Genomic DNA, 133,461 nt, shown 5'->3' with positions numbered 1-133,461 from the left:
TGGCATAACACATGGGTCTTTCGTTCTCATGCATTTCTCTCTTCCTTATTTTGGGGTTTGGTATCTTGGAAATTTTTCACAAGTTATCGTCTGGCCCCCCCACCTCCCATTTTAAAGATGTATTTATTATGTATACAGTGTCCTGCCTGCATGTACACTTGCTGCCAGAAGAAGGAACCAGATCTCATTATAGATGGTTATGAGACACCATGAGGGTGTTGGGAATTGAACTCAGGACCTTTGGAAGAGCATCCAGTGCTTTTATCCTCTGAGCCATCTCTCCAGCCCGTTTAATTTTGCAATCTTTTAAAATTTTTTACTTACCTGTATTTTACGTGAATTGAGATTTTGCCTGCATGTTTTTCTATGTGAGTGTCAGATCTTGAAGTTACAGACAGTTGTCAGCTGCCATGTGGGTGTTGGGATTTGAACCTGGGTCATCTGGAAGAGTGTTAATGCCCTTAACTGCTGAGCCATCTCTCCAGCGATCCCCCCCCCATTTAATTTTAATTTATAGATGTTTTGGGTTTTTGTTTGTTTTTGAGACAGGATCTCACTGTGTGGCTGTCCTGGAACTGTAAACCAGGCTGCTTTTGAACTCCCAGAGATCTACCTGCCTCTGCTTCCTGAGCGCTAGGCTTAAAGGCGTGTACCACCACTCCCAGCTTTCTATCTTACTTATTACAGATTTGTTTATATCAAGTTTTTCTATATAGAGCAGGCTGGTCTGAACTTGTAGCACTCCTGTCTAGGCCTTTCAAGTGCTAGAATGCATGTACCACCACACTGGCAAAGTGTATTTCTGTTTTGTTTTGCAGTGCAGGGGCTCAAACAGGCAAGCACTCTACCACTGAGCTATATCCCAACCTGGTAGTTGTAGTTAGTTGGTTTTTTGTTTTTGTTAGTTTTGTTCTGTTTTTTTTTTTTTTTCGGGGGGGGGATTGGTGTTTTTTAAAGCAGAGTTTCTCTGTGTTGCCCTAGCTGTCCTGGACTCAATTTATAGACTAAACTGTCCTCAAACTCACAGAGATCTGCCTGCCTTGCCTCCCAAGGGCTGAAATTAAAGGTGCGTGCCACTACCCCCAGCCTTTGTAGTTAGTTGTCTCTAAATTATCCTTTGTGATATGTGGATGTCTGTGACCTTGATGTTAATTTTTGAGGGACAAAAGGGTCTAATACTTGTTTCCAATATTGGTGTAACTTCAGGTCTTTGATATTTATAATTATTTTGTGCCTATTTGTGTGACTAAGGGGTTTTGCCTTTGTGACCATCATGAGCCTTTGAGTATATCACTGTTTTTCAGTCATGGACTTCCCAACCTTGATGACCTCTGCGGCGAGTCATGCATCTTGTTGTGCAGAATGTACCAGGGTCTCAAGGCTGCCTCTTCTCAGTGGGCTGGCCCATCTGTAACTCAAGTGCTATGGACCACACAGACCTCACTTTGGCAAGGGTGTATTCTGTCCTCAGAATAAATTCTAGCAAGTCTATCTCCACTTGTGTATGTCTTCTTTGAGGGTCCATGCATGATCTTTGAAGCCATTGTCACTGCTTTGTATATAGCCTTTGAGGGTAAAAAAAAAATTCTGACCATTTGGATTCCTCCTTCCTTTTGGGACTTGACTTTATCCCAGGAAGCAATTGCACTAGGTCTCTTGCCAGTTAGTTTTGTTATCTTTGTTTGATTTTCTAGACAGGGTTTCTCTGTGTGGCGATGGCTGTCCTGAACTGCTTTGTAGAACAGACTGGCCTTGAAATCAGAGATCCACCTGCCTCTGCCTCCCTGCCTGCCTCGGCTGGGATCACAGGCATGCGCCACTTGCCCAGTCAAAGGTATTTCTCAATGTAAGAAGGCAGCAGAGCCTTTAAGGTAAGCACTCAGGAGGCAGAGGCAGGTGATTCTCTATGAGTTCCAAACAAGCCTGGTCGAGATAGTGAGTTACAGGCCAGCCAAGAGACTCTGTCTCAAACAAAATACACTTTTTTTTAATGTATATTAAGTAGGTTCATATGAAAAGTCAGTCTTCTAGATTCTGCCTAGAACAAAAATGTAGACTCCTCATTCCATGCTCATCAGATGCCATAAATCTGCAATATCATGAAACTTTTGTTTAAGACACGTCTCTTTAGTAGCCCAGGCTGGCTTCAAACTCATGGTCGTTTTGCCTCTTCCAAGTGCTAGGATTATAGGCATGCACCACTGCTGCAGCCTGCCATGACTTTCTCTTGTTTGTGCATTCATTGGTGGGTAACAGAACTTCCTGAGGTGCAGACAGGATATTTTTAATGGCTCTACTCTGACTATGCTCCACTGTGAAGTCCCATGACTTATTTATGGTTTATACATAGTCCAATGTTTAGCCAAAGCAGCACTAGCATGTTTCCAAATAATTCCACCAGCCTCTGCACTGTAGATACAGGTGTCAGCACTGCCACAAATGCCTTGACTCTGTTACTTTCCATTTGGTCATGACTCCTAAAGTGTAAAGTCTTTCTTCCTAATTATCCACCCGTCTCTTAAGTTCTAAAGTTTTCTTTTCTGTTGGGATTTTTAAAATGTGCCCTCACACCTGGCTTGCTAGATTGCTTTTCTGATGGTTGGAATTGTTCTGATCTCAACATCAATCAAGTCAGGCTAAGCCAGTAATGTAGACCAGCATGTTGTGTCTTTCCACAAACTCACAGGCTACCTTGATTTCACTGGCACTCTTGATTTTCTGGGTAATCATGACCACTGGTAATCACGGGTTCCTGGGTTCCTTTATTACATTCCAATCTTAATTCCTACTACCACAATTCTCAGATAACATACTTTGTGTCGTACAATCATATAGATTATAGAATGCCTAAGAAAGTTAAAGAGGCTTCAGGGTTCAGAGCTGAAAGCAAGAGCAAGGAGCAGATGCAGAGAGCAGGTCCACACAGCTCTGATGATTTTCTGGGATGGGTTTCTGACAAGTGATGAGTTTGATAGGTACTTGAGATGGACAAAGAGTAAGCTCTTATTGTATGAAATGGGGTTACTCCATGTAAGGCTCAGTATGAGTCTTCTACACAGGGAAAACCAGAACAGGCCCAGCCTGCTTCCTCATAAAAGGAATATGGCTAGACTAGAGCCCTGTGCACCTAAGGCCACTGCTAGGCCCTTCCTGCTAGCTCTGGGGGTAAAAGATGTTAACAGGGAGGTTTTACTCAAGGCCCCAGGGATTTGGGATCGAAGCTTAAGTCAAACTACATAGTTCACTTTATACACGGTTCCAGGTAAATGCTCAAAACTGCAAAGCAGAGCCTATGGCATAGGGGTACTCTACCTACTGTTTGCTCCAGGCCTAACTACATAGTGTTTATTTTTGAGACAGGACCTCACTATGTAGCTCTGGCTGGCTTGGAACTCCCTAGTTGACCAGGTCAGCCTCCACCTCCCTTATGCTAGGACTAAAGGCATGTGCCACCATGGACCACACCTAGTTCCAGCTGCACATTTAAGATGTACAACCTGGCTGTGCATTTCTGGGTACCTGAAGAACTCCCCATATGGCAAGCCTGGTTGGCCTTTGGTTTCCCGGAATTTGAAAACCCTACTGGTCTCAGGTCTCCTCGAGGTTGTACTCAGGGTCCTGCTGGTTTTCTTGGTTATTTATATTCCTGTGTATAATCCTAGCAATGCCCTCAGGAGATGCTTTCTGCAATCATTGAAAGAATAAGGGTGTTTATCAGAAAAGAAAGCACATGTGAGTGAGCCACCATCTGTCCCTGGTGTGTCCTATGTCTTAGGAGCTGAGAAGCAGGAAGGGTGTTTTGGGCAGCCTCCTGTTCCTAAAGTCCTGTCCCTTGGATCTACCCATTCCCACCTCTATGTCATGAAAATGAGTAAACTGTGCCCGAAGGTGGAGCTGGTGGTAGAGGGCTTAACTACCATGGAAATGAAGCCCTAGATTCCATTCCCCTACCCCACAAACTGAGCACCTTGTCATGAGGTTCAGATGTCCAGGGTCACTCTAATCTGTGTAGCTAATTCAATGCCAGCCAAGGATGCACAAGACCCTGCCTACAAACCCCTGCAACCTGGATTTACTGCAAAAGTCCAATCTGTGAAACTAAAGATGTCCACTCCTTCAAAACTCAGTAGCCTTCTCAGGACAATACGGGGCTATGCTATGGAGAAGGGGCCTGAAAAAGAGCTCTGTGGTAAGGGGACAATTATTCATCTTGAGTGAATAAGGGGAACACTACTATATCCACGTGAAGTCTTGAAATACCATACCTTGACAGTCTTATAATCACATAAGCTGCAGTCACCAAGGAAATAGGACATGGAGACCTCCTTGATTTTTTTTTTTATCCTTTCAAGAATCCACCCAACTGACTGCTTACTCAGAAGGACCCTAGGGCCTTGATCTCCCTCCCTTTGATCTTTCCTTCCTAGGGGACCCTGGCTTGCCTGTGGATCAATAAGAGAAGGTGCCAAGATATACCATTTACTTCTGAGGTGTACAGCAAGGTGTCCACAGAGCCCAGCCAAAGCCCAGCTTCTACATGTTGGTCCCAACAATGGCAGGTGTGGGCCTGATCCTGCCATCTTTCCCAGATCTGTACCCACATGATGAATACACACTTCCCAGTGACCTCCTCTGGGAAAGCTAATATCTGGAGCAGGCTGCCTCTCCTAACTACTATTACATTATAAGGGAAGGGCTGGTGTCTCCATTTTCCTGCATGGGAAAACAGCTGTGAATCAATAGAGCTGCACCACTTACATATGCCACAACTCCATGCGAGTGCCTGGGCTTTAAGCTCTAGGAAAAGCTGTAGGTTTCTGGTTCTTGGGGGGGGGATACTTAGAACCCAGCAACCAGGTCCACTTGTGGGTGTGACTGGGAGATTCATGGAGTGGGGGAATCTATAGAAGGCAGGAAGAACTGCTTTCATCTCAGGTGCTTGGATCAGGGTTTTCAATGACAATCTTAACCATGGGCATCAGGCTTCTTTGGTTGGTCCCATCTAGGTACATGGGGTAGGTAACATGCTCAGCCTTATTCCAGTTATGGTTCTGCTACCTGGGAGTAGATGGGGGGGGTCTTCTAACTACACCCCCATCAGGTGTATATCACTGTCTGCCGAGCAAGCATATGGCTGGTCTGTGTGCAGGCAGGGCAGATGCTGGAAGGGTTATCTCCTATGAGGCCTTCACAGACAACACCTCCCTCATTCTACCCTGCACTCCTCTAGCTCCATTTCCCAAGATCTCCAACTCTCTGCCTTTCAGCTGAGTTCCAGAGCCAGCAATGAAGCAAAAACAAACAAACAAAAACCATACACACACAGACAACCGGAATCCATGGGGAACCCAGGAAGTCCCAACCTTGTGAAGTAAACTAGCACACTCCCTGTGGTGTCCTGCAGGCCAGCATTTCTCAGAGCCAGGACTGGTGAGGCTGTGAGCAAGCAGGTTAGCACTCCTGTAGCTGCAGCATCCTGGCTTGGTCCTCATCCAGAATGAACGGAGACTGGAGTTTTCGGCCTTGCAGGTACATTTCCAGCCCCTATAAGCAAAGGGTTACAGTGGCTAAGTGTCCACTTTGTCTGTCCATCCATCCAGCTACCCTGAAACAGCATTCCAGGGAGGATTATTGCCCTCTCAGGGAGGGTCAGCAGAGGGCTAGTGTCTCTCCCTCAGAAGACTCCCCAAAGTCTTGGTCTCAGCCTTGATTCTTTCCTGTACCCCAACCCACCCAAGACTTGCAAAGGCCTCCAGACCCCTCAGTTCACCGCAATCCTAAAAGTCTTCACACTTCACTGCCCAACTGAATTAGGGATGTGACCTGTCTACCCTGGTGTCCACTTCTCACACACAGCAGACTCCATGAACTCCTGGACAGGAACCACAGGCTTACCTCTCCAGAGTAAGACACCAAGGGCGATATTTCACAGATGGCTGGAGGGTCTCCATTTGGGAGCAATCTGGGGAAGAACAGCTGTCAGCACTGGCCTCACAAGTGAATGCGGGGACCCTCCCAGAACCCTTACGACATAAAGTGGTAAGAGCATGCTCAGCATGAATGTCACACACCAATCATACCTCCACAGCATACTCCTCCCTCTGCACAGCCCAAACCCATACAGGCCATCTGACCAGTGACAGACTCCGGCCTAACTAAATAAATCACACACAGGGTCCCCGCATAGAGTTCAGACAGTTGCGCCCAGCTGCAGCTCCAGTACAGCAACAGGGGAGACAGACACCAAAGGTCCTTTTCTTCTCTGTCCCTATGTCTCTTGAGGGTTAGGCCTGGATCTCATCTTCAAAGCCTGTGAGAGTATATTTGTGGACATCTGAGACCCTGCCTCCCTGGTTCCCTGACCATAACCTGAGACTAAGAAAGATGCTGAGCCAACAGTCACAAAGCATGTTGTCACTGTCTGGGAACACAGCCATCTGCATCTGGGTGGTGCTGGGTCAAAGGCCAAGTGGGACAATGGCAGCATCAACAGGGACCTGGGATGAGAATTCTGCTCTCCAGGCTAACCTCAGAGCCCCTCACCCAGACTGCTCAGGAAGCTGGACCCCGTGTACATCCAGGAAGTGGGCTCCAGCCTGCAGAGCCCAGCGGTAGTGCTGAGCCAACAAGGCTCTCCTGGAGGTGGAGGGGTTGTCGCTGCTGGCTGTGTCAGCATTCTTCAGTGGGGAGAATTCCTCCTCCCGACATACTTCAAGGGCAACGAAGTTCCTGGTGGAGAGACGGGTTCATTACCCTGCATCCCAGCCAGCTGTCCTGCTCTGGACAGGCAAGGGTAGGCCAGATTTCCCTGAATGGGAGTCAGTTCCCATGAGTATGGTAGTCTAGGAGATCCCCAAAGGCACAAAAAGTACCTTTACTTTCCTGAGATCCTAGGAAACATCAAGTCCTCCAACTCCCACTTGCCACATGTCTAGAGGTGGGGACACTAGGTCAGGACTGTGGGATTGCTTGGGGAGGGGAGCTCTTTATCCTCTGAGAACCACCAATGTTCCCTTTGTCTTAGGGACAAGAACACCCTCTGGACTTCCCCTGAGACAAACCAACCTACAGTCTTTCGGGTTTCCCAACCTGGGCCTTCACCAAGCTTCCCTACTCTATAAACCCAAACCAGAACAAAGAGAGGGAAGAAAAGAAAACAAGTGACTGCTACACTAACTTAGCAAACTGGAACACATCAAACACAAACTTCTCCATCTTTATCCCATTCGGTCTTAACGGCTTTACCAGATTTCCCTCCTCATCCACATATGGGACCTTCTTCACAGCCACATGCAGCTTCAGCAAGGGCTCAAACTCCCTAGCAGCAAGAGGACAAAGAGGGTATGGTTCAGACAGGGCACCCCTAGAACACCAGTCTTCACTTCTGTATACCTGGCCAGGAGAAGTAGCACAAGGCTCCATCTCTGGGAAGGTCACAGGCTTTCTCCATGTACCCTCAGGGCCACCAGCCACAATGCTGCCCAGGCTAATGACAGGGCAGAGGTGGCATCTGTGGGCAGTGGAGCCAATCCACAGAAGATAGCTCTGACCCAGGCCTCAGACAGGCTTCCCAGATTGTGACTCTGGTCAGAACTGTCTTGTTTATAACACAGGAATTCTCTTTACCCAACCCCTTGCCACTCCCAACAGTGGCCTGGTTCAGGCTAGCTCCAGCTGCTGTGGCATTTTTTGATTCAGCCTAGGCTGGGTGTCACAGCCATCTGTTGCCACATACCTGGTGATCATATCCAGGAAGCCTCGGGTGAAGAAATGGTTGCAGATGTTGCCTGTGTTGTAGAGCAAGCCCCCATCAGCCCCACGCAGCCCAGCAATCTCAGGGCTGATCTCGTTGTATTCCACCACCTGGGGGACACCGTCCACCTGGCACACCACACCCACCGGCTCCTCAGGGTATGCTTTCTCCACCACCTGAAGCACCAGATATAGACTAAGAGTGCCGGGAGTAACAGGGATGAGGACAGGGTTTGGGAAGAAGCCAAGTGCCAGGGAAAATTACAGCTTGGTGCCCACCTTGGCACCGCAGTCTGCTCCCTGAAGCACACAGAAGCCAATGAAGACTGGGTCAGCCAGCCGCACCAGGATGTTGTCTACGCAGTACACATGCACAAACTCTACACCCCGATGCTTCATGTCCTCTAGGATCTGGTGATCAACCAATGCACAGTACAGGCCCCCGTTGCCATCTGTAGAGGAGAAAGGAATGGGCTTCTGGATCATGGACTCCAGCTTGCTCTTCTGCTCAGTCTAGTAAATGCTGCAGAAGCACAAACCACCAAGAGCCTTGTGATTGTTATCATGTGACAATGAGACTCCAGTATGAGCCAGGGACACACAGCCTGCCTGAGCACATCTATGAGTGCCACCTGACCCACAGCTGTATTCTGTGGTCCAGCTGGACAACCCCTCCTTGCCCATGGTGTGGGCGGTACCTGGGGCCATGGCAACTTTGTCTTTCCGTTCCAGTATGGCCTTGCCCTCAAAGGTCACAGCAGGTAGCATGCGTTGCTCGAACAGCACCACGTTAGTGGGGTCTAGGTGGAAGAAGTCACGTTCCTTGAAGAACTTGATTGTGGGTCCCAGTGTAAACTCACTGGTCATGATGTACCTGTAAATGTCCTAAAAGTGAGCTGCTTCCAGGGGAATCTTGCCTAACCTGGCAGGTGTGGCTGCAAGAAGCCTACAGGGAGCTAGCTATAAGGGCAAGAACTGGGCGCTGTCTAGGGCCCGTGCTAAAACTGGGTCTCAGGTCTTGGTGTAGGGGCAGGCCTGGGTCATTAAGGGCAGTCATTCTGGGAAGTTGGCAAGAAGGACACACCAAGGCACGGTGCAGTGGGTCCCCAGTCGCTGACCAGCCAACTGCTGAACACGACGGATCCGCTCTGCTTGCAGTTGGTACAGGGTCTTCTGGCTGGGCAGTCCTACTTGATACATGCCTTTGGGGTAGGTGACACCCAGGCGAGTGCCCTGCCCACCGGCCAGCAGCAGGACAGCCACCTTGTTCAGAGCAATCTGTCGGAATCCTGGAGGGGAGGGGCGCGTCGTGAGGAAAGGCCTCTTCACTTTTGAGAGCCACATATGGGACTGCTAAGGCACGACTTCGGGGTCTACTAAGCGTAGGAGGAAGGAGTTGCAAGGCAAATAACTCCACGCAGCACTTCCTGAGTCTGTCCCCTCCTGTCTCCACTCGGCCCCTGGCCCCTTTCTCCTGTAGGCATGGGCAGCGCCGACCCAAACCCCGCCTAATCGGGTGCTGCCCTACCTTCCTCTTCCCACCGCAGGAGTGTCTCTCGGTCGCAGCGGACCGCGCTGCCCACGCGTTCTGGGGGCAGGGGCTGCAGGCGCGCCTCCAGGTCCAACAGAGGACCCGGGGCTAGTGCGCAGGCGGCCGAGGCGCGCTGGCAGTGCTCACGCAGCGCGTCGGGCTCCAGGGAGGCGAGCTCCGCCAGCAGCGCGGCCTGAGGCTCCGGAGCCAGGTCGGCCCAGAAGCGCAGGAGGTGATCCTGGCCTGCGCTCTGCAGCTTTGCGCGTACATCCGTCTCTGAGGCCATGCTGGAACTGCAGCTGCAGGATCAGCCCGTACTCGTGACCTTATGACCAAAGTCACGAGATCACAGGCGGCGCAGATTCCAGAGGGGCAGACCCAGGGCGCGGCACCTCCACCCGGGACCCCGCCCCCTTCCCCACTTGAGCTTCAGTTCTGTACTCTTTGGCTCCGCCCCAGCCAGTTTTCCTGACCTGAATCCCGGCCTCCCAGTCTAGCTCCGCTCCAGGCTTCTCACAAGACGGGCTCTCTCCACCTCTGCCCTCAAGCTCAAGGTGTACAGTCCAGACCAGACCCTCCTAGTCCTCCTAGTTCCCAAGGCCTAGACGTTTCTCTCCTAAATAACTTATCTCACGCCACCCCCTCCAAACCCTCCATGTGGCCAGAGCTATTCTGTCCTTGCCCTGGTGAGGCACTCCGTTGGGCTGACCAGATCTAACCCACCCTTCTGCCTGTCCACAGCCCGGAGGGGACCAGTAAGAAAATTAGAGCAGAGCCATTTGGCATGAATTCCGGAGTGATGGTACCTGGGCTTTGAAGCAGCTTTTTGTAAATAGCGATTGTTATCTGAGTTTTTGTTTTGTTTTTGGATTCTCAGAGCCTTTGCATCACTTACTTAGTCCTGAGACATACCTGGAAAATCAGGAAGTCTTATGTGACTGAGAATTGCTTAGGTGATGGTTCCTTCAGACAACCCCTAGAGGAGACGAGAGGTTTTGGTAGGTTTTGATACTCGAAAATTGACAAAAGTGCATTTTTTGTAAGTGGGAAAAGTTACTTCTGGAAAAAGTGCATTCAGTCTTTGAGAGACTGATGCCCCTGCTGCTGAGAAGCCCAACATTCATCCTGCAGTTCCTCTCTTTCTTCTATCCGATTAACCGTCCTGAGTAACGCAGAATACCCACAGTGGCCTGGCAGCTTCTTTAAGTGTCTGAGCCTAAGAGAAGCCTGCTAGATCTTGTAGGTGTTCACCAGGACACGCCCCTGGTGGTGCTGGAGGTGGCCAGACCCAAGCTGGCTTTAGCCTTTACCCCTATCTCCTCAACTGCCTACCTTCAAGAACTTGGCTTTTCCAGACTTGCATTAATAAGCCCCTTCCTGCTTTAATTTGCTTTTTCATAAAGCCTCTCGGTTGTGTGTGTATGTGCTGTTTTGTTTTGTTTTTTTTGACAAGATTTCTCTATGTAGCCATGGCTGTCCGGGAACTCACCTTGTAGAACAGGCTGGCCTCAAACTCAGATTGGCCTGCTTCTACTTCCCAAGTGTTGGGTTTAAAGGAACGTGCCACCATTTCCTGGCTTATAAAAAGCCTCTTGGAAAAAAAAAAAAAAAAGCATAGCTTCAGCCGTTTTGGAACACAGCTTTTTATTTTTATTTTTTTAGAAACTATTTTTTTTTTTAAAGTTCAAAAGTATCTGGGTATGGTGGCGCACACCTGTAATCAAAGCACCCAGGAAAGTAGAGGCAGGTGTGAGTTGGAGGCCACTCTGGTCTATAGAGTAAGTCTAAGACAGCCAAGGCTACACAGAGAAAACCTGTTTCAAAACAAAACAAAACAAAAAAGTTTAAAAGTAAAGCCTGTGGTGGCAAAGGCCTTTAATCCCAGCACTAGGGAGGCAGAGGCAGGTGGATCTTTGAGTTTCAGAACAGTCTGGTCTACACAGAGAAACTGTGTCTCAAAAATAAAGAGAAAAAAGTTGGAAGGTAAGACTGGAGAGTTAAAGTAAGATCATCAGGTAAGATGTCCTGTTGCTCTTAAAGAGGACTGGGTTCCAGCACTCACATGATAGCACATAACCATCTGTAACTCCAGATCCAGGAGATTGTGATACCCTCTTGTAAGTCTCTGCAGGCACACAGGTGATGGAAGGCAAAATACTCACTACATAAAAGAAGATAAAGAAATCTGAAAGGAAAAAAAAAGTCCAAATGGATCCTAAATTAAAAGGATCTTTCAGCTGGGTGCAGTGGTGCATGCCTGTAATCCCAGTACTGGGGAAGGCAGAGGCAGACAAATCTCTGTGAATTCAACTCCAGGATAGCCAAGGCTACACAGAGAAACACTGTCTTGAAACAAAGAGTAGCATCTTTCTCAGGTCTACACAGCTAACTAACCTGTTTTAAGGAACAGTGTGTCCAGGCAGGCAGCTTCTGCACACAGCCTTACACACACACACACACACACACACACACACATACACATACACACACACAACTCAGATGGAAATTCTGGGTTGGGAGGGTGGAAGGCCACAAATTCTCTTGAAAGGAGAAAGGATTTTTGTCTACAACTACAGCTTAGCCTCAAGAGCCTTTGCAATGAATGCCTTTTCCCCAATCTGAACACCATTCTCCAGTCATAGCACTTTCTTTTTCAAAGATTTTGTTTATGTATGAGTGCTCTATCTGCACATACATCTGCATGTCAGAAGAGGGCAGTAGAGGGTATAGATGGTTGTGAGCCACTATGTGATTGCTGGGAATTGAACTCAAGACCAGTGGAAGAACAGACAGTGCTCTTAACCACTGAACCATCTCTTCAGCCCTCACAGCGCTTCCTTACATTCTCTTCTGCCTGACTTCTCCACGAGAAGGAAACTCAGGAGAAAGGAATTGTTTGGTTCATTGTTCTGCCTCTGTCACCTTCCATGAAGAACAGACAAACAGGACATATTTGTCCACTAAACAAATGAATGTTAGATCCCAAGCCAAGCACCACCATGACTAGGTCACAGCAAAATGTTCAACGAGTGCTGGCTGAATGAATAAATGAACAAATAGTCCACCCTGATATGACTTTCATGCAGTGAAAAGACAACTTCAGGAAATATGTGGAAGGTGAGAACAGTAGACAGACAGAGTCTGGTGAACATTATGGGCTCCACACCCCAGGCCAGAGTGCATGGCAGCCATCATCGCCTTTGGGGCTGGGCAGGTAAGGAAGGGCATGAGCCTCTTGGGAGGCAGGTAAGGCATGCTCTGTGGACCTTCTAGGTCAGGATGGGCCCCTAAATTCTCAAGGTGTGGGTGGATATCAAGGTCAGAGGTTGGAAACACAGGTTTGTATAGCTCAAAGTATTTCCAGGACCAGTGGACTATACCTGGACCCAGCCCTGTACACCCTGCAGAGGGGCTGTAGCTGGTCTTTTGATACTTTATGGGTTCTTCTTTCTTCCACCCTTCTCCACCCTTCTTCTACCACCCTTTCAACCCCCTAACACTAGATAAGAGAGGAAAAAGGATACAGAGGATAGAAAAGAGATCCCTGAAGGTCAAAGGTCTGAAAGGGGACAACATTACTGTTAGACTACTTCCTGCTGGTTGGGGGCATTGAGTTCCTTGGGGCAAGTTTGAACTTCACAGTCAAAATATCTAATTTCTTCATATTGTTTCTTCTTTGGGCAGGACTACTTAACAAACTGTGAACAAACCTCTCTCAGGGTCCTAGCATTTATATACTGTCTGAAAAGTCTGAAAAGTCCCCAGAGTTCCAAATATCACACTCTCACAGAAACTATCTACAACTGGCAAAATCACCCCTCTGCTAGAGCATGGGGCCAATCACAGTCAGCTGCTGTGGACAATCTGAAGTAACCCAATATCCCACACCTGGGATTAAAACAAAAACACTTTCTTAAATTATTTCTATGAGTTTTTTTTTTTTTTTTTTTTGTTTTTTTTTTTGTTTTTTTCCGAGACAGGGTTTCTCTGTGGAGCCTTGGCTGTCCTGGACCAGCTTTTGCTTTTGTAGACCAGGCTGGCCTTGAACTCACAGAGATCCACCTGCCTCTGCCTCCCTAGGATTATAGGCATGTGCCCGGCTATATCTATGCTTTTTAAAGAAACCAAAATTGTCACTATAGGGAGCCTTCCCCTTTGTCTTGTGTGTGTGTGTATGTTGGGGGGGGGGGTGTCAAGGGCCTAGGACTAAAGCTATAGTGGACACCAGAAAAGCCTAGGGAAGGCTGGAACTAGGCATCACAGCTGTCCCCTTTCCACACCAGTGGGAGCTACATCAAGAGGCATTGGAGTCTCACCAATCTCACACCTGTCTGTATCCCTGCACATTTCTCTCCAAGGATTGGGATTGGTACAGTGAGGATAGGATAATCACACCTGGTTTGAATTCAGAAAGTTCCCTGGGCTGGCAGCAAAAGTGAAAGCCATAGGACCAGGCTGGAGAGGAGGAGGAGGAAGTGCTCAGAACTCGGGCCAGAAAAGATACAAGGTTGTCTACCTTCCTCCTACACCCAGAGCCAAGCACTTTCTCCAGTAGTCAGTCCTAGGGAAGCCTATGCAAGGCTAGTGTCGGCTACCTTCTGCTGGGCTCTAAGCAATAGGATCTCTTTTGTCCTTTTTCTTTCTTTCTTCTTCTTTTTTGAACTTAATGATTTCCCTTCATACATATATAATGTACTTTGATCATATTCCCCTTATTATATTATCTTATTCTCTTTTCCTTCTACAAAATCCTTTTGTCCTCCCAATAAGGCTCCCTCATACTTTCTTGTCAGTGTGTGTGTCCCACTGCAGCTAATCAGAATTGTCAGCATGAATATCAGTTGGAGGTTCTTTACATAAACAAAGACAATTTGCTAGCAGCTTCACTCCTGAGGAATAACTCCCTCCCCCAGAAACTATTAGCTGCATGTGGCTGCCTAGGGAGAGGTTGGGCCTCCTGAGCTTCAACACCCACAGATTCTTCTCTGTGAGTAAACTCAGGTTCACCAGGGCCCTGGCTTGACTCTTGTCAGTTTTGCTGTACTGAGCAGCACTGGTTTCACTTTATGTTGGTGGCTACTCCTGTACTGATGCATTTGTCCCCAAAACTCCCAAGGCCTCATTTGAGCTTGGTATCCACTGAAGAATGGCATCTACACTATAAAGATTCCTGTTTGCTCACTATCATTGAGTGCCTATAGTAGGTCAGACCAATGCTAGGCCTTGGGGTGGCTCTGTCTTATTCTCAAACATTACAATAATTCAGGGAAACAATCACTATAGCCAGGCATGTAAGGTAAATAAAAAAAACAAAAAACAACTAAGTAGATTTTGGGGGCAGAGGAAACAGGTGATGGGGCAAAGTCTGAGAGTTCATAACAATCAACCAATACAGAGGGTAGTTCTCTTCATGTAGCTAAGGACTAGGCAAGACATGAGATGAGAAATGTGAAACATCAGAAGGTCTTTGGCCAGGTCTGTCCCTAAAGGGGTAGCTAAGATGCATGGAGTAACTCTGGGCTCATAGTTCTTTAGAGGCCTCCACCAAAATACCTTACCATGAATGAACCAAAATTAGGAGTGCAATGGGTGTGGTAGTACACAGCATTAATCCCAACATTCAGAGATCTGAGTTCCAGGCCAGCCAAGGTTGCATAGTAAGACCTTGTCTCAAGGCAGACAAACAAATAAAAACAATTTAAAATGAGCAACCAGTAGAAATGTGGAGCCAGAGGAGGTGGGCCGGGAAGTTGCTTCCACAGCTTGATTTACATGTCCTCCTGCCATAGGCCTGCTCAGATGGGGTCATGAGTGAGTTAAGGTCCCATGTGTTTAGTAAGCAGAAGCAGCAGTTAACACGTAAGCTGTTCTCAGTGGCTACATTTCTGTTTCAGTGACATTCAGAAGTTTGGGAAGGTGACCACCTGGAGAATAGGGGACAGGCAAATGAGTTGGCGGTGTGTGTGTGTGTGTGTGTGTGTGTGTGTGTATGGGGGAGTGAGGCACCCCAAGGATCTCCCTGGCCTCTAGGGGTTGCTCCTGGGCCAGCCCTGAGGTGGGCTTCTAGGTCAAGAATGCAGACTAACGCCTAGAATCCAAGACAGAGGGGGCTAGTGGTCCAGCTAGGCCAGAGCTGTGAGGGCCAGGATAGTGGCTAAAGATGTACATAAAAGGGCCAGAGCAGGGGACCAGAACCAGAGCAGCAAGGGAGGTGGTCACCGGATGGGCATCTGGGGACACACAGACAACTTGGCTTTGTCCTGTAGTTGGCAGGACAAGGCAGACTGTCCCAAAGGACCAAAGTGGAGCTGACAAGTTGTAGGGACAGAGGCCTCAGTGGAGGGGAGCGCCCAACTGTCTGGAGCCTATAATCCTCTTGGGGCGTTTCTAATGTAAGAGAAGGGAGCCCCGGAATCAATCGGCGCCTGGGGCCAGGGACCCTCAGTGAAAAGGACTGAAGAGAGCAAGAGGAGTTGGACCTTCCATCCTTATTTTTGAGGCTACTTGGGTACAAGATCCGTGAAGGGCCCAACGCTCCGCCCCTCAGAGAAGTGGCTGGCAAGGCGGAGCGCAAAAGGACCAGGAAAAAAACAAAACAAAACAAAACAAAACAAACTACCTTGGCAGAAGGGATGGTGGATGTGGAGGCAGGAGTATTGTCGGGAGCAAAGATAAAAACTCTGTCAAGTGTCCCGGGACCCACTTCCAGGCCGGGAGGTGTGGGCGCCACAGCCCCTACCGCAGGAAAAATCAAACTGGGACTGCTGGCTGCTGAGCCAATCCCGGAGCAGATGGTCCAGTTTCAACCAATAGCCGTTGTGAATATTAATGAAAGCTGACGTGGTAGCAAGCGGAGCTTCATTCAAAAACAGCAGCTTTTGTCGCCACTGGGCGCGCGCGCCACCTTGCAGGTCCCGCCTTCTGGTCTTGTAGGGACCGGCGCGAGTGGAAGCTGGACGCCCATGGCTGTTGCAGCGATGGCCGAACGTGGCCGCCTACCTCACGCTACGCCGAGCACCGAGGGGTTACCGCGAGCCTTTCTCCAGAGCCTACGCACCCTCTTCGACATCCTGGACGACCGGCAGCGCGGCTACGTGCACCTGCGCGAGATCGAGTGCCGCTGGCAAGGTGCAGACGCACGCGAGCTGCCCTGCGGCGTGCTGGAGGGCCTGCGCCAGGTGGCCCCGGCCAATGGCTATCTGACTTTTGAGCGCTTCGTGGCGGGTTTGCGCACCTCGCTGTTGAACGCCGACGGTGGCCCACGGGATCAGGCACACGTCGCGGCCCGACCTGGAGACCAGTCCTTGTTGCAGCAGCGCCTAATGTTCGCACCGGCGGATGAGCCGCGGACTGTCCTGGAGAGGAAGCCTCTGCTCCCGAGTGCACGCCCTGCTCCTGCTGGCCCCAGTGGCACCTCCCGGAACCCTGAGCTATTGTGTGTCCCGGAGGAGGCGGCGCCCTGCCCCGCAGAGCCCAAGCGGGCCCTGAGTAAGGCGCTGGAGCCGAGTCCTAACGCGGATACCGGTGAGTTTGGGCGGCCCCCAGTTCCACCTAGTAATTCCTGGGATCTGTGCTGGAAACTGGAGACTGGCAGAGTCTCTTCAAAGGGATGGACATGGGGACGACTATGAGCTTAAAGTAAGGTTGGGGCCAGCTGGATGGAAAGAGGCTCTGCCTGTGCCGTGTAAGCTATGGTCAGAGACCCATTCCAGGGCCCAGGTTAGGACTCTGATCATCCAGGAGACAGACGCCCACTCTGCCTCAAGTCTGAGCTAGGCATTGGGGCATCTGTGGCGGTGAGAGAAGGCATGCTGCCTGCGCTACCTGCCCTAGACCTGGGGACATCTGGGCACTCATCCTCATTTCTGTGGCAACTTTGGCACACGTTTCTTCCTAAAAGCACACATCCTCTAACCTGTCCTGAAGGTCCTTCTCAGTGTGACGCCCTGAAGAGACAATCCGGCTTACTTCTCCACCCAGGCAGAGGAGGTGGCACAGGAGCACCTACCACAAGTGCTGAAGAAGGTCGGGTGTGTGTATGTTGAGGTAGAGGTGTGTCCTACAGCACCTGCTGTATTGTGCTACAGACCATGGTCCCTGGGGAATCCAGGAGGCTCCTCTCCCTCCTTCCGGTCTAGTTGGCAGAGAGGAGAATGTTGAATAGCCCCCTGTGTGCCTTGAGAACAGGACCTGCATTATGCCTAAGCACGGAGGCAGCTCAGAGGAGCCCAAGCCCCTCTTCCAGCCCTGCAGCCCATTTATCCTGTGTACTGCCCTCCAGGGCTGCCCACTGGTGGCAGCTGCCAGTCCATTTTGATACTTGCCACGTTCTGCCAGTCTCAGCAGACCTCTTCTACCTCAACCATGTTCTACCACCTCAAAACAGGCATTTGGCAACACAGCGGCCCTTATCTCCCTTGTGAATTGATACACAGACACACACATACACACACACACACACACACAGAGCGAGAGAGTGAGAGAGAGACCTCTACTTGCAGTTCAAGCCTTGACTCCCTGTTCCTGTGGTAGGGGAGGTTTCTGGACATAGCTGGTCATCTCAGTGGCTGTGAGTTTGAAGTGCCCTGTGATGGGACAGTGTGTAATGGACAGACTCAGGGTTTGCCTGTGGCCTGGGTCAGTTACTCCTCAGAAGGCCATTTGCTCAGGGACTGTGACTGGGCAATATTTAGCCCACTGCTCGCTCTGTAAGCCTAACACCAGACTCTAGCTCTAACTCCCTTTTAGGTCAGGCAAGGTCCAGATATGGATATGGTATACTTGACAAAGCTTGTTTTGGAAGAGCCGCAGAATCAATTTAACTTCCTAGGAAAGTCCTCCCAACACAAATATGACATCAAATTCCCAACCAGGTTTATGCCTCCTTTCTGTGTTAAGTCAGGTCCAAGTGTCCCGGATTCTTTCCTAGAACTCATTGCCAATACCTGCTCTGGTCCCACCTTCCAGTGGTTACCCATCTCCTGGCAGCAACGTGTTTCTGGCATACCTCCCATTGCATCACCCTGAAATTGCAGGCCACTCAGCACATTAGGCTGGGACATGAACTCTGGGGACTGCTGGGAACTAGAGTCTCTGTCATGCACTTTCAAGCACAAGTATTATATCTGCTACTCAGTTCTATAGGGATAGGGTTGGAGGGCCTGAGGGAAGGTGCCCTTCTCCCTACCTGAGCCCCACTTTTGGTAGGTGGGAGGTGATGCTTCCTGATGCTCACAGGAGTCTTTGGCAAATGTATGCACTGCCTCTGCACTTACATGCACAACTTGCTTATTCTGTGTTTCTGTGCAAGAATTAGGTCTCCATCACTAATGGAGAATTAGTTTCCCCACTACAGATGCTGTTCCACAAGGCCCCATGCATTTGAGAAAGGCATGGAGAGAACCAGAGGGTTCTACCTGTCCATCTTTTTGTTTTGTCTTGTTTTTCAAGACAGGGTTTCTCTGTGTAGCCCTGGATGTCCTGGACTTGCTCTGTAGACTGGGCCGGCCTCTAACTCACAGCAATCTGCCTGCTGAGTGCTGGGATTAAAGGTGTGCACCACCATGCCCAAGCCTGTCCATCTCATCTCTTACCCTTCACCATTTGATACTCCTTGAGAGGTATCCTATGATTTTTCAGCCACTGGGGGGAGGAGTGCAGAAAAGAGTGTATTTGTGTTCTCTGACCCCTCAGAGAGTTCATCGCCCTCCTTAAGGCAGGTGAGGGAAGCAGGGCAGGCAAGAGGAGACCAAGTTCTAGCTAGGCACAAAGTAACAGATAAAGCATACTCAGGGCTCAGCACCGACCGGTTCCCAGTACAGGCCTGGTCCCTGGGATTTGCCTTATCAGAGTTGGGAGGTCCTGGAAGGGCTGAGGAGCTGGGGTGAGATTATGAACCTGCTAGGCAGGCCCAGAGTTAAGCCATGACCCTGACTGTCTGCTACAGGTACAGCAGCCTGCAAGACCCTGGACATAGGCACAGGTGAAGCCCGGCAGGCTCCACGAGCCCGAGGCGAACGTCGAAGGCATACCATCACCAACGGTGTGGACTGTGTCCTGGTGAGAGGGGCCAGGACTCTGAGGGACTCTCTGTTGTGGTCCAGAAGGTTGGAAACCAGGCAGAAACCAAGAGCCTGCTTACTTGGGGGATCCCTGTAGGAGAATCGGTCAGCTCTCAATCTTTCTCCCTTTCTGGGCTTGAATCTACTAGAGGAAAGACAGACAAAGTCAGGCAGTGGGAGAAGAGGTTCTTTAGAGACCTCTCTTAGAGACCTCTTGCTCCCCCCGGCCCCCAAGGTTATGGTTCCATCTTTTCCTCTGTTCACAAACTACCTCTAGACAGTTGTGTTGTTTTTTCATTCGATGTTCATTCGTAGAGACCCACCATTGCTGCTGCTACCAGCACGAACATTTATCCTCCCGTTCCGTTCTTTTGCCTATACTTCCCTCCCCAAGACACAGGCCAGTCACCAACTACCCTACACCAGGGAAGGTGGGGCCCTGTCCCATGGATGCTGCAGCAGAGTGAGGAGGGGCCCACTTTGATGGGAAGGGTTGTAGGCCACCTACTCCCCTTGTTCTGTGGGGGAGGGGTGGCCAGTGTTTGTCCCAGCCTGGGGCCTCCCTCTGGTTTCCTATTTGCAGATACTTGAATTAAAAAATAGCCTTTTCTGGAGGAAAAGCGCAAAAGAAAAAAGGAGAAAAATAAAAGGAGGAAAGGATGGAACCAGAACCTTGGAAGCTAGGGAGGAGCAAAAGGTCTCTAAGAGAGGTTCTTTAGAGACCTAGTGATGGAGGCTGGGACCCTGTCCTGCCTACCACATCTTTGAAGGCCAGCTTAGTGTACACACAGCATGATCACTTTAAGCAGGAGTACTAAGTCTGGTTTGTCACTCCCCCTCAGTAGAGGGGCTAAAAGGGACCCCCATCATCAAAAGAGGAGGAGCTGGGCTATGTTCTCCAAAGTTAAGTTTGAACCTTCCCTGCATAAGTTGACACTTCCATGTGTGTATCTGTAGACTGCACATGTGCTGGCATGATGATCTGTGCCTGTGTGATGGCCTGCCTGTGCACAGGTCTCAGTCTCCACACCTGTGGCTCCTGGAACATATCAGTATCTACAGGTCTGTATAATGTCAATCTGCTTGCTGGCACGAATACATTCCTATGTGCACATGTGTGTTATAGTTGAAGCAGATGAAGGAGTTAGACCAAGAACAGGAGGTGCTGCTGCAAGGCCTGGAGATGATGGCTAGGGGCCGAGAATGGTACCAGCAGCAGCTGCAGCGTGTGCAGGAACGCCAGCGCCGTTTGAGCCAAAGTAGAGCTGCTGCTGTGAGTGTTGGGCCACCCTTATCAACAGGACCCAAGTTGCCCTGGGTGGGCTCCCACTAGGCTCTCAGCTGAAACTTTAGGGGAACAGGAGTGCCAGGTGCAGGAAAGTCCTCATGGCTGGTGCTCCCTGCTTCTCTTCCAGGACTTTGGGGCTGAAGAGAGCCTCCGCCCTCTGGGGAGATTGTTGCCCAAAGTACAGGAGGTGGCACGGTGCCTGGGAGAGCTGTTGACTGCAGCCTGTTCTGGCCGAGTGAGTGCTCTGAAGCCTGCCTGGCACCCCTTGCCCTTGTTCTGGATGCTATGCCAGGAGAGGCCGGCCTGATTGTACACTCCCACAGGCTCTGCCTTCGTGTTCTTTGGGGCCACTGGGCCCTACCTCACCCTCAACACCACCAGCCTGGCAGCAGCAGACTATCCTCATGCTGAAAGAACAGAACCGTCTTCTCACTCAGGTGAGGTATGGGGAGATGGGGCTGGGGCTGGAGGCCCAGCAGGCCCTGACCACCTGCCAACCTGCCCAGGAGGTGACTGATAAGAGCGAGCGCATCACTCAGCTGGAGCGGGAGAAGTCTGCACTCATCAAGCAGCTGTTTGAGGCCCGAGCTCTCAGCCAGCAGGATGCTGGGCCTCTGGACTCCACTTTCATCTAGCTGGTCATACCTCTCTAGGACGTGCATACAGACTTAGCCTCAGCTCCGTGGCACCACAGAGAGCCAGTCTTCTAACTGAAGACCACCAGCTGTCTTAAACTACAGAACCCTTAGGGCACCTGCCTCCTCTCTTGTAATCTGGACTGTCCTAAGGCTTGCCCAAAGCTGGCCTGACACTACACAGTTCCAGACTTGGGGTGCTGATCCGTCATACCTGAAGCTGCTATTTCCACTGTCAGTGGATGGTGGAGGACAATTCCTCATGTTTACCTGATTTCAGGCAGCCCTGGACAGAGAAGGGGGCGTGTTTACAGCTGTCCTGTCCTCTCTCCCTGGGATCCCTGCCTGGTGTTTAGTAAAAAGTACTGGTCACACTGGGCTGTATTTCTCATAATGCCCAGAAGAGGGTGCTTGCTGAACTGGGTTCCTCTCCCCTATTGTTTTATGTGGTTCTGCGTGATTGAACAAGTAGTACTAGGAGGCCTGGAGACCAAGAGGTTAGGGTCCTTCTCTTCACCAAGGGCACTATGGCAAGGTGATTGTGGTGCAGATGGGAGCAGAAGTGAGGTGTGGAATGGAAGGAAGACAGGGCCCTCTAATAGAGGGCTCTGTTTGTGCTTGTTGGAGGAGCCACAAAGTCAAGGTTTGAATGTAGCTGAGAATGAATCTGGCTATAGCTGGACCAGGCCAGTCTGGTTCTTAGAAATAAGCCAATAGCTTGGATTCCCTGCTTTACCTTAACTAACTGTCCAGGGAAAGATGGCATCAAGGTAGCTCAGATGTGGCTGGCCATCCCTTAAAGAGAGGTTCTGTCCCCTAAAATGAGTGAGTCTTGGCCTCCCAGCTGAGTCATGATGTGCCCTGTGGACAGAACACACCCATTGCACAGGGTGCAGGATTCCCTGGGTCTGGGCTCTGGTCACATCTCCATCTTTCAATTCCCTACTTGGTCTGACAGTGTGATCATAGAGAAGCAAACTGGGAGCACAGGAAGACACTGAGGCTTCTTGGATATGACTCTTCGTTCTCATACCTCCCATTGGTAGCTGGGGTGGGCACAGATTGGATGAGGAGGATCTGTTCAGCCCAGTCTGGTGGAGCCATGTGCTTACTATGAAAGGCCCAGAAACATCACAGGTGAATTCTGTGGCCTGAAGCCTCAGTATGGAGTGTGAGCATTTGTGGGTACGGTAACCATGGAGTCTAATTTTCCCACTGTGCTTGACCTGCAAAGCATACCCAATCAGGTACAAATGATTCTGGCACCCACACCATCTACTTCAGGAATTGGAGTGACTAGAGTGGTTTCTGGGCTGGAAGGAAAGCTAGTACTAAAAAGCAGTTGTGTTCTATAAGCTCAGAGTATCCAGATGAACTTGACTTAGACTAGTGCCATCTAGAGACAGGTCTCCATGACAACGGGTTGGGTCTGCCCCCCCCCCAACCTTCCTCAAGAAGGAAGGTTGTGTTCCTTGCCCCTGTACACTTGCATTCCATGGCTTAGCACTCCTATTCCTCGGGTCCTGGGAACACCTGACTAGTCTAGGCTCTGTAGACACAGCCTGTGACACAATACTTGAGCCAGACTGCCCCTCCAATGGAGACCCACCTCTCAGCAAGCTCTGGCCACCTCAGTCACAGCCTCACTTTCCTCTTGGCTTTGCCCAAGCTAACTACTCCCTCTACAAAGCAGAATCCCTGTTTTGCCCACTACATCCTTTCTAAACTTGCTCAGGTTAACATGGCACAGCAACAAAACATAGATGGTGGCGCATGCCTGTAATCCTAGCACTGGGGAGGCAAAGGCAGGAAGATCTCTGAGTTTGAGGCCAGCCTGGTGCATTCCAAGGCTACACTGAGAAACCCTGTCTCGAACCCCCTTGCATACACAAAGATGACACAGGTGCAAGCTAGGTTGCAGCTGCTCTGAAACATCCGCCACGCCTTGAAGTGCTGCATTGGCTCCTAACATGGGATCACAGGCGAGAGGTGGAGCAACGCAGGCTCTGCTCCTGGGTCACATCCTTTAGGAGACTTCTCACATTTCCAGGGGTTAAGTTGAAACAAGATGACACAGATTCCCATATTTGTTCAGCAAATATGGCCTCATGGCCCTGATAAGAAGCAGGATAAGAAAACGTGTTTGTGGTTCCTGTAATATTCTATAGTTTCTTAGAAGTCTATGGCCTAGAGCCAGACTGCCTGTGTGGCCCTAAAGACTTCAAGAGAGATTTTTTTTTTCTTTCCTGAGATAGGGTTTCTTTATGTAGCCCTAGCTGTCCTGGAACTGACTCTATAGGCCAGGCTGTCCTCAAACTCAGAGCTCTGCCTGCCTCTGCCTCCTGAGTGCTGGGATTAAAGGTGTGTGTCACCACTATCAAAGGTGGAATTTTAAGTGTTCCTGATAGGCTGGGGGAACTAGCAGAGGCCAGTACAGATCCTCAGTGGAAACCCTGCCCCTGTGGTGTACACTAGGAAAGTGTCTCCTGCATGCTGACCTCTCTTGTCTGAGGTGAAATGTAGCATTGACTGCCCTCCCTCTGGTGCTGTAGTGCACACAGACTCCCAGCTGTGACAGCCCAAACTGTCTAGAGATTGTTCTCAGGGAAAACCTTTTCCAGGTTGACAGAAACACAGCTACAACAAACTGGCTTCGAGCATTTTGTGTGGAGTAAATTTCAAGGAGATGAGCTTCTCCAGGTTGAAAAAAGAAAAGAAAAATCACAGGCCCCAGAGGCCAGCAAAAAACAGGACCTGACAGGACTGCGGTACTATAGTGATCACAGAGAAAACAGTAATGACAATGTTTTATCTAAAGAAATGGAGGGGATTCTTGAACCTATGAGCAAGGAATAATAGTCTGTACTCTTAAATAAAATAAGATGATACCAAGGAATATGAATAAAGTAGAACTTCTAGATAAGAAAAAAAATAATGAAATTAAAAGGTCTCCACAAGCCGGGTGTGGTGGCACATGCCTTTAATACCAGCACTCAGGAAGGTGGAGAGGCAGGCAGATCTCTGTGTGGTCAAGGCCAGCCTGATCTACAAGAGTCCAGGACAGCCAAGGCTACACAGAGTAGCCCTATCTCAAAAAAAAAAAAAAGGAAGGAATCACCTACCAAAAACCCACCACAGTGGTAAGAAAGAAGAAACTATCTGAGGGATGAAATGGAACAGGGGTCACTAGGAGGGCAGTGGAGGAAGGGAACAATTGAGAAAAGAAAGTATAACCTGAAAAAAAAAAAAAAAAGGTGGGTGGTGTTGGCACACATCTTTAGTCCCAGCACTCGGGAGGCAGAGGCAGACAGACCCCTCTGAGTTCGAGGCCAGACTGGTCTACACAGCAAGTTCCAAGACAGTCAGGCTACACAGAGGAACCTTGTCTGGAAAAACCTAAAATAAAATAAAGTGTAAGACACATAAGTATGAGAATGCCATTAAGAAATCCATTATTTGGGCAGGAGAGATGTTTCAGTTGTTGAGAAGCTGGTTGCTCTACCAGAGGCAATGGGTTCAGTTCCCAGCACCATATATTGACTCAGGCATGCATGCAGATATAGCGCTAATACATGTAAGAAATAAATTAGGTGGCTGGATATGGTGGCACACAACTTTCATCCCTGCACTGAGGAGGCAAAGGTGAGTGGATCACTGGGTTTGAGGCCAGCCAGAGCTACATAGTGAGATTCTGTCTCAAAAACAAATAAAACCCATTATTTTAGATAGCAATGTAAAATTAATTTAAAAATCAAAGGCCAAAACAATATTGTTATTAACCTCAAAGTCTATACCAGGAGATGCTAACTATACAGAGCACAGGCAGAGCAAAACACTTTCAGACACAACAAAGTTTACCACCAGAAGACAATCATTAATGGGGGCCATGGGTGTATCAGTAGGAAGATAAAATTCAGGAAAGATTCATTGATAAACACAAGGGTTATATAGCAAGTAAACCCCAGACATTGGTTTTAAGAAAATATTTTTATTTAAATAAAAAAATAAATAAGGTGGTTTTTTTTTTGTTTGTTTGTTTTTGTTTTTTTTTTTTGAGACAAGATTCCCTGGCTGACTTGGAACTCACTCTGTAGGCCAGGCCACCCTCGAACTCAGGGATCTGCCTTCCTCTGCTGGGATTAAAGTCATGCACTACCACATCCAGCAATGAAAAAAACTTTGTGTGTTGTTTGTGGGTTGGGGGCCAAGTGGTTCTTTCTTAGGACTGCTTAATAATTTAGCCAAGGTAACTACAATAACTACAGGGCACTATAGCAGACACCAATGAGGACTGATTTCCAAATCCTAACCCTTTTCATCAAGGAGGTAGAGGGGTTGGGCTCCACCCTTCCCAGCATCTAATAATCTGTGGACATTTTTGAAAACCAGCACAAAGGGCCTGGGTAGATGGCTCAGTTGGCTAAGTGGATGCTGCAAGTACGAGGACCTGAGTTCAATCCCCAGCACACACATCAGAAGCTGGGAGTGGTAGTGCATGTATGAAATCCCAGTGCTGGGGAGACAGAGACAAGAGCATCCTTGGGGCACCCTGGCAGCCAGCATAGCCTAATTAATAAGTTCTAAGCCACTAAGAGATACCTAACATTAATCTCTGACCTCCATAGGTACATGCACACATGAATGTATATCAATCAACATATGCATAACATTAAAACTTGCACACAAAAGTAGTTAAAATAGGAAAATCTTACAGAACACCGCCTAGTAACAGCAGCACTATTTTGTGGGGGAAATGCAAGATGAAAGGGAAGTAATATCAACAGTGGCAAGCATGGAGGGGCCAGGAGGAGTGACTAGTGACACAGGCACTTGTTCATCAGCAGGACCATGTGCCAGCTAATGTTACATCAAGTAGGTATGTTAAAATAAGCAGGCACGCTAGTTTCCATTCAAATAATTAAATGGAGGATGCAGATGGGAGGAAGAAGAAAATCATTTAACCTAAAACAACAACAACAAAACAAAACAGAGTGGGCATAGTGGTACACACTGTAATTCCCACCATTGGAAGGCAGAGGCAGAAGGACCACTGCAAGTACATGAGGTCAACCTAAGCTAAATGGTGAACTCCAGGCCTCTGTAGTGCTGGGATTGCAGGCATGTACCATCATGCTCAGACAACAAAATAGGGCTTAAGGCAAGAGCTATTACTAATCATAAAGAGACAGCTGTCTAATAATAAGAACTGATTCTCTAGGGAAATAACAATTCTGGACTTGGAATCTCTCTTGGAGCACATAGAGGACATAGCTGTCCCTTCAAGGAGAGTGTGCAGACAGCCCGTGAGCCACACAAAAGTGCCGACGGAGAGCGCAGCAAACTCCATCACTGCACTCCATTCAGAATGCCTGAAATAAAATACTCTGGCCACATCATAGGCTGGTGAGGAAGCAGAAGGACTGTCACTTACACACTGCTGGGCATATGACATAACTTTTCAGAAAGACTCATTGTGCTGCCATGTAAAATAGTTTAGTAATTTCTTTAAGGACTAAAATTTGGATCAGTGGTTAAGGTATTTGCTGTGCAAGCCTGATGACCTGAATTCTGCTTATTTCTCATGTCTAACTACTTGGGTTTCATCCTCAGAATATATGTAAAGGTGCAAGAGAGAACCAACTTCACAAAGTTGTCTTCTGACCTCCACATATGCACTGTGGCACATACTTAATTAATATTAATAATTAAGTAATTAAAATGCTTTTAAAAAGAAACTCTTACTAAAATTTTATATGTGAAGGTGCTAATTGTATATGTCAACTTGATTATATTAAGGTATCCAGTTATTTGGTCAAATACTACTTTAATATTATCAAACTAATAATTAAATGGATGGGCTCAGCTGGACAGTGGTGGCACACACATTTATTTGTTTGTTTGTTTATCCAGTATCCTGCCTGCATCTTCTTCTGCAGGGCAGAAGAGGACACCAGATCTCACTATAGATGGCTATGAGCCACCATGTGGTTGTTGGGACTTGAACTCAGGACCTTTGGAAGAACAGCCAGTGCTCTTAACCTCTGAGCCATCTCTCCAGCCCTTTGAAGCACAACTTTAATCCCAGCATTCAGGAGGCAGAGGCAAGCGAATTTCTGTGAGTTTTAGGCCAGTGTAGTCTACACAGTGAGTTCCAGCACAGTCAAGGCTACACAGAGAAACCATGTCTCAAAAAAAAAAAAAAAAATTAACGGGCTCTAAGTAAAACACATGAGTGTCACCAGTTAAGATAAAGGTCTTAAAAGATAAGACTTCCAGGCAAGAGCAGATCTTGCTCCTAAATGGTCATTGAGTTCAAGGTTGCCAAATGCAACATTATGCATCCGACTGTAGACCTGCTTGCACAGGTCAGAGTTGCAGCCTCTACAAACATTTTCCTCCACACAGGATTCCCCTGTGTAGCCCTGGCTGTTCTGGAACTAGATCTGTAGACCAGTCTGGGCTTGAATTTAGATCTGCCTGCCTCTGCCTTCCAGGTGTTGGGATTAAAGGTGTGCACCACCACTGCCTGGCTGAAATTTTTGACTAATCATTATGTGATTACTTTCATTCTATGGAATTCATCTCCCAAATATGAGTTTATTATTTAAGAACATATAACATGTACATGAATATTCATAACAGATGTATTTTGGGTTTTGGTTTTTGAGACAGGGTTTCTCTTATATTTTTGGTTGTGAGTCTAGCCTTTAACAACAGTTGAGCCATCTCTCCAGTCCAGGGTTTTTCTATGTAGCCCTGGCTGTTCTAAAACTCACTCTGTAGACCAGGCTGGCCTTGAACTCAGAGATCTGCCTGCCCCTGCCTCCCCATTGCAGGGACTAAAGGTGTGTGTCACCATGCCCAGTGTTATGGAGGCATTTTCTCAACCAAGGTTTCCTCCTCTCAGATGACTATAGTTTGTGTCAAGTTGACATAAATTTAGCCAGCACAGTATTGATTAATAATACATGCCTTTTTCCATTTATGTAACAGTCATGAAATACCATAAGTGGAGACAAAGGGAACTGTCGGTGGGATCAGGAGTGGAAGATGAAAGGGGAGAGAGAGGCCTTTTAGCCATCAGGCAGTTGAGTTTCATAGGAGGTGACGGTTGCACAAGGCTGTCATGTGATAAGAATTGTGCACACACAAACTGTCATGACTGGTGACAAACAAGCTCCTCAGTTTCTTGGTTTCACTCTGTCCTCTAGTTGTAGACGATGCCAACACCAATGAGGCTAGGGAGGGACAACAGTACTAGGCATAGTCTCTGTAACATGTGAATACAGAATCATTTAAAAATGAAAGAAGGGAGCTGAAGAAGTGGCTCAGTGGTTAAGAGCACTGGCAACTTCCAAAGGACCCAGATTTTATTTCCAGAGCCACATGGTGGCACATAACACCAATTTCAGGAGATCCAAATGCTCTCTTCTGGCCTCCTTGGGCACCAGGCAAATAATAATCCATTTCAAGCGGATAATTTCTAAGGAAATACAAAATCAACATTCAAGAAGAAATAGAACACCTATTTAGCCATATAACCACCAAAGATACTGACATGATAGTAAATAATAGTTTAAGATATTATGCCAAGAGAATGCCAGGCGTGCATGTGTTTATACTGGTAAGAAATGGTAACCTGAGTACTAAGCACTCTCTTTCCAGAAGGTAATTAATTGTAAGAAGTTAGCCTAATCTTGATGAAAGTCAAACAGGGACACTGGAAAACACACGTCCCCATCCTGGAAATGCATGAACTACATTCAACTTTGATGAGTCATGAGGAACACAGGCTGCTATAACATTTTTTCAACATGTTGTAATGAATTAATGACTGAAGAAGAAAATCCATTGCTGCCTCAAAATGTGTATGAAAAGCATAAAGTAAAATCAGAGCCTGGTACCCACATGATAGTGGGAGGAGAGAACCAACTCCAAAAAGTTGTCTTCTATAAAATAAATGTGCTATTAGACAATTCAAAAGATTTGGAGGAAATTAAAATACACAAGTCAAGATGTAAAGAAACAATCTCAACAGGCTGTGTATTGAATGGTTCCTTCCATCATTGTTCTGAAAAAGGCAAAACTACAGAAACAGGAAGAAGGTCAAGGTGCTGGGGCCTCAGATGGTGTCAGTAGTTGGAACCCAGGGGATCCTCCGGCATGACACAGTAACAATGGATCCATGTCACTCTACATTTGTTAAGCACACACAAGAGGTAGCCAAGTATGGTTGTGACTGCATGATGGTATATTGATGTTCATTTGTGGTAACCATTCAGTAACCATGTGCCTTTGATGACAAAGGATGTTATGTGAAAGAGCAGGATGTGGGGATGTGGTCCATTTCTGTGTAGTCTTCTTTTGGGAGGTGGGGAATTTTGAAACAGGCTTGCTCTGTGTAGCCCTGCCTGGCTATTGCTCTGTGTAGCCCTGCCTGGCTATCCTGGAACACTGTAGACCAGTCTGGGCTCTAACTTGGAGACCCACTTGCCTGTGCCTCCTGAATGCTGGGATTAAAGGTGTGCGCCACCACTGCCCAGCATCCTGAGCCTTCTTAATATTGCTATTTATTAAAAAAACAAATGTCAAAAAGAAAAAGAAGAAAAAAGAAAGGATGAAAACCACTTCCATGTCAAATCAATTAATGTTCTTTATTTACTTGTAAAAGAGACCTCATGTATCCCCCAGCCTGTCCCTAAGTCCACGTTTAGGTGAGTCTGGTTTTGAGTTCCTAAACTTCCCTCCCAGTGCTGGAATTACAGGACTGTGCCAACTTGTTTGCTTATTTTTTTTTTAAATTTTATTTTAACGATGGTTTCTGTGCAGCCCTGGCTGTCCTGTAACTTGCTCTGTAGACCAGCCTGGCTTCCAACTCACAGAGATCCACCTGCCTCTGCTTTCCAAGCAGAGATTAAAGGCTGTGTCACCACTTGTTTACTCATTTTAAATAAAAAACTTTAAATCAGGAATTTGCTGTCTTCAGCAGGGTTACTGCTATTGCTGTGATGAAACACAGTAGACTAGCAACTTGGGGAGGAAAAGGCTTATTTGGCTTGCATACCCCAAGTCACGGGGTTTCCCTTCTCCGTGGGACTCCTCTGGGCATGGGTGTTCCCCTGAAGTTCCTTAAGAAATGTTGTCCTCTGGCTTCGGTTTCAGAATTACCATGGCCTTCATTCAATGAGTCTTACTCAATCCCAAAGCAAAGTCCCAATATTTGCTGCTGGCCTCCACAGGCTCTTCATGAAGTCCCAGCAACTTATCTGCTCAGGGGTGTCAAACAAGAGTCTACCCCTTCCAGCTTCTGCTCTGCACTGTGGCCTCACAAGGATTCCCTGGGCCCGCACAGCAAGTCCAGTTAATTTTATTTGAAGGGCAGTTTTTGTGCTCTCTGTTTTTCAGTGCAAGGTAAGAGAACAGTCCCCAGTGAGAGCTATGTCCACCCTATAATACAATCAGGGGAGAGGGATGCAGCCACTAATAGGGACGGGTCCAAGTATCCCAACTCACCTGCAGATTCCACCTTAATTCCTTCATCCTTACTTTTCTAAGTAGTCTCACCAGGACTCTACCACCACATGGTGGCTCACAATCATCTGTAACTCTAGTTCCAGGGGTCCCAATATCATTTTCTCAACTCCAAGTCACTGTACTCATTCAGTGCACATAATGCAGGCAAAACAATCAAACACATAAAATAGACTCATTAAGGCTCTAACAAGGTGGCAATTACAGTCATGATTAATAAGTCCAGCCTTTCAGCTCTGCTACATATGAGCCCAGCTGAGGCCAAAAGGCCAGTTGAGGATAGGAATTTGAGAGTAGCCTGGGCATCATAGCAAGGACCTCCAAAAGTTAATTAATTGATAGACTAATTAATTAGATAAAAAATCCACAGAGTACTGGCTCTGTGATAATCTAATTGGTAGATTATCAATAACACTAAGAGCTGTCTCAGAGACTTCCTCAAAATGAAAAAAAAAAAAAAAAAAAAAAGCCAGGTAGTGGTAGCACATGCCTTTAGTTCCAGCACTTGGGAGGCCGAGGCAGGTGGATCTAGGTGAGCCCAGGATATCCAGAGTTACATAGAGAAACCCTGTCTCAACAAAACAAATAAATAAATATTTAAAAGGGAAAAGAAAGGAAGGAAGGAAGGATGGGAGGAAGAAAAAGAAAGAAAGAAAGAAAGAAAGAAAGAAAGAAAGAAAGAAAGAAAGAAAGGAAGGAAGGAAGGAAGGAAGGAAGGAAGAAGGGCCAAGCAGAGGTGGCACACACCTTTAGTCCCAGCACTTGGGAGGCAGAGGCAGGCAGATCTCTATGAGTTTGAGGCCAGCCCGGTCTACAGAACAAGTTCCATAGCAGCTAGAGCAATATAGAGAAACCATGTCTCAAAAAACAAAACACAAAATAAATAAGCAAAAAAAAAAAAAGTGTTTCACACAATGATTAAAATCTATGAGGTCAAATGGGAAAATGGAGACTGTAACACAAGATCATTTAAATCCAATTAACCAAGATGTAAAGAAATGAAAACTCCTCACATTGCAAGCCTGTCCCTTAGAAGAAATATACATGGAACTTCAGTGCCATCCCTCAAACAGGGATGACTCAGGACACAGGGAAAATATCGGATGTTAGGGTGGACAATGACTCAGCTGATGTTTGTGAAACTTGGAAGCAGGGCATGTGTAACAGGTGCAGTAATCACGGTGAGCATTCCAGGAATACTGCAGTGACTGACAAGCAGAAACTGGGGGTGGGTGGGGGAGGGGGCATTATTGCTGCTAATTTGGACATTTCTGACACACCAATTATAACCATACAAATGACAATAAATAGCTGAGATTGGCCACCTAGAAGCTACTGTTGACCAACTAGAAGGTAGGTTCCTGATGGAAAGCCTAAAAATGAGTTTGTTTTCAATGTTTTGAGTCAGAGTCTTGCTATGTAGCCCTGACTAGTCTAGAATTCATTGCATAGATCAGGCTGACTTGGAACCTGCAGTGATCTGCCTTTGCCTTCTGAGTGCTAGGATTAAAGGTGTGTGTGTCACCATGCCTGGCTGTAAAGAGCGTTGCTAACAGCACTTATGAGTATTGGAAAGCATTAGTGACTAAGAAATTGGGGGAAAAGGATTAGAGTGTGTGACTACTACAGAGCTAACCCCCTTTTAAGTGTGGCCTGAGGTTCTCAAAGTCACTGTGGATCAGAAGCATGTAAATGGCTCTACATGAACATTCTCTAGAATAAAAGCTTATATTAATACTTGTTTACTTTTCAAAGCTTCAAACTTACAGAACTCATCTAAGCCAGGTAGTGGCTCACGCTTTTAATCCCAACACTCTGGAGGCAGGGGCAGGTGAATCTCTGTTGAGTTCAAGGCCAGCCTGATCTACAGAACCAGTTCTAGGACAGCCAGGGCTACACAGAGAAACACTATCTCAAAACAAACAAAAACAAACAGACAAAAAGGAATGTTAGCTACTTAAAATCTTTCATATCTCAACCAAGAACACTTTTAGTATGTGCTTAAATATCAAAGTGGTTGTGATTTAAAACAGTTCAATAATGTGCAAGGTGAACAGTTTTTGGATGTACCACATGCTAGGAAATAAAATTATTTTGTTGAAAAAATAAATATGAGTTTGGCTAATAAGATGACTTAGTGGGTAGAATAATAGCTTCCTGTCCAAGCCTGAGTTCTATTCCTGTATGCTTAGTGCAAGGAGAGACTAAAAAAGTTGATCTCTGACTTAAACACACACACAATTATACACAGAGACATGCAAATAATAATAAAATTTATAAAGTCACCTGAATTTCTATAAACAGTAGAAAAAATATTTAAAAATTTAAGTTAAAAATGTAAAAATACCAATGTACCAGTTGTAAATCTAAGAAAACTGCCTGGAGCTTTAATTATTTGTTTTTGTTTTTATTTTTGTTTTGTATGTGTGTGTGCCTGGGTGCACCTATGTGAACTATGTGTACAGGGGTCTGCAAAGGTCAGAGGGAGTGGTAGATCCCCTGTAACTGCAATTACAGGAGGTTATGAGCCTGAGTGTGGACGGTGGGGACTGAACCTGGATCCCCTGCAAGAGCAGTAGATGTTCTTTTTGTTTGTTCGTTTTTTGAGACAGAGTTTCTTTATTTAACAGAGTCCTGGCTGTCCTGAACTCACTGTACAAACCAGGCTGGCTTGGAACTCACAGAGATATGCCTGCCTCTGTACTGAGTACTGGGATTAAAGGCATGCACCATGCTCAGCCAGTATGTGTTCTTAATTACCATTTCTCTAGCCCCTACATAAGGCCTTTAGAGGAGGTTATTTTTAAATTTATAATTTAATTTTTCAATTTTTAATTATGTGTGTCTATGTGTCTGTATGTGGGTTTCTGCATGTGAGTGCAATACCTTTGGAGGCCATAAGAGGATGTCAGATTCCCCAGGGTTGGAGTTATAGGTGGTGTGAGCCCTCCGAAATGGATGTTGGGAACTCTGATTCTCTGGGAGAGCAGCACACATTCTTAACCAGTGAACCATCTCTCCAGCACCCCAACCACCCAATTTTTAAAAAACAGAACATAGTAGGGACTCACTTATAATTCTAATTACTCAAGAGGATGAAGTAGTATTGTGAGTTCAATGTTAGTCTGGACTACACAATCTCAAACCAAACTTAGCAACCTTATAAAACATAAAAAAAAAAAAAAAAGAAGAAGAAGTAGGGAGAGGAACTTCTTCCCTCAAGTCAAGATGTGCCCTGAAGCACTGGGAATGAATCCCATGGGGTGAGCAGTAGAGTCCTGGAGACCCCAAAACAGAGGTAGGGGTTGGGGACAGAGCACTCTACACACACTGGCCAGGTTGACCAGTGATGCTGGAACACCCAGTTCTTCACACAGGAAAACATGAGCTGGAATTATTTTCTCACATCCCAACACAAACATTATCCAGATGGATGGAAGGCCTGCTATCAGCCAACAACAGGCCTTTAGGGAATATCCCATGACCTCACAGTAACTTATGTAGACATGAGCCCAACCAAGTAATGCTGGAATAGAGTGCAGATTCTTTGGGAGCTTCACTAACTTGCCAGCTTAAACATCTGGTACCCAGGCCACACAGCAAGAGCTTGAAAGTCAGGAAGGCCAGGATGAACCATTACTAAAAAAAAAAAAAAAAAAAAAAAATGAAAGGTTGTAGTCAGAGAGGATAGGCTATGTTCTCTTTTCAGAAGATGCCTCAGTGGTTCTCTCAAATATAGTAACTGCTCAAGCCAAGAATGGACCAGGAAGGCTGGAGAGATGGCTCAGAGGTTAAGAGCACTTCTTCCAAAGTGTTTCTTCCAAAGGTCCTGAGTTCAATTCCCAGCAACCACATGGTGGCTCACAACCATCTATAATGAGATCTGGTGTCCACTGGCCTGCTGGCTCACATGCAGGCAGAATACTGTATAAACAATTAAAAAAAAAAAAAAGAATGGACTAGGAGTCAGAGTGAGCAAAGCGTCAGGGAGACTCAGAACTGCCAGCAGGCTGTTAATGTCTTGGAGCAAAACTTAGCATTTAGTTAGGTCCAACAGAGACCTGTGTTGTGGCTCACAATTTTGCTGTCTACATACAGGCCAGGCACCAACTCCATATGTACTGTCCATTTTGAATACTCATACAGCAGGAAGACCAAACACTGAGAAGTGTGATTGTGTGATCAGCATCTTCAGTGTCAACAGAGCTTACTCTCAAGAACACAATGTGAGTGAGAGAAACAATCTTCAGAAGTATGTTGTGGTGGCCAGCTGGAGTCACCTGAGAGGAGGAAACCCCACTGAGAAGGTGCCTCCTTAGGATTCAGCTGTAGGCAGACAAGCCTGCACGGTATTTTCTTAATTAGTAACTGATGAAAAGAGGGCCCATCTCCTTGTGGTTCAGGATACATGCAAGGGCCACTACCTCCCTGCTACTCTTGGGGCCTTTCCTTTAATTCCAGCACTCAGGAGGCAAAAGCAGGCATGTTCTGTGAGTTCAAGGCCAGCCTGGCTTACAGAGCAGGTTCCAGAACAGCCAAACTACACAGAAAAACTGTCCCTATACAACCATCACCATTCAAAAAAAAAAAAAAAAAAAAAAAGGAAAATACATTATTTAGAGATACATATGGTATATGGTAAAGAAGAGGGACAGACCGACATCTGATTGAAGAGAGTGTTCCTGTAGTGAGGAGGGTCCTCTGCATATGGTCACAGCGGCTGGGTTGCCCAACATGTGAGTACTTATGTACAGCTTCCACTAATGCTATTCTTAACGACTTGACTCTGGGCCCCACCTACCAAGTTACAAAACGTGTCCACATTTCACAAGGCAGCCTTACTCCCCTGAACCTTTGTGAAACCTACTCTCTTCAGAACAAGTAGGAGTTGGACTACCACCCCCATACCCACACACCCACATGGAGTTCAAGATGGAGACTTGCTTACTGTGTATGCCTAGAACCTATCTGTAACTTGCACTAGCACCCAGTAAATATTTGTTGAATGATTGAATGAATTCAAAGAAAAAAAGTCCTTGGGCTAGTGGGGTAGCTCAGTCTGTACAGTGCTTACCAGAGGATGAGGTCCTGTGTTTGATCTCCAGCTCCTACAAAACAAAACAAACAACAAAACTAGGCATGGTGGCCTATGTTTGTAATCCCAGCATTGAGAAGTCAAAGACAGGTGGCTTCCTGGAACTTGCTGGCCAAGCAGCCTAGACTTCTCACTGCCCATACTTCCCCACATACACATACCTCACTTACACATATACTTCCACACCAAAAAATTTTTTTCATGGGGGAGAGGTTATAGGAAAGAGGGCTCAATGGTTAAGAGCACTTGCAGAGGACTCAGATTGATCTCCTGGCAGCTCATAGTAGTCTCTAACTTCAGTTTTAAGAGATCTTGGTGCCCATACATTACATACCCACACATACTTACAAAATTTTTAAAATAGTTATTATAAAAAGAGATTTATTAAGTAAGGTATTGGCGGCACACATCTTTAATACCAGAACTTGGGAGGCAGAGGCAGGCAGATCACTGTGAGTTCGAGCCCAGTATGGCCTACAGAGTGAGTTCCAGGACATCTAAGACTACACAGAGAAACCCTAGCTTGAAAAAGACAAACAAAACCCAAACCAACCAACCAAACAACCAACCAAACAAAATAAACAACAACAAAAAGGATTTATGTTAGGGGGCTAAAGAGATGGTTCAATGGTTAAAAGTCCTGGTTGCTCTAACATAGGGCCCAGGTTTCATTCCCAGCACCAACATAGCTCAAAACTGTCTATAACTCCAGTTCCAAGGGACCTGATGCTCCTTCTGACTCCGTGGGCATCAGGGATGCACAAGGTGCACAAACAGAATACAAACGGGCAGAATACCAATACACAAAATAATAAAATAAAAGACAGTAGGATAAATTATTTTTCTATTTAATTTTTACATTTTTTAAAGATTTATTTATTATTTAGACAACATTCTGCCTGCACACCAGATCTTACTATAGATGGTTATGAGCCACCATATGGTTGCTGGGAATTGAACTCAGGACCTTTGGAAGAACAGCAAGTGTTCTTAACCTCTGAGCCATCGCTCCAGCCCTAATTTTTACATTTTTAATTGTGTATAGTGTGTGTGTGAGGTGTGCACAAGGAGGCCAGAGACATCAGATCCCCTGAACTGGAGTTACAGAAGGTTTTGAACTACCTAATAGGGGTGTTGGGAACTAAACTTGGATTCCCTGCAAAAGCAGCATGTGCCATTAACCCCTGATTCATACCTCTAGCTCTCCAAAAGTAATTTTTAGAAGCAGGAGCAGGAGGAATAAAGGAAGGAAGCCTTGCTGAAGACCTTCTTAGTTGAAGGTATTTCAGCTTCTGAACACACTGAGAAAATTGAGGCAGGGGCAGCTGAGGTCTCACTAGGTCCAGCAGGAAGCCCCAAGCAGGGGTCAAGGAGGGAGGGTGGGAGGCTCTGACTCTAGGTCTCCACATTCCTCTGTTTGAACCAGAGCCAAGCCACACACACAGCACATCTGGAGCCCACCCCACCCGGGGACTGAAGCCACTGCCCCTCCTTTAGCTCTGGCCATCTTTGGCCTTTGTCCTGGCTGCTCCCAACTCTGAGCCTCCCACCCTTCTTGGCAGGCTAATCTGGGGCGTTGGCCCCAGGCTGGGGTCAGAGGCCTTGTCCTGTCTCTAGCTCATCTTTTCAGGTCCTCACTTGCTCATAAGGAAACCCTCTTGGGCTTGGAAGAGGGGTGCTGGCAGGCTGGTGGAGCCCCATGACCATAGCCCTTTTGTACCCTGTCTCCTCCTTTCCTGGCCTCTGGTGCCTCTGCTTCCTCTGGCTTTTCAGAGGTGAAAAAAGAACTTGGGGGGCATGAAATGGGAGAAATAACAGGAAACTGGAGCCTGGTGCCCAGTGCTGACCACACCCAGAGATTCCCTTCTGGAGCCCCACAAGCCCGTCTTTGAAGAGATTGAGTCACCTCCAGGGTTCCTCCCCTCTGGGGTCCTGAGCTGGAAGAAAGAATCCTTTGCTGGGCCTGAAACACCAGACCCTCAGCCAGGGCAGCAATCCCAGAGCTATTGTCCTTGCCAGTTCCTCAGGGATTACCCTGATGCCGCCTGCAGCAAAGGCCATTCTGCAGATCCAGCAGCACTGCTCTGTGGTGGTCTCACCACATGGCTCCCTGCTGCCCCAAGGATAGGAATCTTTGTGCTGCTGGAATTCCCATCTTGCAAGGGCATGAAGTGGCATGGCTCCTGGCCAGGAAGCCCTGCGTGCCTAGTCAGTCTAGCTTGCTGGGTCAGGAGGAGGAGGGGTAGGGTTAGGTCAGAGCCAGTGTCCAGGAACTTCTTGCTGACTAGCCTGCAACACTTTGCCTTTGGAACACTCCTTTTCCTGTAGGATGAGACCTGTGTGTAACTGTAGCCTCCTCAGTTTAGGTCTCTGTGCCTGTCTCCTGAGCAAAGAAGGTAGCAGTGATGGTCAAAGCCCTGAGATAAATTCAGAGATGGAAGCCTCTGCCCCCACTTTCCCTTTTGGTCTTGTATGGTAGCAGGTCATCCCTGCCTTTTCATTTTGGAGACACTCGGTGCGCCTTAGACCAGGGAATCGTCCCTGCAGTTAGTGCCTGCTCCACAAGCAGATTCTGAGCCCCTATGCTATGTGCCCTTCTGAGACTCGACCCAAGACCCAGTAGTTGAAACAGTTCTCTTGGCAAAGAGGTCTGACTTGCGTTTTCCAGGCCAGAAACAAATTTGGTTTTTGAGGGCACAGCACTCCCCAAGCAAGGCTGGTAACCAGCCCATCCAATCCCCAATACCAGGTATCTTTCTCTCAGGACTCCCCAGTTCAGAGCTGGGCACTCCCTATGCTGGGTTGCCTGGAAGGAGAACCGTGACTGATAGCCAAGAGCCTGAGGGAGGGGTGTGTGTGTGTGTGTGTGTCTGAGTCACCTTACACCACTTCAGTCACCTGCGCCTTCGGAAGAGGCAGAGTGGACTTGGGCAAGGTCCCACAGTGGGTGGATATTAATGTGGGCGGGGCCTGTTCTAGGCCCGCCCCACCGCCTAACTCTAGGGCCAAGGCCACCCAGGCCTCCCCGCTGCCGGTTGTCCGGGATCCCCGCTGTGTTCTCCTGCGCGCTTCCATGGCCGAAAAGTTGGTGTCACTATTGCCACCCCTGCTGCTGGCTGCGGTGGGCCTCGCCGGCCTCCTGTTGCTGTGCGTCCAAACCCAAGACGTCCGGGAGCCGCCCGCCCTCAAGGTGCACGCGCCCACAGCAGCGCTAGTCTAGGGAGAGGCTGGCCCGGGGCTAGGGGGTCCTGTCTGGGAATGTGGGCGCGCGCCGGAACGCCCTGCGCTCTCGCAGCAGCGCGGGACCACACGCGCAGTGCCTCCGGCCCGGTCCTAGGTTCAGCACTGCGTTTAACTGCGTTCCCGGGCTGACAGCGACGCTTCCGGAGCGCCACGGCACTGGAGGCAAAGTGGGAATTCCCCTGCTGCGGCTTCGCGATGGAGCTGCCAGCGCGGCGAAGGAGCTGTCGTCCCGCTCCCTTCAAGCGGTTCCCATTTCCCCTGGCTGTGGCAAGAACCTCCACCCCAAGTCCAGCGCCATTTCCGGGCAGCACTTTGGACGCGCCGTTAGAGAAGGGCACTGGTTCTAGGTTCAGTTCCAGATATGGGACAACATACATAGGGGACCTCCAACCCCTCTCAGACCGGTATCTGGAAGGTGACACTTGAAAGAAGGCAAGGAAACTTGCTGGTTGTAAAGGGGTCTCCACCACCAGCCCTCAGGAGCCTTAGCCTAGAGGCTGGCACCTTTAATCTTTTGTGCTGAGTTTCTATGGGGAGTGGACATCTCAGGCTCAGGGACCCAGAATGGAAGTGGGGAGAGCTCTGTAGCCACGCGGATCAGCTGTGGGATGTGGGAGTTGGATCACTGTATCTGCCTGGCTCTGGAGGAGTTCCCTGGTGTGCAGGAGGACTGGAGCAGCCCTTTCCCAGGCTAGAACTGGCACATGCCCCAGGCTGGTGTTCAGCCAGGCTCCCTCAACTGGAGCCCAGCCCCTTAGAGCTGCAAAGAAGGCCCATCTAGCGCTCCCCCTCAGTGCTACAAAACCAACCTCTCCTTGTCCCTGGCTTTTAGGCCCAGGCCAGGACGTGGATTGGAGCTCTACTACAATCAGCCTCAGCCATATCTTACTCCCCCATTCCCGGGTTCAGCTAAGGTCTCAGCACATACAGGCAGAGTGGGGAAAGAAGAGTACTGGTTGGGTTTGCTTCCCTTGAACTGAGCGAAGTTTCAGGTGTGGTCTTGGGACCCTTTGGTCCTGGCACAGCCCTTCAGTTGCTGTGAAGTCTAAGGGTTTCCTCATGTCCCTCAGGCTGATTTACCACTCCCACCCACAGTATGGCATTGTTCTGGATGCTGGCTCTTCACACACATCCATGTTTGTCTACAAGTGGCCAGCAGACAAGGAAAATGACACAGGTATCGTGGGCCAGCACAGCTCTTGTAATGTTGAAGGTGAGTATGGTCTTGGGTTCCTGTTCAGTCTTAGCTTTGCAGGCCCAAACAGTTATTCTCCTCTGCTTGCTGCTAGGTGGAGTTCACTCGAGGAGGCAGGAGTTCAAAAAGAGAGGCTGGGTTCTCTGGACCTGGGAGGGGCTGTGGTTCTGGATAGAAGCCCTGGAGAGCAGGTGGAAGCCTCAGGGTTTAATGGCCCAAGACAAATCTTCCTGGCACCTGTGCCCACAGTCACTAGGCAGGTGGCAGCTTCAGAGACTCTGGGTGGCCTGGGCCTTTGTCTTCAAATTGGGTATCTCTGAAATTAAGCTGGAAACAGCCTCATTGACCTATGTTCCTCCTGGAAACTGTCCACCAAGCCTGGACCCAACTCCTTCTTCCCTCTAGGTGGGGGCATCTCCAGCTATGCAAATGACCCTTCTAGGGCAGGCCAGAGTCTGGTTGAATGTCTTGAGCAGGCACTTCAGGATGTGCCCAAAGACAGACATGCCAGCACACCACTCTATCTGGGAGCTACAGCAGGCATGCGCCTCCTCAAGTGAGTACCTATTCCCTGACTTCAGCAGAGTAGAACTCCCCTCCCTGGGCAAGCTTTCAGGAGTGCCTGGCAGAGGGCATCTGGGTATGAGCTCCATCAGCATCCTCCCCATTCCACAGCCTGACCAGCCCAGAGGCCACAGCCAGGGTGCTTGAGGCAGTGACACAGACGCTCACACGGTACCCCTTTGACTTCCGTGGTGCTCGCATCCTTTCAGGACAGGATGAAGGGGTGTTTGGCTGGGTGACTGCCAACTACCTGCAGGAGAACTTCATCAAGGTGGGCCCTGCAGCTGGCCCAAAGAACTTGGGGTCCTGCAGGCCTTGCTTGCCCACTGTCTAAATGCCTCTACTCTCCTTAGTATGCCTGGGTGGGCCGGTGGATCCGGCCAAGGAAGGAAACACTGGGGGCCATGGACCTTGGAGGTGCCTCAACACAGATCACCTTTGAGATGATCAGCTCATCTGAAGACCCAGACAGTGAGGTCCATCTGCGGCTCTATGGTCAGCACTACCATGTCTACACCCATAGCTTCCTCTGCTATGGTCGAGACCAGGTTCTCCAGAGGCTGCTGGCCAGTGCCCTCCAGGTGCCTCTCCAACCTCAACCACCACACCATACTGCTGCCTTCTGGAGGCAAGGAGGGAGAAGGGACCAAAGGCAAGAGAGCAGAGCCAGGAAAACAGCGCATACTGACTTCAGGGACCTTAAGAAAGGCCTGCTTTTTTCTACAGATGCACACATGGCTGTGAGGCCCACAGTGGGTCAGGTCTCCGTAATAATGTGCCCCTTCAGCCTCAACCAACAGCTAGCTTCTTCAGCTAGGGAAATGGGAGGCAGAGATGACTTAGTGGTATAGAGGGTCAGAAATGGGGGCCTAGAGTAAGGAGGTTCAGGGATCATCCCATAGAATCTTGAATATATGGCCAAAGTCTTTGCTGTTTGCTCAGCAGGTAATGGTTAGCCATGATTGTTTAAGAACACAAAAATGACATTGCCCAAGTGGGATTTATGGACAGTTTGTTGTGCTGCCTCTCTCAAGTGGGGAATTCTATCTGTACTCTGGTTAACTTCCTAGATCCATCACTTCCACCCCTGCTGGCCAAAGGGCTACTCCACCCAACTGCTGCTCCAGGAAGTCTACCAGTCACCATGCACTAGAGACCAACGCCCCCAGACCTTCAACAGCAGTGCCACTGTCAGCTTGTCTGGGACCAGCAATGCTGCCCTTTGTCGTAACCTAGTCTCTGGTCTCTTCAACTTTTCCTCCTGCCCCTTTTCCCAATGCTCCTTCAATGGGGTTTTCCAGCCCCCTGTGACTGGGAACTTCATAGTAAGTCTGGGTCGATGGCTGTCAGGGCAGGAGGCCCTAAGCATCTGGGGTCTGGTGATAGTATGACTGCACACTGTTTTCTCCCACAGGCATTTTCTGCTTTCTACTATATTGTGGACTTCCTGAAGACAGTGATGGGGCTGCCTGTGGGAACCCTACAGCAGCTGGAGGCAGCCACAGAAATAATCTGCAACCAGACTTGGGCTGAGGTGAGGCCTGTCCCTCAAATTCTCCATGGCTGTGCAGAAGGCTTTCCCATTCAATTGCTCTCTATATAGAGAGACTCAGTCATTTTGGAATGCTGACTGTAATAGATAGACTCAAGGAATGGCCAGGCTGATGTGGGGATAAGCTAGAATTTCAGCAGACTCCTCAGGGCCCAATTCTACAATTAAGGTCTGGAGAACAAGTGGGACAGGCTCTGTGGCCAAAGGGAGCTCGAAGCAGACACGGACAGAAAGGCAGGTTCCTAGGACAGAGTGTGGAAAAGAATGTCTCACCAGTGGGAAAGGGATACTCAAGAAAGACTTAGAAGGGTTTGGGTTATGCCTGGAGGAACTGAAGATGGCACCAGATTTCTGGCTGAACATTAGGTCCAGGTAAGAAAGAATAGAGAGATCTGGATAGCTGGAGTGTGAGCTGGCTACCATGTTTCCTGGAGAAATAAGTCCCCTTAATCTTTAGCATCCACAAAGGTCTCAGAAAAGTGGGGCCAGTAGGTCATAAGGCAACACTTAACCCTGGATCTCCATTTCTTTGATTATGAAGCAAGGATGCGACTACCCTCTATTTCCTAGTGACCATCCTCGCTCTCCTCTCCATCTGGCTGTTCGGAGGGGAGGGCATAGGTCTTCCAGCAGTCATGTGGTCTGCCTGGAAAGGGCGTCTTGGATGGACTAGGGTTTTCTGTGTATTTCCAGCCCTTATGCCTTTCTTGGCCTGAACTGTAAGGAAGGTGCTATACCTCGAGGGTCATAGCTCCTTGTGGCCGTGAACCTAAGCTTGTCACTTTCTTTTTTTAGCTTCAGGCCCGAGTGCCAAGGCAGGACACCCGCCTGGCTGACTACTGCGCGGGAGCCATGTTCATACATCAGCTACTGAGCCGTGGCTACGGCTTCGACGAGCGCTCTTTCAAGAGAGTGGTCTTCCAAAAGAAAGTGGGTAACTGGCAAGGTCAGAGGATTCGGGGTGCGGCCTTTTGGAGGCTGATGTCACGCTCCCTTTTAGGCCGCAGACACAGCTATCGGTTGGGCGCTGGGCTACATGCTGAATTTAACCAACCTGATTCCCGCTGACCTCCCGGGACGACGTAAGGGAACTCACTTCAGCTCCTGGGTCGCTCTCCTTCTGCTCTTTGCGGTCCTGATCTTGGCGGCGCTGATCCTGCTCTTGCGCCAGGTGCGCTCTGCCAAGTCCCCAGGCGCCCTCTAGGGGCGCACTGGGAGCTGCTCCCAACTCTGTATTATTCCTCTCCCAGTGCATCTTGGACCCCGAAATAACCTGGGACTAGACATTCCGATATCTACCTTTACAGAAAGCCCAGGTGCCTCCCTCCCCCCTGCAGTTCCCTCCAGCCCTGAGCTCGCAATTAATTCTCCCCTTTCTCTCTTCCTGAGGTGTCAGATTTTTTAGCCTGCGATTCATGGTGAGGTTCATTCAGATTGTCAGTGCCCTGGTAACTTCCTGTCTGTAGTCTGGAGGCAAGCATCAGAACCTGCAGGCTAGGAGTCAGTTCAATACCTGCTTGTAAAAAATTTTGTAATAAAAGATTTTTCCTAGAGCAGTGAAGTGTTTATAGGATGGCACATCTTTCCATTGCCGGTTCCTCCTTCCAGCTGTGTTGGTTATTCAGATAAAACCTGCTTCCAAGATACTGACTTCTCTTGCTTCCTTCCTTTCCGTACCAGACCTGAGGCAATGAAAGCACTCCCCTACACTGGTTTGGGGTTTTCCCAGAGTCTGAGTCTTCTCTGACTGACAGAAACCTTACAAACCTCAGGCCCCCCTTGATGACATTGGTAGGAACTGAGGCTGTATCCCAAGTTTTTTTTTTCAACTGCAGCAGAGTGTCTTGAAGTGTCAGCAGCCCTGCAAAGTCAGAACCTGCATCCACAGCCTAAGATTCTGTGTTCTCTAGGTGGAAAAGCATGGCCTTGGTAGGCCTTTTTTATGAGAAATGAGCTCAGACACTAATTACTGTTCAGTAAGTCAGTGCCTTAAGGGCTGGGTTGGGGGAGGTCCTTGTTTTACACACACACACACACACACACACACACACAGTCATTCTTTAACATGTTTTGCAAACCTGCAACTACCAACCTCCACTTTGACTCTGTGAGCCTGAGGGACAGAAAGAAGTATAGGGCTGGGGAACTCAATCTTGTTTTTTTTCTATTTTTCATTTTAAGACAGGTTTTCACTATGTAGCCCTGGCTGGCCTGGAGTTTAATATACAGACCAGGCTGGTGTCGAACTCAACAAGATCTGCCTACTTCTGCCTGTCGAGTGGTGGGATTAAAGGCAGGCCCCACCGTGCTTAGCTTCAACATTGCCTTCTTGATTCAACCAGGGGGAGGTCCCTGGATGAGGTAGGATGTGCTCTTAAGGGACTGTAAGTGAAGGGTAAGCATGAGGCACTGTGGATGCTCCATGTGTCACTCAAGGGAGTGGTAAGCCATTACCTGAGACCGTGACCACCTTGGACAGCTCCCAGACAACTGATGCCCCCTGGTGGCCATATTCCGGAAGGAGCCTGACAGGCGTCGGGAACGATCCAGTTGTGAGCTTGCTGTGTTTGCTCAGTGTGTGTGTGTGTGTGTGTGTGTGTGTGTGTGTGTTTTAGAAAGCTCGGGAGCTCTCTGAGTACACCTATGTGTCTCTGGAACCTGTTTAAGCTTTGTTTTTGCAAACCTGCAACAGTTAGCCTGGTCTGTACAGCAAATTCCAGGACAACCAGGATTAGACCCTGGTGTTCCCCTAGTCTAAGGTCCTCCTTTCTAAAAGGAAGGACGTCCTGGGACGTCCACTCCTAGTCAATCACAAGCCCTATTTCTGGGTAATGAGGCTGCAGAGGCTTGAGGGCCGGAGACACTCAGCTGCCTGGAGAAAGGGGCCCCTAACAGAGGGACGGGGCTCAGTCTAGATGAGCTGTACCGCCCCAGCAGGAGGAGCGCGCAGGCGCACTCCGGACACTTTTCTCGAGCCGCTGCGCCTCCATCCCATCCCGGATCCTTTGCCGCAACGTCAACGCCCCCGCCTCCTCTTTTCCTCTTCCTCCTCCGCCCCTCTCGCGTCCCGGCTTCTCCAGTTCCGGTTCCCGGAGCCGGTACCCAGGCCGGGACCGCGGGGTGCCATGCTGCCCGGGTGGTGGCGCTGAAGCATGGCGACGCCCGTCCCTCCGCCTTCCCCGCGGCACCTGCGGCTGCTGCGGCTGCTGCTCTCTGGCCTCATCCTCGGAACGGCCCTGAACGGTGCCACCGCCCACCGCCCGGGTGAGCGAGCGCACTAGGCTCTGCGGGGCGCTCCGGGCCGGGATTGCTAGGCTGGGAATCTTGCTCGCCGGCGCCGCCCTGGTTTTCCCTGCCACCGCCCAAGCCCGCAGGCCAAGGAGGCTCAGTCCGCTTCGCATGGTTTGGGTAAACAGGTCAGGCCCGTTGAAGGCCTTGCTGGATGAATCTTCTCTCAGGTCCCTGGAGGCGAACGTAGATTTCACGCGCTTCTGGTCTTTGTCTTTGGGTCCCTGAGCCAGTTTGGCGAGTCTCCGGACGACTTTCTGGATTTGCAGCCATCTGGTTCCTGGTGGCCTTTTAAGGGAATCCTATGTCTTTGTTTCTGTGTCTCTGGGGCTTCCAGTTGTCATGTCAGGGTTGTTCTTGGTGTCTGTGGGCCTTGCCTGTCAGCCGTGTGTGTGGTGTAGTGTGTGTGTGGGGGTTCCCATTGCAGAGTCTAAGGGTTCCAGGCCTACTAGAGTCTTGTTCCAACTTAGTGGGGTCAAGCTTCCCCCATCCCCTGCCCTGGAGGGCATGTGCCACCCAGACTGGAAGAACAGTCTTGACAGATGGGTTCTGAAGCTACAGGAATCCAAATCGTATCTCCCTGAGGGGAGTGAAGTGGAAGAGGGTACCCATATGTTTACTGAGTTCTTCTGGAGTTCTCTAGGGTAGGTGCTTTGAGCCTAGCTTACAGGTGAGGAAACTGAAGCACAGAGAGGTGATTGGTATGTGGCACAACTGGAATTGTTATGGATTTGGGGGCCTTAAGAGCTGGGCAGACCTCCTCTTGGGCAAGCAACCCTGGACTGAAGGTTGGCATGGCTGGAAGAGATTCTTGAGAAGGGTGGAGGGCCAGACCAGGACAAGCCAGAGGGAGAGGAGGCCACACACTAAAAAAAAGTCTTCCTCCCAGGTGGAGCCTCCTCAAGAATGGGACTGAGGTGCAGTGCTGAACCCCTTGGGAAGGCGCTGGCCTCTGTAGCTGAATGCAGACACCTGGCATGGCCCCTCCCTAGTCATCCCCTAACACACCTGGTGCCGAGGAGGGGCCAGTAGCCCAGCACAGGTAGAATATCAGGTACTCTCCAGCTGCCATTGTTCCTGGACCTTTCTGCCCAGGATTAAACAATATGCTGGTGGGCTAAGAGGGCCCTACAGCCCAGAGCCAGTACTGTGCTACACCTCTACTATAGGTCTGACCAGGTTATCAACTTTGGGGGCAGGGACTGTCTGGAGCCCACCTGGTGGGTGGAGTCCATGTGCGTCCTGACACAGGCTTAATGTTTAACTATCCTAAGCCCAGGCCAGTCAGTGTCCTCATTGTATCTAGCAAGCTCAGTGGCTTCTCCGTGCACTGAAGATGAAAGACTTCTGGACTGAGCATTTGTTCTGTGGCTGCTAGACTGCATGCTAGGCTTGTAGGAGTCTAGGGAGAAGCCCCAATGTTTAGGAGAAATGGCTACCCAACATCTTTGCTGCTCCTGAGCCAAAGAGAACAGAGCTCTGCCCTTAGTAGTAATCTGGAAGAAAGGGCCTGTCTTACTCTGAGCCACACAAAGGTCAAAAGCCAGGCTTGGAGGACTATACAGTTCTTCCTTGGAGAGCTGACTGGACAGTTAAGGTCAGTTTTCCTTTAAGTGTAAGGCTTAGGCCTGGAAGCAGGACTGTGGGGAATAGGTGGGGCAGGACAGCTCCCATAAGACTTGGGACTGTCTTATGGGAGGAGGGCCTGCCCAAAGCAATGGCTGAAGCCAGGCCTGGCCAGCTTTGTGGAGGGAGGGGTTTCTGTGCAGAGCTACTGTTGTATTGGAGGTCAGCCAAGTGGGCTGTGATGAGCCCTGCCTCTTCTTCTTTCTCAGATGCTACCACCTGTCCTGGAAGCCTGGATTGTGCCCTGAAGAGGAGGGCAAAATGCCCACCAGGGGCACATACCTGTGGACCATGCCTTCAGTCTTTCCAGGAGGACCAGCATGGGTTCTGTGTGCCCAGGATGCACAAGTCTTCTGGTACGCAGAATATAGATTCAGGGAAAATGGATGAATGTGATATCTTTTCTCTCTTTCTGCTCTGCCCTGTGGGTCCATACCCATAGGGATATTTTTTATTTGTTTGTTTGTTTGTTTGTTTTTCGAGATAGGGTTTCTCTCTGTAGCTGTGGCTATCCTGGACTTGCTTTGTAGACCAGGCTGGCCTTGAACTCACAGAGATACACATGCCTCTGGCTCCCAAGTGCTAGGATTATAGGCATGCACCACTGCACCCTGCTATCCCTAGGGATCTTATAGCCTTGTGAGAATGGCCACCCATTCCTCTGAGCATCATGGAATGCTCAGGTCCAAGACCAAGGTAACTGGAACTCTTGTCTCTCTAGGAGTGACAAGCCTCTTTATCCTTTCAGGATGGTGCTGGCCCATTGTTGAACTAGGCTGAGGCCTATGGCAGTTGTGTCTTCCTTGGGAGGAGAGGTTACAGTGTTAGGGCCTGGATCATGATAGGTCTCCAAAGCTTTCCCAGTTGTCTACTCTCTAGGCCACCTACTCTTCTCTTTCGCTTGCTTATCTTGTGCACTTCATATAGCATGTTTGAAGTGCTAGCCCTGTGCTAGTGGTCACTGCCCTTCAGTCTATCTGGATGTCACTTCCGGTGTGTAAGGGCTTTTAACCTGAGAGGAGGTGGGGATGTGGCCAGCCAGGCTTTCTGGGACGAGGGGACACTTATCCCAATAAGTGTTGGAGCATCTTTTTGTACTGTGAGGTTCAAAGTGAGAACCAGTCAGGATCCTACCATCGCCACCCCTAGCCCTCTGCAGGCATCTTTTCTGACTGCTTGGGAGTAGCGGAGATGTTTGGGTATATTTTGGCTTCTTTCTGTTCTTTCACAATTTTCTTTCTCCTCTTGGGCAGAGATGGTGATTCGGGGTGGGCAAGGTAATTTGTGTATTGTCTTCTAGTGTTCTGCCTACCCCTTGTGCACACTAGCCAAGATAAGGGATTTCATTCCTTTTTCTTCTTGTGGGTCTCTGCAACACCTCTAGCCTTCCTCTTCACTTTTCTTCGCTCTTCTCCCCTCCCCCTCTCCTACCTGGGACTCAAAGAAGCCCCCTCAGTTGTCACCATGGTAATCCAGGATGGTGAAACTTTGGATGGGTCCCTTTATCTCAGGAGGCTGCCAGCTGCAGGTGTCAAGGGTCTGGGGCCTTTCTATATGATGGCCCCTCACACTCCTCAGGGGAGGGCCTGCCCCAGCCCAGACTGGAAGAAGAGATTGATTCTCTGGCCCTGAAACTGGCACTGAAAGAGAAGGAGGCTGGTCATTCAAGGTTTACAGCACAGCCCTTGCCTGAGGCTACGCAGAAGCTCCTGGTGCCTGGTGAGCCCCCTCCCTCCCTTCCCACTCCTGTCCCACTAGCACTACCCTGATCCTGCCTCTTTGACCAAAGGCTACCCTTTGCTGACCTTACGGCCATACCTAACTTTAGCAGCTACTCTAGGATTCTCACAGTGGGGTCAAGGACTGGAGCCCGGCCTCCCCACCACTCATGGAACCTCACCACCCACTCCCCACACCTCCTTGAGCTCCTCAGCATCTTCTGGGCCTGTGCAGATGTCCCCACTGAAGCCCCAGGGCGGGCATGGAAATGGCCTCACCCTTGGTAGGTTTAGGTTGGCAATAAGGGGATTTGGGGAGGCAGACCTTCCTCAGGCTCCTCACAATGCCCCTCTCTCCCACAGTGCTGATCCTGGCTTTCTGCTTGGCGAGCACAGCTGCCCTGGCTGTGGCAGCCCTCTGCTGGTGTAGGTGAGCTGTGGATTCCAGCCAGTGGGAGGGGTTTGACCTTCAGCTCCATAATTACCTTTTCAACCCCAAACCCCTTCAGGCTGCAGCGAGAGATCCGCCTGACTCAGAAGGCTGATTATGCTGCCACAGCCAAGGCGCCCACTTTACCTACAACACCACGAATCTCCGTAAGTAGCTCCACCCCCACAGGGTGTGCTCTTATTCTGTGCACCCCAACATTTGCTTAACATTTCCGCCCCCTTCTATAGCCTGGGGATCAGCGGCTGGCTCACAGTGCTGAGATGTATCACTACCAGCACCAGAGACAGCAGATGCTGTGCCTGGAGCAGTGAGTGCCCCCAGCCTGAAGTGGCAGCACTTCCCACCCACACCTCACCCGACCATCCTTCCCTACCTGCTTGCAACACTTCCTAGTTCTCCACCCCAGCCCCCCACCCCCACCCAGGGCAATAGTACATCGATCACCTACCTCTGGGCCCATGTCCTGGAGAATGCTTAGAGGACCTCATTGTCTCACTCTCATCAGACATAAGGAACCTCCAAAGGAACTGGAGTCAGCTTCCTCTGATGAGGAGAATGAAGATGGTGACTTCACTGTGTATGAATGCCCAGGCCTGGCACCGGTAAGTGAGTGCCCCAGAGGGACTGAGGGGGTTGTCTGCTGGGGCTTCTCTTCATCTTGCCATCTCAAGCCTTGCTGCCAGGAGCTTGATCCAGTGTTTTCACAGACAGGGGAGATGGAGGTGCGCAACCCACTGTTTGATCATTCCTCGCTGTCAGCACCAGTGCCAGGTCCCCATTCCTCACCTCCGCTGCAGTGACTCCTAGGCAACTGATGCCCACTTGCCTGCAGCCCACAGCCCACTGGTGGGGAGAAGCAAGTCCTGGTGTTCCCCATGGAAAAGGACAGCATCATGTCCCTCTGCATGCTTTTGGCAGGAGGGAGGCACCAGGCGCTGGGCTCCCTTGCCAGGGAGATTCTCTACCTTATGTGGGAGATCTAGCATTTGCTTTCACTTTCTCTGTCTGGTCTGAACCCTCAAACTGGAGATACTAGTCCAGGAATGCTTGAGCCCAGCCGTGGATAGAGAGTTCTGGAGATAAAAGCCAATTAAAGTCTTTTTCAAACCTGTGAGTGGCTTCTGGGTTCACTGATGCTGTGTTTAGTCCACCGTCACCTGCTCCTTGGGCAGCCTTGGTGGATGGATATTCAGTGAAGGCCTGGGACCTTCTCCTGTACCTCTAGAGAGAGGTGGTACCTCTGTAAGGGACTTGGAGTCTGGAGGCTACTCAAACCCAGGACAACCCTCACCCTCTACAACAGGAGGAACTCACTCCTGCTGCCCAGTCTTCTGACCTAGAGTTTAGGAATAGTAAGGGTATACTGTAGGGCTAGAGTAGCCAAGATGGCCAGATTCTGAAGATTCTATGTTGCTGAGTACCAGACCAACCCCCAATAACTATTCTGTGGGATAAAAAGGGTTGGGAGAGGGAGCAGTGTGCATGGCTGTGGGTACCCAGTATCTCCATTCCTGCTTGTTATCTACCTAGGACAGAGAAGAGCATACAGCCTGTGTGATTCTTAAAGGAGAAAGACTCCTAGACCCCTGTAATGTCTTGATGGGGGAGGGAGACAGGCTAGCTAGATGGACCTGAGAAACACAGTGTAGCTATAGCAAGGTGCATGAGGCAGGGATTTAGGTAAGGGGTGCCTAGAGCCTTACTGTCCAAAGCATGTGTACAACCGGGATTTGACCTGTCACTCTTAGGGTTTAGAGAATGATCTGTGACAGCAGTCATACTTTTAGTTCTGAATGAGTGAATATATTTGTGTGTGTCTGTGTGTCTGGTCTCTTTTTGTTTGTTTGTTTTTGTTTTTTTTGAGACAGAATTTCTCTGTGTGTCAGCCTTTGGCTATCCTAGAACTCACTTTGTAGACCAGGCTGGCCTGGAACTCGCAGAGATCTGCCTGCCTCTGCCTCCCGAGTACTGGGATTAAAGATGTGCCCAACTAAGTGAATGTATTAAGAGATGTCTCCTTACTCCTTTTGTTCTTTTCTCTGCTAGCTGTAGGGATGGGTCAGGAGCCTGCTGACCACATGGCTACCTTTGAAAGCCTAGGGAGCATGTCCCTCCATTAACTTTCCTTCCTGCAAGATGTGCTCTGGCTACAGTCTAATCTCCGAAGAAAGACTCTGTGGCCTCTCTGATCAAGAAGATAGGTGAGCTGGGCATGGCATGACATGCACTTGGGAGGCTCTATAAGTTCAAGGTCAAGTTCTGAGTAGCAAGCTCCAAGCCAGCTAAGGCTACATAGTGAGACTCTGCCTTAAAAAAAAAAAAAAAAAGAAAGAAAGAAAAGAGAAGAAAAGAAAAAGAGAGAGGAGAGACAGAGAAAGAAAGAGAAAGAGAGAGAGGACCTATTAGAAGGGGTCCCAGAGTTCCCTGGGTCCTAGCTGGCCATGGATAAAATATTCATTGTTCTTTTTGACCCTCTTATGTTCATTGGTGTAGACCTCCAAGCTTTGATGAACACCCCAAAAGATGGCTTTACTGGCTTTGTAGTTTTTTTTTTTTTTTTTTTTTTTTTGAGACAGGGTTTCTCTGTGTAGCCTTGGCTTTTCTGGAACTCGCTCTGTATACCAGGCTGGTCTGGTATTTTGAGATCCCTCTGCCTTTGCCTCCTGAGTGCTGGAATTAAAGGCATGAGCTACCACACCTAGCTTTTTTTTTTTTTAAGCTTTGTAATTTTACATTCTGTGTAAACTATATAAACAGTTAAATTTTAGAACCCCCCCAAAAAAAAGACAATTTTAAGTAAGTTTTGATTTTGCTATGACTCAGTTTCCCCAAGTAGTTATCTTGACTGGATTAGACATACATCATCTTAAGTCCTATCCACAGATCTTGTACAACTCACTCAGACCTTTTGCAGCTTAATGTTACAGCTTTGATTTTCTTTTCTTTTTTTGTCCTCATCTTTTATCTTTCATTTTCAGGACAAGAATCTTATTTTAGTATATAAAGTTAATCCTTGTCTGAAATATTGTTTTCTTTTCTACCAAGAATATAATCTCATTTATATCTTTCTTAACACCTCTCTCATCTACTTTCTCTCTCTCTTTTTTAAATGATTTATGATTTTTTTTTTATTATTCATACAGTATTCTGCCTGCATATGTGCATACATACCAGAAGAAGACACCAGATCTCACTATAGATGGTTGTGAGCCACCATGTGGTTTCTGGGAATTAAACTTGGGTCCTTTGGAAGAACAGCCAGTCTTCTTAATCTCTGAGCCATCTCTCCAGCCTTCTCTTTCTCTTTTTAAGACAGGGTTTCTCTGTGTAGCCTTGGCTGTCCTGGACTTGCTTTGTAGACTACTTACTATCTCTTATTTCATTTCTATAAACAAGAGTTCAGTCCAATTTATATATATCGCAGTGTTCTAAATGAAAATTACCTGTCCATATGCATTGTTAAACTGTTAAGTTTTCCCCTGTTAAGTCTCAAGCCAACCTCTTCATTTCTTGGATTTTTCTCTTTACTTTTGCTTGCGTCTTACAGAGTTTAAAAACAGAGAACGTTTTATACACCAGCGAGAGCCTAAAGAATTATCAGTGACCTTTGTTGTGAGATATTTGAAAGCCTACTTGGACCTGGGTTTAAGCAATTAGAAAGCCTTTATTAGCCAGTTGGTGATTACACTGGGTATTCTGGATCCCAGTGTAGCCCTGAGCCTTTCTCAGAGTCAACTTTTAAGTACATTCTGAGTTGACATACTTCAGTTAGCAAGAACAGTTAGCCAGAAGCAAAACTACAGAAACCAAAAAGTAAGGTTAGTACATTTAGATACTTTCCCAGAACTATGGACTTTGGTGGATTAGCCCTTTCTTTTCATTTTGGAGGTAGTGTTGTCTGCGTGCTTAGTTTTACAGCCTGAATAATGCTCCCATCATGGAGTCAGTTGTGCTAAGGTCTGGGGTCCTATTACATTCCCCACTGATCTTAGTGAATGAGTCAATTCATGGACTCATTCTATTCTAAAGAGTGTAGTTGGTCCTAAGGTAAAAGCTTAATTTTACTGAACTGATACACAGTTGAGCATATAGATTAAGATATAGGGGCATGCCCAGGTCCAGTCAGTGCTGATAGCAGAGGTATTACCTGATTTCTATCTTTGTCCTTTTTTTTTTGAGCCTCCTATGGCAAGATGTTTTAAAATTCCTCTTGATCAGTTAGTATAGAAACAATATATTTCATTTTTTTAAAGTCATACATAGGTTTCTTTTATCTCATGAGAAGTAAATCTAAGTCTTTTTAATTTTTATGATCATCTCTGTATGGGAATGTAACTTGTTTTTATACCAATAGGTCCTGATCAACCTGTCTATTTAGTTTGGAAAACATTGGAAGAGGCACATTTGGTCAAACCATTAGTACATGCCCACCAAGTAGTCTCAGGGTATTGGTAATACAGCTGTTATCCAGATTAATTAACCCACAAGACAGAATAGCAGGCATCAGGATAAGGGAGAGTGCCTGGGTTAAAGGTTTTGGATATTGGAAGCGTTTCAGTCCTTTTACGTCCTCTGATATTGATTTGGGCTGCCCACAGTAAGTTTTGTCAGTCAATGGGCTGACAGTCTGGTTAGTCCCTATCCCTGTGTAGTATGGGGACTGGTTGTCTAAGCTGGCTTTTAGCTAGGATTGATTAATTCTATCCCCAGGGTCCCTTTCTGTGGCATAGAGTTTGATTTCCCCAGGTTTTTTTTTCTGTTTCTCAAAGGCCAGAATATTTTTTTTTTAAAAGAAAAATATCGGGAATTTTTGCAATGGAAACTCTACTGTTTCTGACAATCAAGGGGCCCAGCCACAGGGCATGCATGGAATTGTAAACTCTGTATTCCTATCCCAAAGGTAAATTCCGATATCTTCCCTTTCTCTGATACAACTAGCCATTTAAAGTGGGCATTGGGACTAGAGAGATGGCTCTGCAATTAAGAGCATTGACTGTTCTTCCAGAGGGCACGGGTTCAATTCCCAGCACCTACATGGCAGTTCACAATTGTTTGTAACTCCAACTCCCAAGATCTGACACCTGCACACAGACATACATGCAGGAAAAAGCACCAATACACATGAAAGAAAAAGAAAGGAAGGAAGGAAGGAAGGAAGGAAGGAAGGAAGGAAGGAAGGAAGGAAAGAAAGAAAGGAAGAAAGAAAGGAAGAAAGAAAGGAAGAAAGAAAGAAAGAAAGAAAGTTGGGCATCAGTGAGCAAAGGTCAAAATGAATATGAGTTGCTGGTATGTAGTAACATGAGCTAGTACCTTTCCTGTATCTGTCTTTCTTAGTTCCCAGGTCCAGACCTAAGGGCTATGGGGTATGTACCATAACACTGTATTTATACCAAATACAAGTTGTAGGAGGGGGTAAAGGGGCATGGAGTGGAAAGGCCTGGGGGCCCAGTGAAATCTTAACTTTGATGAGTCCATAGTCTGCAGATACTGTATGTGGCAGTATCCGTGGTGGTTTTCATTTTTTCCACCTGGGTGTGGTGGATCCATGCTGTAATGCCAGCTACCTTCACAGCCATTGCAGTAGTAAGAATTACCATGTAGGGTCATTTCCAGGTTGATTCCAACACCCCTTTTGTTACATGCTTGACACCGATGGTTTCACTGAACTCGAACAAGGGGAAACTGGTGGTGGGCTCAGAGGTCAGCTGTGTCTCTCAGATAATCCAGTGAATAGCTTTTATGGAGGACTGTGGGGATCTGTAGTAACTTAAGAGATGAACGGTTAGAGAGTTCTGCCAGCTGCCGGTGTCTGAGCTGGGAAGCCATGGGGTGGTCTTCCAAACATAATCTCATAGAGGTAAATCCCTTTCTGTATGGAGTTCACAGGACAAGGCAAAGCAGAGGATCTATCCATCCTTTGCTGAGCTCTAATGAAAGGTTTTTGATTTGTTTTAATGTCCTGTTTATTCTTTTTACCTAGCCAGAACTCTGAGGTCTATATGTATAATGAATGTTTTGCTATTGTTGAAAATGTTTATTTATTTTTATATGTATGTATTCACCTGTGTGAGTTTATGTGCATTGTGTGTATGCAGGAGTATTGTAGGACCCTGGTGTCCCTTCAGCCATAAAAATAAGGATACCAAGACCTTTTAATATTTCAAAGCTCAAGACTCTCAACTAGCTCATCTAAGTTAACCAGATCATTTAGCCCCAGCCAACCACATGGGTAGCTATATCTTTCAGTCCCCTAGTCACATGTCTTCTCTCATATCTCCTAGTAAAAAGGGTATAATAAGGTTTTAAATCTATGTGTTAAGCTAGAGATTTTGGCTATGAAAACCAGGCCATTGTCAATTGCTAGAGGGAGGCCAAATCAGAGGGCCAGTTCCTGGAGGAATGTTTGTTTGTTTGTTTGTTTGTTTGTTTGTTTGTTTGTGTGGGGGTTCAAGACAGGGTTTCTCTGTGTAGCCCTGGCTGTCCTGAAACTTGTTCTGGAGACCAGGGTGGCCTCAGACTCAGAAATCCACCAGATTCTGCCTCCCAAGTGCTGGGATTAAAGTCATGTACCACCACTCTCTTGACTGTTTTTTTTGGAGGGGGGGCATAGTTCTAGGAGGAGCTTTTTGTTGTTATTTTTGTTGTTGTTGTTTCGAGACAGGGTTTCTCTGTAGCCTTGGCTGCCCTGGATTCTCTTTGTAGACCAAGGTGGCCTTGAACTCACAGAGAGACTCCTGCCTCAGCCTCCCTAAGTGCTGGGATTACAACTGTGCATCACCAAGCCTGGCTCCTGGAGTTTTTTAAGGTACTATTTCAGCAGTTTTACCCAGGTGGGGGACACTTACGTACCTTGGGAAGCTATTTATAAAAACTAGCAAGTACTTCTATCTTACCCCAGAAGGCCAGATCTTGGTGAAGTAAGTTTTCCCAGAGTTTGCCAGGGTGGTGGTTTTTCACTGGACATTTCTTGGGCATTAGCTCTCTGTTTTTTAATTACTTGAGTACAAACCCAGCATCTGGCAGAGACATCCCTTGCAATGCTATCCATGCCTTGGTCTAAGGAACTTAGAAAGTTCTTTGGACCCCAGATGAGTAGCCTGGGAAGATCTTGTGTGTGTGTGTGTGTGTGTGTGTGTGTGTGTGTGTGTGTGTCTGTGTTTAGCCTTTGCTGTCTTGGACTTGCTTTGTAGACTAGGCTAGCCTTTGACTGCCTCTGCCTCCTGCCTCCTGAGTACTGGAACTAAAAGCATGGACCACCACTGCCCAGTTGTTTTATTTTGTTTTGTTTTACTTTATAGTTTTTTAAGAGAATGGTGGGCTTTGAGTTTTCCAATTATATGAATCACTGGTTTAAAAAGTGACATCTGGAGAGATGGCTCAGAGGTTAAGAGCACTGGCTGTTCTTCCAGAGGTCCAGAGTTCAATTCACAGCAACTACATGGTGGCTCACAACCATCTATGAGATCTGGTGCCTTCTTCTGCCATGCAGGTGTATATGCAGACAGAACAGTGTATACATAATAATTTTTTTTTTCATTTAAAAAGTGACATAAATAATGACAGAAAAACAATATCTTCTCCTTTGGGCAGTTTAGAGCAGGCAAGCATCAGAGGAAATGCTCATCTGGAAGAACTGCTTTCCCTCTCTGTGCATTCCACTCCTCACCATGCCTAGCCCCTTCTCACCTCCACACAGGAACCAACCCTGACTGTGAGCAGGAGTCAAGCAACAAAACAAGCAAGCCCTCCTGCTTCCAGAGTAGGACAGGTGGAGGTTTTTTTTTTTTTTTTTTGGGGTGTGTGTGTGTTGATGTCTCTGGGTGACATGGTGGGGCCAAATGGATTCAGGAGGGGGAACAAATCTTAAGCCAGGGAAACAAAACTGACAGAAACACATAACTATTTCACAACTATATAGGCCTTTGTTTCAGTTTTGGCAGGTGGTACTGAGTTTTACAGCTTGAAAGGTACTTCCATCATTGAGTCAGTTGTGCTAAGGTCTGGGGCCATGTTACAACTCTCAGTAGTGAACTTTCCTTGTGAACAAGGAAACACAGCGCTCTTTTTTTATGTTAACATACTTTTAATTCTAGCCCTCAGGAGACAGAGGCAAGCAGATCTCTGAATTCGAGGCCAACCTAGTCTACAGAGGGAGTTCCAGGACAGCCAGGGCTACACAGAGAAACCCAGTCTGGAAAAACCAAACCAAACCCACACCAACCAACCAACCAACCAACCAAATTATCCAGCGCAAATTTACTAGAGAATTCCTGCCAAGGCAGTCAGTTGGTGACAGAGTTCTGGGCCGAGCAGAATGAGGCGTCCAAGTAAAAGAACAAATAACAGAAAGTAACATCGAGTCCTGGCTTAGAAATATCCAGAGAAACCCCCTGGGAAGTCATGGCATTCCACAAGCAAGTTTCTCTCTGTTTGCTGCTCATGGCCAGGCTTCCAGCTTCTCCTTCCTTCTACCCACTCTTATATCACAGGATAAACAACAGAAACCTCAGCTGGAAATGGCTTGCTTATTTATTTATCTATCTATTTATTTATTTGCTGTTCTCTTCCTGTCACAGAGTTGGGGGAGGGGACATAACATCCCTAGAAAAGTAGTCTCAAAGGACACTTTGAGGTAAATATGCCTGGGTCTGAAAGGAGGGGATAGCAACTCTGCTTCTAGAGGAAGCTTCTCAGGTGAACTCAAACAACACATGGCAATTTACCAATATAATGTACATTACACACTTGGAGTTAAGTGTGTGCTTGTGTGCTAATGTGGTTAAAGGTGCTAAAATTGGATCAGCCTGAAGAACAAAACTAATTAGTCAAATAGGGAGGAGCAAAGGTTATATTCAAAATTCCGTAAGTGTTGGAGTGGAGAGGGTGCCGGCTCTAGACAATCCTGCCATAGGGAAGACAAAGAAGGCTGTGTAGTTACCAGCAGGTCCCAGAAGAGTGGTGAAGATTAGTCAGAAATGGGGTCAATACTGCTCGAAACTACTGGTTTATCCAAAGCAGTACATTTTGGGAGCCAGATTCCCCCGCAGCAGAAACCCGTCTACCACTCAGCTGTGACCCTGGGCTGGCCTTTACTATAAACCTGTTTCCCTCTGGGCTGTGGTGTGGGATTAAAGCAAGAGGAAGTTGAGCACCAGGCATAGCACATGGATGTTCACTGTCATCTATATGCCTTCAGGGGAGTTGACCACAGAGGACTGAGATGTCGAGAGATGCAGGCCTCATCCAGGATGAAGGGGCAACCTGGTACTCATCTCATCAGTCTCACTGGTGGGGCTGTAGCCAGAGCTGGGGCTTCCCGGAGTTCCAGACTCAGTCTAGATGGGGAGGTTCATGTTTCCAGGGCTGTTCCTGCTGGTCTCTTCTAGACGTCTTCCTTCATGATATGTTTGTTGCATATCCCCAGTGTGTTCCTAGGGTCTTTGTTGCCTGCTCTGTAGTGCAGATGGGCAACTTTGGGACCTGTAGGGTATTGACGGTCCAACTCTTACGTAAGGAGCACAGCTTGGCCTTTCCAGAGCCACAGTACCCTATTTCCTTGTGCCAGTAGTTCTGTGGTCCTTTCTGTGTTCTAGAGCTCCTGCTGAGGGGTACTTTGATGGCTCTAGCAAGAAGCCAGTCTCACTGCATCCTTTGTGCTGGCTTGCCAGAGGCCTGAGCCCACCTGAGATGCCTGCAGGCCTGGCCTTTTACCCTAGTACCTTGACCTGCTTCTTGTGAGAGGGAGCCCAGCAGGATGCATCCATGTTTCAGCTGCTTTGTCTTCTTAGCAGAACCTCCTGATGCTGTCCAGCACAGATGCCAGAGTGACAGTCTCTACCCCAGCACAAACCTGGGGCAACACCCATCCATTTGGAAGATACCACCAAATCAGCAACAGTATGGGACGAGGCCAAGCACAGCACAGAATGTATAGTCAGTGATCCTAGGAAACAGAGTCTCCTAGATTGTTTTGTAGTGTTTGCCACACAAACATGGGGGCCTGGGATTTACATAATAGGCAGGAAGTGGGACTTAAGCGGGTAGAGGCTCCTGCTGCCAAGCCTATTTGAGTAGACCCCTGGCCCCCACAGAGTAGAAGGAGAGAACAGAATTCTTCAAGTTGTACTCTGACTTCCATACATGCACCTGCCACACAACAAATAAATAATACACACATAAGTAAATAAGTGCATACAAATAAATAATATGCAATTTAAAAGATTTTGGCTGACAAGATAGGTCAGTGTATAAATGTGCTTTCTAACAACACTGATGAACTGAGTTTGGTCCCCAGATGATGGAAGGAGAGATCTGACTCTAGCACATTGTCTTCTGACTGCCACAAGTGCATGTGGTGCAGGTACATGTGTGCATTCACACACACACATACACTAAATAAATAAGTAAATAGGTCCTCCCAGCTTCATCCCCTAGGAGGTGATGTCTTTCAGCCCCTGCCACCTGGGGGACTGGGAGTGGCCCTTGATTCTGCTTTCCCCAGCTTCAGCTTCCCAACAGCTGTGCAGCACAGAGAAGCATGTCCTGGTGCAAAACAGGAAAGGACATGTAAAACTTGGGGTGCAGTACATGGGTATATGGGTCCCTACCTCTGCTCTTGGTAGATACGTAGCTTGTCCAACAGCTGCACCTGGACAAATACAAGGACAGGCTCATGGGAAAGGATGAGAGAGACCACACCTTTCCCATTCCCTCTTGGGCTGCCCATCTGCTGCCGTGTCACCCCTCCACAGCATGCTCCCTCATGTAGGTGTCCCCTTTACTGCCTGCAAACTGAGAAGGCCCTGTGGGTCTCCAAAGGCAAGCCCTGAGGATTCATAGAGTCCCACGTTCCCAGAACACTGTAAAGTGTGTCAGCTCCTTTCTTAGCAGGATCAGGTGACTTTAGAGAGTGGCCACCAGGGGGACCTCTAGGCACACATCTGTCCAGTCTTGGAGGTGGGGCCAGGTCAGGCAGGTGGGCAGGCACTTTCAGAGGCTTCCTGCTGCCCTAAGTGCTGAGTGTGCCTGTGTGTGAAGTGCTGTGTATGTGTGTATGTGGTAATGCAGCAGTCCACTGCCCTAAGTACTCTGTGTGTGTGTGTGTGTGTGTGTGTGTGTGTGTGTGTGTATTGCAGCAGTCTGTAGGGCTGTGCCAGGCCCTGGCTGGAGGAGGGTCCACAGGGTCTCTTAGGCTGGGCATAATGTGTGATCCTGATCCTGTGAGTTCCAAACTGCAGAGCTGGGGTTGGTTGCCCTTGTCTCCCAGAGAGCCCAGTAATTCGGGAAGCCTGGTGAGGTGAAGTGTTATGTTGAGGGCCTGGCTTTCCCTTTGACTCATGCTTTCTCACTCCCTTTTAATTCTGATCCATTTCAGGGCTAAACTTCTAAGCTGTATTCTCCAGTTAGCATGTTCTCATGATTTGGGGCCCCTACAGAAGCCAATCTGAGCTGGCATGGGAGGGGGTATGACAGTACTAAGGCAATTGTGGAGGAGGCTCCTTCAAATCCACCCAAGAAAGCAACAGGCTGCAGCTGTGGGTGAGGCTGGGGCAAGGGCCCCAGGCAGCCTGGCAGTACAAACAGGAAGGACAGCAGGTTCTGGCAGCAGAAGCCTGCGGCCTCCAGCTGACAGGATGGCCTCCTTCCTGCAGGTCTCCACTGCCTTCTGATTTCCTGTCACAAGGAGAAAAGGCAGGGTTCACTGAAGCCAGGGTGTAGTTCTCCTGGGGTCACTGTACTTGGGGAGAGATGGAGATAGATGCCAGAGGTGGAATCAAAAGGGCAGATACCACTATGGTCACCTCACTAAGGCCGGAGTGACTAGAACAGCAAGGGCACAGCTGCCTACTCCATGGCCATCTTTAGTTGTATCTTAAGTCAGCTAGATAGTTTCTAATGGCACCCACACCCTCCCTTCCCCTTTAGGCATTTTGCAAGCTCTCCACCACAATCTGGAGGATATACCCAGGCTGTGGGGGTGAGAGGGGGAGGGCACCACTGAGGTGCTAATCAGTCACCTTCTCCTGCGCTCACCTCTGCCCCCACCACGGGTCTGCGGTCAGTTACTTGGTTCCTGTCTCAACAGAGCCATGTCATGTGAGACCATGGCTAGGGGGGCCAGGAGTCCTAGAAGCCAGGGGTGAAATAGGGCAGGGCTGAGTGAAGTATAAGAGGCAGTTCCTAAAGGGGATGCTGGGGCAACATATTTGGCCAACAGTTTCTTTTCTTTCAGAACTCTTGGTCTGGATCTCTGGGACATGGCAAGCCAGGCTTATCTTTCCCCATATGGGGCCCCACAGTGTGGCAGCAGAGCAGGAGATCTGGAAGCACCTTGGCTAAAAGCCTTGTATAGGCTGAAGCACTGGGTGCCCCTGCCAGGCCACCCTACCCTGGTCTGCATCTCCTGATAGGGGGGTTGGGTGAGGGGCAGAGGAACCTTATCCCCAAGCTGTAGGTTAGCCCAACAGGGCCAGCTGGAAGGAAACCAAGCAAGCCTGGACCTGAGGCTCGGACTAGTCTTCCTGATTCTGGAGTGGGTGCCAACCCCCCTGCCGACCAGCTTGCCTGCCTATGTCCAGGACACACAGACTCCTTCCCTTTCCAGACTGGAAAGCCCCCTGTTGGGATAGCAGGAAGGAAGTGACCTACAGCTCTTCCAGTCCACCCAGGACCTTGGGCAGAGCTTACAGCTCAAGGTTTGTATGCCCTGAGGTCTCTCTCAGAGAAAGATGTGCATCCCCAGCTTCCCCCACTCCCACCAGCCAGCTCTGGGTCTGCCCTTGAGGGAATGTGCTGGTCACACTGTGATGGGAACCTTTTTTCTCCAAGTATTACAATTCTGTGGACAAGGCAGGGGCTGGGTGGGATGACCTCTGAGAGTAGCAGTTTGTGATGCCTGAGGGTCTTCGAGGAGAACAGGGCCAGCTCAGTGGGGGATTGGAGGAAGTGGGTGTAGTGAGGGAGGGAGGGGACTCTGTGGTATCCTGGCTGCCCTGGGCTGTGGATGGGGTACTTATTGTGCTCTGTGCTTTTGTTCAAAGTGCTCACATAGGGGCCTTCCTTTTCCTGAGTGCAAACAGGCCTTCTCCTCCATTTGCCTAAATGGTTATTTCTAAGGACCAGCAGGGTTGGGAAGGGGCCCCTGTCTGTTTCAATTCCCTCTTTCAGTAGAGGACAGGGTAGTTGGGGTGGGGTTTGATAGTGGTTGATGCCAAAGACTGAAGGGGTAGGGCGGGGCAGAAGCGGGAAGGTCCCTGGCTTCCCTCACCTTGGGTAGATGAAAAGAAAGCATCAGAGGCTGAGCTGAGGTGCAGCTGTGATTTCAGGGTGCATCTATTGGGGAGGCAGCTGTGATTTGAAAACCTTGTTTCCTTGGGTGACTGATTCCAGAGGCTGTAGATGAATTGTGCTGGTGAGTGCCTGGCCCTTGAGGGGGTCCCAGCTGGGGATGATAGGGATTTTATGGGTGTCTCTAAGCCTAAGGTGACATGGCTTCTCCTTTTTTTTTAATTCTGCTTCAGGGTGCAACCCCACCCGAAGGCTGAGAGCCTGGGGGGTCCTGGCTGGAGGTGCAGCACTCATATCCCTCTGGCTCCTTTGGTTACTGGGATCAGGTCCTGGAGGTGCCCCAGTGCCTCAGCCCACAGTTACCATTCTTATCTGGCACTGGCCTTTCACCAACCGGCCTCCAGAGCTGCCTGGTGACACCTGCACTCACTATGGCATGGCCAGCTGTCGCCTGAGTGCTAACCGGAGCCTACTAGCCAGTGCAGATGCTGTGGTCTTCCACCACCGTGAACTGGAGACCCGGCAATCTCATCTGCCCCTGGACCAGAGGCCACAGGGACAGCCTTGGGTCTGGGCCTCCATGGAATCACCCAGTAATACCCATGGTCTCCGTCGCTTCCGAGGCATCTTCAACTGGGTGCTGAGCTATCGACGTGATTCAGATATCTTTGTACCCTATGGTCGCTTGGAGCCCCTCTCTGGGCCTACACCCCCACTACCGGCCAAAAGCAGGATGGCTGCCTGGGTGGTCAGCAATTTCCAGGAACGGCAGCAGCGCGCAAGGCTGTACCGGCGCCTGGCCCCTTATCTGCAGGTGGATGTGTTTGGGCGTGCCAGTGGACGGCCCCTGTGCCCTAATTGTCTACTGCCCACTGTGGCCCAGTATCGCTACTACCTGTCGTTTGAGAATTCACAGCACCGAGACTACATTACTGAGAAGTTCTGGCGTAACGCTCTAGCAGCTGGTGCTGTGCCTGTGGTTCTGGGACCTCCTCGAGCCACCTACGAGGCTTTTGTGCCACCAGATGCCTTTGTGCATGTAGATGACTTCAGCTCAGCCCGTGAGCTGGCTGTCTTTCTTGTCAGCATGAATGAGAGTCGCTATCATCGCTTCTTTGCTTGGCGAGACCGGCTCCGTGTACGGCTCCTAGGTGACTGGAGGGAACGCTTCTGTGCCATCTGTGCCCGCTACCCTTATTTGCCCCGTAGCCAGGTCTATGAAGACCTTGAAAGCTGGTTCCAGGCTTGACCTCCTGCTGAGAGAGGATGTGTGTGTGTGGAAGACTGATGTTGAAACCAAAGAGCTGGACATCCAGCCTCTTGGGTCACCAAGGAACTAACCTGAGCCTTGGGTCAGTGAACAGAAAGTCAGGATATGAGAGGAGCAAACTGGGCTGGAGAAACCATCTGGATGAGGAAGCTGGTGGGCCCTAAGTAGGGATCCCAGAAAAGAGGCAGCAGCATGGAGGGGGTTAATTAGGAGCATATTGCACAAGCTAATCAAACAGGAAAGGCAGCTGAGCACCCCTGACTTACCTTGAACACATCCATGGTTCAAGGCTAGATGAAATGGGGAGGCAGTATCTCTGGGGCTGGGAACATCCAAGGCTGTGATTAGTGGGGCCCTGAACCTCCACAATCATGATGCTAGCTTCAGGGATGTAGGACCATATTCTATATCTGGGTGCAGACCATGAGCTGAGCCTGGGGTGTGTGAGAAAGGGCAGTGTGGCTGATTCTGGGCTTTGGGCACCACAGTCCCCTCAGGGAAAGAGGCACCACTAATAAAGACACTAACACAAATCTCCTGGGTCAAGTCTGCCAGGCAGCCACGTACACCAGCCAGCCTCCACTACTTCTTCCCTCCATCAGCCACTGGGGTTCTTGTTTCTGCCCAAGAGACGTGCTTAAGTTGCACCTTACCAGGATCCCTTTACTCCCCTCTTCAAAGCCCATGACACAGACAGGTCAAACATATGTTTGACCTGAAGTCAAACATATCTGGGGCTGGCGGTACCACATGTCGTAGATCTCAGATTGGAGGGGTGTCCTATGTGACAGGGCCCCATTTATGATGGCAGGTAGAGAACATTTGTGAGGGGATTCAATGAAGATCTTGCTGCAGAAGAAGCATCTATGTTGGGTATGAGGAGAGGAGATGAGGGGCTGTGTCTGATAGGTTCAGCTCCTGGGTTAGGTTGAGCTCCTGGGTTGGGTCTAGGGTTTGTCCGTGCCTTGGGGGTGGGGTGGCAGGGCAGGCAGGAAGCTCCCCTCCCCCTGTGGTTTGTGGGAAAGGCCTGCCCATGGCTTCCTGCCCTGAGACAGCCCCATGTGCTCACTGGGGAGAAGGAAGTGTCCTGAGGCTGGAGGTGGGTGGGGCTTTGTGTCCTCTCCCATGAACCCAGGAGTAACCTCTCCTCAGAGAAAGAGCTGGAAAGTGGGGGGAAGCTTTAGCCCTCGAAGGTTTTCATCCACTTTAAGAGCAACCTGCATGTCCCCGGCACACAGCCTCTACGCTCCTTTCACAGGTGGGAAAGCCAAGCTGGTAAGCAGCCGGCAAACACCACCCACAGGATTTTTCCATTGCTGGCGCTAGTGGTCCTCTGCTGCCCCCTGCCGGCATATTGAGAAATTAGTCCTGCAACAGTATCGATAGGCCCACCAAAATAAACATCAGGCTTCATGTGTAGAAAGCAGCCAGGCTTACATGGATATGTATGGTGTGGTGCGGGGTAAACCACTTATACTAGGGACAGCCTGTCTTCCGGCTGTGCTCCCTCACTGCTCACAGCTGCAGTATGGGTAGGGTGGTTGAGGCATGATCTGGCAGCCACATTGGATGACTGGAATAAATCTCACACTTATGATGCCTCGGCACCATTTTTTTTTTTTTTTTAAATATAAGCCTAACCTTATCAGGCCAGAATTGGGGCTCTCTCACCTTTAGCAGTTTCCAATTATGCACTCTCAACCCTTCATGTGGCATGTCTACTATTTGTGCCTGGCTGATGTTTCTGCTGCCCAGACTGCTGAGCTGCTCATCTGTGTGGAAAGCACAGATAGGCTGCAGTTACCAACTCTCAGAGGCCTGTGCAACTTCAGCTTTCTTGTTTTAAACTCAGTTAAAACTCCCGAGAAGCCTGTTTGGATGACACCCTGGACCCCAAAACAACTCGGCCCACAGCTGTCTCCATCTGCATGCTGTGGATGTGTATCACTTCCAGGCTCTGTAAAGCAAAATGCAACATTCACTTCCACTGTGTCTCTCCTAACCACTTAAAGTGCTCAACTTTGTGTATGTGTGTTTTAGACAGTCTCATGTAGCCTAGGCTGGCTATAGTCGAGAATAACTCCTGAAGTCTTGATCCTCTGGCCTCTGCCTTTCTGGGATTACATGTGCATGGTTGCTCTCTATTATTTTATTAAGATAGTATCTCTCTATGTATCTCTGGCTGGCCTGGAACTCTCTGTGTAAACCCGGCTGAACTTGTACTCCAGATACCTGCCTGTTTCTGCCTCCTAAGTGCTGAGGTTAAAGCTGAGCTGCCATGTTCTGCTGTTGCCCTCCATTTTGATAATCCAGACAAATGTCATTTCATCAGCAAGGGACACAGAAAGTTCTTGTGAGGGTGGTCTAAACACAGCAGTCCCTCTTACCAGGCTTCTCTTTAAAATATCTGGCACCCTATGCTCTTGGGCTGCATGCTGCATCTCGAGCCTTGTTGTAACCCTAACCCTGACATTGTTCATCCTACATGGATGGGATTCTCATAATGGGGCGATGTCCCTCCTCTAAATGACTGACTGACCCTGCTTTTTGTCTCTACATACGATGAGTGTCAAGCTAGTGGTGACCTGATGGGGACCAAGTCTCCTTCAGAGTTCCAAAAGAGACAGTAGAACACCTTGGGGATCCCTCTACATAAATCTCCCAATTGGGGGCTAGTTCTCCCCAGGCCTCTGAAAGGTATGAGCCCAGACCTTGGGAACACTGCATTACTTCTGGGTAGGCCCAGTGAGTCAAGAGGCCTAGCCCTGTGCGCAGGTGCAGGAGGGCCTGGGCGCCCCCTGGTGGGCACCCGGGCACCAAGCCGCCTTTAAGTGAGGGCGGCGGTCGCGGGCGCGTGAGTGAGTCTCGGCAGCCGCGGCCGCCGGGGCGGAGCCTGAGAGGAGCAGGTCCTGGACGCACGAGCGCCCCGCCCCCGCGCGGCTGATGCCGAGCTGCGCGGCGGGCAGTGGGGCGCGGGTGGGGCGCGCAGAGGAGCGGGCCGCGGCGCTGAGGCGGCAGAGCGCGGCCCGGCCATGGGCTTCTTGCACCAGCTGCAGCTGCTGCTCTGGAAGAACGTGACGCTGAAGCGCCGGAGCCCGGTGAGCGACCCTCGCCCGCCCTCCGGGGCTCGCAGGCCGCGCGCCCAATTTGCGGATGCGCTCTTCACTTGCGCTTGCAGTGCCTAGGCGCGCGCAGACCCTGGGAGGGCTCCACCGGAGACCCTGTACGGAGCCCGCTGCCTCCGCAGGGTTCCGGGCCTCCGGTAGAGGGTTCGGCCATGCCTTGGTCCTCTGACACTCGCAGCGCTCGGCTGAGTCACCGGCCGGCGCCCTCCTCAGCGCTCCCTGGCAGGCTGGGTTTGGGGCAGGTGGTCCCTGGATTTCAGCTCCAACGAGTCCCAGGTTCCCGGGACAGAGCGCTAGCTGGGACACACCATTCAGCTTAGGGACTCTGCACCGCTTCTGGAGCTCCCATAGGGACCTGTCTCTTCATTTCGTTTACCCATACTCTTTCTGCCCTTGGGCAGGCACCTTAGGCTGAAACTGGTACCAAACAGCCCTCGCCGCTGCTGTTGCTGCTGCCGCCGCCCTGCTGCTGCTGCTGCTGCTGCTGCTGCTGCTACTGCTCCTCCTCCTCTTCCTCCCCCTCCAAAACCTCCACCTCCTCTATCGTCTTCTCCTCCTTCCATCATCTCTTTTCCTAACCCAGCCTGCCATAACTACAACCCTCCTGCTTTCTCATCCCTGTGTATGTCCTCTTTGTACCGGCTCGACCCAGTCAAATTCCAGCACCTCTTTGTCCTTTAGGGCCAGTTTCTCCTGAGGCTGCCTGCCCCTCTAATTTCTCCTGCCTCGGACCTCTGTGGGGGCTGGGTTCTGGCGAGCTTCTCAGTACCTGTCTAGGACAGCCAGCACATAAGAGTATTGGGGTAGGAATCCTGGGTGAGAAGCTGGATAGGGGGCATAGATGGCGTTGGCCTTGGTTTTTATCCCAGTCCTTGGGAGGGCAAGGGCACCCAGACAGTCCTGGGCCAGCAAGAGTATCTGTGGGCTCTTGGGATTTTCCAGAATGGCACCTAAAGGAAGGACCCTATCCAGCTCATACCCAGAGACTCCTTGGGCAGCGACACTCCTCCTGTGTTCTTCTTTGAGAACTTCAGGTGCATAATAAGAAACTCTGGTCTGTTGGCAGGGTGGGTAGCAATCATCACCATGGCCTGGCAAGATTCCTGTGGGCACCTGGCCCTGGCTGATAGCCAGGATTGGGTACATTCTCTGTCCTGGTTGTTTGGAACTGGCTGGTGTGGGATCTGAAGGAGCAGACGTGTGACTCTAGCATTTGAGTCACTGGAGAAAGGGACACAGAGTGAGGATGTAGGCATGCCTCAGTGCCTACATCCAAGTTGCTTGTCAGGAAGACCCATTCAGGGCTTGGGAGCAGAGGCTAAAACATAGTTCCTGCATCAGATAGCATCACACCAGGCTCTGAGAAGAGCACAGTGATTTCACAGTCAGGTGGAGGTGCGATGGCCTTTTTCCTAAGACTGATCCCTGCCTGCTAGGCGGGGTTCCCATTCCCAGAGACCAGTTAGACCACAGTGAAGACCCTTAGCCTATGGCCACAGTGAGGTGCCAGCAGGCAGACAGTCTTTGCTGGGCTTGGGGGTGCACCTATGCAAAGATTATGATCTGGAGGGAGACCTCAGGACTTTTGCCCTTCCTGCTTCCTTCTTCCAAGTACTACGCCTCAATTGTCCTGTTATTGAGTTGCACGTGGGGCACGAGTCTACTCTGGCACCCTTAGGAGGACCACCAGTATTGAGTAGCTGTGTTGGAAGACCCCAACATCACACTTGGGTATCACCTGTGCCCCCCCCCAACCCTCCACCACAGCAAGCATGAGGCTACTCACGCCCAGGGTGAACATGGAGACAGTGGACCAGGGTGGAAGCACTGGATTTGTCTTAAGGGACAGAGTCCCTAGGTCACTTGCTGTCACCCAGGTTCAACACTTAGGTTATTGCTGGACCTGTGCTGTGAGCCTGTAACCTGATGCCCCTCTGTTGCCCTCCACCTGCCAGCCAGGACTCATTCTTCCAGCAGCTCATGCACAGCCATTGCTATAGTGATAGGAGAGACAGCCTAGCCTGTGCTGCAGGTACTCAGGCAGAGGTGTCCAGGGCAGGGCGGAGGTACCCATGGTAGGGCAGGCATGGATAGGACTGTCTCTTGAGCTATGGCCCCTGTCACCAGCCACTCTGTATGTGTGAAACACATTTGTCCTGCATCCTTGGGTGCACATAATCCTCAGCTGGCCCTCCATCTTGGCTAAAAAGGAGGTGGAGACTGGCACAGGCTGAGGCGGGTGTGGAGTATGGACACACAGCAGGGTATTCTGGATCACAGAGAGCTATTGTCAGAGCACAGTGGGCACAGCCAGGGACAGACTGGGCACGGCCCTACACCACTCCTGGGAGGGGCTTCAGAGTCTGCTTCCGATGGTGATGAGGGTGCAAGAGGCCTGATAGTACAGAGCTGGGGAAGAGGACTGCTCTGGTGGTGGTTTCCTATGATCTCAGAGGCAGGAGCTTCATGATATGTTTCCTGGCCTTCCTCCCAAGCTAAGGTGGGGGCAGGAATTGGTAAAGCCCTGTTTTCTAGGTGGCACTGGAGGTGAGTCTGGCCCCCAGGGTTTTGGCAGTTCTGGCCTATCCTGACAACCTGGCCCTGAGAGGTTAGGGACCATGTTGGCTTGAGGCCCAGGGCCCTGGTCATAGGCTGGGCCTTGCTCACACTAGGCCTCATCTCTGTGAGTCCAATACAAAGTTACAAGGATGCTTTAGCAGAGGAGAGGAGAGGTGCATGTAAGGGTTCAAGGCAGTCAGAGACCACATGTGGCCAAGGTACACTCCAAAATCCCACTCAGGTGGCCCAACAGGTTGGCAGGGAGAAGATGAGTTGGGTAAACAAGTGAATGGTTAGAGTTGGCCGTAATCTGGTTGATTTGTTCCTGCTGGCTTTTGACCCTTTCAGAGGATAGGTGGTCCATGGTTTGGCAGGCACAGTCTAGGCTGGAGGATTCAACATCTTGGTGTACTAGGAGGGACTAGGATCTTGGCTGGACCTGAGAAACCTGTGCTGATCCTTCATGGCTACTGGGTGCACATGGCTTGGCTGGTCCTTCAAGGTCAGAAGAGCCTAGGCCAGGACATGTTCATCATGTCCAGCCCTGGGCAGGCAGTGGACAGACTGCATATAGCCTCATGTGGCCCACCCTTTCCAGTGGGTCCTGGCTTTTGAGATCTTCATCCCGCTTGTCCTCTTCTTCATCCTGTTGGGCCTGCGGCAGAAGAAGCCCACCATCTCTGTGAAGGAAGGTGAGGTGTAGGCATTGCCTGGGCATGTGGGTGGGCAGGGAGGGATAAGAGTCTTTTCTGTGCACATGTCAGCCTGAGTGTGTCCCCAGTCCCAAGACTTCCTGAGGCCATGGCCCAAGTGCCCTATCCTCATGTGGTCCTGACCACATGTCTTGGCTAGTCTGTGGAGGGCATGGCCGGCCATTGTGGCCATGAATGACAGTGGTGCCTGTTTCTGGAGGGTCCAGGCATTCATTAGTCTCCTCTGTTCTGTTTTGACCTGCCCCCACCCTGCATGGTCTCTTGTCTTCCTCGGCCCGGCCTGCATGCAGTCTGTAAGTGAGCAGCCATCTCCTTTTTGCTGGCTCAGGTGGCAGCCATGGATGGCCTGGCAGGTCCTCCTGGTATAGCTTAAGCACCCCTACTGCTTGCATTAACAGCCTCCTAGCAGCTGGGTCCAATAGAAGCCCCTGCCTGTGGTCAGGACAGGCTGGCTTATGACTTTGGGTGGTGGGCTATGATACGGGTGGTGGAGGGTAGTGAAGGGCCAGGTCACCTGGGCCATAGCTGGCACCTTGGTCAAGCCACTGGAGTATCTTCTTGGCAGGGTATCTGTGAGGTTGTCTGGCTGTTCTTTCTAAGGGTGGGGTTTCTGGGTTGAGCCTGGGCTAGCCTGAGATGAGGCTGAGATGACCTGAAACTTTCCCTTCAAACTCCTTTGGGCTGTTGCACTCCCTCTGCTAACCAGTTGGTCTGAGAGGTCAGAGGTCACTACTAAGGGGTACCTCATGTGCTAACCTTGTCTCTGTGGGGAGGTGGATTGATGGGGCATTTGGGCACTGCATAGGCTAAGGAGGGATGTGCTGGGAGTTACAGGGATGGCAGGTGGACCCCTGACCTCTGACTTGCAGAGTCATTTGCCTTAGCATAGCTGGTGGCCAAATGCTCTGTGCCCCAATCCTATTCTGCCTAAAGCTGCTTTTCCTTCCTGACTGTCTCTAAACATCTTTCTTGGCCCCCATCTTTCCCATTCTTGATCCTACTAGCTTTTTACACCGCGGCACCACTGACATCTGCCGGCATCCTGCCCGTCATGCAATCACTTTGCCCTGATGGCCAACGTGATGAGTTTGGCTTCCTGCAGTATGCCAACTCCACGTGAGTGCCCCTACCCCATGCCTTGGGAACCAGCTACCCCTACCCTTACCAACAGCTGGTGTTTTATGATGTTGCAGGGTCACCCAGCTTCTGGAACGCCTCAATCGTGTCGTGGAGGAGGGCAACTTGTTTGACCCAGTGCGGCCCAGCCTGGGCTCAGAGCTTGAGGCCCTGCGTCAACATCTGGAGGCCCTCAGCTCTGGCCCCAGCACCTGGGAGAACCACGCAGCCAGACCTGCAGGTGTTCCCTGCATGGGGATGGCTTGGGGGAGGGCCTAAGCACTACTGTCACTGGAAGCCTGCCTGCTTCATCACTCTAGGTCATAGCCTGCCTCTGGCCCTGGGCCCTTGTTCTTCACCACATTGTCCCTTACTTGTGTGCTTTAAGCAGGCCCAGGGTGGTGCTGGTAGCTCTGCTTAGAGACTATCTGGGACATCTTAGCCCCAGCTAGAGCCGGACCCTAAGTCCCATCTTCTTGCCTGTTTAGTGTCTTCCTTCTCCCTGAACTCGGTGGCCAGGGACCAGAGGGACCTTTGGCGTTTCCTGATGCAGAACCTGTCACTTCCCAACAGCACAGCCCAGGCCCTCCTGGCTGCCCGTGTGGACCCTTCTGAGGTGAGGTGGAATATGTATCAATGGTAGCCTCTGCTTTTCCCATGACCCCAGGTCACAGCAGTGTTGGGGGAGATGGGGGGCTGTAAGGATGCCTGAGTTCCTCTCAGGCCTCTGGAGCCACTACTGAGCCAGGTGCTTCACAATACAGGTCTATCACTTGCTTTTTGGTCCTTTGCCTGACCTGGATGGGAAGTTGGGTTTCCTCAGGAAGCAGGAGCCCTGGAGCCACCTGGGTGGTAATCCTCTATTCCAAATGGAGGTGAGGGGCCTGTCCCTGGGAGATGGGTGGAAGAAAAGGCTCTTCCTTAGTTACACGTAAATTCTGAGGCTCTGTGGTATGCGTAGGGAAGTGGAGGCAGGATGATGACTTAAGTGCTCCCACAGCACTGGGGACCCTGGGGACAAAGCCAGCCAGTGACTGGTCAGGGAAGGATCTTGGGCTACCTTAGGGCCTTGATCATTTCTTGGTTGGTATGTAGGCTTTACTAGTCCCTGGTGCCTTGCCCCTAGGAGTGGTTGCTGGCTCCTGCCCTCCTGGAGCAGCTCACCTGTGCACCAGGCTCTAGGGAGCTGGGACGGATTCTTACCATGCCTGAGGGTCATCAGGTAGATCTGCAGGGCTACCGAGATGCTATCTGCAGTGGGCAGGCTACAGCTCGGGCCCAGCGCTTCAGTGATCTGGCCGCTGAGCTCCGGAACCAGCTGGACATGGCCAAGATTGCCCGGCAGGTGAGGGCCTTCCTGCCAGTTGGCCAGCAAACCTGTTGACCAGCCTGGAGAAGGTGCTGGGACTACTTGGAGCCTAAGGGTGTTTGGCTGCTCCCAGGCCATGCATAATATGGCTTATAATTGAGCATTCGGTACCCTCTACCCAATTTCAGGCCTCAATTCCCTCCCATTTCTCACCCCCAGCTATACCTCTAGCCCTGGCCAAGACTTCCCAAACTGCAGATCCTCTCATCTTCCCCAAGCACTGTCCCCTGCTGATATCCCCACTGCTCCACTTTTTATCTTAGTCACTTCCCTGAGTCACCTCCAACTCAGTTCACCCTGTCTCCTGGCCTGCATTTTTCACATGCCTGGTCTTCTCCTCAGCTGGGCTTGGATGCCTCCAACGTCTCAGACCCCCAGCAGCAGGCGCCGTCCCCACAGAGCCTGCAGGCACTCTTAGGGGACCTGCTGGATGCTCAGAAGTTTCTACAGGATGTGGATGTCTTGTCAGCCCTTGCTCTGCTGCTGCCTCAAGGTGCCTGTGCTGGCCGGGGCCCTGCACCTCAAGCTAGCAGCCTGAGTGGAGTGGCCAACAGCACTGGAACAGGGGCAAACATAGGTCCCAACATCACCACTGAGGAGGTCACCCAACCACCTGCCACCCCTGCCTCTCCTGACACTCTGCAAGGCCAGTGCGCAGCCTTTGTGCAGCTCTGGGCTGGCCTGCAGCCCATCTTGTGTGGCAACAACCGGTAGGTCGGCAGCAAAGGGATAGGGAGGAGTAAAGTCACAGGTAGTGGGGAGTTGATCCCATTGCCTGGCCCTTTGCACAGATCATTTTGGAGTCCCATTTGATATCTGGCCCTACATTTAAGTGCACCCTATACCTGACCTTAGCCCCACCTTAGCCTGGGCGCCTGTTGAGCCATCCCAAGTGTCCCATCCCGCTGGTCCTAACATCCCTGCCCTGCTCCTGGTGCTTTGTCTCTGCCAGCACCATTGAGCCTGAAGCACTTCGGAGGGGCAACATGAGCTCCCTGGGCTTCACAAGCAAAGAACAGCGGAACCTGGGCCTTCTTGTGCACCTCATGACCAGCAACCCCAAAATCCTGTATGCACCAGCGGGCTCTGAAGCTGACCGTGTCATCCTCAAGGTGTGTGTGTCTGGCACATTTGGGTCATGGGTTGTGCCTGTCTCTCCAGCAGGAGCATAAGCCCAGCAAGAGCCTGATTGAGGGCTCTGCAGGCCCAGGACTCCATGTAGGACTGGTAAGAGCTGAGCTTGACTTCATGAAATCTGGGTACTGTGTGCCTGGCCTGGGGAGTTTCAGGGCTGGGGGTATAGTGGCACTTGGCAGCTTTTCTGTTGTCAACTCTGGAATGTTTCTGCAGAGATGCATTGGGAAGACTGGCTGGTCCTGTTAGAGTGTCCCCTGCCACTTACCATGCTTGCTGGGCCAGGGTGCTATGTTCAGAGACCCCCACCCCCACCCCCAACATCAGTAGCATCATATGAACAGGGTGCAAGGAGTGTTGGAACCTGGGGAGAGGGTTTGTTGGAACAGTGTAAGCCAAGGCTGGAAATGGGTGTGACAAGGCCTGGACCTTGGAGGTGTCCTTGGGAGGAATGAGGACCAGACATCAGGTGTTCAAGGGGCATGTGGAAGGATAGGAGGAACGAGCTGGGAAAGCATGTGTGGCTACTGTGGTGGGATTCAAGTTCAATTTCATGTGGATACTATAGAAGGGTGATACAGAAACCTCTGGGTAGATGTTTGGCCTTAGTAAGGGTAGGAGTTGGCCTGGTCCCTTGGGCATATGAGAATGTAGAGGACTCAGACTGGCTTGGATTCTTCCTGGAGCCCTGTGCCCCAAGCTTTCATTCTCTGCAGGCCAATGAGACCTTTGCCTTTGTGGGCAATGTGACACACTACGCCCAGGTCTGGCTCAACATCTCCTCAGAGATTCGAAGCTTTCTGGAGCAAGGGAGGCTGCAGCAGCATCTACACTGGCTGCAGCAGGTGCTGTGGGGACAAGGTGGCTGGGCACCTAGGTGGACTCTTCTGCTTAGAGCTGAAAGGTGTGAGCCACACCCTGAACTCAACTCTTGACCCCAGTATGTGGCTGATCTGCGGCTGCACCCTGAAGCAATGAACCTGTCGCTGGAGGAACTGCCACCTGCCCTGCGCCAGGACAACTTTTCACTGCCTAATGGCACAGTCCTTTTGCAACAGCTGGACACAATTGACAATGCAGCCTGTGGCTGGATCCAGTTCATGTCCAAGGTATTGTGGGTGAGCCCTATGACCCTGTCTCCCCCAGCATTTTCAGGGCTAGCTCCAGTGATAGCCCTTTTTCCAGGTGAGTGTAGACATCTTTAAGGGTTTTCCTGATGAGGAGAGCATTGTCAACTACACCCTCAACCAGGCGTACCAGGACAACGTCACAGTGTTTGCCAGTGAGTTTCTCTCCCTCCTCCCACAAGGTCCTGTGTCTTCTACAGACCGATATTCTCGCTGACTCAGCCCTGTTATCTTTCTGTTCCTTAGCCCAAACCTCTTCACCAGTTCCATGTCTTCTCAAATCTCTCCCATTCTCCTTAGCCTGTTTCCCTTTGGTCCCACACTCACATGCTGGCTCTGCCCCATCCCCCATGCTCCAGCTTTCCTAAGACACCTCATCTGTCCCATTACCACTCCTGGAGTACTCACTTTACAGTATGTCCCACCCATGCTCTCTGGCCATACACTTCACCAGTCTCCTGTTCCCAGGCGTGATTTTCCAGACACGGAAGGATGGCTCTCTCCCTCCACACGTACATTACAAGATTCGCCAGAACTCAAGCTTCACTGAGAAAACCAATGAGATCCGCCGTGCTTATTGGCGCCCAGGGCCCAACACGGGTGGTCGCTTCTACTTCCTCTATGGCTTCGTTTGGATCCAGGGTGAGAGGCTGAGCCCAGATGGGATGGGAGTCGTGGCTGGCCTTGCCCTAACACTGCCTCCACCCACAGACATGATGGAGCGTGCCATCATCAACACATTCGTGGGGCATGACGTGGTGGAACCTGGCAACTACGTGCAGATGTTCCCATATCCCTGCTACACCCGTGATGAGTGAGTGTTGGCCTACAGAGGTTTGGGGGTCTCAGGCCCAAGCCCCACTTCACACCTGTTTCCCCTCAGCTTCCTGTTTGTCATCGAGCACATGATGCCACTGTGCATGGTGATCTCCTGGGTCTATTCTGTGGCCATGACTATCCAACACATTGTGGCAGAGAAGGAACATCGGCTCAAGGAGGTGAGTCTGGCCAGCTGCAAGACCCCCTTCCAGCAGGCTGTGGGGAGGGCAGTACAGGCCTGTCCTCTCTGGGTCCCTGCCACAAGGTAGCTATGCTGCCCCACACTACAGGTGATGAAGACGATGGGCCTGAACAATGCTGTGCACTGGGTGGCCTGGTTTATCACAGGCTTTGTGCAGCTGTCCATCTCAGTGACTGCTCTAACTGCCATCCTCAAGTATGGCCAGGTGCTCATGCACAGCCACGTACTCATTATCTGGCTCTTCCTTGCTGTCTACGCTGTGGCCACTATCATGTTCTGGTGAGTGCTGCAAGGAGCTGGGAAACCCCCAAAGATAGGCAGGCCCTTACTTGGAGCAGGGGCAGCCCTCGTGGGCTGCAGGCCCAGAGCCAGGGGTTTTGGGGCTAACAGCTATGTGGTCTCCACTCCAGCTTCCTGGTGTCTGTGCTATACTCTAAGGCTAAATTGGCCTCAGCCTGTGGTGGCATCATCTACTTCTTGAGCTACGTTCCCTACATGTATGTAGCAATCCGAGAGGAAGTGGCCCACGATAAGATCACTGCCTTCGAGAAGTGCATTGCGGTGAGGATTGTGGCTGGGCAGGGCCAGTAGGTGTCCATCTCCAGCCCACCTACTGATACCCCTCTTTCTGTAGTCCCTGATGTCCACAACAGCCTTTGGCCTGGGCTCCAAGTACTTTGCTCTGTATGAAGTGGCAGGTGTGGGTATCCAGTGGCACACGTTCAGCCAGTCCCCAGTGGAAGGGGATGACTTCAACCTGCTTCTTGCTGTCACCATGCTTATGGTGGATACAGTGGTCTATGGCGTGCTCACTTGGTACATTGAGGCGGTTCACCCAGGTACAGGCCCACCAGTGGAGGGATCTGGGGTGGGACAAGGTCACTGGGCTTCCTCCGTCCTCCGGGTGGCATTGTGGTAGATAGTCACCTTTGGCCTTGTGGTAGATAGTCACCTCCAGGCCCTTGATCAGCCTCTTGCCCCCTGGATTCCCAGGTATGTATGGGCTGCCCCGGCCCTGGTACTTCCCACTGCAGAAGTCCTATTGGCTGGGCAGTGGGCGAACAGAGGCCTGGGAGTGGAGCTGGCCATGGGCACACACACCACGCCTCAGTGTTATGGAGGAGGACCAGGCCTGTGCCATGGAGAGCCGGCACTTTGGTGAGGCTAGAGTCAGAATGCTGACTGGGGTGGGTGCTGGGTTTGGGGGCCTTGGGTAGCCTTAGTGCTGCCCCCATCCTACTGACCTAGCCCTGATACAGAGGAGACACGCGGTATGGAAGAGGAGCCCACCCACCTGCCCTTGGTCGTCTGTGTGGACAAGCTCACCAAGGTCTATAAGAATGACAAGAAGCTGGCCTTAAACAAACTGAGCCTCAATCTCTATGAGAATCAGGTGGTGTCTTTCCTAGGCCACAATGGAGCTGGCAAGACCACTACCATGTGAGTGTCTAGGGACAGAGTTTAGCCTCCAGGGATATGGTTCCCTCTGGATATGGTGCGTTGTGACTCTACTTTCCCCACTCCAGGTCTATCCTGACTGGACTGTTCCCACCCACATCGGGCTCAGCCACTATCTATGGGCATGACATCCGCACAGAGATGGATGAGATCCGTAAGAACCTGGGCATGTGCCCACAGCACAATGTGCTCTTTGACCGACTCACTGTGGAGGAGCACCTCTGGTTCTACTCTAGGCTCAAGAGCATGGCACAAGCGGAGATCCGAAAAGAGATGGACAAGTGGGTACAGCGAGGGGACAGACAGGGCATGGTGTGAATGGGATGGTGGATGTGAGCAGAGTCAGTTACTGTGGAATTCAGGGGAAGGGGTGGGGATGAGATGAGATGAGAGCTCTCCATGTTCCTGTCCACTGTTGTTTAGCCTGTCTCCCTCCCATCCGTTGCCTTCCTGTCTGCGATCACTCTGCTCTTGACCCTCATTTTCCTGTCCATCATCTTCCTGTCTGATCCCTCCCATAAACTACCCTCCTCTCTGTCACTCATCCATATGTCACCCTTCCGTCTGTCACTCTGGTTCTTTACCTTCTTGCCCATCACTTTTCTTTCTGTTTATTGCTTTCCATTCACCACCCTCCCATTTGTTCATTAACTCCCCATTCATCACCCTCCCATCCATTGCCCGCCTATTGGGTCCACAGGATGATTGAGGACCTAGAGTTGTCCAACAAGCGGCACTCACTGGTACAGACGCTGTCTGGAGGCATGAAGCGCAAGCTCTCAGTAGCCATTGCCTTTGTGGGTGGCTCTAGAGCCATCATCTTAGATGAGCCCACTGCTGGTGTGGACCCCTATGCTCGCCGTGCTATCTGGGACCTCATTCTGAAGTATAAGCCAGGTGAGCAGGATGACAGGCTGGCCATAGTGGGTATGGATATCTTTGTCTGCTCCTCACTTTACTTGGTTCTGTACCTACCAGGCCGCACCATCCTCCTGTCCACCCACCACATGGATGAGGCCGACCTGCTGGGGGATCGCATTGCCATCATTTCCCATGGAAAGCTCAAATGCTGTGGCTCTCCCCTCTTCCTCAAGGGTGCCTATGGCGATGGGTACCGCCTCACATTGGTCAAGCGGCCTGCAGAGCCTGGAAACTCCCAAGGTCTGTGCTGAGACTACTTGAGCTAGCCTCTGCACCTTCCTACCCTGTGACTCCCTACCTAGGAGAGGTGCATCCTCACCCTCACTCCATCAGGACCCGATACCTGGTGGGCTTGGACAACTCTAAGCCTCTGCATGACTTGCCCATTAGGTTCCCATTGATGGTCATCCTTCTTCAACCTCCTATGAATCCCCTTCTGCTCCCCCTTCCTTCCCAGAACCAGGGCTGTCATCCAGCCCCCCCAGTCGTGCTCAGCTGAGCAGCTGCTCAGAGCCCCAGGTGTCCCAGTTCATCCGCAAGCATGTGGCTTCCTCCCTGCTGGTCTCAGACACTAGCACTGAACTCTCCTACATCCTGCCCAGTGAGGCTGTCAAGAAGGGGGCCTTTGAGCGCCTCTTCCAGGTGTGAGGGCTGGACTTGGTGGTTGGGGACATGGTGAGCCCGTAGGAAAGATGAACACCCCTGCCTACATTCTAAAGCCCTGGCCTCACCCAGCTTCTTTGCAGCAATTAGAGCACAGCCTGGATGCACTGCATCTGAGCAGTTTTGGGCTGATGGATACAACCCTGGAGGAGGTGTTCCTCAAGGTGTCTGAAGAGGACCAGTCACTGGAGAACAGTGAGGCTGGTGAGAGTACCCACAAAGTGCCCCTGGGGACATTGCTTCTTCGATTCTGAAAGTGATACGAGTATAGGCTCATAGTGGAAGGCGTGGTACCCAATAATCTACCTGTGAACAGGTATATGAACTAGAAGCTGGGATCAAGCCAGGGCCTGGTGTCATGGGTGGGCAGTAGAAACTGAGGTACTGAGCTGTCCTGGAGTGCTGTAGCCCCAAGCCCTCCCAACCTCACTGCCTCTGTTCTTTGCAGATGTGAAGGAGTCCAGGAAGGATGTGTTACCTGGGACAGAGGGCCTGACATCTGTGGAGGGTCAAACTGGCAACCTGGCTCGATGCTCAGAGCTGGCACAGTCCCAGGCATCACTGCAGTCTGCATCCTCTGTGGGCTCTGCCCGCGGTGATGAGGGCGCTGGCTACACTGATGTCTACGGTGACTACCGTCCCCTCTTTGACAACTTGCAGGACTCAGACAACATCAGCTTACAAGGTGGAAGCTAATGGGGAGGTTAGGGAGGGTCCAGAAGGGTGGCACGGAACTGGTTGCTCACCCCTGACTCTCTGCACAGAGGCAGAAATGGAGGCCGTGGCTCGGGTAGGCCGGGGCAGCCTCAAGCTAGAGGGTTGGTGGCTGAAGATACGACAGTTCCATGGGCTCCTGGTGAAGCGCTTCCACTGTGCTCGCCGAAACTCCAAGGCCCTGTGTTCTCAGATCCTGCTGCCTGCCTTCTTTGTTTGTGTGGCCATGACCGTAGCATTGTCTGTCCCTGAGATTGGTAAGGCTACCTGGCCCTGTATGGTGTGGGGCAAGGCTACTATCTGACCCTTGGGTTCTTGGCTTCACTCTCTTCCCAGCCTTCTGGAAAACTCTCCTCCATCCCTCTCCCCATACTCTGAACCTTATTCAGGGGCTAATTAGAGGGCGCTGCCTCCTGGGGAGTCATACCCCTTTGCTTGGCCCTCTCTGTGAAGGGAAGAGAGAATGAAGATCTGGGGGCTGGTCTCCAGTAGTTGGAGCCTGCTCAGGCTCACACTCTCCCACCAGGTGACCTGCCTCCACTGGTCCTGTCACCTTCTCAGTACCACAACTACACCCAGCCCCGTGGCAACTTTATTCCTTATGCCAATGAGGAGCGCCAGGAGTACCGGTGAGGCCATGGGCTGGGGCTGTAGCACAAAGGAGGGTAAGAGTTGAGATGTACAGCTCCTAACTCACTGCCGTGCCCTTAGATTACGGCTGTCACCTGATGCCAGCCCCCAGCAGCTGGTGAACACATTCCGGCTGCCCTCTGGTGTGGGTGCCACTTGTGTGCTCAAGTCTCCTGCCAATGGCTCCCTGGGGCCCACGCTGAACCTGAGCAGTGGAGAGTCCCGCCTGCTGGCTGCACGGTTCTTCGACAGCATGTGCCTGGAGTCCTTCACACAGGGGCTGCCGCTGTCCAACTTCGTGCCACCCCCACCCTCGCCTGCCCCCTCTGACTCACCCATGTTCTCGGAGGAGGACTCGATGCAAGCCTGGAATACTTCCCTGTCACCTACTACTGGACCAGGTACTACCTTGTGGGAGGCTGCTGGGGCCACAGCCATAAGTGACCCATCTCATTGTGCTGCATTGTGCCCATAGAGACATGGACGTCGGCGCCTTCTCTGCCACACCTAGTGCATGAGCCCATCCGCTGTACCTGCTCTGCACAGGGCACAGGCTTTTCTTGCCCCAGCAGTGTGGGTGGGCATCCACCCCAGATGACAGTGGTCACAGGTGACATCCTGACTGACATCACTGGCCATAATGTCTCTGAGTACCTGCTCTTCACCTCTGACCGTTTCCGGCTACACCGGTGAGTCAGCCTGGAGTGGCTGTGAACAAGGGGTACCTGGCTTGATGGCTACCTAGCTTAACTGCCCCTACCTCCTGTTTTGTACAGTTATGGAGCCATCACCTTTGGTAATGTTCAGAAGTCTATCCCAGCATCTTTTGGTGCCCGGGCTCCACCTATGGTGCGGAAGATTGCAGTGCGAAGGGTGGCCCAGGTCAGTTCCTTCCCTGAGTATTTTGGACCTGGTCCTATGCATAGTGACTCTCAGCCTGTGAGTCTCTCTGAGCCCCTTGTCCCTCTCCAGGTGCTCTACAATAACAAGGGCTACCACAGCATGCCCACCTACCTCAACAGCCTCAACAATGCTATCCTGCGTGCAAACCTGCCCAAAAGCAAGGGAAATCCAGCAGCCTATGGTGAGGAGGGTCAGGCTTGAGAGATAGAGTGCAGCTGAGCCAGAATGGTGCATGGGCCTAATGCTGTCCTTCCTGTGTGCAGGCATCACTGTCACCAACCACCCCATGAACAAGACTAGTGCTAGCCTCTCCCTGGATTACCTGTAAGTGAGGTCGACTGAGCTAGTTGGGGGGAGCGGGGGGGGGGGGGAAGCAGGACCACTATGGTCCTGACCACCTGTTGGGATTGAGTGCTGTTCTCTTCTAGACTGCAGGGCACAGATGTAGTCATCGCCATCTTTATCATTGTGGCCATGTCCTTCGTGCCAGCCAGTTTCGTGGTCTTCCTCGTTGCAGAGAAATCCACCAAGGCCAAACACCTGCAATTTGTCAGCGGATGCAACCCTGTCATCTACTGGCTAGCCAACTACGTGTGGGACATGGTGTGCCCCCGCATGGTCCTTTCCTATCCCTATCTCCTCTCCTCACATCCGGTTCTCACCATCTGCTGTTGCCTTTTGTAGCTCAATTACCTGGTCCCAGCCACCTGCTGTGTCATCATCCTATTTGTCTTTGACCTCCCGGCCTACACATCACCCACCAACTTCCCAGCAGTGCTTTCCTTGTTTCTGCTCTATGGGTAAGCTGGGGAAGGGTGTGGACAGGCATGGGTGTGGCCAGGGGTACCCTGTGACCACTGCTATTTGCCTACAGGTGGTCCATCACACCCATTATGTACCCGGCCTCCTTCTGGTTTGAGGTCCCTAGCTCAGCCTATGTGTTCCTCATCGTTATCAATCTTTTCATTGGCATCACAGCCACTGTGGCCACCTTCCTTCTGCAGCTTTTTGAGCATGACAAGGTAAATGTGGGGCTGAACGGGCAGCAGGGTGTAGCCTGGGGCACCACTGCTGAACTGTGTCTGTCCCCCAGGATCTAAAGGTTGTCAACAGTTACCTGAAAAGCTGCTTCCTCATCTTCCCGAACTACAACCTCGGCCATGGACTCATGGAGATGGCCTACAATGAGTACATCAATGAATACTACGCCAAAATTGGTAAGTCTGGCACGGGTGGACAGTGGAGGCCTTCAAGGCCCTCAGAGCAGCATGCCTAGCCCTCAGCTCCTAAGTTCCAGTGCTGGGATGACTAGGACTCCTTGAGGCTCTCAGGCCCTGAACCAGTGGTTCCACAGGCCAGTTTGACAAGATGAAGTCCCCATTTGAGTGGGACATTGTCACACGTGGACTAGTGGCCATGACAGTTGAGGGCTTCGTGGGATTCTTCCTCACCATCATGTGCCAATATAACTTCCTGCGGCAGCCACAGTGAGTAGAGAATGTTAGGTGATGGCAGGGACCCTTGGTAGGGGTTGGTGGCTTGGCCAGCTCCTGCCAACTTTGCTGCCCTAGACGCCTGCCTGTGTCTACTAAACCTGTGGAGGATGACGTAGATGTGGCCAGTGAGCGGCAGAGAGTGCTCCGTGGGGATGCTGACAATGACATGGTCAAGATTGAGAACCTGACCAAGGTGGGCTCTGGGATGTGGAAAAGTTGGTGGGAATGGGATGGAGCCACACAAGGCAGGGGCCCCCATCCTTTGCTGAGTGGAAAGGCTCTTTGGCCAGGTGTACAAGTCTCGGAAGATTGGCCGTATCCTGGCAGTGGACCGCCTTTGCCTGGGTGTGCGCCCTGGAGAGTGCTTTGGGCTCCTTGGTGTCAATGGTGCAGGAAAGACCAGCACCTTCAAGATGTTGACTGGTGATGAGAGCACGACAGGGGGCGAGGCCTTTGTCAATGGACACAGGTGGGGTCACTGTGCCCTTTAGGATATACTTGGAGGGAGGCATGGATGTGTGTGTGTCTGTGTGTTACTGCTTCCAGGCACACAGCTGCAGGGGTGAGGTACACAGCTAGGGGTTTGAGTTGGTGACCCTGCCCCTCAGGTGCAAAGGTGTGTGTGTGTGTGTAGATTGAGGGATGAGATGACAGTGCGCCCAGGGAATAGGAGGGCAGGTGTGGGGTAAACATATCCCCCTGGGTATTGATCACCCTCTGTCCCCAGTGTGCTCAAGGACCTGCTCCAGGTACAGCAGAGCCTTGGCTACTGCCCACAGTTTGATGCCCTGTTTGATGAGCTCACAGCTCGTGAACACCTGCAGCTGTACACTCGGCTTCGTGGCATCCCCTGGAAGGATGAAGCACAGGTGAGGGTGAGCGGGAGCTAGCTGGTGGGTGTGTGTAGGTGGCAGGCCTGTGCTGGTGGGAGTCTAATAAGGCAAAGTCCATGCCTCATATTGGCCCTGCCAGGTGGTGAGGTGGGCCCTAGAGAAGCTGGAATTGACAAAGTATGCAGACAAGCCAGCTGGTACCTACAGTGGTGGCAATAAACGGAAGCTATCTACAGCCATTGCACTCATTGGGTATCCTGCCTTCATCTTTCTAGTAAGTCTCAGGGGTTGGGAGACAGGTACCCTTTTGGTCTTTCTATGAGTTGGAGAGGAAGGTGCCCTACCTTCCTCTGCTTCCTGGTAAGCCAGGGTAGAACCATCTTGGATGAGCCATGTCTCTAGCTGAACTGACTCCTGCCCTAGGATGAACCCACCACTGGCATGGACCCTAAGGCCCGGCGCTTTCTCTGGAACCTCATTCTGGACCTCATCAAGACAGGACGTTCAGTGGTGCTGACATCACACAGGTGTGCCTTTTCCCAACCCCTCATGGGCCTCTGGCAATCCCTCTGGTGCCAGCCTGTGCTGTCTGCCCACAGCATGGAGGAGTGTGAAGCTCTGTGCACACGACTGGCCATCATGGTGAATGGACGACTGCGCTGCCTGGGCAGCATCCAGCACCTCAAGAACAGGTGAGTCACACAGGGCTGCAGAAACTGTGCAGGGGTGAGCTCTGTCAGGCCGTGCAGGGTGAGTTCCATCAGTCACAAGGCTCTGGGCCACACCTGTGTCCCACCAGGTTTGGAGATGGCTACATGATCACTGTAAGGACCAAAAGCAGCCAGAATGTGAAGGATGTAGTTCGGTTCTTCAACCGGAACTTCCCAGAGGCCATGCTCAAGGTAGGTGCGATGGAATGGAGTAAGGGTGAGGGTGTGCCCTGCTCTGATAGCCCCTGATTGCCACAGCTCCCTGATCTCCTCCCAGGAACGGCATCATACAAAGGTGCAATATCAGCTCAAGTCAGAGCATATTTCTCTGGCTCAAGTGTTCAGCAAGATGGAGCAGGTAGTGGGTGTGCTGGGCATCGAGGACTACTCAGTCAGTCAGACCACCCTGGACAATGTGAGTGTGCTACATGGAAGGGGGTGTGTCTTCTTGGATTTGCCTGCACCACTTACCTTCACCCCCACACCTGTCCACAGGTGTTTGTGAATTTTGCCAAGAAGCAGAGTGACAATGTGGAGCAGCAAGAGGCTGAACCCTCAACCTTGCCATCCCCCCTTGGACTACTCAGCCTTCTGAGGCCCCGCCCTGCACCCACAGAGCTCCGGGCACTGGTGGCTGATGAGCCTGAGGACCTGGACACAGAGGATGAGGGGCTCATCAGCTTTGAGGAAGAGCGGGTAAGTGTCAGCATCCTCCCACGCTGTTGCTTAGGCCGCCCAGAGGCTCAGGCTGAAGGGACCAAGTGAGGGAACTAACTGAAGATAGACTGGCTTCTAGTTGTGGAGCAGAGAGGGACTTGAGTGGGTGGGGGGAAATTGGAATGGGCAGAAACCAAATGCAGAGCCCAGAACACACTGGAAGCTTTGAAGACCCCATGTCAGAGGTGGGAAACCAGAGACTAGGGAGAGATACAGACTGGCTACCATACTGGGTGAGGCGCAGACATCAAAGAGTGCTTAGTAGGGAGAGAATGCTTAGGGGAACTCCAGTCCCAGGCAGAGGTCAGGTACAGTGTGAACACCCTCAGCTCCCACTGGGGTGCTGAAGATGTCTTCCCAAACCCAGTTCCTCTGCTCTCCACTAGGCGCAGCTCTCCTTCAACACGGACACACTCTGCTGACCATCAAGAGCCACATCAGGGATGCAGCTGTGGTGGCTATAGCCCTTAGTCACACATGCCAGGCCCTGAAAAGGCAGGTTCAGGACCAAAGGGCTCCTGCCCTCCTCCCAACTACCACCCTCCCCAAATTGTGCCAAAGGCTGGCCTGGCCCTGGGCTGCACATACCCTCACCCTGCTTTGCCTTAAAGCCTTGGGTCCTGGCCCAGCCCATTACCCTGCCCAGCACCATCCACCTTCCCAGGGTGACATGGGCTGCCCCAAGCTTCCTATGACCCTACTCTGCAGCGGCCCCAATTCTGCCCAGGCCAGTATCTTGCACAGATGTCTTTTTGTGGACATCCTGACTGCAGTTGGGGACCAGGCAGCTTGCCTACTTACTTTGCTTTAAGAGCCTCCCTCTGCTGTTGTGAAGAAGTTAGGCTACCCATGGGAAGCCATGAATGTGGCTGCCTCAGCCCAGGTAGAATAGCAGGAATGGAGAAGCTGGGCTTGCTGGCCAGGAGAGGGTCCACTGCTCCCTCCCTGTCCCCTCAAGCTGTCGTCGTTCTCCCATCCAGCTTCCTGTCCTTCCTGCCACCCATCTGGGAGCAGGACCTTGTATTTAGCGCACAGATGTTTGTTTTCAATAAATAAGAAAAAAAAAAAAAAAAAGCCTGTGGGAGCCTGTGCGTGTGGGTGAGGGAGTTGGGGTGAAGGCAGGCCCATTGGGCTAAGGTACAGCCACTCAGCCTGTATCCTGTGTTAAGGGAGGGACTGCTCAAAATGTGGAGATCTATCATTATTCCTCTTTCCCACTCATACAGCCTAGGCCTCTGCTTAGCGGGTGGGTCCTAAGTGGGCTTTATGGAATGGGTTGTGCAGTGCTGTCCACACAGCACTGGTGCTGTCCCCATCTTCGCTCCCCACTAGGCCTAGCACCCACAGTGAGCTTCTTTGTGCTGGGTTGTCTCTGCTTTGTGAAAAGTGGAGGGGACTTTTGGGAGAAGACCTTCATGTTGATGATAGAGTCTGGGTGCATAAGAAGAATTTCCAGAAGGTGATGGGCCTTGGCTGGTGGGCATGTAGTCAGGTCCTGCCGGGTAGTGAAGTGGGCTGATGTACAGAAAGGCCCTAAGGCATACAGCTTAGGAAAACCAGACCCAGAGAGAATATGGCTCAGGAGAAATAGGGACTGGGAACTCTTAGGTTAAAAAGTTATGAGGCCCCATGTTTGCTGGGCAGGAGTCAGGACAGCAAGATGAAGGCTTCTCAAGTTTCCACCTCAAATTTTAAAGTTCTTAGAGGTTTGGGACACAGAAGACCCTTAGGAGAATAGAGAGTTGGCTGGCACCATGTGAGGGAATAAAAGAAGAGGAAAGGGTACAGGGAGAAAGGTGCTGTGTCCCTGTGGGTTATGAAAGCTACGTGGCCTGCTACAGTTTCCAGAGTCTAGCCACAGAGCTGGTGCCCTGGGCAGTGGGCTGAGGTTTCTCTGGCCTGAGAGGCAAAGGGGCAGAGAGAGTGAACATGTTAAAAGCCCGGAATGTGGACTTGGTTCATAAAACCACTGGATAGTCCTACAGAGGATCAGAATTAGGTTGCCAGCACCTGTATTGGATAGTTCATAACTGCCTGTAATTACAGCTCCAGGGGATCTGATACATTCTGGCTTCCATAGATACACACACACACACACACACTCACAGATCTATGTACATACACATAAATAAAAATTAATTCTAGGAGTTTGGAGAGATGGCTCAGCAGTTAGCACTTTCTGATCTTTCAGAGGACCTGACTCCCTCATGTCATACAACCACCTGGAACTTCAGCTCCAGGGAATCCTATGTTCTCTTCTAGCCTCCTCAGGTGAGCACGCACACGCACACACACACACACACACACACATACATATCTCAAGAAATGTACCTAAAATACTGGGCACTTGGCACAGACCTTGTAATTCCAGATTTTGGGACACTGAAGCAGAATTGCAAGTTCAGGCCCACTTGGTCTATAGAATGAGTCAAGGCTGTTCTGGACCACTTATGAATATTTGGCCTCAAAAAGTAAGCGGGCGTGATGGTGCACAGGTGGCAGTGGCAGAAGCAGGTGGATCTCTGAGTTCAACACCAGCCTGGTCTACCTAACAAGTTTATGTAAAGCTACATAATGAGACCCTCTTAAAACAACAACAACAACACAAAACAAAACAACAATAAAAAAAGTAAAAAGGGCTGGGAATATAGCTCAGTGGAAGAGCACCTGCCTGGCATGCTTGAGGTTCTAGGTTCAATCTACATTACCATCAAAACAACAAATGTGGCAGACACCTGAAGTTTTTCTCTTGCCTCTACACATCCAGCAGGAGCCTGAATTCCAAGAAAGCCTGGTTTCCTGGACCCAATGATGCGCACCGATTCCTACCCTAACCATTCATGCATGGTTTTGCATGAATTTCTTTATACTTCTGACAAATCTAAGGTGTAACCCTACCATCATCTTAAATTTGAAACTTCCAGAACAGTTCCAAGAAAAGAACAGTGTGTGTACCCATGCCCTGTGCACAAGCTTGTGGCTTGGAACACTCTGTTTTTCTTCTCAAGACAGGGTTTCTTTGTGTAACCTTGGCTGTTCTGGAAATTGACCTTGAACTCAGAGATGTGTCTGCCTCTGTCTCCCCAATTCTGGGATTAAAGATGTGTTCTACGACACCCAACCTGTAGGTTTTTTAAAATTAATTACAGAAATTAATTACTTTGTATCCCAGCTGTAGCCCCCTCCTTTACTCCCTCCCAATCTCAGCCTCTCTCCTTCATCTCCTCCCTGCCCCTCTCTAAGTCCACTGATAGGGGAGGTCCTCCTTCCCTTCCATCTGACTCTAGCTTATCAGGTCTCATCAGGACTAGCTGCAATGTCCTCCTCTGTGGCCTAGCAAGGCTGCTCCTCCCTCAGGGTTGGGGGAGGGGAGGTCAAAGAGCCAGCCACTGAGTTCATGTCAGAGACTGTCCCTGTTCCCCTTACTGGGAAACCCACTTGGACACTGAGCTGCCATGGGCTACATCTGAGCAGGGGTTCTAGGTTATAATAATCCAAACCTTGGGCAGAGTGCAGGAAATAATATGAAAGAAGGGGGAGTTAGTAAGACCTGGAGAGGACAGGAGCTCCACAAAGACCAAATATATCTGGGCAGAGGGGTCTTTTCTGAGGCTGATTCTCCAACTAAGGACCATACATGGATATAACCAATCTGTGATTGTTGGCACAATCTGTAAGCATCCTTCTTGTGCTAACCCATCAGAAAGAAGCGCCCCCAAACTAGCAACTGTTCCCCCCTGCAACTACCCCTACCCCACACCCCACAGTTGCCCCCACACTCTCTTGCAGCTGCCCTCACCACTGAAACTGCCCCCGTTTGCCCTCGCAGCACTGCCCCTACCCCAAACCTGCCCCCCATACCTGCTCCCCCCGTACCCTCACAACTGCCCCATTCCCCATCCCCACAGCTGCAGGCAAGGACCTCTCTCTGGAAAAAACAGGGACACAATGCTGTCCACCAGAGTCAGAGGCATTTCTTATGTAGTATTTTAAAGAGCTACACAGGAGCTGTGAGAGCACCACCATCCCTACTTCAAGCCCAGGAGGCTGAGGAACTGATCAGGGCTACAAGGAATAGGAGCTTGAGGATGACCATGGACCAGAAGCTTCTGCTGTAAGAACAGACATAGGCTACAGGCTAGAGGCCAGTCAGGGCAATCATGTGTGCAGCCTGTAGGATTATAGGGCCATTACTAGTGCCCTTACCCTTACTTTGTCACAAGTTACCCATCAACCAACCAGGGCCTTCAACAAATCAACTGACCAGTTACCCAGTGCCCACCAAGTCCGTAGTAATTGGGGGTGGCCTGGGTTGCAGTAGGGACTCTGAAGGACTCATTTCCTGAAGTTTTCAATGTGATAATAGTGAAGTATTACTGTGACTCTGTGAGATTCATACAGTGCAGTGTTGAAAAGGGAAGAAAAGCTATGTGTCCTGGTTTGCTTTCTATTGCTGTGATAAATACTACAACCAAAAAGAACTCGGGGAAGAAAAGGTTTATTTCATCTTACAGTTCCCCACTGAGGAAAGCCAAGGTACAAACCTGGAGGCAGGAACTGAAGCACAGGCCATGGAGGAACACTGCTTTCTGGCTTACTTTCAGCCTGCTCTTTATACAGTCTGGGACTACCTGCCCAGGGGTAGCACTACTCACAGAGGGCTGGGCACACCCTCCTCTATCAATCATTAACCAAGAAAATGCCCCACAAACTTGCCTATGGGCCAGTCTAATGAAGGTATTTTCTGAATTGAGGTTCCCTTTTCCCAGATGACCCTAGCTTTTATCAAACTAACAAAAAACTGGCATATTAGGTTTGGTGGTGATACCTGTACCCCCTAGCACTCAGGAACAGCAGGAAGGGGGTCAGGAGTTCAAAGCCAATATGGGCTGCCTAAGACCCTGTCCAAATACAAAAATAGAAAAAAAAATTTCTGCCTCTAGGACCAGTTAGAGTTGGAGCATTTCCTTGTGCCACAACCGTCTCTGACATAGTATCTCACCTTTTTTTTTTCCCCTGCCCCTCAACCAGGACAGGTTTGGCAAGTGCAGAGATTTGAATAGATCTAATTATTTCCTGGGTCAGATGCAGTTGGACATTTTGGTGCAGAATACAGTAGGTTATGATATGCCCAAGGCCAGCAGTCCTGGTGAGGGTCTGTCCTGGAGCTTGGTGTCAGCTTCTCAGTGGGAAGACCTTTCTCTTTTAGCACTGAGACAATGAAGCAATAGCCCATTGTCCAGGACTGTTTCATTTTTCTGCATGTGTCAGTTAGCATTCTCATGGAGTCCCCCTCTGCTTAAAAAAAAAAAAAAAAAAAAGTCATTGAGCTGGCTATGCTGATGAATGCCTTTAATCCCAGCACTCAGGGATGTAGAAGTGGGCAGATCACTGTTAGTTTGAGGCAAGCCTGGTCTACAAAGCCAGTCTAGGACATCCAAGGCTACACAGAGAAACCCTGTCTTGAAAACAATAACATGTCATTGTGGACTTAGGCACTTAAAATTTTTCCGTTATGTTTGTGTTTATGAATGTGTGTGTGTAGGTCTGCACATTCTGTGGTTTTGGACTTGGTTCTCCTTCAACTCTCAGCTCAAAGGCAGCTCAAAGGCAGCTTTTAGGCTTGCATTTGAACAGCAAGTGCTTTTGACCACTAAGGCTTCTCTTGCTGGCCATTTTTTTTAAAATTTATTGTTGTTGTTTTTGAGACAGGATCTTTGTGTGTAGTCCTGGACTATGCTGGGATTATAGGCAGAAACCACCATGCTTGGTTTGACCTGGCCTGTGTTCCTTTGCCCTGCTTAGACAGTTTCTGAGCTTCCCCTGTTTTCTGGCCCCCATACAGAAAAGCCTTTCCCCTGTGGGCCTTCTCTAATAGCACAGAGAAGGCTGGGGGCTCCTGAAGCCAATTCTTCATAGTTCTGGAGGCTAGGAGTTTTAAGACCAGAGTTCTCTATGTGTGATCCTAATGGGTCTCTCCTACTCACCCGTATACTCAGATCAGCTCTGAGAAACCCCCCCTCCTAATCCTTTACCATGGCTATGAGGGTTTCTGGGGAGACATGACAATTTACAGTAGAACCCTTTTGGGTGGGGAATCAGGGATCTTGGTACTGGTTCTGCTACTGCTATGGGAATGTCACCACACCTAGAAATTTTCTACAGGCAGAGCTCAAAAATATCCAAGCATGTCCCTACTGATGTCCCCCTACTGATGTCCTCCTTTACCCTATTCTCTAATAGTTTGTGTCTCCTTTCAGATTAGAGCTGTTAGAGGACAGTTAGAGTGACATATGCTTGTAATCTCAGCACTTGAGAAGTGGAAGTAGGAGGATCAGGAGTTCAAGGCCAGCCTGGGCTACATGAGACCATATCTTTTAAAAAAAAAAACAAAACAAAAAAAGTTGAAACTTTGTACAGGAACTGGATTTCTGTAAGAGACACTCTTGATTGCATCAGGGAGTCAAATGTACAAGGAGCCATTCTCGGGTCTATCAGCCCCCAGAGGATGTTCCGTATGTAGTAGATATTTCAGGCAAGGTCCTATGGTCTTGGTAAGTCATGGGTTCAGTTAAGGCAGGTGGCATTAAATTTTTTGGAGGGTACTGGAGGAGTTGCAATTGAACTGAAGACTTCACACATTAGGGAACTGCTCTACCTTTGAGATAGTTGTATCCAACCCATTTACTTTGGTTGTTTGAGGAAAAGCCTCAGTAAGTCCCCCAGGCAGGACTTGAATTTATAATACTTCTGCTTCAGCCTCCTAAATTGATAAGATAGCAGGCCTGTATTACCAGGCCTGGCTGCTTTTCTCATTCCTTTAAAATATGGAAGTGGTGGCATATGCCTTCAGTCCTAGCACTCAAGGCAAAGGCAGGAGGTTCTACATGAGTTTGAGGCTAGCCTGGTGTGTAAAGTGAGTTCTAGGACAGCCAGAGCTATACAGAGGAACACTGTTTCAAAGGACAAAACCAAAATATTTACAACCCACACATTAGGAAATTTACATGATGTGTCTGGACAGAGCAAACGCTGGTGTCTGTGTCCCCCATCAGAAATTTCCTACAGACGCCTCTTGCTCAGAATGAACCAGCAGAAGCTCATTATCTTGCATGCTAATTTTTTAATTTTTTAGATGCTTTAAAAAAAAAAAGTCCTCCGTGTTTTCCAGTTTGTATTGATTTGCTGTGGTTATCATAGGAAAGGAGGAGAGATTGGAATTAGGGCAGGCTGGCTCCGCTAAAAGCCTGAGGAAACACATATTCCAGGCTCTTTCCCAGCTCCTGGCCTTTGCTGGGCAGTCTTCCACAATCTGTTGAGCATAGGTGTGTCATCCTGTCCTCTGTCATCATGTTCACAGGTTGTTCTGTGTGCATGTCTGTGTTAAAATATCCCCTATCCCTCTCATGGTGCTGAGGATCAAACGTAGGACTTTGCATGCACAGCAAGCTCTCTACCACTGAAAAATATCCTAGCCACAAATCTCCCTTTTTAAAAGGAAATAGTCATATTATTGCTTACAGGGTGGTCTCAGTTTTAATTTGATCACCTCTTTAAAGGACACTATTTTTAAGGACACTATCTTCCAATAATGTCACAGATCCTGGGGGTTAAGATTACAACACATGAAGGTTTTAGGGGAACACACGAACCATTAATACCAAACTCTGTTGACATGTACATGTGAGCCCATGTCTTGTCCCATTTCCTGTGATGGTACCCAGAAGGACACAGTTCAGTGGTGCAGTAATGGCCCTGGATTTTGGGAGGCAAACTGGAGCTGACTCCAGGACACTGTGCGCATGGGAGCAGAGCACTGATGACTCCTACTACTCACAGGACATGCCCACAATTCCTGTAGCAGAGAAGCTCCTGTGTCACTCTGGCTTGTTTCTTGAGATGTGTGTTTTGCTTCTTTTTCTCCAAGCTACTGCTCGTGTTGTCTGTCCACCTCATCCCTTTCTTGTTAATTTTTAAGGGCAGTTTTGCAAAAATATATAAACACAGGACATGTCTGGTAACCACTGGCATTTGGGAGAGGCTTCATGCTCTACAGTGGTGATTTGACTGCAAAGGCAGAAAACCACAAAACAGAAAGCTGATCATATCAGTAAGAAGCCGAAATAAAAGTGGCTCTAGGAGCTGAACGCCAAGGATGTCAGAGCTGCATTCCACCTGTCTGGGATCTCAGCTCCAGCTGAGGGCAGGGAGGTGACTAAACAGGGCTAGAAAGGAGGGAAGTGGGACAGCTGAAGCACTGGCATGTGAGCAGGTGAATGGGCAGGTATGGAACCACCTTGGCTGTACTATCCAGCCTGGATGGCAGCAACCTACCAGAGAGGGGAAGCTATCCCCTGGTCCTGGTCTTAGCCAGTGGGCATGAGTTTGAGGCTACATGTCCTCTGTGGGCACACGTTCTAAAGGGCAACTCTCCTGGAAGACTACTATCAAGCACAGGTAGAGATACAAGTAATGCCAAAAGAACTCCCACTGTGGATCCCAACAGACTCGGAAAGTCTGAGTGACAGGTGTGTGCCTGGTAGGGTCAGGCTATCCTGTCTTTTTCCTTCCTTCTGGGGACCACATCCCTACCCCAGTAGGTAGTAGCTTCCAACCCTTCTTGGTGTCATCTGAAGGTCAAGGTGAAGAATAAAAAACCTGCTCTGAGCCTATGTGGACAGGATGGGGGCATGGAATCCTCTGCTAAACTGGGTTAAATACCAAAACCAGGCTTATCAGCCTGCCAGCCAATAACATGGCTGGAATGTGGGCCTGCCCTGAGGGCAGAGGGCCCTACCTGATTGGGCTTTGTTGGAGGAAGGGGACATCTCTTCCAGAGGGCTTATCAGACACAGGCAAACAGAGGCATTTCCCACCCACTCCTACTCCATGGCTTTTTGGGATCAGGACTTGACAATGGAGAATGTACTGCAGAGGGCTGGACCTGGGCTAAGGTCAGGGTAGTGTGGTTCTAATCCAAAGCTGTCCCTTCCAGGCTAGTATCCAATGCCCCTGGGCTCTCCTGGCCTCCTCACCCTCTGTCTACATTCACCACATGGAGGCTTCAGTCTTTTGCTTTTCCCACCCTCACAGCCAGCCCTTGAGACTTAGGCCCCTTGTGGTCACTGTCATGCATGGACACCCTGGTCTTGTACAGACAGCTGGATCTGCCTTGGCAACCTAGGTGGCTCTGTGGGGCGGGCCCACAGAATGAGGAGGGTGGGGCATCTAGGGAGACTTAAAGAGCTCCCAAGGCACACCCTGTGCCCTGTGCTGCCGCCGCCATCGGATGCCTCAGCTCCCACCATGGCTGAAACTACCAAGCTCCAGCTTTTTGTGAAGGTTCTGGGGAAGCTGGGTTGGAGGGGTGCTCTGTTTTGTTGTGTAGGCTGAGGGATGGGTCTTCCTAATGGTGTCTGAGTCCCTTCCCCTATGGTGGGCTTAAGCTGCCCCACACTGGGCTGAGTAGTCAGGCATCCTGGGGTAGGAGCTACCACAAAGGGGGGGGGAATCAGATAGTCTGGGTCCTACTCTTTATCTTGCTTGGCTCCAGGATTTGGCCCAGACCTGGGAGAAAGCCCTTGGTGGTAGGTGTCAGTCTGGTAGCTGGCATCAGACATTTAGCTAGAGATTCAAGTTCATGTGCCAGAACGAGGCTTGTCAGACAGCCCCATCAGCTCTCAGGCGAATGCTCAGATCTGAGTGGAGGCAGGTGCTGGCCTCCTCTTTGACCACTCCCTTCCCTGAGCTGTTAGCCTGAATACCCAGTTGTGTGGGTCAATGACTTAGAAGATTGACTCTCTGGCCTGCCCCACCTTGCAGCCAGTCTCCGTGACTGGAACCCTCTGGCTCTGGAAGAAAAGGTTGTGACAGGACCCCAAACCCAGGTCTCCCCACTCCCAGCTTCTCCTCATTCCAGGGATCAGTTCAAGAGCCCTCACTAGACACTTGTACATGCCATGGCCAACCAGGCCAGAGGCCTAGCCTGCCTCCAGAGCCAATGGCAGTGGGAGGCAGAGTCCCACCCAGTCAGGTGTTAGGATTCCTGGCGTCTTTTCCCAGCCTCTGCTCCACCCACCCAGGCCAGTGAGGATGGCCAGAGTGTCGGACACTGCCCTTCTTGTCAGCGGCTCTTCATGGTCCTACTCCTCAAGGGTGTGCCCTTCACACTCACAACAGTGGACACACGAAGGTGAGACACTGCCCTGGACCCCTCCCTGGCCTCTGCCCACCTCAGGCTGGCCACCTCCCTTCTGCCTGGTGTCAACAGGGCATTGGATGTGCTGAAGGACTTCGCGCCAGGCTCACAGCTGCCCATCCTGCTCTATGATGGGGATGTCAAGACAGATACACTGCAGATTGAAGAATTCCTGGAGGAGACACTGGGGCCACCTGAGTACCTGATAGGACACCCCGGGGGGACACCTGGGAGAGTGCCTAGGAAGGGTGCTTTAAGGGACAATATATGTGAGGGTCTGACTGGAGTTCCTAAACCATTTACATCTACAGCTTCCCAAGCCTAGAACCCAGGTACAGGGAGTCCAACACAGCAGGCAATGACATCTTCCACAAATTCTCTGCCTTTATCAAGAACCCAGTGCCTGCACAGGACAATGGTGAGACACAGGCCAGCAGTGAGAGGTAGGAGAGTTAACCCAAGGCCAAGGCTGAGTCCTCACTGTGCCCTTGTCCCCAAGCCCTGTATCAGCAGCTGCTCCGTGCCCTGACCAGACTAGACAGCTTCCTGCGTGCACCTCTGGACCATGAACTGGCACAGGAACCACAACTTCCTGAGTCCCGCCGCCGCTTCCTAGATGGTGACCGGTTCACACTTGCTGACTGCAGCCTGCTGCCCAAGCTGCACATTGTGGATGTGAGTAAGGGACCAGCTGGTAGGTGTGGGTAGAAGGGTTGTTGAGTGAGGTCCTCATCACACTCTTTTGCACCCGCAGACCGTGTGTTCACACTTCCGCCAGGCGCCCATCCCCATGGAACTGTGGGCTGTTCGCCGCTACCTGGACAGTGCATTGCAGGAGAAGGAGTTCAAGTATACGTGTCCACACAGAGCAGAGATCCTGGCAGCTTACCAACCTGCTGTGCACCCCCGTTAGTACCCCTACCTCCATACACACATCTGTAGCCACATAAAGCATCTTTGCCTGAAGCAACTGTGTCCTGAGCATCCGAGCGGCCAGAGACCCAAATTACACCACTCCAACCCCCTGGTGATAAACATAGTTCAAGATGACAGCTCAAAATGATGAAGGCAAGAGAATCCACTGGGGAAGGCACAGCTCATCTTCCTCCATGGCGCTAGCACAACGGCCTGGGACTCCCTACAGCTGCCCTGGCACAGAGGCACCAGAGATCTAGGGGACTGGATTAGTCTACCAAACCAGTCAGGCCAGAGCTGGGTGGGGTGCCCTGGAAGGCCAAGAAGGGTGAAGAACAGAGCCCCATGAAGCTCAGCCTCCAGGATCCTGGCCAAGTAGGTGGGGACCGGCTAACATTCTCGAGTCCAGCCATAGGCTGTGGGCTAACCCCATCTCCTATAAGGGCCTTCCAAACACTCATCTGACCAAGACACCTCCTCTGTGAATCTTTGTATGGGACAGGTGTGAACTGCTCTACCTGGGTGGGGACTGAAAGTGTGGGACAGCATTCTAAGCCTTAGTGAGTCTGGCCTACCAGACTGGGACCCTCTCAGCTTCTGGGCTGGCCATGCAGAAACAACAGAAACAACAGAATAGGTCTGAGAAAGGTCTGCTGTCCTAGACACAGCCAGGACAGCCTCCTAAATACTGATGCATCTGTTTGCATCCTGGGGTGCCACACCAAAGGATCTTCTCTGGGCCCCTTCCCAAGACCAATTCTCACTAGTCAAGTCTGGCTTAGCATCTCTACTTGAGGGAGCAGTTTATTTGACAGGGAAGAGATAAGAGGCACTCTTGCCCAACAGCAGGACAACAGTGGAAGTGAAGCAAAGTTGTCTGATGGGTGGGAGTCTCAGATCTACCCCTTTGCTTGCAGACAGGCTCCTGGCAAGGTCACTGGTTTTGCTATATTCAGGTCTCATCAAAGTCTACACCACCAGATGGTTTCTTACTAGAAAACAAGAGTATATATATAATGCACAGAGGAAAGGGAAATGGGCCCAGGGTAGGAAAGACAGGTGGCAAGTACCTTTTGAAGCCAGGGTTGATGAGAGACTCCCCTGGACACCTTTTCCTGACCCCAGGTCCAGAACTGCCTCTCTGGTGATCAAGTTCTGCCAGAAAACCAGATCAGGGAATTCTTGAAACCCAACAGAACCCTGACCAGAACTCTGTCCACGTTGAAAGATTCTCTCTAGAACATGAGACATCTGGGGAGGCAGCTCCAGAGAAAGACTAGCCCCTTACCTGCTAAGAAGAGGTGAGGGACTGCTGGCTGGGTGTTCTTCCTGGGCCTAGCAGTGGTTTCTTCTGCAGCTGGGAGAAAGCCATGGCATCCCACTTAATACCAGGAGGTTCTGCAAAAGCTTGCCCCCAAGGGAGGATACAGGTATCCACCTTACCTGCCAGCTGCCTCTCTAGGTTGCACACACGCTTTGCCAGGCTGAGAGTCAAAGCCTGCAGCCTGAGGGCTGCCTCTGGGCTGGGCACCTTGGAGAGGTCAAAGGTCAGTGCAGAGGTGTCCCCTGAAAGGGTCATCAATGCCCTGTCCTCTTGCAGGCTTACAGTCACTGCTTGCTGCTGGCAGGCTGCCCTAAGAAGGGAGAAAGTGTGTGTTATGGTCAGGATGTGTTATCCCTACCCAAAGCTCCTCACTCACACGGCCTCCCTAATTGGGACTCACCTGAACCGGGAAGAGATATCTTCAGTCCCACTTAAGCCAGATCGGGCTTTCTGCTAGGAACACGGAATTGTCACTAACAGCCCAGGATCCTGGACCCACTGGACACCCCAAACTGCCCAACCCTGGATATACTATTAGAACCACAGTCACAGGAGAGGGAAAAGGGTGGCAGGCTCCCAGATGTCTCCTATCCCCAGTGCTGTTACGCACGAATGTTGCCAGGCTGTCAGGTGAGAAGCAGGTACTCCAGAGCTCCGCGGCGTCCGTCACACTGGGCGGGAGGGGCTGTCAGGCACGGCGCCCGCTGCGCTCCCGCACTCCACGTCCCTAGACCCCACTCACCAGAGGTTGAAGCCGTCGCGGAACCCCTCTCCATTACTCTCCCTCACGCAGTAGCACACCAAGTGGGGCGAGCCAGAGCTCGTCGACACAACGCAAAGCGGCAGCGACAGCGGCGGAGGTGCCATAGCAGGTATGGCTGCTGGAGCCAAGCCAGCTGTGGGGTTAGGGCGCCTGCGCAGAAATATGAACTACAAGACTTCCCTGCTAAGCTGTCCGCTCGTGGGCGGTACTTCTGTTGTCTAGACGGAAGGAAGGACAGGACTGCTGGGCGGGGCGGTACTCAAAGGGTGTCTTTGTTTCCGGGGAATTGGCTTTGGGCGCCGGGCCGAACTAGAGGGCGGAGCTTGGCGCGTGGGGCGGAACTAGAGGGACCTGGAGGGCGGGGCTTTGCGCTTTAGTCCCTTTTCTGAAGTAGACGCCTCAATTCTTTTTTTTTTTTTTTTTTTTTTTTGTTCTTTAAAAACATTTATTGTTGCAACTAATGCAGACCCATCAGTGAGACAGCAAGTTGGAAACAGGTGCAGTCCGACAGTTCTGTGAGGTCACAGAAGACCCTGAGACACCCCCACTGGGGCATGCACCACCCCACACACTATACCAGAACTCTTTATTTTTGTTGTTGGTTTTTATTTTTGTAAAAATGGTTTATTCCATGGCCATGAAGAAGAAAGAATAAGAAGCAGAAGAAGAAGAAAGGAGGAGGTGGTGGAGGAGGAGGAGGAGGAGGAGGAAGAAGGAGGAAGGAAGGAAGGAAGGAAGGAAGGAAGGAAGGAAGGAAGGAAGGAAGGAAGGAAGGAAGGAAGGAGGAGGAGAAGAAGAAGAAGAAGAAGAAGAGGAAGAAGAAGAAGAAGAAGAAGAAGAAGAAGAAGAAGAAGAAGAAGAAGAAGAAGAAGAAGAAGAAGAAGAAGAAGAAAAAGGACCTGCTGAGTAAATATTGGCTTAAGGCATACAGCAGCTTGCTACCTCCACACAGGCGATGGGGCAGAGAGCGCCTGTTCTCCAGGACATCCACCTAGAAGGCTACTGTACACACCCCACTATACAGACACAGCCCCCTGCTGACTGCTCTCAGCCCGGACCCTGGCCGTGCTACCCCCCAGGCAAGGCTACCACCGTTCCCACCAGTGGCTCTGTGCTGGCTTCTCTGGGTGAAAGGCAAAATGTGAAATGCTGGCAAGAGGCAGTCTGGAGTTCTGGCTGCCTTCGCTTATTTTAAAAAGCCACCCAATGTGGAGGTCTTAAGTTCCCTTCACAGGAAGTAGACTCCTCAATTCTATAACGTGCTTCGCTCTTCGGCCCTTGCACCCTAGCAGAGATGTACTAGGGCCTCATTCCTTGTGCTCCTTGGCTCTTCTGGGTCCCTCCTAGCGACGGCGCGAAGCTCTGCTGCTCTTAATGACGATCCTCTTTCTTATCCATCCCCCATGGGCTTCTCCTGGACATTGTTAGTCCCTTGTCCCTTCATGTCACTTTAGATATAAACACATCTCTTTCCAAGCTGAGTTGTAACAAGCCAAAATGCAAGAGTGAGTACAGTGTGTTTGGTAAATAGTGCAAACAGGGAAATGTTCTCTCCATGCAATTTTCTCTTTCCATGGTCTGAGCCTGGTGCAACCTATTGTCTTAGTCCTGAGAACACCTTGACCAACACAAGGTCTCTGGAACTTGAGATCTAATGGGAGAGATGAAAAGGACAGCACTCAGGTTGCTGCAAACTGCTGATCAGAATTCACAAGGGCTGCAGAATATGAGCTGGTGCTATTTGAGCTACTATCTGCAGAGAATGGAGGCCAGCAAAGCATTTGCTCAGAAGGCCTGGATGGAACAGAAGTCTTCCAAGGCTGTGCAGGAGGGTTGTCAAGGGCTGGAGAGATGGGTAAGAGCAATTGACCTCTTCCTAGAGGTCCTGAGTTCAATTCCCAGCAACCACATGGTGGCTCACAACCATCTATAATGATATCTGGTGCCCTCTTGCAGATAGAACATTGTATGCATAATAAATAAATCTTTTTTAAAAAGGAAAAAAGAAAATACCATAATGGCTCTCATGAACCTGTGAGAGCCATGGTGATTGTGACTTTGTGAATTGTGCTAACATGTTTGAAGGATGCCATTAACCAGACAGCCCTCAATTCTCACTTTCTTTGAGTTTTGCTTAAGCCTGCCTCAGAGCCTTTGGTGGGTTGTTACCTGTCCCCAGCCCTGTGCATTACCTGTAGCTCTTTACTGAGACAGCATCTTTTGAGAGGGTCCTCTTGAGGCTTTGAGAAGAACATTTCACTCTGCCCAAGTCTCCATCCCTCTCTCCCATGTCATTACTTATTTTCCCTGCTTGTCACTGTGTACTGTACATTCTGGCTTTAGTATTCTTTAGCACAGCCTTGGGTCTGCCTGCCTGCATTTCCACCTTAGTATGACCCCTCCCAGAAGCTGCACCTAAAGTCTTGCTTCAAGGCACTGGAAGATGGCAGAACTGATGGTTGTCATTTCTCCCATCCCTATTGTATTGCTCACCACAACACAGGTATGGAGCCCTGCCAGTGCTAGTGAGGGACTAGGAGGCAGAGACCTATCCAGACCTGGGAGACAGCACAACACATCCTCTTCCATTAGAGGGCCTGCCCCAGACCTTAAAGACCCAGAGATAACACAGCCTATTGTCCTAAGCTGCTAAATACTGCAGTGATTTGTTTCTCAGCTTTCTACGGAGCTGCTGGTTTTTGTTGTTGTTTCTGTCTGTTTGTGTGTTTACCACTTTTGTGTTTTCAGTTCTTAGGCAATGAGCTAGGCCCAGCAGTGCATAGCAGAGTTCCCAACCACTTGGGGGGCTCAGACATTGCTTGGACCAAGTAATTAAAAAAAAACCTTTTAAAATTGTGTGTATATGTGAATGCCTGTGAACATGTGAGTTCAGGCACCCATGGAGTCCAAAGGAGGAGGCTGGCATTACAGGCGATTAGCAGTGAGTCACCATGTGGATGCTGGGAATTACACCTGGGGCCTTTGGGAAAGCAGCAACTGAAATGATGTGCACAACAGATATTATATGAGATGGAAAGAGAGAGACACGAAAGTGGGAGGGGATGGGGCACTCCAACAGAAAGGGGAGAAAGCAAGAAAGAGGAAGAACAAGAGCGCAAAAGAGAGAGGTAAGAGGCAGGGGTCCGTTTATAGCTCCTGCACAGATGAATCGTGACTGTCAGGATGACATCATAGGTTACTAGGCAACCCAGAAGCAGGCTGCCTAAATACTAACATTTTGCCCTGTTTCTATAATTAAAAAATGAGGAGTTTGGGCTGCTTCTCATGTTAAAGCATATAAATGTAAGTTCATTGGAAGCAGCTATTGGTTGCCATACAAGGGGGTAAGAAAAAGAGAGGAAGAAAAAAATAATAGCACCAAAATGTCCAGATTACATGGTGAGGAGAAAGGGAAGCCCCTGCCCTGGAAAGTTCAGGGTAGAGGGTGGAATTTGCCAGCCATGCACTGCAGCAGATAGGGATTGAGGAATACTGGGAGAACCTGGAGCTGCTTGTCCTGGAACTGAAGCACACCATTTTAGCCTTTTTGTTAATAATAAATGAATAACGAATGGAGATTCTCTTCTGGCTACTTCCTGCTGACAATGGGGCTGCTATAGGGAGGTCAAAAGGCTGAAATGCTGGCCAAGTCCAGAAAGAACAGGCTGTTTTGATGCTGTCCAGGATCTGTAAGAACATCAGTGGCTGGGAGGGAAAGTGCAGGTCCAGCTTTATGAAGTCTGTCAGGTCAGACTGGGACACCTATGGTAGCTACCTTGTGCTATTGTGGATGTAGGAAACACCTGGGTCTGGCAGGCTGCTGGAACATATATGTAGGCAGAAGATAAAGTTAAGTAGGTTATGGAGAAAAATTCTTTAGGTATACATTTAAAACTTTTGGGAGAGTGAACAGAGGTGGAATGCTTGGATCAAAGAAGAGACTTGAACATGGGAACCTTCATTTACCCAATCACTGGCAGTAATTTTAAGTAATAAAAAGGTTTTATTTTGGATCTGTTATTTAAGGGAACTTGAGGCCAAGTTTGGTTGCAGAGGTGTGTATGCTTAGAGGCCCTTAAATCAGGTGCTAGGTATAGAAATCTGAAATTCTCCAGAAAACATTCCAGATCAGAGGAATGGACTATTCCCATTGGGCAGGTAGGAGTCAATGACCTGTCAAGGTGTCCCAAAAGCAAGGTATGACTTAGTAGAGTAGTATGGTACAATCTATTCCAACAGCTCATCAGTGTTGGCCAGAGACCAAGGGCACAGTTGCCTATAGCAGACATGGTTTACCTAGCTAGGATTTTGTAGATGAGCAAGAGGGGGAGGGAGCGAAACCATGCTGGTAGAGAGAAAATATCACCCAAGAGAGAAGTTCTAGATGAAGGGTTTGGATATAGGTTGGTGAAAGCCATAAAAGCATTTACGCCAACCAGAAGTGAAGACTCACCAATCAGCTGGTGTTGGGTATAGGAGTGTAGTGATCCGGTAGCCAGGAATTGATGCCATCCAGCAGGGAAGACTCACCAGTCAGCTGGTGTTGGGTGTAGGAATGTAGTGATCCTGTAGCCAAGTATTGATGCCATCCAGCAGGGAAGACTCACCAATCAGACAGTGTTAGATGTAGGAATGTAGCAATTGAGTAGCCAAGAAAGGGGAGTCCCAAAACCAGTGAAAAGGGAGGAATCCCACCCTCTGAGATAGGCAGTAGGTGAGAAATTTAATCTGGAGACCAATTGAGCTGAGAGGTGGATTTGGGTGGATTTCTGCAGCTTACAAGAATTTCTTTTTAATTTTACAAAGGAGACAAAATTCTAGACATATTAGCATAACCATTGTAATCTGCACTGAAATACACACTGTAGAAAAGGCAGTAGACATACACCCTTTAAGACATAACCACTCTTTAAGGTAAGCTCTGGAAAGGCAGAGGCCTTCCATGAAGTAGAAGGTAGAAGTAGAAGTAAAACATTTTCCTAGACCCTCAGACATTCATAGCTGGCATTAACCAACTTTAAAGCTTAAGGTCCTCATAACTTAACTTTTGGTATCCTTAAGCCTTGTATCCAATTGTTTACTATGAGACATAGGTGAGACTGCTATGAACTATCCTTTAGCTAAAGTAATTGTAAAAGGTTATATCTGAGACCTGTTTCTTGTTTGATAACAAATCAGACTCTGTCTGGCAGTAACAGCTCTAGGATTGAGACTTAAGGCCTGGTCTCCTTCATATGAAGGTAACTGAGATGCATCTCAGTTGCAAGACAGAAATTGGCAATGTGACTGTGAGATCTGAATGTGAGGTTAAAACAGACCTGCAATGTTACCCTGGGCTGAGTGAGAGTGGTGGAGGTAGCTGAATCTAGGACCCATTTGTCCTCCGCTAGGCCAAGGAGCTCAAAGGCTGGAAGTGTCTGTGGCTCTTGTGCTGGTGGAGCTTCCATGGCTGGGAACAGATGACAAGCTTGCATGGGAGCATTTTGACTTCTAGAGGCCAGTCTGCCAGCAGGCAGGGTGTGGCTTGTTGAGGCAGCCATGAAACCAGTGTCCCCTTTAGCTGCATTTGAAACAGTTACCTGGTAGAGCTGACTTTTGGCTATACCCTGGTGGGATGGGTATAGCCAAAACAAGAATCTTGTTTTGCAGATTTCTTGTTTTTCTTCTATGGGAAGCTGACAGCCTCAGAGCAGTAGCCAAAGTCTGGAGCATAGCTTTTGCTGTAGCTGAGCCTGTCAGGAAGATTCAAGGGCTTTAAACATCATTTTTCCCAACTCCTGTATGGGAGGTTCAGGGACCATGCTCAGCCATTCAGTTAAGACAGCAGTGAGGCCATATCTGCATCTGTAGGACTATAAATATGTTTTTGAACATGTTAAAGGACTTGATCATCTATAAGATGACCAACTATTAATTTGCACTTATTAACCCCTAAATATTAGGACTTTAGGTTTGGTCCTGTTAAGTTGAAACCTTAAAAGTCCGTTAAAAGGAGAGCATAGCAGTTTCTTGGCTTGCATCCTTTGGGCTCTGTCGTGGAAGGAGGACTGCGCCTCATCTTCCTGAAGGTTGAGAACAAAAAGAAGATGCACCTGGACTTTCCCCAGAGCCCTCTGCGGAGTCTAAGGCGTCGGGTGGAGTTGGTTCGTAAGCCGCGCTCCTTACTGTAAATAGAAGTCACTTCTGCCTTCCTCCCATGGAAAACTTGTTATATCTTCCATAAGTGTTTGCTACAGAAGGCATCTGTGGTGGTTCCTTAAACTACAAAAAAATTGCCCAAGCTTGTGACATCAGCCCTGTCAAGTGTTCATGATGCTGGGCCCTGAGGGAGGTGAAGGCTATGTGGTCAAACTCTGAGGCCTACCCTGGTCCTGCTCAATTGAGGATGTACAAAACTTCCTCTCCAACTGCACAATTCATGATGGGTTGCAGGTGTTCATTTCATTTATACTAGAGAAGGCAGGCAGAGTGGTGAGGCTTTTGTTGAACTTGAGTCAGAAGATGATGTAAAATTGGCTCTGAAAAAAGACAGGGAAAGCATGGGACACCAGTATATTGAGGTGTTCAAGTCACACAGAACTGAGATGGATTGGGTGTTGAAGCACAGTGGTCCAAACAGTGCCGACAGTGCCAATGATGGCTTTGTGAGGCTCCAGGGACTCCCATTTGGATGCACAAAGGAAGAAATCGTTCAGTTCTTCTCAGGGTTGGAAATTGTGCCAAATGGGATCATATTACCTGTGGACCCAGAGGGCAAGATTACAGGGGAGGCCTTCGTTCAGTTTGCCTCACAAGAGTTAGCTGAGAAAGCTCTAGGGAAGCACAAGGAGAGAATAGGTATATTGAAGTGTTCAAGAGCAGTCAGGAGGAAGTTAGGTCATACTCAGATCCACCTCTGAAGTTAATGTCTGTGCAGAGGCCTGGGCCTTATGACCGGCCTGGCACAGCCCAGAGATACATTAGCATTGTGAAACAGGCAAGCCTGGATAGGATGAGGTCTGGTGCCTATAGTACAGGCTATAGGGGCTATGAAGAATAGAGTGGCCTCAGTGATGGCTATGGCTTCACCACTGATCTGTTTGGGAGAGACCTCAGCTACTGTCTCTTAGGAATGTATGACCACAGATACAGAGACAGCGAATTCACAGTGCAGAGCACCACTGGCCACTGCGTCCACATGAGAGGGCTGCCCTACAAAGCAACAGAGAATGACATCTACAACTTCACTCAACCCTGTGAGGGTTCATATTGAGGTTGGCCCTGATGGAAGAGTGACGGGAGAAGCTGATGTTGAGTTTGCCACCCATGAAGAAGCAGTGGCAGCTATGTTGAAGGACAGGGCCAACATGCAGCGCAGATACATAGAACTCTTCCTGAATTCAACAACAGGGGCTAGCAATGGGGCTTGTAGCAGCCAGGTGATGCAGGGCATGGGAGTGTCAGCTGCCCAGGCAACTTACAGCGGCCTGGAGAGTCAGTCAGTGAGTGGCTGTTATGGGGACGGCTATAGCAGTCAGAACAGCATGGGTGGATATGACTAGTATTGTAGGAACATTTGAAAAGCTTGTACCACGCTTTCTGGCTTGGTAGGCCCTCCCCACTTCATATTAGTGACATATTAGTGACTGGAGAACTCAAAGGTGCTAGATCCCTGATGCAAAAAAGCATTCTCATGTTCTTCATTCTAGTTTATATTTTCATTTAAAATCTTTAGGTTAAGTTTAAGCTTTTTAAAAGTTAGTTTTGAGAATTGAGACACAATACTAATACTGTGGGAATTGGTGAGGCCTTGACTTAAAGCTTTCTTTGTACTGTGATTTCCTTTTAGGTGTATTTTGCTAAGTGAAACTTGTTAAATTTTTGTTAACTAATTTTTTTTTCTTAAAATAAAGACTTTTTCACACACAAAAAAACAAAAACAAACAAACAAAAAAACCAGTTTCCTGTATGATTTAGTATATAAAAAGTCTATAGCTTATAAAAGTCTAAGGCTATATATTAGATTACCATATTCAGAAAATAAGACCAAACATATTTTAACCTTTTGATAGTGAAGATATAGCACAATGACCAAGTTTTAACATAAATAAATAAATGCCTCTAAAATTAATAGATCTTAAATTAGAGTACTTGTAAAAACTTCTGTGTAGTAACCCCTTGAGCTATGAGTTTTAAAACCAACAATATAGAACAGTATAAAGCAATTTTAAAATTATATTTGAATTTATTATACCAAACCTTTTAGCATTTATGTATTAATTCAGGAACTGATAACGACATAGGCAATTAGACATACATTTTAAATTAGCTTAATTTGAATAGACTTTTATAACTTTGAAATTTTAGCATCATATAAAATTATTTTGAACCAGTGTTGAATCATATATATGGTAAAATATAATTTTAAATTTATATAAAAAACCCATACCCATTTAAAATGAGACTTGTTGCTTTTAGTCTAATAGGAGATAAAGAGTTAATTATGACTAAGAAAGTCTTATAAATGTAAATCCAATGAGCAAATTACATAAATTGTTAGATAAGAATTTCATTAGATAAGAATTGACAGCATTTAAAAAAATTTAAGAGTAGAGTGTACAGAAATCAGGAAGAAAATAATTTTTTAAAAGCTGGGAAGTCGGGCCTTAGAGGTCAGAGAGATTTTGAGAGACTGTTTAGAATGTGGCTTGGAGTCCTGCGGGGTGGGGGAGGGCCGAGCGTCTGGGAGATCCCAGCGCATTTGGGCGCGCCTTCTCTGTTCTAAAACTAACACTGAGGCTTGCCATGTGCAGTGTTCAGCTGTGCTGTGATGGCACAGGGAGACTGGGTCGTGCGACCCAGGGTACTTGCTGACCGGATGGCTGTCCGGTCAGTTCGAAAATCTCTGGGCCTGTGGCACAGCTGAGTCAACGTCTGCGCAATTGAAAATAATCCTCTGCACGTAAGCCCGAGCGGCGGCGGGAAATTTGCTTACCCAACAGGGATGGTTTAGAAGCAGGTTGTGTCTGAGTCGGCAGTTCCAGAGGGGAGGGGCTACAGCTGGAATACAAAGTGAATGAACTGTAATATACTAAAAAAAGATTAAAGTCTGGTGCGAGCGTCCCAGTTTTCCCAAGCCGACTCTAGCGCAGTGTGAGCATCTGCTTTGTCCCAGGTGTTCGGAGCACATGGCAGGGCACTGAGTCTGAGCTGCCAAGAGCAGAGGGACAGGTGCATGAGATAAAGGCAGGGCAGTTGAGAGAAAGTGTAGGTTTTAAGGAATATGTAGTTGAGTGGTGGTTAGGGATAGGCGGAACAGGAGAAAAATCTGTTGCAGGCAAATTTGCTTAAGGTGTGACCAGACCAGGTGCTCCCGGGAGAGCCCTTCCAGACCCAACACATCAATGAAATAATGATGTGCACAACAGATATTATATGAAAGAGGTTTATTGGATGGAGATGGAGAGAGAGAGAGTGAGAGAAAGAGAGAGAGAGAGAGAGAGAGAGAGAGAGAGGATGATGATGATGGGAAAGGAGAAAGAGATGATGATGAAAGAGGCGAGGGGACACCCCAACAGAGAAAGGAGAGAAAGCAAGATAGAGAAAGAACAAGAGAGCAAGAGAGAGAGGTAAGAGGCAGGGGTCCATTTGCCTGCCAGGTTCGTCTGTCTGGCAGGTGACACATGATGACATCATAGGTTACTAGGCAACCCAAAAGCAGGCTGCCTAAATACTAACAGCAACTATTCTTAACCACTGAGCTATTTTCTCTAGCCCATTGAACCAAGGAATTTGAGGCCACTTTGGGCAGCATATCAAGACCACTTTAGGTAAGGTGGGTCCAAGTATTCTGAGCATTGAGGGTAGGATTTGGCATAGCTTGTAATGCTGTTGTGTGTAATTATATGTTATGTATTATATGTAATTTGACATACTTTGTTTCTGGTTGAAGAACTGGCTGCCCCTTGTGGCCATACTATGGTGGTGCAGTATATGACAAGTGGATTGACTGCTGCCAGTAGGGACTAATCACTTCTGGACTCCCAGGAACCAGGGTTTCTAACCAGAAGGAAGGGTAGGGTGTCCCTGAGGCTAATGAAAGCATCCCACCTTTCCCCATTCTAGACACTTTTGGGAGTCCTTGGAGGCAAAGCTGAACCAGTTGTAGGATGGCCTGCCGCATCTCTGTTGTTATCTCCTTTTGGCCTAAGGTAAGGATGAACAACAACAGATAGAACATTATTCAAGTGACAGCCCAGGCAGCATTTCTCAGTAAACCCCTCTGTGGTGAGAACTGGGTTTTGGTGGACTGAATGTACCTTATCCAAACCTTGTAAAACACAGCTGCTACAGGAGCAGATAGGAATCGAGCTTTCTGGCTTGGTAGGCCCTCCCCACTTCATATTAGTGACAGTGCGCACTTCCAGCCAAGACCTGGAGACCAGAAGGTACTGGGGCATTAAAGGGGCTGGCTGATCAGTGGAGCACATGCAAGAGGGTGTGTGTTAGTGTATGTGTGTGTGCTTCTTTTCTCTGTGACCTCTCATCCCAGCCAGCTTCAATTAAAATAAAAAAAAAAAAAGCTCTGGCAAGACAGAAGTTTTTTTTTTTTTTTTTTTTTTTTTTTTTGAGTGAAAAATTTCAAACCAACTACAAAGAAGAAATAATAGCATAATGAGTCCTGGATGGAAGAATTACCAACCTTTGGCAAATTTACAGTCAGTATTTTATCAAATTTTGTAGAACATTTATATTACAGACAGCACTAAACTTTACCCTCAAAATTTTCAGGACAATTTGCTCTCTTTTTGAGCAATTGCATGAGTCCAGCAGAGGCCTGATGTGTGTGGCCATAACTGTCTTCCCCAGCCCTGGAGGCAGTGTGTATGGATGTGTGTGGCTCTTTCTGTGGATTAATTGTTAGTAATCATGGGCCAAACTTCATCTGTTGGCTGTTTACCCCTTAACTTGATTTAGCTTACTTAAAAAATTTTCAGAGAAAAGCAGCTCATTTGGAACAACAAACACTGATAAATGGGCTCTTTTCTTGAAGCTCTGCACTCAAATTGAATTAGCACAACAATCTCATGACTTGTATCATCAAAATAGCAATAGCATTAAAAAAAACAGTATCATATCACCAGTGAAGCTGCTTATCAAGCTATAAAACAACGCCCACAGTGTCCATAATTTACAACTGTACCACACATGGGTGTTAATCCGAGAAGGCTTATTCTTAACCAACTTTGGCAGATGGATGTTACTCATATATCAAAGTTTGGACAACAAAAATTTGTTCATATAGTAGTGGACACTTTTTCTGGCTTTATTTTTGCTTCTACACAAACTAAAAAAGCTGCTAAACGCATTGTTGCTCATTGTTTATTATACTTCCCTATTATGAGCATACCAAAAGTCATTAAAACAGACAGCATGTCAGGATGTATTAGTAAGGCACCTCAAACTTTTTGTATGCAATTTAATATCACAAAACTAAAATTCTTTATAATCCACAAGGACAAGATATTGTTAAAAGAGCACATGGTTCATTAAAACAACAACTACAAAAAATCAAAAGGGGGGAGTTATATCCCTGGACTCCAAAGAATTCTTTGTTTATTTAAAATTTGGACAAACAGGGTTTGACAGATGCAGAACGTTTTTGGCACCCAAAAACTAAAAGATAATTTTGCCATGGTGAAATGATGAGGTCCTTTAACTGAACAATGGAATATGCCCAACTGATTTTGATTCAGGGATGAGGCCTTGTTTGTGTTTTTCCACAGGATGCTGAAAATGCTCTTTGGTTACCTGAATGACTGATGCAGTTTGTGGAGGCTGCCACTTCTGCTGACTGTATCAACAGTAGTTTGGTGATGAGTGCAATAAGAGAACCATGCTGGGCATATGTTCCAGATCCTCCTCTGCTACAACCTGTTCCTTGGAATGGTCTGGAAATATTTGTATCCACTAATGACACTCACTTACTAGATTTTCCTTGGACTGAGCAACAAGTGACTTCACAGATGAATAATTATTCTGGTATCAGTAAGGCAATTCCTATATGCTTTCCAAAAAAATGCTACTCAAAACTGATGTGTCATTGTTACCTCACAAATATGGACTGCAAATATCACAAAGAATACTCAACAAAGTGTCATGATGGGCATGCCACAGTTTGAAGAAACTAATATTTCTCACAACTTATATTCACAAAGTGTTAGAGCATTTTTATTAAAACCAGGTAGTTTATGAGACCCCATATATAATAAATCTATTAATTGGAAGCACTGTTATCATGCCTGTTCAATTTTCTATTAGTAATGTATCTAAGATAATTATCTGGTCAGAGAATCAAACAGATTTAGGCAACAAAAAATACTTGCTTCAGGAATTTGGATTACTCCAAAAATTATATTCAGAGACATTTATGGAAAATAGCTGCAGTATATATCCTCCTATGCTGTCTACTGATTCAAAGATGAATAACAGTAGTTATGGACATGGTGTTAGGAAAGATGTCTCTGTTTGCTTAACTTACCCTTATGTATTTTTACTAGGTAATGTTAAAATTGAAAATATGTCTGTAAACTTTAATGTTTCATGCTTGAATTGCTGTCTTTCCAGTTGCTTATCAGTTGTTAATGTACAAACTTCAGTTCTGATTTTACATCAACCACCATTCATTATGATAACTCATATCATATTATATCATATCAGCCGCATGGTATTTAGGAAAAGGTTTGCAGGTATTGAAAGAAACGGAAAAGGCTGTAAGTAGAACTAAACATATGGTAGGCTTAATTTATAGCAATAATCTTTGCTTTGATTGCTTTGATAGCCACAGCTACAACAGCTGTTATCGCACTGACACAAGAAGTACAAACATCTAGTTATGTTAATGACTTATCTCATAATGTTACTGTAATATTAGGACTGCAAAATGATATTGATGAAAGATTAGAATAGAAAATAGATGCTTTATATGAAAGTTTGCAAGTTTTAGGAGATGAATTGCAAGGCTTAAAAATTAAATCTCGATTGAATTGTCATGCTTATTATCAATGGATTTGAGCTACACCTTTAAAGTATAATGAAAGTTATTTTAATTGGGAAAAGGTTAAAAAAACATTTGTTGGGAGTGAAGCAGCATACCAATTTATCTTTAAACTTGGTTTGGCTACATCAAGAGGTAGTCTTTTATTTAAGATTTATCTATTTATTATTTATTATTATAAAATGTTCTATCTGTATGTGCACCTGCACTCCAGAAGAGGGCGCCATATCTCATTATAGATGGTTGTGAGCCATCATGTAGTTGCTGGGAATTGAACTCAATACCTCTGGAAGAGCAGCCAGTGCTCTTAACCTCTGAGCCATCTCTCCAGACCTCAAGAGGAAGTCTTCAGGCAAAAAGTGAAACCATTTAAATTTGACACAGCAAAAACTGCTAAAGACCTTTTAAATCAGTTGTTTTCATCCTTGCCTTCATGGAGACCACTCACTCATAGCCTTATTGCTATAAGTGTGGTGGCTGTTTTATTGCTTCTCATGTGTAGTCTTCTTCCAGTAACCATAAATTTGATGCTTCAATCCTTATGCAGAATTACAGGACAGCTCCATGGACTTAATGCCTACAGCATTGTGGAGGATCCTGGGGAAGAAGAACTGGGATGGCTTCTTCTGAGTGGCCTTCATATCCCCAAGATACCTGAGGTGGCTGGCCTGTATTGGGACATACCCATTGTGTTAGAGCATGGATTGCCTTGAACCTGGCTCAGCTGCTTCTGTATTTTTACTCCACATCCTGTCAGCCCATGTTTCCCGTGGGAGGTCTGAGGAGCTCGGCAGACATGGGCAGGTAGTCTTAGTGACCTCTAGGCCAGAGGGCTGCCTCCTAGTTCTGGGGTGTCAAGTCTGGCTTAGTGTAGTCCCCCTTCTGAGGAAGAATTCTCAGAGGCCACCCTCTCCACTGACTCTCAAATGCTGGTGTGATGTGCTTGGGCCTGGGCCCTGCGCATTATGAACCAGGAGGGAAAGAGAAAAGGGCTTGAGAGTAGCTGCCCAGGGGAAATCTGGAAGAAAAGGAGCCTAGCTGGGCAGCCATCTGTGGGTTTGGTGTCTTTGATGCCAGGGCTTTAGCCAGGGGGCTGGAGTAGGAGCAGAGGCACCCTCTCTTCAGCCCACCAAGTCAGATATCTGGGAAGTACAGATACTCAGCACAGATACTGTTGGTCATAGACATTGTGCTCGGAACCCACTCCTGTCAAACAAATACTCCTCTTTGTCCCTCCAACTTTATTGCCCAATCCAAAGATTCTTATCCCACACTTTGAAAAGTTTATGGGATCCAAGGCTCCCTGGACTGACAGGGGTAGATACATGTCTAAGGGATTGCCTATTAAGTGACTGACCCCACCAGCCTACCCAGGCCTGGCTGTGGCTGGCAGATTGCAGGGGCTGTGGCTAGGTTGGTTGGGGCACATAGTGAGGTTGTAGCCCCGTGCAGGGCAGGTGTGGAATCCAGCAAGTTCCCTAGGCTGTTCCTAGTCAGGACTTCAGCAGGAACAGACACCCTTCTGGTCATCATGTTGAACAATTTATAGGAGGGGTAAGGAGCATCCCAGGGGCCTAGAGGACAAAGAGACAAGAGCCAAGGTCTGACTTGCTTTAGACTTTTATTTCTCATGCAGGACAAATCTGGAGGATGGAGAGGCACTTTGGGTAGCCAGGGCTGGGGTCTCAAGCATGACAGAGCAAAGGAGTCCTGAGGGCCAGATCAGCTGGTCAGAAGAACAGGATCCATCAGTGACATAGGCAGCACTCTTACCCCATGGGGCCCTAACAGTGGAGTATTCCTCCAGAATCTATGGCCCCAAAGTCTCAGTCAGTGGCACTAGTGAAGAGCCCCTGACTTGCCATTTCTATCCCTGGCCATTCTCCTTCCTTATCTTGCCCATCCTGCTTCCTTGGAGACCCGAGTTGTAGGATGGGCTTCATGGGGTGGGAGCTCCTTCCCATTCTGTCTGGGACTAGGCACTTCCTCCATTTTCCCTCTTCTCTTGAGCCCATGGCTGTCTGCCCTGTCCTTGCCACTGGTATTGGAACTATAATTTCTTTGTGACTGTCTCATTTGGATACTTGCTCTGCTTGGGTAACTGTGTCCCCACCTCTCAGTGGCCATGTGTTGAGCGAGTAAATCAGCACTTACCATGTGAAGCCAGCCCTCTGACTCCTCTCGTCTGTTTTCACTCTTGAATGCACTTATCTTTCAGGAAAGAAGCCCAAAGAAGTAGTCAGTATCAGGCTTAGACCCACATTCACATGGACTTTGTGCTCCTCCCTTGACTCTGAGAAGCCTCCCCCAAGGCATAGAGAGCTAGCTTTGGTTGAGCCCCCAGATTTCAGACTTCATCCCACCTCTGTTCCAATCTGATCTTCAAAACCTAAGGAGTGGTCTTTCTCCATCTGTTTTTGTCTAGTAGCACCCCCATATCCCTAGCCAGGGGGCTGGCAGATAGGGGAGCTAGGTTTCTACTAAGAAGGGGGTTCCTAATAAAGGGAGCTGTAGGTAGACTACACCTCAATTTATTTCCTTGGGGCCCCTGGATTAGTAGGTGGTAGGGCAAGGACAAGCTGTCCCCAGTTTCCTCTTACCCTGCTATAATCAGAGTCTAGTTCAGCTCTAATCTGATTTTAAGTTCCTCCCCAGCAGCTTAAGCTCCCCTCACCCGGTTGGGGCAGGAAAACAATGTCCTCCTCTGTGAGGCCCATGGACTTGCTAAAATTGATGAATTTCTTCTTCAGCTTATCCTTTGGAGTCGTGCTTCTGCCTGGTAGATAAAGAAGGGGTCACTCTTAACATTCATAAAGCCTCCTCTCTGCTCTCACCCCTGCGTCTTGGGGACCACCCCTCTGTTTCTCTCCTCTAGGATCAGGTCTTGGTCTTTTTGCAAGCTCAGGCTAGGCCCCTAAAAGGTCTTCCCCGTGTGTGGGCCTGGTGGGTGTGATACCTACTGTAGAGGGTAGCCATGCGGAAGTCCTGGCCTGGGCCCTTGGTGCCTCTGCTGAACAGTAGTGCGTACTCATTATAGTTGGTTTCCATCACTAAGACGGTGTGGACGCTGCCCCAGTCTGGGAACCCAAGAAATGACACTGATTGAGACAGTACTCCCACATCTCTTCCTCCTCTTCTTGGAAAGGGTGACCTCTGTGGGCTTCATTGTGTGTGTGTGGGGGGGGGTAGTCTCAGGCCTTTGGCTCTCAGAACACTTCTCCCACTCTCACTTGGGCTACCTCCTTGTCTTTTCCTGGGTGGCTACCAGTTAGTTTTTGGCTTCCTGCCTTCACAGCCTGGGAGCACTATCTTCACACACAAGTCTCAGGGAGAGGGCAGGAAACACTTAGACTCAAAAAATTAGTAGGCCAGGTTACCATATAGTTAGAACAGACGGAATGGGGTTTCTGTGGGAAGCCATGTCTCAGGTGAGGGATGGAGAGAGGTCCTTGTGAAGTGTGGGGAACGCCTGTGTGTGACCCACTTGGGCAGCAGATTAAGGGCAGGAAAGGGGCCTGACAGAATGTACGTGGGCTTCAGAGTCCCCAGAGAGATGTCCATCTGTCCCCAACACCTACACCTTAGGCAGATGCATAGCCAGGTCTGGCCTTAGATGACTAACCCTGATGGTGTGGCCATTATCCCCACAATTTTAGGATAAGGGACTATCCAGTCCACCAGCATTTACCTCAGAATTTACCCAGATAAGGAAGTAGCTCACTCACGAGGACTGTTGTACTTGTAGTGTCCAGGAAGTCCTACAGGCTGTAGTAACATGATCTTGGTTTCACACTGGTTTTTCCTGTGGGCAGATTACCCTTGAAGTAAGAGATCAAGCCCCAGAATGTCCCCAGACAATGATGTGGGCCCTTCTGGGTCCCAGAACTTGCCATACTCCATTGTCTTACCTGAGGAAGGTAGAGGTGAGGTTGAGGCCACCATCTGTGGAAGGGGCTATCACTGTCTTGCACATGGATATTACTGCTTTCTTCTCCCGGAACCAGCTTGAATTGGAGGCGAGGCCTGCGCTGTACCAGCGCCCCAGGAACTGTGACCAGTTGATGCCTAGGTTGGCAATGCTCCATGCACTCCATGACCTCATGGGCAGACCCTGGTGGGCTCCTGGTTCTTTCCCCTCTGACTCCTCCCACACACAGGTCCTGGTAGCACCCCTTCGCTTGGACTATGCTCATCAACACACACCCCTTCATCTCTAATGGTCAATGATTCATTGTCTCATGGAGAAGGTGGGGTAGCAAAGACTCCCCCCTCCTCCCCAGAATGTTGAGGACCTCATCTTTGTCCCAGTCCTCATCCCAGTCTACTAGTGGGTGGAATGGGTATCAGAGCATGCCACATTCCTGGAGGAGTTAGGTGGACCAACCAGGCAGTGTGCAGGTAGAGGCCCAGTCAGCTCCTGTGCACAGTAACACACATGGCTGGCGGTGCTCGGCACATCTAAAAGCATGTACTCTTTTGTGGGAGAAAGCCTGGCTCTGAAGCACTCTTTTACCTGAGGATTCTGCTGCCTTGAGTGTGGGGTAGGGAGCCCTCACCTTGTCCTGTTGAAAGTTGGGATGCACTGATTCGTGGCCCTGGGCTGAAGTCTGTAGCAATCCCAAGAGACCCAGCAGGACCAGCCCCGTCCACAGCATTCGAAGAGCAGCCATTTGCCTGGAGCAGAGCGGGTGTCTGGGCCTGAGGCCAGCAATGTGGGCAGAGCAAGGAAGGCCGTGGGCAGAAAGAGCAGAGGACACTGTGGAGATCCCTATTTATGATCCAGGCTTGGCCTTCACCCAAGGCCCAAGGACTGCCCACTGGAGGCTCGTGATGCTGCTGTGAGGGAGGTTGGCTGTCCCAGCTGCAGCCTCATCTACAATGGGGCTGGTTATGTAAGAGCTTCCAGCTGAGTCCCACACCTCAGTGAAGACAGGGCAGGTCAGGGCAGGCAAAGGCCCCTCTTTCCCAGCCTCAGAGACAGAACTGGCTCAGACCTTGTCCCACCAGCTGCTGAAAAATCTAGTCACTTCCCACCTGGGGCTAAGACCTTCTCATAAGTCCTACATCTCATCCCTCTCCAAGTCCATGACCCAGCAGGGAACACAAAGCACCATTTGTGCCTTGAACATTTGGTCGTGACAGGCTAACAGGCTAGGTGGCCATGAGGAACCCTTACCAAGAGAAAGAAACTACCTTGCAGTGAATCCAAGAACCCGTTGTGTTGAGTACAGCTTCCCCCACATGAAAAGGTTCATATGGTGCCCTTTGGGCTCCCGTAGGGAAGTAAGCAGCGGTGGGTGGGAAGGGTGGAACAGTGGACTTCAAGCTGCTATAGGTAAGCACAGGTGGTTGCAGTCTGTGGCTTCTTTCCGGCTTCCATGGCCTTGTTCTTGGATGGGAAACCAATAGCCATGCAAGAGAGGGCTGATATGTACTGCTCTTCATTCTCTCCCAGGTGGGCCAGGAGTTTTGTGTTCTGGGCCACAGGATTATTTTGCATTAACATCTGAGTGGGCTATGATAGGAGGGTTTCTTGCTCTCACACTACAGGAAGTGGCCCAGCACAGCTATAGGTGAGGAAGTAGGGGAGGTTCCAGAGCTACTCAGAGGAACGCCTCATTCCTTCACTCAGCCTCCCATCAGCCCCTACTCAGAATAGCCCATCCATTGCCCACTCGGGCCCATCCATGCCCTGGACCTAAGGAGAGAGGATCTGCCAGGATAAGTAGGGGGAGCGGACCCTTGGACCATATGGTTCCCAGGCCTCAGCCAGGCCGAGTAGCAAATCTGGGGGTTTTCTCCAGAGGGGCTGAGGGTGGGGACAGGAAGAAAAGCATGGTGGAGAAGGCCCAGGTTCACCTACCTGTGTGTGGGGTCCTGTGGATGGAATGAAGACACCCAAGCACACTAATCTTGAAGGACTTCCAAGTGTAGAACATTCTTATGGTTTGGATCTGAAATGTCCCTGTCAGGCTCACATTTTAAACACTTATCCCTCAGCTGGAGGCAGTTGCTATTTGGGGATCTGTAGAACCTTTAGGAGGTGTGGTCTAGCTGGTAGAAGTAGGTCACTGAAGAAGGGTCTTTGAAGGCGATATCTGGTCCCTGCACCCACTGCTTTCTCTTCTTTGTCACTCCTGGTTCCATGTCACAAAATAAATCTTTCTTCCTCAAAGTTATTCCTGCCCAGGTACTGTGCATTTGGTGAACTAATCCAAGCCTCTTGGAAGGATACTGTGGCACTCAGGCTGTCACTTGTTGGGGACTCTATCTCCAAAGTCAACCCTACCCAATGAGGTAGGGGCCTCCCTGCTTCCAAGCCAGCATGGGCCTCTCTGACCATGCAACTCTGTGTGCTCCTTCTGGGAAGACCTCTTCCTGGGCCAGTCCCAGACCCCCACCTTGATCTGCACCCACCCACACTGCTTCTCAGACTGGACTACCCCACTGCAACTGGGAGCAGTGCTATCCCAGTGGAACAAGGAATGAATGTGAGTGAGAAGAGACACTCAGGCTCAGGTGCATCAGGTATGGTCCTGGGCTGCCTCTGGAGGGGACAAGATTCTGAGACCCATAGCCTTGCCGTCCCCCACCACAGAAGAAACTTCTCCCCACCTAGATTTTTGCCCCTGAAGTGCCCTGTCCCAGTCTGCTCAGTGGCCCAAGCCAGAGTCACAAGCAGTGGTGTACCTATAGTCTTTTCAAGTCCTCCTCTGGCCTAGTCCCCTGTCTGAGTTGCTGGTACCATTTCCCAAGTGTGTCTGCATCAGCACCTGTCCCCTGTAACTATCCTCCTAGGAAAAACCTACGCATACTTCCAGGAAGCCTTCCAGGAAGCTTATCATAGTTCTGAATGTACTGGGTCCCTCCTTCCCTGCTCTCACCATCCTGTTTTGAGGACCATTAGTGTCCTGAGAGGGCCTAGGAAACAGGCTCACACAAACTAGCATAAAAAAGTACAGCATCCCAGAACTGATCCAGCACTGTGGAGCAAGTCCCTGAGTCCCCTGGCTTTAGCCTCCACATGCTCTCAGGTGCCATCTCTGTCAATGAGGTCTTTTCTTCTAAGTTCTTACCAGTTTGAGGGCATCTACTTCCCACCATCACCCAGAATTCCATCCTGCCTCCTCCAATGGCTCAGAGGCAGGAGTAGATGATATGAGCAGGACAGAGAAGCCATCCTGGGTGTAGCAGAAAAAGGTCACCCAGGGCAATGTCTAGTCTTTATATACTTCAGTTTCCTCATCTGTGCAAATGGAGTGGAGATATTCCTACTTTGCAGGAGATCTTGGGAAGTTTGTTAAATGTAGGCCTACCAGGTCATGGTTCCTTGTTTACAGTAAGTGGAGACCTCTGTTGGACTGAGGTGAGGCCTAGGATTCTGCCTCCCCGTCATTCTTGTCACTGTCATACATATTGGGTTGCATGATGACTCTGAGAAATCAAGGCCCCTACTCGACCTGGTCTCAGGTCTGCCTCTTCCTAGGGCTCATTTCAACACCCAGGATGTCCTAAGTGGTAGGACCCTGAATTAGCACCTGAACTGCACATGGGACAGCTTAGGCAGCAGTGAGGCTTGGCATCTTGGGGCACCAGGGAACTCTTGGATTTAGCCTTGAAAGTTGCTCAAGGCTGAGCTTCTGGAAATAGTCCCAGCCTTGTCCTATAGGGAAATAGATTCCTCTCTGGGGTCATTCAGTACACACTGTAGGAGGCCAGCTCTGTGACATCTCTAGAGATAGATTATCCTCAAGCCTCAAGGCCTGGTGGGACCTGAGCTAGTTGAGTGAGTACTTGCTAAGTGACAGCACCATGTAGTGAGTCCCTCAGCCTTAGCCTGGGAATCACTAGGGCTACCTGACTCCCACCAGCTGTCTGAGCACAGCCCCTTTGTGTTGGAAGTATGTGGAATAGGAGTGGGGGCTTTGGGAGACCTCGTCTCTTACCTTCTCAGGCCTGCCATTGTCTCACAGCCTTTTCCAGAAATGCTCCTCAAAGGGCTGAAAGTAGAAGAATGTCATTGCCTTAGGCCACTGAGAAGCTGCTGAGTGGAATATTTTGAACTCTGAAAGTTGACCTTAGTGTGGTACCCTGGTCTGTGGCATGAGAAAACCAGGGCTTATGTGGAGGTCACAGTCTAGCTCAGGCACTTCAGGTAAAGGACTGTATCCATTGACCAAGCTGTGCAGATGGCTCCCAGGGGTGGCCCTTGAGTTTCCATCCAAGCCTACCACCTGCTTTTCTCTCAGCTGTTTTCTGATGATGTTGGATTCACTTCTGTTGATTTTGGACATGGCTGTATCTTCCTGCTCTCACTTCTAGGCTGTCTTTGCCCTTTCCCAGCTCTGTAGGGTGGGAGAGCAGGATCAAGGAGGAAGCAGGAGGGTCAGGATAAGATCAGTCCCTGGATTTGCATCTCTCATACTTATTGTCAGCCAGGTGCCAGAAGGGTCCTAGGATAGACAGGTGAGCTGCTGCTTGGGAAACCAGGCTTGGGCAGGCAGCTGCTGGAAGACAGAGAAACTGTCACCTCTACCCACTCTTTTCTTGCAATGGAGTACCCAGAGAGCTACCGAACTGCTGGAGGGTCTTCAACAGTGGAACTATCAGTGCTGGGTTGATGGTGTTTGTGGAACAATGGCTCTCCAAGGCCTACTCTGGCTTCCAAAAGCAGCCAGTAATCTAGCCACGGATTGACAAACCGGAGAGTAGATGGACTGAACAAGGCAAGCTTAGAAGGGCTACAAAATTCTCAGCAGTGTCCCTGTAGGGGCTAGGCAGAACAGGGAATGGCTTGCTCCTCTCAAGCCAGGCTGGGTCTCCTGGGCCAGGCTATCTGGCAGGGCCTTCCACATCTACTGGCTTTCATATGTGAGGTTACAACAGCCATAGGACCTGGAATTTTTTTTTTTTTTTTTTTTTTTTTTTTTTTTTTTTTTTTTTTTTTAAACAGAGTCTTATTGTCTAGCCCTGGCTGGCTTGAAACTCCCTATGTAGGTCAGGTTGACTTTGAAGTCACATCTATCTGCCTTCTGAGTACTAAAACTAAAGGTTTATCTGGATCTTAATCTAAGTGCAGCCCTGTTGTAGGTGTTTATTGTGTTGGGAGCAGATGAGGCTGAGTGAGGAGAGGCACAAGCTTAGCTCGTGAAATCTGAGTCTTCCATGGTCAGCCAATCTGATGATGGTCTTCTGGCCTAAGAAAGGGGGAAGAATGGGAAACAGGGAAATGGGAAAGAAACTGGAGCCAGAGGGATGTGGGCAGAGACAGACAGCAACAGGAGGGGTCTAAGAGGAGCTAGTGGGGTGCAGGGAGAGTGCTAGGAACTAGAGCCACAGGAAGGGCAAGAGGGCAAAGAGTGGGGTCTCAGCCAATGCCTTCTCCCTCCTTTATGATGCTTCCATCTCTACCAGCCATACTCACACTTTACTCAGGACTCTAGGTCATACCCCTCTATAGGGGGCAATGTTGGTTAAGGAGCCCAGGGTCCTAAGGACATATTTGCATGACCTTTGACCTCCAAAGCTCCTTCCTTACTCAAACCAGACCTGGCTTTGTACCTTCAGATGGAGCAGGAAGGGTGACCCAGACCAGGGACCCAGAGACTTGACAGAAGGCATGTTTTAGGCAACAGTATGTTCTGGAATTGTTTACACACACCTGATTTTGGTATAACTAGGAAGCCAAGACTTTGGCTTACCACAATGTACCTTCTGAAAGCTTGGATCTAATTTCATGTCTCATTTTTAATTCTTTCACAGTCTGCAGCCTACGTTGTCAGTGTCAGGCTTGGAGGTGGATTTGTACAGATGACCCTACTCCCACTTTCCCCCAGACTCTCTATCTGGATGCCTCCAGCTAGGTTTTGTTTCTTCTGAGGCCTGAATCATCAATCCCTGAGCTTTCCCTGGCTTCATAATGAGATTTAGCATTTTAGCTAACAGTACTATGGATCTCCCTGCTGTGTCCAGAACCCTCTGCTACTAAGCTCTGGGCTTCTATTCCTCCAGGATCTTCCCCAGATATCCCTCCTGAGTTCAGTACCTGGCCTATGCATAAGTAAAGGACCTTCTCCCAGCCTTCTGCCCTACAGCCTTCTAGGATCCCACACATCAGTCTTCAGGGCTTGAGGCCATCTCTGTAGCCCAGTGCCTTCTCCCACCATTCCAGAACCCCTGTACCAGTTTTGGGCAAGAAGGTGACATGGTACTGAGGAATACCCAGTGTCCCAGCAAGCCTTAATAACCCCACACCCACCTCAGATCAGAATCCAGATCCTTCTTCCTCCCCATGTCAGGATGAGAGATGAGCCTGAGGGAGGACCCTCTGTTTCCCATCCACTCCCTGGGAGGTCTTGGGAAGGGCCCCTCTTCCCACTAAGGGAATGATGCCTCATCCAGCATGGCCCCTCTACTGACACATCTTCTATCTAGGGTCTTACTGAGCAGCATAGTCTGGAATCTCCCCTGGCTCTTAGTCCTTACATGGAGGACCCAGGCAACACTCTTTTAGTCCTCTGCCAGATCCACCTAGTAATTTTCTCACTCTAATTGTTGGGGAAGCAGGGAAGAATGAGGACTCTTATGGTGGGAATGGGGCTGCTGATCACAGTCATTCTGGGTGAGGCACCAGAACACACTTTGACTCAGGGCTGCTTGGGGCCTTTCTTGGGGTTTTGGACAGGGAGGACTCACCTTCCCCGACTTTCGGAAGGTCCTGCTGGCTTGGCTGACCTTCTGAGTAGGAGTCTTGACCCAGGGTTCATAGAGTAGGATCCTGGGGAGAATGGAAAAGAAGAGTTGGACTTTGAGGGGAATGTGGGATGCAATAGGAAAAGGAAGCTTTGCTGTTCTTCTAGAAGGCTCCTGATCCTCATGCCTTTCAAGACAGGTCACACCTCATGCAGCTGGACTTCCCAGATGCCTCTGGTACCTTAGCTGAAGTCACTGTGCTACCTTACCTGGTCCTGCCCTTTGTCCCTATCTTAGGCTTGGGCCTCTTTACTGTCCCCTGACCCTTCTTGGTCCCATGCTGATTTCTCCTCCAAACCACAGGTCTCAGGACAAGCAGGTGGAAGTTATAATTTGGAGGTTATCTATGAACTCGTTCAAGGCAGACATAGTCCCTACCACTTACCTGTCTATGCTGGGTTTTCCTCTACCAGCTATCATAGTTCCCTCATATGGCAGGGACCCTTTGAACTGAGTCTCACCTGAGTGAAACAGACATCATGACAAAGCTTGTCCCTGAGCTCCAAGGTTGTCACCCACAACTGGAATGGGACCCCACCCTCCGTCCTGAAGGTGTAGCCTGTCAAGCCAAGGATGAACCACTTTCTCTGGAACTGTAGGACTAGTGACAGGCAGGGCCAGTTCTCTCCCACCTGAGATATGGCACAAGGCCAAATCTGCAGGATCTGATGACTTTCAAAGCCTCAGTTTCAGCACACGCACAAAGACAGTTGTTCCCACCTGGAGGATCCCGAGGGCCACAGGGGAATTTGACATCTGTGCAGGGTTGGCATTGGCCCCATTCCTTGCTCCTACCCATGGGAACTGGGACTGCCCAACCAGGGTTCACAGTCACTCTCCCTCCTCCCCAAGGCTGGGCAGAAAACAGCTCTTGTGAAAAGGCAAAGTTGGGGTCCGGGACTCGAGGGAGCACCCAGTGCCTTTCTGGACCTTGGGCCTGTATCTGCATCACCACCAGCAAGGTGAGACCTATCTGACTTCCTCACACTCCAAGGCAGGGCTCCATACCTCCCCAGCCCTTCCCGCCCACTGCCCACCTTTCTGTGCTCACACTCTGTGCCCAGCACTGAGCACAAAAACTAGCACAAAGCTTGCAGCTCCAGTCTGGGCAGGGTGACAGTGATACATGACAGGTATCCTTGTCAAGGTATCATGGTCCACCTTGTGCCCAGCATAAGTGGCCACCCCAGAATCCACCCACACTTATCTTGGTCTGTTGGGCACAGGCTCTGCATCCAACTCCCACTCACCTCCTGGGAGCAGATTGAGCTGTTCTTTAGCTAGGCAAAGGGACAGAGTGTGCTGTGTCCACGCTGGCCTGGGGCAACCTGCTCAGGCCACACAGACAATCTTGGCTATGGCCACTCATGGGGCTACTGCCTCCTCTGACATCACTCTTAGATGTAGCCCTCAGCTGGCCCTTAGGCCACCAACCCCTGGCTGTGGTGCCTACCTCAGGACAATAGAAGCCTCCTCTTGTCTACTTCCCCTCAGGCCTCTTCACCATTTGCTATGAGAGGTGGTTGCTAGGATTCCATCATACTGGTTCTGAAATTTGCCCCCAGGGATGTGGAAACCTTTGGGAGACCCTGATGTCCACTTAGAGGCTTCTTAGGCACTTTAGTGGCACAATTCTCAGCACTCTAGTATGTAACCCAGGAAGCCACATTGGATAACCAAGTAAAGAGGTGGCTATCCGCACAGGAAGCTGGAAAGAAGGTCCCTCAGGTGTCCCTCCTTCCCAGGCCAGGAATGGGCTCTGGAATCAGGATTCAGGGAGCATTCCCTGTTGCCATTCACCCTGTGAGAATAATGGGAGAGCAAGTGTCAAGAGGAACCCTGGCAGCCCAACCTGGGGCACAGAAAAAGGCAAAGCAAAAGAGCCGATGCAGATCAGGAACAAGAACTTTAAAAAGAGCATAGACATTCAAAGGAGAGAAGGATGTGAACATATGAAGTGAGAAGATTCTCAGAGATCAGGGAACCCTCTTTAGGCTGCTGAAATGAAAAGGACACACAGCAAATCATGCTCTGCCTAGGGAAGATCTTTAAAAGGGAATGTTCAAGCTGGGAGTCCTGTCACAGGCTTGTAATCCCAGTACTAGGAAGGCTGAGGCAGGAGGATCTGAAGCTCAAAGCTAGCCTATGCTGCACAGTGTCTTTAAACTTAAAGACATATAACCTTAAAAATAAAAATATAAAAGCTGGGAAGATAGCTAAAAAGGTCTTGGCTGGGAGTATTAATACCTATTTCCAATCCCAGCACTAGAAGGTGGAGACAGACAGCTCCCTCCTGCACTGGCTGGCCAGCCCAGCCTATTCAAGTTCCAGACCACTGAGAAACCTTGTCTCAAAAAACAAAACAAAACAAAAACAAACAAACAAAAAACCTCCAAACCCCAAACTCCGAAACCAAAAGATATATAACAACAACAGGTAGATGGCACTTGAGGTTGTCCTTTGATTTATACATGTGTCTGCAGACACAATACCAACATGTGATTCAAAATATATGCATTAATACATATATTTTGATTTTCAAATAGTTTTATATTTGCCCTGAAAATATGGAGATAGTGCTCCTGTTAAAACACGTGGCATTAGTGGGACACTGGCATAGTTAATGAGGCCACAGTAAGCAACAGTGACTATTGAGATGCTAAACCATGTAAAGTCCATATTTTAATCAAAATTCTAGCTCACTTGGTGGAGTGCTTGGCTGGCTTGTGGCTCTGGAGTCTATACAAAACAAAAATGAAAAAGACAATTTCCTAGCCCGTGTAATGGGCTTGTCCAGCTCAGTGTCTGAAATCCAGCCCCACAGGAAGTTTTGCTTCATGGCCCTTGATCTCCTCTGGACTGGGGAAGTTCTTTCAATTATTCCTTCTTTCTCAGCCATGATGGTATTGGACAGTGCTGAGTAGGTGCTTTGCAAAAGTCTCTCTGTTGAGGTTTGTCTGGTGTTTTTCTGGTGACTGGGGTGGTTTGGTGGGAGCTTTGTTGTGCAGGGCTATCCTGAGCCCACCTGCAGCTATCCTACTGCTGAAGATCCTCACAGCTGGCCTTGTGATTGTTGACTCTCCATCACAGAAGAGGAGATGGGGAGGGCCTTTAGACCTTACCTAAGTACCTAGCCACTCCTCCTAACCAGTGTATACAATTCTTTCCTGACTGCAGGCTCCTAGGTCTCCAAGCAGGGCAAGACTTGGGGGAAGGGAAATACACTTGTGCAGCTAGGGAAATCCCTTATCCAGGCTGGGTGCAGTCGGTCCAGTTTGTCTGCTTGGGGCTCACGCTCCTGTCAGTAACCCTCACTCAGGCTCCTTGAGTAAGCCCAGCAAACACGTTGTTTCCCCAAGGGGAACCAGGAATGGTGGTTTGTCATTGGGAGCTCAGGAAACAGATGTTGCTTAGTCTCATTTCTCACTATCCTCTGGGAGGACCTAGATGTATGCAGCTTGCACTTTGAGTGAGACTGGCACACTGCCTTACTGGATATCAGTGTTTTCTTATTCACTAGCTTATCTATATCAGTATGGACTGGAGGATGTGTATTTGTTCATTGGGTGTAACCTTGTTCTTTCTTATTTGTTGTGTTGCTTAAATTGTTTCAAGCTCACCAGCCAGAGGGAATGAATGCATTGCGAATGCCCTTGATATAGTGGAATGTTTTTGTATTAGAGTTAAATTAATAAATCAGAGCTCTATTGATAAAGGTTAAAACTCTGGACAGTCAATGCAACAGTAGCATAGGAACAGGAGGAAATATTAAGCATTTTTATCTATTTAGGATATCTTAAATTACCTTAGACCTTATAATCTTTATAACTTGCATTTACCAACCTTAAAACATTCTTTAGACATTTAAATATTTATAACTTGCATTTGCCAACCTTAGGATGCTTTCTTAGACCCTCAAGCATGTATAACTTATGTTTACCAATCTTAAGGCATTTTCTTAGACTCTCAAGCATGTATAAATGGTGTTTATCAATCTTAAGATGCTTTTTTAGACTCTCAAATATGTCCATGAGACGTAGGTGAGATTGCTATGAACATTATTGTCCTTTAGCTAAATAAAGGATGGTAAATGGTTACATTCAGCTCTGTTTTTGTGTCTGGCAACAAGGCATATTGTGTCTAGGCCTGACAATAGTAACTTTAGGACTTGGCGTAAGGCCTGGTCTTCTGCATATGAAGAGAACTGGGAAGACATCTCAAGTCTCCCAAGACAGAAGTTGGCAAACATGTCCATGGGACCCCATTGTGAGGCCAAAACAGATCTGTAATGTTACTTTGGGTTGGGCGAGAGTGGTGGAGATCGCTGAATCAAAGAGCCATATATTTGTCCTCTGCCAGGCCAAAGAGCTGGAAGGCTGGAAGTGTCTGTGGCTCTTGTGCTGGTTGAACCTCCATGGCTGGGCACAGAGGACAAGCCTGCTTGGGAGCATTTGACTTCCAGAGGCCAGTCTGCCAACAGGCAGTGTGTGGCTTGTTGAGGCAGCTGTGGGACCAGCGTCTCCTTTGGCTGCACTTGAAACAGTCACCTGGTGGAACTGAATTTTGGCTATACCCCAGTGGGATGGGGCACTGCAGACCTCTTGTCTTTTGTGCAGGGATGCCAGTAGCCTCAGAGCACAGCTAAGGTCTGGAGATTATTTTTACCAACTCCTATATGGTGACTCAAGGACCATCTTCAGCTATTTATTAAAAATTACAGTGAGACCATGTTTGCATCTATAAATATATATTTGGATATCTATGAGATGACTATTAACTTGCATTTGTTAACCATTAAAGATTAGGATTTTAAGCTTTGTTCTTGTTAAGTTAGAACCTTAAAAGTCATAAATATAGTCCATTAATGTGAAAGCACAAGTTTTTTTGTAGGATTTAGTATATAAAAAGTTTATAGCTTATAATAGTCTAAGGCTATACTATAGACTAATAATAATAATACCATTTTTAGAAAATAAGACCAAGCATATTTTAACCTTTTGATAGTAAAGATATAGCATAGTTTTTAACATAAATATATTCTCTAAAATTAATAGATATTAATTTAGAATATTGGTAAAATGCTATATGTAGTAACCAACCTGAGTTATGAGTTTTAAAATCAACAATTTAGTAGAACAGTATAAAGCAATTTTGAAATTATATTTCAATTTATTATAGCAAAGCCATTAGCCGGAAAGCCTAGTGGTGAATCTCAATCATAGGCAGCAAATATCAGGAGAAACAACAACAGCATTTATTAATTTAGGAACTGAAAAGATATAGGCAGTTAGATATACATTTTAAACCAACTTAATTTGAATATTTATAACTGAAATTTTATTATTATATAAAATTTATTTTAAAGCAGGGTTGAATTATAGATAGTAAAACATAACTTTGAATTTTTATAAAAAGCCATGCCTATTTAAAATGAGGCTTGTTGTTGAGGCCTAGTCTAAAAGATAAAATAAACAGTTAGTTATGATTAAGGAAGTCTTGTAAATGTAAACCCAATGAGAAGATTATATAAATCATTAGATAAGGCATTTAAAACATTTAAAATATAAGAGCAGAGTATACAGAAATCAGGAAGAAAAAGATTTTTTAAAGCTTGGAAACAGCACCTTAAGGTATTCAGAATTTTTTTTTTTTAATTTTGTTTTTTAGGTATTCAGAATTTTAAAAGCCAGAGTACAAATGCAGAATGAGGAAAGAAAGCAGCTTGGTGGGGGAGGGGCAAGCGCATGGCAAGGAGGAGCCAAATTGCCCTGAGTCAAAATGGCAGCGACTCTACATGGAGTCATAGTGTGGATCCGTAGTGAAGCTATGGTTCCACCCATTTCCTCCCATAACCAACATGACCTTGGAAATCTCACATTTAAAATCTCGTTTAAGGGAGCTCAGGCAGCCGTGGGGGGGGGGTCCATTGATTCCTTACCTAAAGCAGCGTGCCAAGCAGATTTTCTCAAGCCGATTTTAGCGCAGCGTGAATCTCCGAGGCGCGGCACAAACTCACCCTCGGCTCACCCTCCAGGGACGCTGGCACAGCTCTGACCACTGCCAACCACCCTGCTCTGCTCGTCCAGGCATCAGGGCCGAGGGGTCCAGATACGGCCACCGCTGGGCGGGTAGCGGCAGAGGGACCACCGAGTGGGTCTCCAGTATGGTAGCCACCGCAGGTTGCCGGCGCCTCCTGCCGCTGCAGTGGTAGCGCCGGTTGGGACTCCCCCCGCCCCAGCCACCAGCCATGCGAGATAGTTGGAGAGTAACGATTTTTAGACATAGGTAGAGTAGAGAAAATATCTGTTGTAGCCATCTGAGTCCAAGGATGGTTTTTGGCTGGGCCAGGGGAACCCATCCAAGTCATGGCACCAGATGATGGGAACGAATTAAATCATAATGACTACCACAGGTTTTATATGAAGAGGTTTTTTAGGTGGGTATAAAGAGGAGAGAAGGGGGAGAGCAAGACATGATGGGGGAAAGAGAGAGAAGGGGAAAGAGAGAGGGGGCACCCTGATAGAGAAAGGAGAGAAGGCCAAGAGGCCAGGAGGAGGAGAGACCAAGAGAGAAAGGACCAAGAGAGGGGCCATGTGTCGGGTTGTCCCTTTAAGGGGCAAGGTAACCACACCTTCCAGGTGTGGCCACCTGGCCAACGACACATAATGACATAAGTTGCTAGGCAACCCAGAAACAGGTTTGGTTCCAAAATCCTAACACCCCCATCTCTATGAGAATCTCAGGCTTCTCTATAGGCCTGGGCCTAGTATGGGATAGCTCAATTGGATCTCAGACCCCATGGCACCTACACATCTTGGGGACTCACACCTGGCCATCATTTTACTCATCTACATGTTCATGCTGACTCTGGAAGAAACTCACAACTCCACCCTGGCCACTCCTGCATCTTCTATCTGAATCAAGAAGCCAAACTCCTTCTCACCTTACTGCACAGCCTCTTAGCCCAGTTGTCTCTTTCAACTGGGAACAAGTGGCATGGCAGTGCCTCTGAGGAACTGTTTGAGTAGTACAGTTTCAGTCATGGTGGTGACAACCACAGGTAGGCAGCCCTGGTTCTATACAGCCTGGGGTGGGGGAGTGTCTCAAGGTCAGAGCCCTCCACAAAGCCATCCTCCCTACCCACCAGGCTGGGCTCCAGTTGAGCCCTGGTTTCCCCAGACTGGGCTCCAACTCTGAATCCCCGTTACCTGCTAGTCCAGAATCAGTCTTAGCCTCAAGCTGTCTGGGGTGGAGTTCCTCCAGACCACAACAGTGACCACAGTGGGGTAAAAATGGAGCATAGAGATTCTTTCCTGACCAGCACTCTGACTACAGGTAAGCCCTTAGTCAAGCGATAGTCCCCTAATGACTGGACATGTCAGGGGACCAGGACCTGCCATTCTGCACCTACCCTCCCAGATAATAGCAGGGTAAGCTCTAACCCCAGCCCAGGAGCAAAGGACAGACCCAAGGGCCAAGGAGAAACCCTCAGCCAGGGACTTGATTTTCTTCCAAGGAGGTGTGAGGACTGCTGCTGGTATTGCCTACCCCATTTCGCACCCAGAGGGTGCGTTCATCTGAGCATGTCCTCTTCCTCCCTCCCTTTCAACCCTCCTCCCCAGCCTGCCTCAGCCTGCCCACCCCCATGTCCTTCCAGGCCTCAACCTGAGTTCCCTCTCTGCTTCTCTGCTCTATCCTCTATCCACACTTCCAGCTGCCCAGCTAGTCACCTATCTGACTCCTGCTGAAGGATGAAGGGCTCCTGCCTAGCCTGGTGGGGAGGAAGGGCTGACCCTATCATTGGCTGAAGTCAGGGACCTCCGTGCTTCCTCCACTGGCTTTCACTCCAGAAATGAACAGCCTGAAGGGCTAGGACTAAACCCCTAAGTCACTCACTTTAAGCATGGTGGGTGTGTCTCAGATTCACAGAGGTCGGGGAAGAGAGATGGTTGTTACATCATTTTGTCTTTCCCTATGGACCAAGAAGAGCAGAGGGACCCCTAGATCATGCCAGCAACACATATGTCCTGATCCTGTGGTATTCCCAGGGAGCTTCATGGTGTGAGACACAAAAGATAACGCTAAAAGAAATGCAGTGGGGGCAAAACCAGGGTAGGATTAGGAAAAGCAGTTTTCCCCGGGAAGGAGTAGCTATAAGACCTGAGGGCCTCCCGCAGGACCCAAAAGGGACGGTGGGAGGGATAAAGCAGAAGGGTCTTGAGGGAGGAGCACTCTGTGGTGCTGGGTCAGGTCAGTCAGTCCCCTGTCTAGCTGTTTCCATCTACCTCCAGGAAACTGCAAATTCAGCTCTAGAGCCCAGCAGGCCCAGGTGGCGATGGGAAGGGAGGCTCACAGGCTTGGTCCTTGTCCAGCTGACCCAGTTTCATTCCCAGCAAACTGCAGGCTCAGCTCTGAAGCCCAGCAGCCTGGTCCAGGCCCAGCAGGCCCAGGTGGTGATGGGAGGGGCTGCTCATAGGCCAAAGTAAAGAGACTTATCTGGCCACCTGGCAAGGCTAGGTTTGCTGTCCAAGCAGAGCTAGGCAGGGTCTAGAAATGGAACCCAGAAGGATCCCACCCTCATTTGGGGAGCAATGCCCAAGCTCAGTTCCTACCCCACATCTAGCTGAGGATCCCAGATGAGACTAAAAAGTTTCCAACCCCAACACTGATCACCATCTGGTATACCCCAGCTCCTGCACTCTGACCCCTGTATAATACTTGCTGCATTCTGGCTCCCGCACAGTCACCTCTGTGTGCTGGCTCCTGGAAGCCTAAGAGGAGCCCAAGTGGATAGAGCACCCCTCTAGCATCTCACAAACATGGCTCCCTTCATAATGGGAGTCCTTTGCTTTTTTTTCTGGATCCTTATATTCATGACTAGGAAGGGTGTGGAGGGCCCTGGGGGGAGAAGCAGGCCGGCTGGGGCAACTAGCCACTTGTGTTCAAGGAGGCCTTTGGGAGATTCCATGCCTGCATCTTCACAACATTGCTCCTGTCTCCCAAGACTCTTGTATCCCATAACAAGTGCAGGGGGCTCTTGCCATGACATTCCCATTCTACTAGAGGCTGCCCTGGAAGATGAGTAGGGCAACTCCCTGACAGCAGTGACAGGGAGCCTGGCTGCTCTGGCGTAAGAGCAAGGGTATAGTCAAATGCTGTCTCCTTACTGAGAATTCTGAGGAGCCAATTGATGTGGGAAGGTCCTCCCACTCAATTGCCCACTCACAAGTTTGTTTCCTGTCTGGTCAGCTAGCTTTTGGCTCTATTTACCTCAGCATATAAGAATGTTAAGACCCCATCTGACTGTTAGAGGTCTTCATACCACTGAACTGACCAGCAGAAAAGGGGAGGGGGCATTGTCTTGGTGAGAGGGACTCATTCCTCCCTGCCAAGAGGAAGTTGGGTTTCTGCTTTAGAATATGAGAGGATGCTCATTGTGTAACTGAGGGGTCCTGGGGTACCTTTAAACCTATGAGTGAAGGTCACAAGACACCAAGAACCCAAATTTAAGGTCAGAGAAGGTAAAGTCTCTGGAAATTATGACCTTATAAGGGTTAAGGGGTAAGAATCTCAGTATCAAGTATGTACCTAGCATATGAGACCTCAAGTTCCTGGGTCCCAGTTTCAGCCTCACTAAAAGGAAAAGAAGCAAGGCTGAGGCTCCAGCCAGGGTAGAGGACATGTGGAACTAACTTAGAGGCTGACCTGCCATTACCTGCTTCTCCAAAGCATTGGCTGGAACTGAGTTTGAGAGGAAAAGACAGTAAAATGAAGTTTAAGAAGACTGGAGGGTGTAGTTGCTGTGACCTCTGCAAGCCACCCGCTAGACCCAGTCTATACATTGCCTCCTACACACTGATCAGCTGGGGATACAGGTCAAAGCAGGAACCTCCAACTGTGTGAAGGATCACTGCCTCTCTCTGGAGTTAAAGGAAGGCCTGTGGCTGTTCAAATGTGTGTTTTCAAGCTGAGAAAGAGACGTGAAACACACACACACACACACACACATACACACACACACCTTGGGGCTCTGTGGTGGTGGTGGTTAACAGTCTGTGGTCCTCAATGATAGTCTGTTGTTGTGACTACCCTTCCTCTCTTCTCCATCTTCTTCCATCTATCTCACCGGAATATTTTCTTTTTCAGAAATTGGCCGGTTACTCTGTACATGTACAACACACTCCTGTACTCATTATGTCTGAGCTCTGACATTTCCTTTTTGGCTTCACTGGAACCTCTTCTACTGGTCTTTGTTCAGTTTATGGCTGAAGGCTAGTTCACCTGCAGTTTACGCAGAAGGGTTTTGTTTTTAAAGCAAACATTCCAAAGAGGACTGGAATGGATGGCCGCTGCCAGGAGATTGAGAACTTCTCAATCTCCTGTGTTGTGGATTTTAATGTTTTTGCAATATTTCTGAGATGGTGGTATATTCTTGTAAGTGATTCTTTCCCCCAATCAAATCATAGTGGAGTCTATCTCTTTTTAGGGCATTTCCCCATTCTTCCTATAAAAGAAAGTGTGAAAACCACAATGCAAATGATATTAGAATGGTGTTGGGTCTTTAGAATATCAGACCTTTTGTTAGTGTTGGTGAATGGCCTGGTGCCCTGCTTTCTGCCATGGTAAAAGCAACCTCACTGCAGCTTCAAGAAGGTATAGCCACAAAGGGGAATTTTCTGTGTCAGGAGACAGAGCCACCTAGGAGCTCTGCAGCCATGTGCCCCCAAGGAGACAGCTCTAGTATAAGAACAGAGGCCTTGCTGCTCTTAGGTCTGGACTCAGCACCCTCTGTCATTTCATCCCAGCTAGGTCTGCTCTGGTGATAACGGCTGGGTTAGAACCCTCTGACATGGTCACATATGTGGTTCTTCTAACACTTGTCCTGATGTCACATGGTGGCAAACTTCCTTTCCTACTGTGGTCTCCCTGCCTCCCCACCCCCAGGTATCATGGCCATTGGTCCCTGAGGACAAAGGGAGCAGGGGTCGGGAGTTGGAGGAGCAGGAATGAAATGATCTGGAATCCGAGAAAGGGAGGCAGATCAACTTTATTCCAGGGGTGAGGAGAAAAAAAAAAAAAACTTTGGGGAGGGATGTAGATTTTCAGGATAGGCTGCTTCAGCCAGGACTTCAGTTAAGCCCTGGGCTTTCCTTCCCACAGAGGCTGGACAGTAAGTG

General features: G+C 49.3%; 9 protein-coding genes, 1 long non-coding RNA gene and 1 pseudogene across 29 annotated transcripts; 8 read left to right on the top strand and 3 right to left on the bottom strand.

Annotated features, from left to right (window-relative positions):
- Positions 1-2,742: 2,742 nt before the first annotated feature.
- Positions 2,743-9,703, bottom strand: Uap1l1 (UDP-N-acetylglucosamine pyrophosphorylase 1 like 1). 3 transcript variants are annotated; one of them, XM_021651122.2, is made up of 9 exons: positions 9,281-9,701; positions 8,837-9,041; positions 8,451-8,626; positions 8,032-8,204; positions 7,736-7,929; positions 7,178-7,318; positions 6,544-6,729; positions 5,896-5,962; positions 2,743-5,544 (listed from the first exon to the last, which is right to left on the bottom strand). In XM_021651122.2, the coding sequence occupies exons 1-9, from the start codon at positions 9,567-9,569 to the stop codon at positions 5,452-5,454; spliced, it is 1,524 nt and encodes a 507-aa protein (XP_021506797.1). In that variant the 5' UTR covers positions 9,570-9,701; the 3' UTR covers positions 2,743-5,451. The 3 variants fall into 3 exon arrangements, 2 of the variants coding, with proteins under 2 accessions (XP_021506797.1, XP_021506798.1); XR_009593730.1 differs by having other exon boundaries at positions 5,477-5,544; positions 6,529-6,729; positions 9,281-9,703; XM_021651123.2 differs by lacking the exon at positions 7,178-7,318 and having other exon boundaries at positions 9,281-9,698.
- Positions 9,704-16,113: 6,410 nt separating this feature from the next.
- On the top strand, positions 16,114-21,641 carry Sapcd2 (suppressor APC domain containing 2). Of its 3 annotated transcripts, XM_021651072.2 has the most exons (7): positions 16,116-16,807; positions 17,210-17,308; positions 19,230-19,342; positions 20,471-20,617; positions 20,760-20,867; positions 20,956-21,069; positions 21,139-21,641. In XM_021651072.2, the coding sequence occupies exons 1-7, from the start codon at positions 16,246-16,248 to the stop codon at positions 21,265-21,267; spliced, it is 1,272 nt and encodes a 423-aa protein (XP_021506747.1). In that variant the 5' UTR covers positions 16,116-16,245; the 3' UTR covers positions 21,268-21,641. The 3 variants fall into 3 exon arrangements, with proteins under 3 accessions (XP_021506746.1, XP_021506748.1, XP_021506747.1); XM_021651071.2 differs by having other exon boundaries at positions 16,114-16,807; positions 20,956-21,641; XM_021651073.2 differs by lacking the exon at positions 17,210-17,308 and having other exon boundaries at positions 16,115-16,807.
- Positions 21,642-38,865: 17,224 nt separating this feature from the next.
- On the top strand, positions 38,866-44,093 carry Entpd2 (ectonucleoside triphosphate diphosphohydrolase 2). Its single transcript, XM_021651149.2, has 9 exons — positions 38,866-39,083; positions 40,232-40,349; positions 40,737-40,887; positions 41,007-41,166; positions 41,249-41,476; positions 41,966-42,220; positions 42,310-42,429; positions 43,243-43,377; positions 43,448-44,093. Exons 1-9 carry the CDS (start codon positions 38,967-38,969, stop codon positions 43,649-43,651), a joined length of 1,488 nt encoding a protein of 495 aa, XP_021506824.1. The 5' UTR covers positions 38,866-38,966; the 3' UTR covers positions 43,652-44,093.
- Positions 44,094-45,397: 1,304 nt separating this feature from the next.
- Npdc1 (neural proliferation, differentiation and control 1) lies at positions 45,398-50,641 on the top strand. 4 transcript variants are annotated; one of them, XM_021651144.2, is made up of 9 exons: positions 45,398-45,711; positions 47,571-47,717; positions 48,940-49,080; positions 49,193-49,363; positions 49,443-49,509; positions 49,589-49,676; positions 49,758-49,837; positions 50,036-50,132; positions 50,238-50,641. In XM_021651144.2, exons 1-9 carry the CDS (start codon positions 45,600-45,602, stop codon positions 50,328-50,330), a joined length of 996 nt encoding a protein of 331 aa, XP_021506819.1. In that variant the 5' UTR covers positions 45,398-45,599; the 3' UTR covers positions 50,331-50,641. The 4 variants fall into 4 exon arrangements, with proteins under 4 accessions (XP_021506819.1, XP_060245599.1, XP_021506818.1 ...); XM_060389616.1 differs by having other exon boundaries at positions 45,403-45,711; positions 48,873-49,080; positions 49,190-49,363; XM_021651143.2 differs by having other exon boundaries at positions 45,406-45,711; positions 49,190-49,363.
- A 133-nt stretch (positions 50,642-50,774) lies between these two features.
- On the top strand, positions 50,775-66,620 carry Fut7 (fucosyltransferase 7). Its single transcript, XM_060389615.1, has 4 exons — positions 50,775-51,731; positions 57,624-62,225; positions 62,856-62,941; positions 63,051-66,620. Exons 3-4 carry the CDS (start codon positions 62,929-62,931, stop codon positions 64,064-64,066), a joined length of 1,029 nt encoding a protein of 342 aa, XP_060245598.1. The 5' UTR covers positions 50,775-51,731; positions 57,624-62,225; positions 62,856-62,928; the 3' UTR covers positions 64,067-66,620.
- Positions 66,621-66,946: 326 nt separating this feature from the next.
- On the top strand, positions 66,947-86,370 carry Abca2 (ATP binding cassette subfamily A member 2). 7 transcript variants are annotated; one of them, XM_060389610.1, is made up of 50 exons: positions 67,028-67,185; positions 68,155-68,246; positions 70,370-70,463; positions 70,775-70,846; positions 71,489-71,600; positions 71,678-71,841; positions 72,089-72,216; positions 72,365-72,475; positions 72,727-72,945; positions 73,312-73,679; positions 73,922-74,081; positions 74,820-74,948; positions 75,045-75,212; positions 75,289-75,385; positions 75,699-75,872; positions 75,942-76,044; positions 76,114-76,228; positions 76,340-76,530; positions 76,662-76,812; positions 76,886-77,090; positions 77,245-77,409; positions 77,511-77,691; positions 77,778-77,990; positions 78,410-78,606; positions 78,688-78,870; positions 79,088-79,272; positions 79,377-79,497; positions 79,742-79,978; positions 80,058-80,264; positions 80,534-80,636; positions 80,719-81,038; positions 81,113-81,326; positions 81,414-81,519; positions 81,610-81,721; positions 81,804-81,864; positions 81,969-82,143; positions 82,225-82,340; positions 82,415-82,562; positions 82,634-82,757; positions 82,895-83,027; positions 83,112-83,229; positions 83,327-83,505; positions 83,764-83,905; positions 84,009-84,143; positions 84,293-84,396; positions 84,469-84,561; positions 84,669-84,771; positions 84,857-84,994; positions 85,075-85,275; positions 85,683-86,370. In XM_060389610.1, the coding sequence occupies exons 4-50, from the start codon at positions 70,822-70,824 to the stop codon at positions 85,716-85,718; spliced, it is 7,170 nt and encodes a 2,389-aa protein (XP_060245593.1). In that variant the 5' UTR covers positions 67,028-67,185; positions 68,155-68,246; positions 70,370-70,463; positions 70,775-70,821; the 3' UTR covers positions 85,719-86,370. The 7 variants fall into 7 exon arrangements, with proteins under 7 accessions (XP_021506815.1, XP_060245593.1, XP_021506817.1 ...); XM_021651142.2 differs by lacking the exon at positions 70,775-70,846 and having other exon boundaries at positions 67,029-67,185; XM_060389611.1 differs by lacking the exons at positions 67,028-67,185; positions 68,155-68,246 and adding an exon at positions 69,606-69,759.
- Positions 86,371-94,505: 8,135 nt separating this feature from the next.
- Clic3 (chloride intracellular channel 3) lies at positions 94,506-96,460 on the top strand. The gene is made up of 6 exons (XM_021651146.2): positions 94,506-94,638; positions 95,379-95,488; positions 95,567-95,692; positions 95,806-95,912; positions 95,994-96,169; positions 96,249-96,460. Exons 1-6 carry the CDS (start codon positions 94,507-94,509, stop codon positions 96,405-96,407), a joined length of 810 nt encoding a protein of 269 aa, XP_021506821.2. The 5' UTR covers position 94,506; the 3' UTR covers positions 96,408-96,460.
- Positions 95,861-98,759, bottom strand: Paxx (PAXX non-homologous end joining factor). 5 transcript variants are annotated; one of them, XM_021651148.2, is made up of 7 exons: positions 98,476-98,752; positions 98,344-98,404; positions 98,134-98,183; positions 97,853-98,043; positions 97,698-97,766; positions 97,480-97,564; positions 95,861-96,311 (listed from the first exon to the last, which is right to left on the bottom strand). In XM_021651148.2, the coding sequence occupies exons 1-7, from the start codon at positions 98,598-98,600 to the stop codon at positions 96,308-96,310; spliced, it is 585 nt and encodes a 194-aa protein (XP_021506823.1). In that variant the 5' UTR covers positions 98,601-98,752; the 3' UTR covers positions 95,861-96,307. The 5 variants fall into 5 exon arrangements, with proteins under 5 accessions (XP_021506823.1, XP_060245590.1, XP_021506822.1 ...); XM_060389607.1 differs by lacking the exon at positions 95,861-96,311 and adding an exon at positions 97,182-97,401 and having other exon boundaries at positions 97,698-97,760; positions 98,476-98,756; XM_021651147.2 differs by lacking the exon at positions 95,861-96,311 and adding an exon at positions 97,182-97,401 and having other exon boundaries at positions 98,476-98,739.
- A 5,954-nt stretch (positions 98,760-104,713) lies between these two features.
- LOC110557026 (heterogeneous nuclear ribonucleoprotein F-like) lies at positions 104,714-106,049 on the top strand (annotated as a pseudogene).
- Positions 106,050-106,923: 874 nt separating this feature from the next.
- On the top strand, positions 106,924-110,839 carry LOC132655842 (uncharacterized). Its single transcript, XR_009593729.1, has 3 exons — positions 106,924-107,437; positions 108,601-108,686; positions 110,262-110,839. It is a non-coding gene; the product is annotated as an uncharacterized LOC132655842 (long non-coding RNA).
- A 2,297-nt stretch (positions 110,840-113,136) lies between these two features.
- On the bottom strand, positions 113,137-128,408 carry Ptgds (prostaglandin D2 synthase). 3 transcript variants are annotated; one of them, XM_021651133.2, is made up of 11 exons: positions 128,223-128,408; positions 122,228-122,309; positions 119,479-119,532; positions 116,726-116,921; positions 116,089-116,230; positions 115,441-115,597; positions 115,258-115,334; positions 114,493-114,609; positions 114,207-114,308; positions 113,687-113,743; positions 113,137-113,258 (listed from the first exon to the last, which is right to left on the bottom strand). In XM_021651133.2, the coding sequence occupies exons 2-10, from the start codon at positions 122,296-122,298 to the stop codon at positions 113,724-113,726; spliced, it is 936 nt and encodes a 311-aa protein (XP_021506808.2). In that variant the 5' UTR covers positions 122,299-122,309; positions 128,223-128,408; the 3' UTR covers positions 113,137-113,258; positions 113,687-113,723. The 3 variants fall into 3 exon arrangements, with proteins under 3 accessions (XP_021506808.2, XP_060245588.1, XP_021506807.2); XM_060389605.1 differs by lacking the exon at positions 116,726-116,921 and having other exon boundaries at positions 116,046-116,230; positions 128,223-128,374; XM_021651132.2 differs by lacking the exon at positions 116,726-116,921 and having other exon boundaries at positions 115,441-115,580; positions 128,223-128,358.
- Positions 128,409-133,461: the final 5,053 nt, after the last annotated feature.

The sequence above is a fragment of the Meriones unguiculatus genome, chromosome 8 (assembly GCF_030254825.1).
Source record: "Meriones unguiculatus strain TT.TT164.6M chromosome 8, Bangor_MerUng_6.1, whole genome shotgun sequence".
Lineage (NCBI taxonomy): Eukaryota > Metazoa > Chordata > Mammalia > Rodentia > Muridae > Meriones > Meriones unguiculatus.
This window is presented reverse-complemented; position numbering and strand designations above follow the sequence as displayed.

What these genes read in the sequence shown, in the direction of transcription:
- Sapcd2 (XM_021651071.2), top strand. Translation starts at nt 16,246, where the DNA reads ATGGCTGTTGCAGCGATGGCCGAACGTGGCCGCCTACCTCACGCTACG. An exon ending in ACGGTGTGGACTGTGTCCTG is followed by an intron (nt 19,343 to 20,470) that starts GTGAGAGGGGCC and finishes TGTGTGTTATAG; the next exon opens with TTGAAGCAGATGAAGGAGTT. An exon ending in GCCAAAGTAGAGCTGCTGCT is followed by an intron (nt 20,618 to 20,759) that starts GTGAGTGTTGGG and finishes CTTCTCTTCCAG; the next exon opens with GACTTTGGGGCTGAAGAGAG.
- Uap1l1 (XM_021651122.2), bottom strand. Translation starts at nt 9,569, where the DNA reads ATGGCCTCAGAGACGGATGTACGCGCAAAGCTGCAGAGCGCAGGCCAG. An exon ending in TTCCTGGATATGATCACCAG is followed by an intron (nt 7,319 to 7,735) that starts GTATGTGGCAAC and finishes TCTTGCTGCTAG; the next exon opens with GGAGTTTGAGCCCTTGCTGA. An exon ending in TGGTGTCTTACTCTGGAGAG is followed by an intron (nt 5,545 to 5,895) that starts GTAAGCCTGTGG and finishes CTTTGCTTATAG; the next exon opens with GGGCTGGAAATGTACCTGCA.
- Entpd2 (XM_021651149.2), top strand. Translation starts at nt 38,967, where the DNA reads ATGGCCGAAAAGTTGGTGTCACTATTGCCACCCCTGCTGCTGGCTGCG. An exon ending in GCAGGCATGCGCCTCCTCAA is followed by an intron (nt 40,888 to 41,006) that starts GTGAGTACCTAT and finishes CCCATTCCACAG; the next exon opens with CCTGACCAGCCCAGAGGCCA. An exon ending in TGCAGGAGAACTTCATCAAG is followed by an intron (nt 41,167 to 41,248) that starts GTGGGCCCTGCA and finishes TACTCTCCTTAG; the next exon opens with TATGCCTGGGTGGGCCGGTG.
- Npdc1 (XM_021651143.2), top strand. Translation starts at nt 45,600, where the DNA reads ATGGCGACGCCCGTCCCTCCGCCTTCCCCGCGGCACCTGCGGCTGCTG. An exon ending in GCAGCCCTCTGCTGGTGTAG is followed by an intron (nt 49,510 to 49,588) that starts GTGAGCTGTGGA and finishes AAACCCCTTCAG; the next exon opens with GCTGCAGCGAGAGATCCGCC. An exon ending in CTACAACACCACGAATCTCC is followed by an intron (nt 49,677 to 49,757) that starts GTAAGTAGCTCC and finishes CCCCTTCTATAG; the next exon opens with CCTGGGGATCAGCGGCTGGC.
- Ptgds (XM_021651133.2), bottom strand. Translation starts at nt 122,298, where the DNA reads ATGAACCCTGGGTCAAGACTCCTACTCAGAAGGTCAGCCAAGCCAGCA. An exon ending in CCGCATGGCTACCCTCTACA is followed by an intron (nt 114,309 to 114,492) that starts GTAGGTATCACA and finishes TTTATCTACCAG; the next exon opens with GCAGAAGCACGACTCCAAAG. An exon ending in TGTTTTCCTGCCCCAACCGG is followed by an intron (nt 113,744 to 114,206) that starts GTGAGGGGAGCT and finishes CTTTCCTGAAAG; the next exon opens with ATAAGTGCATTCAAGAGTGA.
- Abca2 (XM_021651140.2), top strand. Translation starts at nt 67,120, where the DNA reads ATGGGCTTCTTGCACCAGCTGCAGCTGCTGCTCTGGAAGAACGTGACG. An exon ending in CCTTCGAGAAGTGCATTGCG is followed by an intron (nt 76,813 to 76,885) that starts GTGAGGATTGTG and finishes CTCTTTCTGTAG; the next exon opens with TCCCTGATGTCCACAACAGC. An exon ending in ATCCGAAAAGAGATGGACAA is followed by an intron (nt 77,991 to 78,409) that starts GTGGGTACAGCG and finishes TTGGGTCCACAG; the next exon opens with GATGATTGAGGACCTAGAGT.
- Paxx (XM_021651147.2), bottom strand. Translation starts at nt 98,600, where the DNA reads ATGGCACCTCCGCCGCTGTCGCTGCCGCTTTGCGTTGTGTCGACGAGC. An exon ending in CCTAGAGAGGCAGCTGGCAG is followed by an intron (nt 97,767 to 97,852) that starts GTAAGGTGGATA and finishes GCTTTCTCCCAG; the next exon opens with CTGCAGAAGAAACCACTGCT. An exon ending in ATCAACCCTGGCTTCAAAAG is followed by an intron (nt 97,402 to 97,479) that starts GTACTTGCCACC and finishes CTTGTTTTCTAG; the next exon opens with TAAGAAACCATCTGGTGGTG.
- Clic3 (XM_021651146.2), top strand. Translation starts at nt 94,507, where the DNA reads ATGAGGAGGGTGGGGCATCTAGGGAGACTTAAAGAGCTCCCAAGGCAC. An exon ending in GAGACACTGGGGCCACCTGA is followed by an intron (nt 95,693 to 95,805) that starts GTACCTGATAGG and finishes TTACATCTACAG; the next exon opens with CTTCCCAAGCCTAGAACCCA. An exon ending in CCAAGCTGCACATTGTGGAT is followed by an intron (nt 96,170 to 96,248) that starts GTGAGTAAGGGA and finishes TTGCACCCGCAG; the next exon opens with ACCGTGTGTTCACACTTCCG.